Source organism: Rhineura floridana, chromosome 4 (genome assembly GCF_030035675.1).
Source record: "Rhineura floridana isolate rRhiFlo1 chromosome 4, rRhiFlo1.hap2, whole genome shotgun sequence".
NCBI lineage: Eukaryota > Metazoa > Chordata > Lepidosauria > Squamata > Rhineuridae > Rhineura > Rhineura floridana.
In genome coordinates, this window is record NC_084483.1 from 37521396 (window position 1) to 37665574 (window position 144179).

Here is a 144179-nt window from a genome sequence, read left to right on the forward strand (position 1 = left end):
TGGAGCTGATCCAACAAGGTTTTAAGAGTAAAACGGGGCCAAGTTTGACTAGCGTCATGTACCCGTTTTGAGAAACTAAAGGTAGAGATGCTGCTGGAACCAGCATAACAGTAAGTGTGCCTCTAACCCTTAGTTGCAATTGTTCTTTCAGGGGCCACTCTTTAAGTCTTGTGCAGATAAATGAGGTAGGAACAATTAAACTGCGTGGTCAAATTAGAGTCCTAAAGATCAACGGATGGGCTCATTAAGAGGAATAATGATACAAACTTGCCTAGAAACATACTGAAGATAGCCATGAATCCATAATGAAACCTGAGACTTCTAATTTCAAAGCCTTGTTAAGTAAAAAGCAACAGGGAACAATATCTTTTAATAGCACTTTCTAGTTCGTATTTTATTTTCTATCCATACACACACCTGCATGTAATCCCCCCCCAACTGTCTGAAAAAGAACAACACTGGTAACAACAAACAATTTATCCAGTTTTGTTTATAAAAGTATTTCCATACTGCCATCTCATGTACAATATTAAGGTAGTGCACGACCCATACACATACAATACAAAATAATCATTAAAATGACTGGCTAGTCTTAAGAAAATTTAAACCAAATAGGCCTGCCAGCATAAAAAGGTCTTCAAGAGATGAGGATGCCTGCTGGGCCTCTTTAACACTAACAACACACCTCCAGATTATCTCAGTGATTGAGCTGGGATATAAGGGCTATCCTTGTAGAGCGACTGTCTGAGTTTGGTGTTGGGGGCACTGCACTGTAGTGGTTCTGTTCTTACTTGGACGGCCAGCTCCAGAAGGTGGTTCTTGGGGAGCATTGCTCAGCTCTGTGGGTTCACCAGTTTGGGTTCCCCGTCCTGCACGGGGGCAGTTCTGTCTCCCATGTTGTTAATATCTACATGAAACTGCTGAGTGGAGTTATACAGAGTTTTCGAGTGTGTTGTCATTAGTATGCTGATGACACACAACTTTATTTCTCCTTTTCATTTTCTGCAGGTGAGGCAGTGGATGTGCTGAATTGGTGCTTGGTTGCGATAATCTACTGGATGAGGGCCAATAAACTGAAGCTGAATCCAGACAAGACTGAGATCTTTTATCCAAGCCAATGTATACAAAATGTTTTCTTTGCTGCTAGTGCAAACCGTTATTTAAATATACAGTAAATTACAGCTTATTCCCAATTGTAGGAAACCTTACACCTATTTTGCCTGCAACAAGCAACATTCATTAAAATGCTGTACACCCAAATGCAGGAAAAATTCTTTTTTAAAAAAAGTATCGTTTTCTCTGAAAGTGGAATAAACGGATATTGTTCGTGGTTTCAGTGCACGTGCAGTGAATAGAAACGTTTGGTCACCACTGTAGTGCCATATCTGCTTTGCTCCAGACGTATTTTCCTCCTCGCTTGAAAAACATCTTTTCATCGAATCCACTGAATTGTATTGCGTCTTCTACACCCACATCTAGGATAGATCGGGAAGGTTCTTTCCTGCCATTTGCACAGTTTAGAAAGCGCATCTGGAAAAACAGGAGAATGGAATATTAAGAGCATATGCAGCAGATCCCATAAAGTAAATACCCTATAGCCCAATCTCTTGAGGTTTGTGTTGGTAGGACACCCTGGTGCCTAACTCCAAGTGTGCATGTTCACAAGGACTGTTAATGAAGCTAATAGTTCCACACATTATCATTTAAAAGAAATGCAAGATTTTTTTTCACTGTATTTTCACATACAACAGTAAAAGCACCTTTGAGCTACTCTTGTACTAAGGGCTGCAGGTTTCCTAAGCAGGGTAAAAAATAAAGTATACTGGATGCTGGATAAAGTTTTACAGGATGCTGACAGCACACATCTTAACTTCTAGATACATAGGAAATGTTCAGGGACAGGAGTTTCACCCATCCTCTCAGGTGTCAGTGTCATCTTCGCTCAAAACAGAGGGAGACCCAGGCTAATCAACATATATTCCAGAATTGTACAGCCAAGAACTGGTGGCTGCACAGTGAACTGTTCCTCTCTGTTCAAAAGCTACTTCTGGTATCCAGTAGGTGGGAGAAAGCCATATACAAAGGACCTGCAACATCTCAAACTTCTTTTGCTTGATTTTAGTGGGGCACTTCCTATCTTTCATGGACTATGTACTTCCTCAGGTTCCTCTACAGGATGTACCATCCCCTCTTTTTTTCCATTAGTTTGCTCATCTTGAAATATAAACTGGACTAACTGGACTTAAGTCCTTACACTGCCCCAGTGCATACATTACAAGGACAATCTGCAGCAAGCCCATCTCCTCTCTCCCCCTCCAGCATGACCACAATGAGACTGAAAGCTTCCAATTCTGTTCTAAACAGCTTAGTGTGATGTCCAAACCCAAACTGTGGTTAATCTTGACCAGTGGTGGAGAACTTCCAGCCCACAAGCAAATTAGACCTGGCAGGGCTCCTAATTTGGCCCACAAGGTAGTTTTCCCCAAACCATGCTTACCTGCCCCACACCTGACTTTATATGTAACATCAGATGTGGGGAAAGTAAAGCTGTGGCTATAAAGGAACAATTGAGAGCCTTAAAGTGTACTCCCAATTGTTCCTTGACAAACAAGGCTTTCAATCTGGCACCAAATACAAACTGGACTGAGATTGGTTCCACTCAGGAGCTTCCAATCCAAACTCCCGAGCACAGCCAATCCTTGCTGAAAGCAGGAGTTGCAATGAGCGCCAGTGAGCTGACTGGCGCGGACTACAACCCCTGCTGCAATAGGCTGCAGGGATCATTCTTTGCACTCTGACCTTAATTCAAGCTGAAATTTGAATGGGTGTTTTGTTTTGTGATCTGTCCACCTGGACAATGGAAAAATTTTCCTTTGCAGACTGGTGGGGAACATCAGGATCCAGTCTACCAGCTAGATCCAGTTCTCCACCCCAGTCTTGATTATGGTTTGTTGAAACAAGCCAGCTACTTAAACTATGGTTTGAAATTGACTTGTTTCAACAAACCATAGTTCACATTAACCACATTTTTGTCAGGATCAGATGACATGTTGAGTGTAGTTAATATAAAATGGAAGAAAAAGTTTCTGAATTCCTCTTTGCAGCCATACTAGAGAAGGGGGAGCATGCAAGGCCACAGTTCACCTAAATCAGTTCTCATAACATTAAACCAGCCCAGTGTCTTTGTTACCCTGCTCTTGTAGAGACTTGAACCTTATTAAGGTTGCCATCCTATACACACGTCCCTAGGAGCAAGCTCCAGTGAACTCAAGGGGATATACCTCTGAACAGACATGTACAGGACTGCACTGCAAAGGAAGTTTGCTTTGGAGAGGTCTGTATCGGAATCCTAACAAGGTTTAATTACAAATAAGCCCCACTGATTTCAGTGGGACTCAGTTAAAAGAAAATACAGGTAGGGTTATTCTTTCCCCAGGGCAAAGGCTGAGATAAAGTCCCTGCTCTGCAGATGGAAGAAATTTTTCAAGGTGTGGTTGTGGGGTAAATAAAATAACAAAAGACTTACATATTCATCCAAAATTAAGTATGAATCTCTCATCTGTTAATAAAGAAGGGCAGAGAGAAACAGTTAATATTAAAGCACAACATATCTGTATGTTTAGAGTAAACAGTAATAACAGCTCACTTGTTTTGAACATGTAATTTGGTCCCTTGTTTTAAGCAAGTTCCACTGAGTATGGGGGTCTGATTTTAAAAGCAAAAGGAGCACCTCCCTAGCTTATGCCTTATCATGCTACAAGTGCTCTGGCCCAGGCTCCTTTCTCCCGTCTAGGGCTTTGACATCAGAAGTGAGCCTGAGAGAGAGAAAAGCACTTGGGGAAATGTAAACCTTAGAAGAAGAGAGATTTCAGTATCCTTTCCCCCCTCATTGCCCCTTTTGTTTTTAAAAAACAGATCGTTCATCCTTTTGACATGGTTAGAGTAATTCTATGTTTACATACATTAAATTGTTGATACCACACACATTTTGGTCCTTAGTTTGTAGTACAGTAGCAGCCGTGAAGACTCATAGTGCTGCTGCACAATGCATTGGTTTAAGAAACTCAAATGATGCAGTTTCTAGAAATCATGGAGATTTTTGCATATTTGCTTATTTTGCATAATTTATTTTGCTTGTACTATCTTGTGAATGGATGGGCTGATGCTGCCATGATGTCAGACAGTGAGGTGGTATCATAAAATGCAACAATTCCTGCAAGATTTTGATTAAAAGGTATAGGGCTTTGCAAACCTCTGGTCCCTGGGAGAACATTCCAGGAGACATAGGAAGCATTGGATCTTTCTAAAAGGATGGACAAAGAGGTTTAACGTCAAAGAGGGAGATCCTGTTGTGCCACAGCAGAAATTTCCACAGCCCCTTGCCGTGTTAATGTTGGAAGTCCAGCTGCATGAAACAGTGGTGCTGGCGGTAGGCCAGGGGAAGGCATGAATCCAAAGGATCCATAATCTTCCTAGTCCCCTGAAATGCCCCCAAAGCAAAGAGAAAACTATGCCAGACCTGGAGGTGGCAGGTTTTTTTATTATTATTATTTCTCTTCCAGTGTTCTGAGGAAAATTCTGAAATAAAATTTAAAAAACACACAGAAGAGGGCAGAGGAATACAAGAACTCCCTCAGCTCCACCCTACCTGTGACAGCACAGCAGGGCTTTGGACAAAGTAGCTGACCACTTTTGGTTCTCCCCCACCACCCCAGCCTTAGTCTATAATATAAAAAAGATTCTCAGCATCGTGGCACAACTTATTACTCAGTAAATCTTGGCATCTTGGTGGAAGCTCGAATTTCTCTAGGTATTTTTCACACATTTTCAGTAATAGTAAGAACAAATAATTAAATATAGCAAACACATCAAGTGAGCATGACACTTCATCCAGTACAAGAGGAGGGGTCTGTGCCCTGAGGAGCTTACAATCTAAAATCCAACAGAGGAGACAGTTACAGGGGATAGTCCATCTTTAAACCTCAAGTGATAGAAACTAGTTTTTAAAAAAGAAAAACCTGAGATATTCAGAATGTTGAATTCTATGCCCAATCCCAGTCTCTCCTCTTACACAGCACATTTGTAAAATATACACTGCCCTGGTCAAAGCATTCATCAGCAACTATTATATTACTACTGCAATTTTGCATTTCTAACTCTTTTTTACAATTAACTAATGCTGAGGAAGTGAGTAAACCAGCAAAGCTACCCTCTCTGATGAAACAGACTGTTTCAGAAGCTGTTGTAACATTACTGCAGTGTCGGTACTGCAGTGTCCTGGCTTTATATTTTCCACGGATGGACCTATCACTCCAAGCCATACCCATCCAAAGTGCTTATCACCAGGCACTGTAAGCTTACAAGAATTCAAAGAAACAGCTTATGGGCTGAGCTTTCCTACAGCTAAGGAAAGCAAGAAATTTGGTACTTGTACGTTTCTGTTAGCAAGAGCCTTTCAAAATACAAAACCAATGAATCAGCATTTCTAGTTCTCAAGGAAAAAAGTATTGCACACAGAAGTTATGAACAGTCAGCACTACAATGTTACTTTTTGATTAGATTCAGGCACTAAACATGAGACATGTTTATGACGATGCAGGAATCGTTCAAAATCTTCATCGCTGATAACAAATGTTTGTGCTTCTCTCAGAGCATCTTCCCCTGTATTTTCTCCTTCAATGAGCAGGCACTGAAATACCTAGGAGACATAAAACTGGATGATTAAAAGAGGATGTTTGTCGGTCACAACCACCATGAAAAGCTTAAAGGGTCTACAGGCATTTTAGCATGTGTTTTTAAATTGTTTTTAAATTTTTTAAAATTGTGTTTTTAAATTGTTTTTTGTGTTTTAAAATTTGTGTATTTGTTTTTAATGTTTTTAATTGCTGTAAACCGCCCAGAGAGCTTCGGCTATGGGGCGGTATATAAATGTAATAAACAAATAAAATAAATAAATAAAACAAGCATCTGATGGGAGAGAATCTGACAGTCCTTTTCACACAGCAATACAACTGATCATGGGTAACCGTGTTATAGTTAACGGAGGCTCACTAGTCTCCAGCTATCAGCCCTGAGAAAATGCACCCACAGGGTTTTGCCATACTAGTAAATAGGCCCATTATTCTGCTAGTACCCAGCAGAATCACTGGTTTCTCCAGGCTCTGCTCATGTGAAGAGGGCATATGTAGTGAAAGGGGCTGCAGAGTTGCACTTTAGGCCCGCCCCGTGCAGCTCTCCTCCCACCAGCATTGTGTTGGGCTTAGCTTCTGAAGAAGGGAGCCTATTCTATGAATGGAGGCTTTGGCCCATTTAAGAATTCTGGGTGATTAGGGTTCTGAATTGTATGGGGAGCCTCCATGTACAGAACTGTCCCTAGAGCTGAATTATTCCCATCACACATCCCTGCACCTGTTACAGATTTGCATGGCAGTACAGGGTGCAAACACAACACAAGGATGGGAAATTCATACTAATAGACGTAGTAGGAGAAATCATGGAGTATCATCTTCCGGTTGAACCTCAAATTCTGTTATGTGGCAGATTTAGTCAGCAAGATAAAGAACAAGTAACACATTTTAAAATAGCGAGTGATTGATGAACAAAGAGGGTGCAGATTTAGACACCTTTGAAATGAATGGAACACATTATTGATAATAAAATTTGCATATCTATTTTGTGTCCAAGAACAAAAATAGATAAAAACAGTGGGGCTTGCAACAAAATGTTGCAGTGTATTCCCACTGCCCAAGAGGAGTGCTCCTGTTCAAGGCTTCACACTGCCCTGAACAGGAGCCTTGTTGTGTTTGTTCAAGCTTCTCAAGGGATGGGTGAGTGTCAGGAGTGAAGAAGAGATACAGGGCACCAGGGGAGAAAAACAAACCCCAAGGGCTTCTCCTGCTGTGCTGCCAGACCCATCTTTTTTCTCTGCAAGTGGAACTTGCAACAAAATGCTGAAGTGTGGAGCACTCCTGTTTGGGAGTGCCCTTCTCCTGGTGTTGCAGCTCATCCCCTTCTCTCAGGTTTTCTGCCTCCATTCCTACCCACCCACAATGTTCATAGGAACATCAGAAAGTGCCTTACGCTAAGCCAGGCCATTGGTCCATCTAGCTCAGGTTTGTCTACGTTGACTGGCATCAGCTCTCCAGGGCTTCAGGGAGAGGACATTCCCAGGCCTATTTGGAAATGTCAAGGATTGAAGCCGAGACCTCCTTCTGCATGCAATGCAGGTGTTCCACCACTGAGCTATAGTCTTTTCCCATAAAGTAACAGATACCTATCTCAAAGGAAGCACTGTGTGTCAGAGAGAATCTTATGAAATGGCACTTGACACCTACTGTTTTTGTATATGCTAGTATTTAAATTAGTATTTTTAAAACACCTGTCTGATCAATCAAGAGCATCTTTCTAGCTGATTTGAAAATGACTCATCTAACTAATTATTCAGTTAACCAAGAGTTGGGAACCTCCTCTAGATGTTGTTGGACTCCAACTTTCAACAGCTCCAGCCAGAGTGGCCAATGGGCAGGGAAGATGGGAGCTGCAGCCCAATAACATCTGGAGATCCAAAGGTTCCTCAACCCTACATTAAATGCTCAGCCCTAATTATTTTGGAAACTTTTGGAGCCAATTTAGGTGGTCTCATGCTGTTTCTGCAACACCAACTGAAGTGATTGCAGTCAGAGGGTAAAACGAGGAATCAGTGTATCTACATCTGGATATTTGTGAGGAGGACCCTATAGTTTTGACAATAGGGATCAGAAAAGAAATAGAGAACCTTATGTTTAGAGGAAGAATGTTGTTTATTCTTTGTCCCTACCTCAAGATCAAAAAGAATTTTAAAAGTCCCAGTACGGAATGTTCATTGAGTGAACATTAACTGAGTGAATACTTTACTGCGAAATACGGAAGGTGAGTCAGACTTTAAGTGTCTTTCCGCTGCCAATACACCATGAGTTAAGAAGCCAACTACACAAAATGGAGTTGGAGATTTCATACTCTGAGATATGTCAAGGTATCTGAGACACCCTGAAGTATCAATTTATAGTGTATATTATGGATACACAATTCATTTTGTTAGAAGGTTTATCACCTTCTCTTTGATCTCCTCCCACAGCTAACTCATCACAGTAAATTGTAAGCAGGGAGAGTTGCCTTTCAGAATGTATCTGTTAATCTGTGTGTGTGTATTGCCTTCAATTCGATTCCGATTTATGGCGACCCTATGAATAGGGTTTTCATGAGGCTGAGAGGCAATGACTGGCCCAAGGTCACCCAGTGAGCTTCATGGCTATGTGGGGATTCGAACCCTGGTCTCCCAGGTCATAGTCCAACACCTTAACCACCACACCACACTGGCTCTCTGTTAATCTAGGACCCACATTTTCATGAAAGAGGCTCATTTCTGCCACAAATGCTGACATACATTTTACATAAGCCATGTTCATTGATACTCAGAGCACCAACTCTTTACAACTTTTTATGAAATACAGCTTTTTACAGCAGCATGCCTTCATTTAGGACACATTTGTTTTTTCCAGCCTCTGTTCCAGAAGAAAAAAAATCCCCCACCCAACTTCTTGCACTTCATTAACCCAAGATTCACTGCTGACAGTAATCCCACTGCTGTGTCCCCTTGACCCATCACTTGGATTTTTGAAAATGATTCCCAAGTTTCCTGTCTTAGGCTGGGTGTGTACTGGAAGAGCAGGAAGCCCAAATAAAGGAATATGAGGTACTTCAGAAAACGGAAAGTCTCAGGGCAGAACCAGACTTTATAAGAAACACAGAGCTTCCAGCACTCAGAATCTTTTGGCTCTCTCTTTGTTGTCCTCATTAACTGTTACTGTAACATAATGCACAACATCAGCATGTACAGATAAAGTGAGGCGGCTACGGATAGTATGACACAATGGAATGAGGATGCAATGATTTTGTCATGCCACACATGCTGCAAGGGAGAGCAAAACGAGAACAGTAGCAACCCCTCTTATCATATTTAATTCCACAAGAAAAAAAATTCATGGAACAGGGCAACTGAGCACCACTACCACTTTAAACTTTGTGTAGACTATTGCAAAGAGACTTCATTAGTGATGCCCCAGTACATCGCTCTTGATATTCCTTTGTTACTGAAAAAATCTACTTCGTAGAATGAGTCAGATGATCATACACAATTAACCCAGGAATTTGTATCATTGTAGTACACCTATCCCTAAAAGAGTCAAAGGAATCCATATTTTTAGAAGGTACATAGAAAAAAAGCCTACAGAGGGACACCTTGCTAAACATCTCATATAACTTTTCTCTGCCTTTATAACTGTATATTATAAAAATATAAGATGAGCCCCGCTGAATCAGACCAAAGGCCCATCTAGTACCGCACTCTCTTCTCACAGTAGCCAATCAGATGCCCATAGGAAGCCCGCAAACATAATCTGAACGCAGAAGCACTCCCCACACCTACGATTCCCAGCAACTGGTAATGAAAGGCATACTGACTCTGAAAGTGGAGGTAGTACATAGCGATTATATTGTTGTAACCTGCCCTGGGACCTTATGGTGAAGTGCAGGTAAGAAAGCTAAATAAATAAATAAAATACATTTCTCACACAACTTGCAGAGAAGAGCTTCTTACCTTCCAACGGATAGGATTTAGAGCTTTAACCTGCTCATTCATATTCTCTTCCATGTTAAATCTGCTAATCACCGAGTTTATTTTGAAGGCCACACCATACTCTTGGCACCACCTCTTCAGTTTATGGAGATTTTCAACATGGTTTTTTTTCCCTTGCCCACGGCCAATTAAAACATTGACTTCCTCACAGAAGCTATCACAAGACACAGCAAGAATGTCTAGGTATTTCCCTGAAAGAAACAATGTTCTCCCGTGATCAACACTATCAGTCAATGACTCATCTACCCCTGCTCAGTCCCAAGTGTGGGCTTACTTTTATAGGCCATTAATTGTAAGCTTAACCAGAGGATAACAAGCCTAGAAAGAATCAATGTTTTACACCCATATTCTAGTAGTAGTAGTAGTTCTTTCACTTATTTATACATTTATTTTGAAACATCAGAATGAGCTCAACATTATTTTGACAAAACTGAATACATTCATTATACCAGTTTTAAACAAACCTATTACTGTCTCTCTCACTGGCTGTACTGGTACTACCTGTATATGATACTAGCCGAATTATGGGAGTTTTATGAAAATGCTAATAAACCTAGATTTTTTAAAGAAAAAGTAAATAGATAGGTATTCTATCGTCCCACCCCCCAAAAATAAAACCAATAAAAACAAAAGCACTTAAAACTGAGGCCAAAAACATTTAAGCTGAGTGAGCACAGTAGTTGCCTACCCAAAGTTTTTCCATTAGCCACACCTGGAGGGGGAATGGGTTGATCTGCCAATTAGTTACGAAATCTCTTTGAAGATGAATTGAAAAATAACACACTCATGTTGTGAAACCCACCAGGTTTTGCAGTAAAACGGGGCAGGGTTTGACTAGCATCGAGTGTCCCCATTTTCAGAAGACAGGTGGAGACACACTGAAACAGGCAAAATAATGAGTGTGTTTCTACCCTTAGTCACAAGCTAGTTGGAATAAATTAGTCTTAAGAGGTTTATTTAAAGAATGGAAACAATGGAATGAATACTGGGCAGTTAAGAATTTCATGGGAAAGCAATAATAATAATGAAAAAGTGAAAACAGGATGTGTGGTTTTACCAAGAATCAAAAAGCTATAAGAATAGAGACCAATTAAGAGAATATAAAGACATCAGAGATGAAAGATAAGATGAACGAGCTAGAGTTAAAATATACTTGAAAGTAAGAAAATCTTACTTCAGACCCTCCGTGGCACAGAGTAGTAAGCAGCGGTAATGCAGCCGAAGCTCTGCTCACGGCCAGAGTTCGATTCCAACGGAAGGAGGAAGTCGAATCTCCGGTAAAAGGGGTTGAGGTCCACTCAGCCTTCCATCCATCCGTGGTCGGTAAAATGAGCACCCAGGGGTAAAGAAAGGCCAGGGAAGGAACTGGCAATCCCACCCCATATATACGGTCTGCCTAGTAAACGTCGCAAGACGTCACCCTAAGAGTCAAAAACGACTCGCACTACAAGTGCGGGGACACCTTTACCTTTTTAAGAAAATCTTAAATTGATGTCCATGAAATAGTCTTAAACAGAGGTGAGTTTCCATACATTTAAAGCACATTGCGCGTGCGCCCCGAAATCCCACAAGCTGTAGTTTGTTAAAGGTGCTGGGAATTGTAGCTCTGTGAGGGGTAAACTACAATTCCCAGGATTCTTTGTGGGAGGAGGGAAGTGTGCTTTAAGTGTATAGCGTGTATACATATGTGTGTGAGAGAGTGAATGAGTGAGTGAAGCCACTTAAGAGTTATGAAAAAGGGAGGAATGTTATGATAGTTTTGTGCAGAAAAAAATACGGAAGACAAGAGGCAGAATACAAAATACTAAAGTCTCAAGGTGGGAATGGGAAAAACAACTAAGAGGTCATTACAGTAATCCAATTGGGACTGTTTGGGATTATCAAATAAAAAAAGTAAAGCGAATGAAGAAAGTAAGTTAGTGAAGTAAATATTTTAAAGGAATTAACGACAGAACAACAAAGAAGGAAAGTGGGGGTGGGAAAAGATAGGGGAAGACAAAATTCTCTGAGGCTAGTGAAGGTGACCAGTATTTAACATTAACCAGTTCCAAAAATATTCAATAAAGGAGGACCAAATCAGATGATAAATCTCAACTCTTATTTTTTTCTGTAGACCAACATTTTCTTTCACCAACAATTCAGCTCAATAGCCTTATTCTTCACTAATATAAGAATATTCTTGGTTGAGGCATTTGCATTCAAATCTAAATATATCTAAATTATACAGCCACAGAGCGGCTGTGTATTATAGCCAGCATGGATTGTTCACATTCTGCAATGTTAAATTGAAATGCCCCTATGCCATTCTGCAGCTTCCCATAAGCTCATTTCAAAACAAAACCTTACAAGACTTACAGTCCGGAACTCCAACCCCTGTTGGCCTTTTTTTGGTCAGTGGTCTCATAATTTGTTGAAATTAATTAAAAATCAGCCATGTTCCCAGAGTACCTGTAATCCTATTACTGACCTTGCCCTGTACTCTGGACTAGTTGTAAGGCTGTATACACACTATCGCACTCCCACCCTGCTAACACACTTCTCTTAGCAGATGGAGACATGCTGTTCCCTTCACACCAACAATAGCAATGCTGTGCTAAGGAATTTCTCCTGTTTCCCCCAGCCTTTGCTATAAAGGTCCAGGGATCCAGGAAAGTCTCAACCCTCCTGTGCAACATAGGCTATAAACACAGTAGTCTCCTATAGCAAAGAGTTTCCATTAGCCACACCTGGAGGAGGAACAGATTGATCTGCCAATCAACTGTGAAATCTTTTGAAGTTGATTTTTTTTTATTAAAAAAAATGCACTCAAGCTGTTTCCAGCAGGTTTTACAGTAAAAGGGACAGGGTTTGACCAGCATTGTGTCCCCCCCCCGCCCCCGTTTTCAGAAAAGAAAGGTGGAGATGCGCTGGAAAGGCAGAACAGTGAGTGTGTTTCTACCCTTTGCCTCTTTAAAAACCCACAGCCCTGGGTTGATTCCCCTGTAATCTGTTATGGTTTCGCCCTTTCAGGTACTTGCTGCCACCATAAATAAATGTATCTAATTCCCTTCTAGTGTAGCTAATGACCAGGCATGAGTGTGTGAAAACAACATTTATTAAAGTAACAGATGTTAATAAAATAAGCACGTTCTTGCCGTGTTCATGTTACTCTAGATCTTTTTAGCTCTTAATATTCCTTTCTACTCCACCCACCCTAAATATTCCTAATCTATCTCCACCCCTTCTCAAATTAAGCCCAAAATAATAAACATTTGTTGAACCTGCACTGACTAATCCACTTGAAAAACACAACCCTGTTCACTCTTCCCGATCATAACCCCATCCAAATGACAAATTGCCACACATTCAAATACACAACTCCCAGTCACTCAGCTAATCACCAACCAGCATTCTACTCACCCCCCCTCCCAACACTCACCACTTACCTTAAACATCCTAATACATACTCTTACTATAAATATTATAATACATAAGTATGGAACATTATAACACGTAAGTATGGAACAGCACACACACCTTACATTTAAAGCACATCCCGCCAAAGAATCCTGGGAACTGTAGTTTACCCCTCACAGAGCTACAGTTCCCAGCACTGAAGCCCCATCTGCACTATACATTTAAAGCAGTACCATGCCACTTGAGACAGTCATGACTTCCCCCAAAGAATTCTGGGAAATGTAGTCTGGTAAAGATGCTGAGAGATGTTAGGAAACCCTAAACCCAGTGGTTTAACAATCAATCCTGCTTCTCAGGGAATGCTGGGAATTATTGGTTTGTGAGTGGAATAGGGATCTCGTAACAATTTGGAGAGCCCTTAACAAACTGTAGCTCACAGGAGGCTTTGGGGGAAGCCATGACTATTTAAAATGGTATGACGATGCTTTAAATATATAATGCAGATGCGGTCTGAGGTTGGTGGGGCAATGCCCCATTCACCCTTATGAACCAGCCTCCACTGGACGCTTGCAGTCAGTATTCCATGGCTATTAAGTATGCTCAGTCCTTATTAGGCTGTTTAAAGATTTTTTTTTGTCCTTCTGCAAATCGTTCAGTTTAACTAAACCTGCTGATACCTCTCTCTTGTGCCTGGATGGAAGGTGCTGTTTCAGCTACGTTCACACTTAGAGAATGACTTCATAATTAGTACTGGTGGTTAATATTTTGTGATAAATGGGAGATTAAAGATTTGTGGTAAAAGGGAGAAGATTCTTTCCCACCCCCAAAAAAAGGTCAGGCTTCAAATAAACCATCTAGTTGTTCTCTCTCTCTTACCATAGCGTTTGAACCATCTTTCTTTTATCATACTGCCATTGCTCACAACACTAACACTTGGCAGCTTTAGTTCCTCTTTGCAAAACTGGACCAGCTTCCCAACAAATTCTCCTCTCTCATGAAGAAATGGCTCCCCTCCTGAAAAGTTTATCTTCTCCATACCTAGGATGTGACAGAGAAGTAAAATAAGTGAAAAATATTTGCAAACAATTGCACATGAAGCGTATCTGTAACAATCTCTTAACGTGCTCTGTCTCTGCCATGTCTGTCTCAAAGGATCAAAAATCCAAATTAAATAAAAATACAGATTTACAGTGCAATTCTATACATTCCTACCAGGAAGTAAGCTACACTGAACTCAGTGGGACTTACATTTGAGTAGATATGTATGGTATTGTGCTGTTCATTAAACCTATTTAGGTTGTCAGGCATAAGACTATGCAATCATTTGACTTTCAAAAGTGAAGCTGCTTTATTATTTAACCACGGGGGGGGCGGAAAGGAGGGGATTGGAAGGGAATGGGGAGGGGAAGGGAGGGGTGAAGTAAGGGAGAGGAAAGGGGCAAGAGGGAAGGGATAGAAGGGAGGAGGAAGGGAGGGCAGGTTTGATCATTTGCATGCTTTTGGAGTTCAGTGGGATTTACTCCTGTGCAATCATGCTTAGGATAGGTGAAACTGAGCTGGGGGAGGGGCAGGGGGGAGGAGAGCAGGAAGGGGAGGGGAGGAGGACGGGAGGAGGAGGGAGGAGATTGGGTAGGTGGGCACTGGGCAGAGGGGAAGCCCCTTTCTTTCCAAAAGGAAAACTGTGTGAAAGGTATCATTCTTTTTCAATGTTTCCCCCACCTTTTTATTCTACAGCAGCCACATGTAGCCTCCCACCCAAATTTAAACCAAAGCTGTCCCTGGCCACACCCACACCAGGCCTTTATTTCACTTTACACAGTAATGGCTTCTCCCAAAGAATCCTGGTAAGTGTAGTTAGTGAAGGGTGCTGAGAGTTGCTAGGAGATGCCCTGTTCCCCTCACAGAGCTGCAGTCAGAGCAGCTGACTGTTAAACCACTCTGGCCAACGGAGCTCTGTCAGGGGAATAGGAGTCTCCTCTCAGCACCCTTCACAAACTACACTTCCCAGGATTCTCTGGGGGAAAGCCATGACTGTCTCACCTGAAATCAAAGTCTGGTGTGGGTGTGGCCCCGATTAGGCAAGCCCAGCAGCTGCGAGTCTGGCTTTTAGGACACTGACAGTTGATTCTTACTGAGCATGCCCGACATTATCATTGAATTCAATTCAAAATTTCTGAAATTAATTAAAAATCAGCTACGCATTTTTTAAACTTTTAAACTGCGTAAGATGAAGGTCAAAAGTATGGGGCAAGGTCTGTAATAGGATTACAGGTACTCTGTGAACATGGCTGATTTTAATTAATTTCAACAGATTATGAGAACTCTCACAGAAAAAAGTCCACAAGAAGTCTGGTATTTTCCCTCTCAATTCTCTCTGTTTTGTGTATCACCATGAAAATTTGGAGGGTTCTTAAGTAAGTGTTTCTGAGTTCAGGACTATATGTTTTGTAAAGTTTTATTTTGAAATGAGCTTATGGGAAAGATCAGAATGGCATGGAGGTATTTTCCATTTAACATTGCGGAATGCAAAAAATCCATGCTGACTATAGTATACAGTCACTCTCGTGGCTGTATAATATTGTATACATACTGCATTGATCTTAGTTTTTCAAATTACAAACTGTTTCAAATTAAAATATAAATAAATTAATACATGCTTGACATGTTAACTGTGGCCATAAACTGTAAACTGTCCTGGGGTGAATTGACAAAGGGCAGTATAAGAAAGCTTTTAGACTGCAGTCCTACACATATTTGCACAGGAGTGAGTTCATTTGAACTCACTGGGACTTACTTCTGAGTAGACATGCATAGCATTGCCCTACTCAACAGATAGGGCAAGTGCCTAGAAAGAGTTGCCCTTCTCTCTGACTGCACCCACATACTCCCCACAATCGTAGGCACTGTAATTTACTCGTCATAGAACTACAATTCCCAGCACCCTTAATGGCAAGTTCCCAGGATTCTTGGGGTGGGGAGATGCGATTTAAATATTTAATCTCTGGGCTCTGGTAGTTGTGTGACAGGCAAACATAAGCAGGTCGCCCCATCACTGCCCCTCCCTGCTGAGGATTGCTTCCCCAGTTGAATCACTGCCAGACCAAACAAAAAAGCTGCGACTCCCTCCAGGGACAGCGCTGGCTACCTAATCCCAGGTCACTGGCTGACTGACTCACCCGCCTCCTTGAGCAAGCTGAGCCCCCTCTTGGCTTCCTGAAGAGGCAGCACGAAGGAGGTCTTGGCGGTGTGGAAGCAGAAGCCACACTTGTAGTTGCACTGGCGGGTGAAGTGGTAGTTGACGCTAAGCGGCACCGGCGCCGCAGCGTTCCCTTCTACGGAGGCTTCCCGCGGGGCGACAGGGCGGCAGCGGGACGCCCGCCAGAACCAAAGGCAAGAGGGTGCCAGGCTCCTCCAGAGAGCAGTTAAAGCTCGGAGCAAGGCTCGGAGCAGCTGGCTGTGAGACGAGAGCATGGCTGGTTCTTTCTCGGGGTCTCCGTGATGCTTGGCAGCCCCCGGCTTTTTATTAAGCCTACCACGGGACGCATGTGACCACCGCCAGAAAGAGAAGAGTTTCGGTTTCCATTTCTGTGAACCAAAACTGTCGGGGTGCCTGAAATCCTCTCACCTACCTATCGACGGAGAGAGCCAATGTGGTGTAGTGGTTAAGGTGTTGGTCTGTGTTCGAATCCCCACACAGCCATGAGGCTCACTGGGTGACCTCAGAGGGATGCAATGGTAAACCACCTCTAACTGCTGCTTACCATGAAAACCCTATTCATAGAATTGCCATAAGTGGGAATCGACTTGAAGGCAGTCCATTTCATTTTTCACCTACCGGCGGAGTCACCGTCACCACCACCACCCCAATCAGTCAGTGGTGGTTTCATTTATAGAAGTATTTCTATGCCTCCATATCATAAAATATCAGGGTGTTGTACAATAGTAAAACATAGAACACAATTAAAAATATTCGGATAATCACTAACGTAATTGGCTAATCACACAAACGCACACAAAGTAAACAGCTACAAAGCCCTGTCAGCACAAAGACATGCCCAAAAGTCCAGAGCAAGGGTGCCTTCCGAATCTGTGCAGGAAGAGTGTTCCACGGCGTGGGAGCCCCCTTGATCCAACATCATTGTTGGTTTCCCAAACTGGTCTATGCTCCGCGGCAAGCTTTATTCAGGTGGTCTTGGCATTTCTGTGGATTTGAAGGTGGGAGGCGGCACGTCCGTTGTATTAAATGTTCACACTGATTTTTAATTGCATTTTGTTGCTTCTTTTAATTCATAGGTTCCATTATGTGAAATTTATTTATTTAATTTATTTATTTATTGCACTTGTATACCGCTCCATAGTCGAAGCTCTCTGGGCGGTCTGCAGCAATCAAAAACATTAAAACAAATATACAATTTAAAAACGCATATTTTAAAAAACAATTTAAAACACAATTTTAAAATTTTAAACAATATAAAAACAATTTAAAACGCTAAAATGCCTGAGAAAAGAGGAAAGTCTTGACCTGGCGCCGAAAAGATAACAGTGCTGTAATCAGGGCTGAGGAGAGAGGGGCAGGGGGGCAAAATCCCTAGGGCCCAGACTTCTGGAGGATCTGGGCTTTTGGGGGCTTGGACCATGAAAAAACAAACAACACATTACAAAATAATTTTTGCTATCTCAACAGACCAGAGAGCTGCTATAACGTTTGTTGCTAAATATCAGCACTCTCAGTCTCCTTGGATAACTTTTACCAAGAGTGGGAAAGGGGGAGTGTGACCTTGCTCCTGCTTCTCGATCTCTCAGCAGCTTTTGATAAAATTGACCACAGTATCATCCTGAACCGGATCCATGGAATGGGAACTGGGGGCACCATGTTACAGTGGCACCAGTACTACCTACAGAACCAAATCCAGAGAGAAGCATGGGGTGATTGTCTTTTGGCCCTCTGGCAGTTGTGCTATGGGGTGCCATGGTACCATCCTGTCCCCAATGCTATTTAATATCTATATGAAGTCATTGGGAGCGGTCATTAGGAGTTTGGGGGCAAGGTGTCATCAGTATGCTGACGATACCCAGCTCTATTTCTTTCCAACATCTAAATTGGGAGAGGCCATGCAAGCCCTGGACCGCTGCCTGGACTCGGTGGTGGGCTGGATGAGGGCCAATAAATTGACTCTGAATCCAAGCAAGATGGAGGCGCTGTGGGTGAGTGGTTCCCAAGTCCAAGAAATTGGTCGATTACCTGCCCTGGGTGGGGTTGCATTCCCCCTGAAAGAGGAAGTATGGAGTCTGGGGGTGCTTTTGGATCCAGCTCTGTCACTGGAGACTGTTACGACACGTGTTCTTGGGAACCTGAGTGTGTGAACTTACCACCCACATGTCCCATGAAACACACCTCTTTGAGAGGAGGGGGATCTTTTGCTAGGGATAAAATAAGCAAGTTCCCCTGAACTGAGCCTAAATGGGGTGTGTGTATAACCCAGAAATGCAGGTCCAAACCAGACTAAAGCAAAGCTTTTATTGAGAGAAAAGAGCAGACTAGTATTACAAAATTACTGGGTGTGTGGCAGCATTAATCATTAATATCCTAACCCATTCATAACTTTAAACTAAAGAGATCAAAAAACCCTATTACTATAAGGAGTGACAGGTGGGAGAGATTACCTATCCTAGGCCCAGGAGTGGGCAACTGAATACAGCTGAAGCAATGTGGAAGAGCTCTGGCCCCCAAACAGGAATTATTCTGTTTGTCTCAAGGCACGTGCCGAGACACAAAATCCCTTCCTGGTTCTTCTCCCTGCATTCCTGCATGCAGAGCGTTACACGTGTTGGAGCTCAGATCACCACTAGCCTCTTTTTAAAAGACACTATTTCTCTCTCACCCCCCTGCAAAGGAGGGGTCTGGGTATGAGGTGATTTCATGTGTCTGTGTGCGCACGCACCTGTTTCTTGCTCACCCTGAGAAACTCAGGCTACTTTCTTTGAACAATGGGATTGTTCTGCTAGACGTGAGGGAAGTCTATCAAGGAAGAAGATAACAATTATTTAAGTTCCTCTTAGTTAGAACGCATAACCAGCAAAACAAGGGGTGTTTGGGGTGGGAGTTATAGTTCAGCAAGTGCCAGGGCCTTGCACCTAACAAGGCCCAGGTAGTCTCACTACTTGGAAGTGCCTTTTATCAGCTGTGCCTGGTAAGACAACTACAACCATTCCTGGACTGGGAGAGCCTCACTGCAGTAGTTCAGGTGCTGGTGACTTCAGATTGGATTACTTCAATATACTCTATGTGGGGCTTCCCTTGCACTTGACCCAGAAATTGCAGTTAGTACAGAATGCTGCAGCCAGATTGCTGACAGGAGTGAGACCCTGTCAGCATATAAACACCTCTGCTCAGGTTGCTGATTTTTTTCCTGGGCCAAGTTCAAGGTGTTATTAGTATATAAATCACTTAACAGCTTGGGACCAATTTACCTGCGGGACCTCTTTATCCCATGTGTGCCCATTTGAGCACTTCGATCTGTAGAACTGGCACTGTTACAGCTGCTGCACAATACTCATTCCATGCTTGTTAGAAATCTCTTTTAGCGTGGCAGCACCTACTCTTTGGAACCCCCTGCTTAATGACACCAGGCAAATGCCTTCAGTGTATTATTTTTGGTCCCTGCTTAATTTTTGTTTAAGGCAAACCTATCCAGACACATAGATGCTGATGTGTTTTAATATGTTTAGTCTGTTGCTATCTTAATTGCTTTTAAAATGTTAATTACTTGTTCTTAACGGTTTTACTGGTAATTTTAAATATTTTTATGTAAACTGCTTGGAACTTTTTTACAATCAAGCAGTATATAAATTTTGTTAAATAAATAAAATAATAAAAGCTCCAACATTTATTAATATCATTCAGACATGGCAAAGTGCAACACATACCTTGAGACCAGAACTATTAGTAGTAGGCGCCGGTTCCCAGAACTATATTAAAACTACTAATTAAATAGTTTAGTAATGCAGTAGTACTAAAAGTGTTAAGTTAATTTATTTTTGCTTGGGTTTGTGAACAGTGTTATTTCTAATAAACATATTAACTATTGTGTTCTGATCAATTTCTTTCATTTATTTTCAATCTTGCTCGCCCTAAGTTAAACCTAAATCATTTAAAAACATGTTTAAAGAAAGCGGTAAGGTTTGGTTTCTAGGAAGATTGCCCCCCCCGATGCATCTTGCCGTGAGCCCACTGCCAGGTCTCAGCAGCCCTGACTGTAGTACAACAAAATACAATATATTAAGAAATAAAAGAAGCACTAAAATACAAATAAAATCATATAGCACCTAGCACATCACGTTGCAATTTCTACAATAGGCAGAAAAACCATTAAATGGTCTGCTAAGACCATCAGCCATTTTCAAGCGGTCCGTAGGGAAAAAAGTTTGGGAACCACTGGGCTAGAGCTACACCTACACACTCCCCCCAAAAGCAGAACTCCTTAGCTTTTAACAGCTGCTAGAAAGGCCAAAATCCAACAGGTGCAAGTCCTTCCCAGGAATACAGTAATGGGAAGGCTCCATCTGTTGAATGTTTGCCTGGTGTGCATTTTTAAAGACAAACCTTAATGAGAGAGGGAAGAAGGTGGTGAGGAAGATGCCATGGTAAAGAAATCGCTGAGCCTAATAAGATGCCACATGAACAGCAACAGGTATCACAGCAGATGCCATAATCAAAACATGCTTAGTTAATTTGAAGAGAAAATGTGTCAAAGTGATCTGTATAAGTATGAGAACTAACAACAGGGGAACCAGAAAGATTAAGGGTAAGAAGAGCCTGTTGAATCAGGTGAAAGACCCACCTAGTCCAGCATTCTGTTCTCACAGTGGCCAACCAGATGCCTCTTGAGAAGCCCACATGCAGAACCTGTGTGCAACCGTATTCTTCCCATTTATGATTCCCAGTAACTGGCATTCAGAGGCATACTGCCTCTTATAGTGGAGATAGAACATAGCCGTTATAGCCGGTAGCCAATTTTGATAATTTTATCCTCCATGAATTTGTCTAATCCTCTTTTAAAGCCATCCGAGTTGGTGACTATTACTACTAGGGTTGCCACGTGTCTGGTTTTTGCCTGGAGACTCCGGATTTTTGGGCTGCACCCTGGGTGAGTCAACTTAATCTCCAGACTCTGAGCTTTCATTCTTTTAAAAATTAAGTTTCTAGGTGGTCTGGTTCATGAGGTATACACCAAAATGTCAGCTGCCCCCCCTGCAACTTCAGTTAAATGAGCTCGTAGCTGGCAGCTCTAATCCCGCCTTTTCAGGTTTGTAGTCAATAAGTGAAGTCAGAGTTGTGATTGACAAGGCAGAAGCTAGACCCCTTTGTAAGTCAGAAAACTTGTTTTTTTCCTGCTTCTGTGAAAATCTCATAAATTGCTTTCAGTCTTTTTCTCTCTTGTGTACAGGAGTCAAATACGTTTAAATTTTCCTGGGTTGTTGAAGAGGGCAGGGCTTTGAAAACCTTCCCAATATGAAGCTTTAATCCAATATTTGTTTTTATGGGAGTAAAGCTGCAATGCTAATCCCACATACCCAGACTAAACCCCATTGAATAGGACTTACTTTTGAGTAGATATGGTTAGGATTGTGCTGTAAATTGATGGGACTTTTGAGTGAACATAGCAAAGAATTGTGTTTGTGTTGTAAATTTTTCTTTTCCCTCCAACTCTATTTTTAAAGCAATTAGGCAGGGCTACTTAGGTGTCACAAAATGTTCTGCAATAACCAACTGGTTTTGACAATAAACTATTACATGGGGTGTATGTATTTTTACATCTCCAGTGTGTATGTGTGTATGGAGTCTTTCCAACAACCCTGTGAGGTACAGTTGCAGACTGGAAACCAAGGCAGCTCACAACAAGAAATAAATCCCTTTAAAATCCAATAACCGTAAAAACTAGTATAAACAGTTGCAAAACAGCTTCAAATGGGATGATTCTGAATTTTGGGTTGGGTGAATGAAGTTTCCTATCACTTGAGGTTGTAGTTCTGTGCACGCTTCTCTGTTTGAGTAAATTACAATTACAATTAGCCCCATTGAATACATTGGGACTTGCTTCTGAGTAAAAAAATGGAGGATTGCACTATAAATATCTTTACAGGTTGTGTAAATAATACACATATCTGATAGTCATGCTTATATAGATATTTCTTCATACTATGTCCTGATAAGTATCTGATTTCACACTATGGTTGTAGATTATTATTTCTTCTACATTTTAAGTGTGCCCTTCTTCCTTACGGTGGTCATGGTTCTCCTCTGTTTTCATCCTGAGGGGCAGATTAGGCTGAGAGATGGTGAGTAGCCCATGGTCACCCAGTAAACTTTATAGCTCATATCCATTTTGAAAACTTAATGATTTACATGCAAGCAAAGTTTATTAAGCAGATCCACACAATACATTTAAAGCATATCCAACTTGCATTTAAAGCACATGCCTTAGGAATCCTGGGAAGTGTAGTTTTCCCCTCAGTTATAGTTCCCTCCATCCTTAACAAATGACAGTTCCTCTGATTCATGTGCTTCAAATATATGTGTTGAATGTGTTTTAAATGAATAGTGTGGATCAGGGCCAGCCCCAGGCATGCCAGGGCCCTTGGGTACCAGCCTGCCCTCGGCCCCTCCGCTCCCCTTCTGCGATCTGCGGAAGTATCCATAGACCTCAAGACAGGAGCTTCCGCACCACTCGCCATCCCCCCCCATTTCACCTACCTTTCCATTGTTTTTTGCAGTGCGTGCAAGTTTGCCATCAATCAAGATGGCAGCCAAGGTTTCCCTAAGGGGCTGAAGCCTCTGCCGCCATCTTGGTTGATGGCAGCAATGCACGCATGTAGTTTTAATGTTATGAGAGTGTTCCCTGCCCACTTTCCTCATAGCATGTATAATTTTATACACCTGTTATGAACCTTTTTACTTGCCAATAAACTTTTTAATTCCAGTTACAATCTGGAGTCTCTGGTTCTAGTCACTGGTTGTGCTTTACCCACTGGAGTGCAAACCTTAACCCAGATTAGCTTGAGTGTGCAAGAAACAGCCATGAAGGCAAGTTTAGCTCCAAAACTATAGTGTTACTGTATACACCTATTTCTTTATCTATTATAAATGAAAAATAATGTGTTGACACTTCAGGGTATATTTTTGAAACATGATCAAAATGTGCCCTCTTTAGCATTTTAGGGGGAATGGTCAAGGCAGCCTGTACTGGTGAGGACCCTAGACAATCCTTGCAGTATACAGACCCTCCCTCATAACATTTTGGCTGTCATAATGTTAGGTATTTCTCTAGTTATATATAGGAGCACTTTTCAGTATAGAGAGTAGTTTGCCATTTTTTTTCCAATTAATTTTTATTCAAATTTTCAAAACCAAAACAATACAAAAAGAAAAAACACAAATCCATAACTAATACAATAAAAAGAAAAAAATATAAAAAAATTGACTTCCGATTTGTCGTAGTTCAGCTATAAGTCTATAATATATAACAAGCCTGTATCTTATAGATTATAAAATCACCTTCCTCCAGCGGTTATCTTAATTGGGTACAAATCTCATTAACATCATATCATTTTATTCTTCCACAAAAAGTCAAAGAGAAGTTTCCAATCCTTGAGATATATGTCCATCAATTTTTTTTCTAGATAAACATATCAATTAATCCAACTCATCAAGTCTACTAAGTCCAGTAATTTCAAATCGCTCTTCTTCCATTATCCGTATTGGTTCCATCTTCCATCTTCCATCTTTACGCACCCAATAATCTTGCTGTCATAGTCATATAATAAGAGTCTGATAGGAATTTCCTTTTTCACAGATATTTTCTTGCCATCAGTTCCGAACATATCACTGAAGTATTGTTGCAAAGCCGCATCTCTGTTCCTCTTTTTTATATGATACACTAGCACATCTCTTGAAGATTTTTCCATTGACACAAAACAGGGATTAATTCTGTTAGCTTTCTCCATTTCAAGTTCCATCAAATCTTTCCAGTCCAGGAATTTTTTTGAACCGATAATATATTTATCTCCAATCTCTTCAATTCCTTCAGTGACAGCGCTGAGTTCCAAACCGTAATATTTGTCTCCAGAATCCATCACAGCCAGGAAATCCAAATCTTTTTCCATATCCATATTTAATCCAATCTCCATAGTTTGAACCTTGCCTTTAATTTCTCTTTCATCCTTTTTTGGTTTTCCAGATCCCTCTTTATTCTCCTTTCTCATAGAATCCTGAATTTCTTTCAGCTCCTGTCTCATTTCATCAAATTCAATTCTCCACGCTTGACTATTATTTCTCAGTTCTTGTTTTATTGAGTTAATCCCATTCATTATTTTCTGAAACATGTCTAAAGATAAAGTCCCTTCTTGTACATCCATGATCTTCTTGTCATTCTTAAAGCCAAAGGAACAAAACTCCTTCAATTTTCAATGTCCCAAGCAAAGAGCAGTTTATTTCTTTATCCAGTTACAAAGGATTTAATCTTTCAAACCAACTGGCATCACACTCTAGACATCCCTTATCTCTTATATGCCCAGAAGTGCAAAAACAGCTTTAGTTCACAGCGTCCAAAAAACTAGTAGCAGAAAAGATGAGCAGATTCGTCAAAAAAAAAAAAAGTAGCTCAGAAAAAATAGTCCCAGACATATATTACACGAAAGTCTTATAAGTCAAAAAGAAAACCCTCATCCGTTGTAATCTTTATAATGCTATTTTCCATGTCAGCTTTTTGCAATAAAAAAGATAGGCTATTTTTATTTTCTTCCCCCTTAGTTCCGTGAGTAAAAAAGAAGGAAAGTTTTGGCTCACCCAGGTTTTCTTAATTGCTGATTCTTTGACAAATCTCTTTAGCTGTGTAGATAAGAAAGTGATAAGCGTAGACAGGAGAATGCTTGCCTGTTAAACTGTTTTTCTAAAAAAAACCAAAACGGGTCACTTTTTCAGCTGAGCTAGCTAGAAATCCTCGCTCCGTCCGAGCTGCTGGAAGACCTTCTTTCACAGACAATTCTGACGAATTCCAGTCTCCAACAATCACAACAAAGCTGTGTGGGAAATCACACGTTTCTTCCTTATCCAGAAGAAATTATCCCCAGTCAAAAAAGACCCTTCTGACTGGATTTAAAACTGAAAAAGTTTCATCCAAGACGGGAGCCGTCTCAGAGGCTGCACAGGGATCCTCCTGGGAAGTTCCGCCATTTTTTAATCTTTACCCCATCCCCCGCCCTTTATTTATACATATTTAATACTGTTAATACTGGCACTGAGCTTTATTAGATGTGTTTCTAGGGTTCAGTTTTGGATGTGACAACTAATTACTGATGAAAATTGCAATGACGAAGAAGAGGGCCTCTGAGCATGTACAAAAGGCTTCATTAACTCCCAACCACCTTGTCGTTGTCATGACCCGAGTCCAGCAGCAATGAACTCTCAGAGACTGCTAAGTCTTCAGCTAAGGAACCAGACCAGGTGCCTGCTGCTGGAGATCAGGTGGCCACTGAGCCTGAGGGATATGAGCCCCCAGAAGTGTTGGAATATATGGGGTTCAACTCTAACTTGTGGGTTGAGGCTGCATGGGGCTAAAGGCGTAGCTAGAGAGGAGACCTCTTGGTTGCTAGGCTATATATATCAATCAAGAACTGAAGGAAGAGGTGGAGGAGTGGCGCTCATCTTCCGAGGGTCTCTTTGCCTGACCAGACACCCTCTACAAAAGACTGAGATTATTGACTGCTTGTTTTGTAAAAGTAGCCTGGACAATAAACTGAGTTTTCTTCTGGTCTATCGTCCACCCCGCTGTGCCTTGGATTCCTTAACAGAGGTATTGGATGTAGTCTTGGAAGCCCGCTCTCACTCCCCGAATTTATTAGTCCTAGGGGATTTTAACGTGCATGCTGAAGCCCCCTCCTCTGGAGTGGAAAGAGATTTTTTGACCACGATGGTGGACTGGGAGTTCACCTCCATACAGATGGGGGCCACACATGTGGCGGGTCATGTTTTGGATCTGATCTTTGTGTCTGCAGCAGAGGGCTCCAATATTTCTGTGGAAAATGTACAGCTGACACGGGTCTCTTGGACGGACCATCATCTTATAAAAGTGGATATTGGGGTTCTTCTGCCTCCTTCTGAAACGAAAGGCTCGCTACGGCTCTCCCGCCCCAGACGATTGATGACTTCGGAGGGGCTTGTTCGTGAACTAGAGGATTCATTGACTGGCAGGGTTGAATCCTCCGTGGTCTCATTAGTGGATGGATGGAACACTGCGATTGAGAATGCTTTGGATCGTTTAGCTCCAAGACGTCCACTTCCTTTAATTCGAACTAGATCTTCTCCCTGGTTTAATGCATATCTACGGGGTCTTCGTAAATCGGTAAGACAATTGGAACGTTCTTGGCAGAAATTCCATGATCCCCCACTGCACTTAAAATTGAAGGCGGCTTTGAAGTCTTATTGCAAGGAGCTGAATGAAGCTAAAAGAACTTTCTTTACGGCATCAATTATGGCGGCCAGAGACTGTTCTCGCAGATTATTTCAAGTAGTTCGTAGTCTAGCAGGACCAGTGGTCACTGGCCCAGTGTCATCAATTAAGGCCAAAACACGGGGTTGAATCTGCTTTAACTGCATTGGTTGATGACTTAAGAAGAGCCTTAGATAGAGAATACACCTTCCTCACTCTTCTCGATCTGTCGGCAGCCTTTGATACGGTTTATCATACCATCCTTTTAGATTGATTAATGACCATGGGTGTTCAAGGAAGTGTCTTGTGTTGGTTTCGCTCCTACCTTAGCGGGAGAACTCAAAGAGTAGCATTGGGGGAAGAGGTTTCTGAGCCTTGGCCGTTGGAGTGTGGAGTGCCACAGGGCTCGATTCTTGCCCCAGTGCTCTTTAATGTTTACATAAGACCACTGGGTGATCTTATTCGGAGTGTGGGCCTACAATTCCATCAATATGCAGATGACACTCAGATTTACCTGTCCTTTAAATCTTCCCCTCAGGTAGCTGTAACACAACTAACCAATGGGCTAGAACTAATAGGGGAATGGATGTCCAGGAATAAATTGCGGCTAAATCCTGAGAAAACTGAAATCCTCCTGGTAGGCGATCAAATTAAATTAGGGATAACTCAAGTGACCTTTAATCAAATCTCCATTCCCTTGAGTGATCAAGTTCGTAGTCTAGGCATCATCTTGGACTCTCAATTGACAATGGAGGCCCAGGCTGCGGCTGTAAGCCGAACCGCACTTTATCACCTGTCCCTTATCCGTAAAATCTGTACATTTCTCCCTAAGCATCTTCTACCGACTGTAGTAAGTGCCCTGGTTCTTTCCCGTCTGGACTTCTGTAATGCCTTGTATATAGGTTTACCTATGAGAACCATGCGTAAACTTCAACTTGTTCAGAACGCAGCGGCACGACTTATTAAGGGTTGTAACCGGAGAGAACACGTCACTCCAATCCTACGGGAACTTCATTGGCTCCCGATAGTGTCAAGGGTGAAGTTCAAAATACTGGTTATAACCTATAAGTCTTTTTCTGATGCTGGCCCAATTTATTTGAAGAACAGACTTTCTCTTCTTGGAGAAGGTGGTCGTACTAGATCCTCAGCCATTAGATCTCTTGTGGTTCCTTCAATTAGAGTGGCTAAATTAGCTGGCACTAGGTCCAAAGCCTTCTCTATTGCGGCTCCATTGTTATGGAACTCCCTGCCAGTAGCCATCCGCCTAGCACCTTCACTCTTGTGCTTTCGGAAGCAGCTGAAGACCTGGCTTTTCGAGTAGGCAGGAGGAGAAATTTGTTTAGCTGTGTAGTTAATGCTGTGAATTCGGTTTATGGTTTATTTTGATCCTCTATTTAATTTATTTGACTGTTCTGTATTTGTTTTTGGTTATGTATTATTCTTTTATTGTACGTCGCCTACAGTGACAGGATTTTACCTGCCAGATAGGCGTCTAATAAATTGTGGATAATAATAATAATAATACCTGTCCTATAAGAACCTCCTGTACATATAGGGCCGGGCCCAGAGCCCCATGAGCACCTCTCCGAGCCTGAGGAGTGAAATGCCTCCCACAAGACCTCACCAGTCCAGCCGTACAGGGAGCCTATGGAATGAAAGAGTACCCATGTTCAAGCCAGAGAGCTAGTCCTTTAAGAATCTAGAGCCAGTAGGGGTTAGAGCCTAGGAGAAGTAGTCTAGAGGCAGAGGCTTGAAAGGCCTCAGTCTGCTCTCAGCCTCTTTTGGAGCAAGTTGCTCATTTGGAGTTATCTGTGCTCCTGTAACTTTGACTTGCCTTGGCCTGTAGGTCCTAGCATCAGACCTGAACATGATATTCTTGAACAAGGTAACAGGCCTTTTTATGGAGTATGCTAGATCAAGACTCTATCCTAAGCGCTGGTGAAGCAGTGCCCTCCCCCCATGGGATTGCCCACCTATTGATCACCTGATGTCATGGTAATGTCAGATGACTGACAGGTAGGTGGCCCCACCTACCTGTTAAATTAGTTGGCCCTTGGAGTGGGATGAGATAAAGATCTGGGCTGCTGGGCCAAAAAAGTCCCCACCCGTGGCCTATGAAGGCTATGAGGTATGCATTGGCCTTGCCCACCACCAGTACATAGCCTCCAACCATTTCTGCCTAAGGAAATTTAGACATGGTAGGGAGGTTTGTAGAGTTAGCCTAGGGCTGTAATTCTCTGCAGACTCGTGCCCCATCAGCACTGTGCATTTAAAGCAGTATTATACCACTGCAGTCATGGCTTCCCCTTAAGTGCCCTGTGAACTATAGTTTGCTGAGGGTGTTGTACCGCTATTCCCCCACAGAGCTACAATTCCCAGAGTTCCCGGGGAAGAGTGATTGATTGTTAAACCACTATGGGAATTGTAGCTCTTTGAGGGGAATTGGGGTCTCCTAACCACTCAGAGCACCCTTAACAACCTACAGCTCCAAGGAGTCTTTGGAGGAAGCCCATGACTGTTTAAAGCGGTATGATACACTTTTAAATGTATAGTGCAGATGGGGCATTACTTGGGAGTAAGTCCCATTGAACTCACTGGGAATTACCTCTGAGCAAATGAGGATTGTGCTGTAAGGCTTCCATTATCTTCATTCAACATCTGCAGAGAAAGTTGCAGTAAGTACACAGAGTGTTATGTTCTAATGTAATGGATGAAGATGAGATAACCTTTATGGATAATCTTGTTGAATAAAAAAGAGAACTGTGTATCTGGAAACCTTTAATACCCCTATTTACAATAACTGGCCATAAAGAAGGTTTCATTTTCCACGGACACCATAGTTTTCTCTCCCACTGTAGGTGTTAAATTAGGGAGTTTGTATAAACACCAATTACTGCTGCTGGTTAGGGTCACTCTGTTTAACATGTATATATTTGAGGTTTGCGTCCAAATGTCCCAGACAGCACTCCTTCCATTTTGTGGTATTGGGGCTCCATTGCTTACATTATCTCTAGACCGTGTAAGTCGAGGAACGCTTATGCCACAATGAATCTGTTAAGGTACCACAAGGCTCGTGTGTTCATTTTTACTGTAACAGAGGGACGCGACAATCCCTCTGGAATCCGGAATTTCCATTAGTAAAAGTTTCATTTCCCCGTCAGGTGAACGCCCGCTCCCATTTTCCGGATTTGGTTTTCGTTTAGCTTTTGGTTTTGGCGAAGTCGCTGACACACCCACCCCCTTCCCAAGCTCTTTCTTTCCTAATCACTCCCTGCCGTGGACAGTTTCATTACGTCGCAAGAGTGAGTGGGAATGGCATATACTATTCAGAAGCGAATCAGTTTCCAAAAGAAAACAAACGTGGTTAGACGTCCCAGGAGAAGATAACGGTAGCAGCCGCCGCCCTGCTTAAGCAACACGCGGCAGCCACGATCCCTTTCGTTTCTTCACCGGCCTCGCTGGACTTCGCTCAGCGCTTTAAGTTTCGATTCTCCCCGGTGAAGTAATGCTACCACGCCGCCCTCTTATCCCCTCGTTGCTGCTCCTCCGACCCTGGTCTACCATGGCGGTGCCTCCTGAACACGCTTCTCCAGTCCAGACTGGCTGGCCAGAGCGCTACTTCGTCGCGGAATCCTCGGGCTCGGATCTAGTCCACTTCACCTTGACCAGCGACAGGGAGCGCCCCGCCAACCGTGCGCGGCCCCGATGCTTTTTGCCGCTTCCGGGAAGATGCTATTCCTTCTGCGTACCGGCCGCGCAAAGCCCCCGGCAGCGGGTCTGGGCTGCCAGGCTGCACAGAAAATTGCAGCAAAGGCTGAGCCAGGAGCCTGTCGCGGCTGGGAGGAAAATCCTAGCGCTCCTCTCTTACGGCCCCCAAGACGCTGCGCTGGAAAGAGGCTTCCTAGTGCAGGACGAGCAGCCGCTGCCGAATACCGAGCGCTCCTTGGAGGAGCTGCTGCGTCTCGTGCTGCCGGCTCCGGCTCACCTTTCTGTATACGAGGAGGCAAAAGACGGAGAGTTGTGGCATGCGCTCTGGCGCCTGCAGGGGGCAGCAGAGGGTAAAGAGCTGGTTTGCAGAACGCGCGTGGTTGCCACGGAGGAACCGACGCTCCATCCTGCCTGCCGTCATCTTCTTGACACCGCTGTGTTCAGCTCTCTGGAAACTGCGCGCAGGGTCCTAGAGGAGGTAAGTGTTTCCCCCAAATGGAAAACCTAACATCACCCTCTTGTTTGTTTATTTATTTAATTTGTATCCTGCCCTTCCTCCCAGCAGGAGCCCAGGGTGGCAAACAAGGCACTAAAACACTTTAAAACATCATAAAGACAAATCTTAAAATACATTAAGACAAAACAGCGTTAAAAACATTTTAAAAACTTTTTGAAAAAAGGGTTAAAAACATTATTAAAAAACATATGTGATGAACAAAACTACTCCTGGAATTGAAATAATGGGCAGCATGAGTGGAGACTGAGAAACACTGTGCTTTTTCTCCTCTAATTCTTTTAATGTCTGGACGGATCTCTCCATGCTCCACGGTGCCCCTGAGCAGTAGTGTGGTAGCAAATTCAGAAGTGCCGGGTCCCTACATAATAGTAACAGCCACACCCCCTTCTAAAATTATAGAATAATCTGGCCAGGTTTGAATACTGCTTTCTGCGTCTCTATCACTGTCACCATTTGACTGCCCTTTCTCACTGCCCGAGATATTGCTTGGATTACTGGATTCAGTGTGTACAGATTTGTCACCAGCTGCTACGGAATTGCTTGATGATATAGATGGGATGATAGCATCAGGATTCACTGTCTCTTCTTCTGCAGTTAATTCTTACTCTCCACAACTTGGCTTTTTGAGGTAAGGACTACTAGGAACTTTTTTCATTCTGATTAGCTCCAGTCAGCAGGAAACAACAAGAATGCAAATTGGAAGACTTTTCTCAGTGACTAACACACTCCCCTTTCATGCTGATTGGCTCATAGGATGCTGGAGACATAGGGACCCTGCTGGGACCTGGCTCCCAAAAATGTAAGGGGCTGAGACCCCCTGAGACCCTGGATGACTACACCCCTGCCTCTAAGGCAGGGACTATATACATATCCTGACTGCCCAACAAAGGGCTGCATGGGGGTAGGCAAGCTCTGGCTTGGACATTGCAAAGAATCCCAGGAAACAAGTACTGTTTGCTCACCCCATCATTATTTCACAAAGCTCCGTTGGGCCAACCAGACTTTTGTGATGGTGCTCTCCTATGCCTTTAAATGTCCATCACAGATATTGCTGAGGCTAAGGTATAGATAACTGGGTACTCAATGCTTCGTAAGTAATAAATGCTTTTCTTACAGTGTACTTCTCTAATTCCTGAAGCTAAAGCTGTCCTTGATCTGGTGGATAAGTGCCCTCAGCATCCAAAGAAAGGGGATTTTCCTGTGATGGTTATTGAGGGACTGGATGCAACAGGTAAGAGTTTAAGGTAAAACTCGAAAGTCATAAATAAACAAGGGCGGTCTGCAACAAAAAGTTGCAGTGTGGAGTGGAGTGCTTCTATTCAGGATTTTAGCAACTCTGTTCTATTCCTCCTCTCACCCAAGTTTCCTGCCCCATCAAGTCTATCAGCATTCTGTGGCCTCTATGCACCTTCAGTCTTCATTATAATCCAGTCCTCATAATGAACTCCCTTAACAATTTCTATTCTGCCTAGTCAAACCAACAAAACCACCTAGTATATGTATAAGAGAACCAGAAGAACTTGGGTAGGCATCACCATAGTCTGGAACAGATTTTCTAGACACCATCTTTCAAAATGACTGCAGTCAAATTTTAACTGCACCTATTTTGGCTACTACAGTACTTGTAGATGCCATTCTGACATCTAAATATGTGTTTTGGGGTCAAGGAATTCAATTATAAGGTTCTTAAATTCGTATGGATGTTAGATTTTATGGTAAACAGGTTTCATGTTATTTATTAAATTAAAATTGTCACAAATATTGAACATAATTTTTCAAAAGATATATTATTAAAGTACAAAAGATACATTATTAATTTACATGAAGGATTTTGTCGGTGTTATTCAAAGAAAGGCATACATTTAGTACATGTAAACACTTAACTTTTTTACACACAAATTATTATGTGACAATAGTTCCTGCTGTTTATCTGTTCAACTACAATCTTTTACAGTGTTCTTCACATTTACAATACTCTGTACAACCCACGTACTTTAAATGACATTTGCATCTACTGGTAACGCAAGTCGTGCATGTGGACTGTATGAGTAGTTTGGAAGGCATCGTGTTAAGACATAGTTCATTGAGGTTTTGTACCATCCAAAGTCTGTTGGTTGTAAAGCTTCATCAGTAAAGCGTCCATTGGAAAGAGTTAAGCATGCTCGAAGAATAAAAAAGCATCTTCTCAAATGTCCATTTCTAATCGAGAAAGATGAAGGCATAAGTTCTATGTGTTCTGAAGGGGCTGAATGTAAAAAGACTAGGGTTTTTTTCAGTTAGAGGGAGGAGTCGAGATGAGAGAGGAATGAGATCAGATTGAGCTGGAGTCTGGTGTGTTCAGTGAGAGTTCAGTGTTGAGTCAAGATGAGAGGGAGAAGAAGATAAGAGGGTTAGAGGAAGAATGAGAATAGGCTGGAATGGGAGATGTTATGAGGTACTAGGAAAGAAAAGGTTAAGGAAGACACATTGAGAGACCGAGTTCAGGAAAAAGCTACATCTGTAACAGTGTTAACATTTATGCTTAGCTATTCATCCTGGTATTGAAGAAGTTCTTGGTTTAAAAATTAGTTATCTTTTTGCTTTGTCCTACAGTTTGGATCTGGTTAATGTTGGTGTGTAACAAGGTTTTGGGATAACCATGGAACCCAAAAGAACTGGTCATGTACCTAGAGTTACATTGGGACACACAGCCATTTACATTACTGCTCCTATTTTGGGCTGTCACCTCGTGGGCTGTCAGTGACCTTGGGTTGTTTGCAAAAGGCAAGTGAGATGGGACAGCTGGTTCCAGTGAGGGGAAAGAATTGAAATAGGAGAGGGAACCTGGTTCCCCTGATAATGTAGTTTTAAATGGACTGTCACACCTGGTACCCTCCAGAGGTGGTTGGACTGCAACTATCTTCCTACCTGTTCGCTAGCCATGCTGGCTGGGGCTGATGGGAGTTTTAGTCCAACAACCTCTGGAGAGCCACAGGTTTCCCATTCCTGGTGTACAGGAAGAGCTAAATGTCTTTCTTGTGTAGCATGTGCTGGGTGTGAGATTCAGGAAAAGAATGGAATGGCCGTAGGGAGAGTCTGTGTTGCACTGGTCCTGATCCTTCAGCTGTGGGAGATGAACAGCAAGAGCACAGGCAAGAAAACATGTCTTGAGGATAACTGGAGGAATCAAAGCAGAATGGAAAATAATCTGCGTGTCCCTTCTCTCCCAAAAGAGCCACCAGTATTGGGAGGTAAAAACAAGCCATTAAATTCACTTGGGAACACTTACATTAAGCCCCCAATTTTTGGCTGAATAAATAGTGTGCCTTTTTAAAAGTACATATGCAGAATGCTACCAAAGGCGAGAGACTTTCAGAGGATGCATTTGTCTCTATTGAATTGGCTCCATTCAACCTATCAACTCTTGTGCCGTGCCACGAATCAATAACATTCTCTTTTGTGCATGAAATGTAGGAAAAACGACATTGACTCAGGCTTTGAAGGACTCACTGAATGCCATTCTCTTGAGGTCTCCTCCACCTTGTGTCAGTCAGTGGAGAAAGATTTTTGATGATGAACCAACACTCATTCGGAGAGCATTTTATGCTCTGACCAACTACATACTTGCTTCTGAAATAGCCAGAGAATCTGCTAAGTCACCAGTGATTGTAGACAGGTTTGTATCTTTTCCATTGCATGTTATTGAAAAGAACCTGAGAGCACTTGTCCCATCCATTGATAACTACATTGCCCGTTTCCTGTGTGAGGTTGCCATTGATACTACTTTTGCCCTACTTACCATTGTTCTGATTTAGAGCCTTTTAGAAAGGAGAAGCAAATATAGCTAGTCTGCTGCCACTGGTTTCAATAGCTGTATATCATAGTAATAATAATAATAATAAAATTTAATTTTTGTGTCACCTATCTGGCCGAAGCAACTCTAGGCGACGTACAAACTAAAATTCAGTAAAATACAATACAATGCAGATAAAATACAATGAAGTCATTAATCATAGCAGCATGAGATCAGTTAGGGCAATCAATAGATAATAAGTATCCCAAAAAAGTTAGCCCTCCCCGGAAATCCTAAAGGCCTGTCCAAAGAGCCAAGTTTTTAAGGCCCGGCGGAATGTATCCAGGGAAGGGGCATGGCGAAGATCGAATGGGAGGGAGTTCCAGAGAGTGGGGGCCACCACTGAAAATGCCCTCTCTCTAGTCCCTACCAACCTAGCTGTTTTCGTTGGTGGGACTGAGAGAAGGCCCTGTGTGGCTGATCTAGTTGCGCGGCTTAATTTGTGGTACTGGAGGCGCTCCTTCAGGTAAACTGGGCCGAGACCGTATAGGGATTTAAAGGTTAATACCAACACCTTGAATTGGGCCTGGAAAACAACTGGAAGCCAATGTAGGTGAAATAATACTGGCGTGATGTGATCACGGCGGCGGCTGTTTGTAAGCAACCGAGCCGCCGCATTCTGCACCAGTTGTAGTTTCCGGACCGTTTTCAAGGGTAACCCCACGTAGAGCGCATTGCAGTAGTCTAATCGAGAGGTGACCAGGGCGTGTACCACCAGTGTTTGCTGATGAATAGGGAGGTAGGGTTGCAGCCTCCGTATGAGATGTAATTGGTACCAAGCTGCCCGGCACACTGCCGAAATCTGAGCCTCCATGGACAGCCTGGAATCAAGAACCACCCCGAGGCTGCGGACCTGATCTTTCAGGGGTAACTTACCCCATTAAACTGTAGGTCAACAGCACCCAACCACCCCCTGTCACCCACAAGTAGCACCTCGGTCTTATCAGGATTAAGCTTCAGTCTGTTCCTTCCCATCCACCCACTCACAGATTCCAGGCACTTGGACAAGGTCTCCACAGCCATCTCTGGTGAAGATTTAAAGGAGAGATAGAGCTATTACTCTAAATTAATTGGCTTGAATCCAAAGAACTGTGTGACTTGTTCCTTGCACACAAGGAAGACCAAAACCTTTCCTGAAAAGTTCAGCCTCCCTCTTTTAGGCAAAATTTGCTGAACCAGAAACTTTAAGGATAGGAGGCTTTTTTAAAACTATATTTTCCCTCCGCACTCACTCATGCCTTTTTAAAAAATGCCTATTTTCTTGTTCCCCTTCTTCTTTCACAGTTAATTTTTTACATTTGTCTCACAGTTTGAGAAACAATGGCTTAGGGGTCATATTCCTGTGGCACTTCAATTTAAGTCATATGCTGGTACCAGTCCTTGCTTACCATCACCAGCTCTTTCCATGGCTTCATGCCCTGACAAAACTTAGAAAGTGGAGCTGGTGTGGTACACTGGATAGACTTTTTAGATTTGGGCTGGGGATACTTGGGGTCCAACCCCCTGTTGAGCCATAGATCTTACTGAGAAAGTCACCATCCCTCAAACTAGCTGACACATGGTTCTCGTGAGGATAATTTCACATTTACTGCCTTAAACATCTCTGAGAAGGAATACAGTTCACATTGGGCACAAAGAACGTGTCCTAATTGTAATAGATACAAAGTTGCCTATCTGCAGTTTATTCCATTAATCTGGTTTTGGATTTTCTTGAAGCACTGAATCATAAATGCTTTGGGTATGTCTCTCATGCCTGTAACCTGATAGGTACTGGCACAGCACTGCTGCATATGCAATTGCCACCGAAATAAGCGGGAAAGTGCAGAATCTCCCTCCACTTCATCACCAAGTATACCACTGGCCTGAAGACCTTCTAAAACCAGATATTGTCATACTGCTAACTGTTAGTCCCAAGGAAAGAATCCGGAGACTGCTGGGACGAGGGATGAAGAAAACAAGGGAGGAGACTGAGCTGGAAGCTAATCGTTTTTTCCGTCAAAAGTATGTATTACAACTATAATGTTGTTGTAAGCTTGAGGTGGTGGTGGTTTGGAATGGATGAACTCCAGGGTCCCTCTCAACTCTGGGTTGTAGTCAACGTACTGCTAAAGAGATCACTCTGGCAGTGCACACATTTCTGTTTGCCCTACAGAATGAATCTCCCCACTCCTTCTCTGTGATCTGTTCTGGGCATTATCTCAACCCTCTAGAACAGAATTGCGGAGGGCACATGGGAAGGAGCTAGTTGAATATGGCCCTGTGATTGTAGCCTGGCATACTGCTTTGTTAGGTAAATAGCCTGATGATATGTTACCATGGGAAGCAAGATGGCAGGGGTGTTGGTTGGAGAAGACTCATCCTTATCTCCCCCTCCTTATGAGGGGGGCAGGTATAGACTGCAAGTACAGAAAAAGCATTTTCAGAGGGAGCCATGTAATGCACAGCAGAGGTAAAATGCACAAGAATGAGACTGTACGTAGTCCTTTTAAATTTAGTAGAGCTTACTTGGAAATGGACAATCCATGGTGATCCATACGGACTCCAACTCCCACCAGTCCCAGCCAGTATAGCATATATTCAGGGATGATGGGAGTTGGAGTCCAGCAACATCTGGATGACCACATGTTCCTTTTTCCTGGCTTTCATCCTGTGGCATTCTTAGGCTTGTGGTAAGACCATCTGTCCCACGTGAGACAGCCTGGAGAAGGAGGCAAGCAGGTGCTACCCACGTGCTTCTGAATTGGATCGCTTGATCCCTCCACCATCACAGCAACTATGCCTCCCATTTTTGAGTGCAGTATTTTAAAGTTGTTTTTCATCCTGCTCCCCTCTTCTATCTCTCCCCCCCCAATCCCAGTTCTCCTTATGAATCCATTTCTTGTAAGTTTTTAATTATAAGGTGTTGGATTGGAACAGTTCTAGTGTAGTGAGGTTCTTTGAGGATTCCGGTCAAAAAGGTAGAAACCTAAAACTGCTAAATTAAGGTTACAGTCCTAAACATACTTCCTAGTGTGTAGGCCCCATTGAATCTAGTGTGATTTACTTTGGTTAAACATGGAAGTGGTTGCCATGGTGGAGCAGTGCCAAGGAGCTGACCACCCGATACCAACATCTCTGCCGCTTTGTGGGATGGTGCGGTCAGAGTTGCACAGGCTCATGGCAGAGTCAATTTGGTGCACTTGCACAGTCCTGACCTCGCCCCAACTTCCCTGGTGAGCAGCAGCATTACTGTTGTCAGGAGGGTGGTTCCATGGCACTGCCTACAAAACAGGCTGCTCATGGATAAATATGTATCGGATTGTGCTATAACTATATTAGAAGGTAACTAATGACCTGTTCCAGTCCCACGAAAATCAATCATAGGGTGCAGTCCTAAGCACATTGCCTAGGGAGTATGTTTCTAAGTTTAACTTACTTCTGAGTAGCATTGGACTGATTTTTTGCAACTGACCTATACTGTGTATGGATTGAATTTGTAACGTTTCTTACTCTTTTTTGATAGAGTTGAAGAGTCTTACAGAAGGATGGAGAATCCTGCATGTCAACCAGTAGACGCCAGGCCCTCCAGAGAAGAGGTGCTCAAAGCTGTTCTACATCTGATTAAAAATCAGTGTCATTTACTATAGTTGATTGTAGTAATGCCAATACTCTTCAGCATAAAAATGTCACTCCAAAATTCCCGGCAAATAAATGTTAGGTGGGAGCTTTAATATCTTAGTTTTCTCAAAGAATGAGAAGCATATTGCTTTATGTGGGAATGATGCCACTTTGTTGTGGATTTGCAAAAAAGTCCTGTGAATTAAAGTTTACTGAAGAGTGTGACACCCCTTCCCTGGCTCTCCCTGTCAGGTTCCTACCTGCGCGTGGCTACTGCCTGTCACTAGGCACCACCAGGGACTCCACCAGTCCGGACTGTCCTTTTTTATTTTTTCTCTCCCCGCTCTAGCACAGATCTCAACAGATCCCCCTGCTAGGCAACCACCAGTCACGTCCTAATACTAGTATTCCCAGAGACTCTGAATACTGGTATTGTTATTCTCTTCACCGCTGCCACCATTTGTTACAGTTTCCCTTCAGCCTTGGTCATTACCTTACCCTCCCTTCTGGTCTGTGAAACCCCAGCCAAGGATCAGGCCTTTGGTAAACCAAATTAAGTATTTATTAAAGATAACAAAGCTAACAAGATTAACAAGATTTCTTCTTAAGGCACATAAGCATATGGTTTTACTCAATACTAATCCGAACTCCACCCCCCTCCTTCTCCACTCTCTCCTGGCAAACAACTCTCTAAACCCCACCAAACAACCCACTCAGTTTCACCTCATCCACCCAGATTCCACTCTCACTCTTCCTTTTATACGTTCAGCCATTTTAAACACTCAGCCAATCATCTAGCATTCTACTGCCCATTCACTCCCCCTCCTCTTTCACTCCACTTACCATGTATCTTCTAAACAACCAACACTTACCATATATACATTAATATAGGAACATCACAAAGATCACCAAGCATTTGTAACAGAAATCTCAGTGGGAAAGAGGTAAGCAGGAGCCTGTGTTTTGGGAAAAGACTTTGTCTCCCTCCCCCTCAGTTTCCACAGTTTTTCAGGGGACTGCTGGGTACAATGAAAATATCCACTCATTCACTTGGGAGGGCACTGCCTCCTGCCTCACATTGATTTGGCTTTGTGACAATGTCACATAGCCAAACCATATTGGATGCTTAATTGCATGAATTCATCACGCTGCCTACAACGTGATTCCTCAATGGCTAGCCCTTTTAATAAATATGTGGAGCTGAAACTGGTTTAGGGAAAGCAGCAGCTGTGAAAAGAAGCAAACAGTACACAAAAAAGGTAAAATGGGTGGTGATCATGAAGTCCTCCCCTCCCTAATCCACTCCTTTCACCTTGGAAATGTCCACAGGCAGCAGTTTGGCACAGTCCTAATTCTCATAATTCTCATGAAACTTCAGGTACAATTCTTTGCTGGTAAGCTATGACCATTAAACCACTATAAGGCTAATATGCATTTTTTTAGGGTCAATATGCCCAGTGAGTCATAGTCTGTAAAAATGTGAAATGATCTGTGCACTGATTATGGATAGAATTCTGCACATTGGGCAGAACAGAACAGGCTGTGTGAGTCCTCCTATGCCACACAGTTACTTTTCTAAGGCTTATGAAGTAACATGGCTCCACTACGTTTTTGGCACATTTAAGTGGCAGCAGGAAGAGGTGTAGCTCAGCTTTAAAAAAGAAGCATCAGCAAACACCAATGTTTATGGGTAGCCTGCTGGGTTGGGATTCGTTGTCAGCACTAGATTACCATGAAGTAGATTTTAATTTTGACCTATTGCCAATTATTTTGAGTTGCTGATTATAAAGAGTTTTGCCTCTAAGTAAACTGTAGGATGGAAAGAAATCCAGTGGGTTTGACCTGGGATCTCTAAATACTATTCACTGAAGAAGGCCAACTGGTTTAATATTTTCTTTTCCTTTCTTGCTGCTTCTTTTTTGACCTGCTGAATATGTAGCTATCTTGCATTGCAACAGGAGTAAAATATCTTACATGAATTAAATTTTTTATTTCTCTTTCAAAATATTCACTTCCCTTCTGAGTCATCTGTTGTCGGTGTAGTCATTTGTATACATGTAAAATAAACCAGGCTGATGCTTGGCCACTCACTTATGGCAAGCAAGCTAAGTACCTAAGAAGAACTCTGCTGCATCTGACCCAAGCATCAATGTTTCCCAGAGTGGCCAGCCAGATGATTCTATGTCCTGCAGAGCTGATAAGACTTGAAGGTAGCAGTCCTCTCCTCCTGTAATTCTCCAATAGCTGGTCTTCTGGGGCATATTGACTTTGAAACTGGAGGTTCTATATCAGCACTGGGGAACCTTTGATCCACCAGGCCTCCCCATTTTGCCTATGAGGTCATTTTGGCCAAGCCATGCCCCTGTGTCCTAGACCTGGCTTCATATATTACTTCAGGTGAGGCAGAAAAATTGAGGCTGACCAAAAGGGGGTTTGCAGGCACTGCCGGTCAACTGATGATGGCCCCTGCAAAGAACTATGCACAGTTCTTTGGAAGCCCTGATGATCAGCTGATCGGTAGGGATGGCAAAGCATTGTGTCTTTGCCCACTTGGTTTGATTTTTTAATTTTCTAATAAAAATCTTTATCTCTTTATTAAAACTATATATTAAATATATATATATATTATATTATATTATTAAACAAATATAACTTTTATTAAGCATTTTAAATATATGAAAATAAATTAGTACAAAGAACAAAATACAGAAAATGCAGAGAAAAAACAAAATACTAGTATATTTTTGCAGAGTTTTATTTCATATTGCACAAGCAAAAATGGGTCAGCCAATGTCATCAGATGCTTGAGAGGTGGGAGGCCCCACCCACCTATCAAACTTGGCCCATGGGGGACAAAAAGTTCTGGCCAGTGAGCCAGTTCTCCACCCCTGCTCTTTTTGTAGCCATCATAACTAGTAGCCATTAACAGATGTGTGAACCATGAATCTTTTTAATCCTCTTAAAGGCATTTAGGCTGGTGACTCTTGCCACATCTTATGGTAGTGAATTCCATAAATTAATTATGCATTTTGTGAATAAATACATTTGCCACTAGAAGCTGTTCCCAGTATGTTTTGTTGGATGATTCTGAGTTCTAGTATTATATTTTTGGGGGGCGGGGGAAGGATTTGGTTGCCTCTTACACCAGAATATGAAAAAGTAAATTGGCATCCATTTTTCCATATACCACAGGATTCCTTTTATGTTGACATTTGATCTGGCCACATTTAAATTATCACTAAAAATCCACTGTGTCAAGATTACAAAAAAAAAAAAAATTATATCAGGAAAGTTAATTAGGTTTGTATATTTTATGACGATCTTCAACAATCTGTAGGTTCTGGTGATTAATCACTCTGTAGAATCCACCATTATGACACAATTTGATAGACCTTGTGTTAGGGATGGTGAACCTTTTGGTGTTGCTGGACTCCAACTCCCATCAGCCCCAGCCAGCATGACCAATGATGAGGAATGAAGAGACTTGTAGTCAGCAACATCTGGAGAGCCTCAGGTTTCCCGCCCTTTATTAAAGGGATTTTTCCTAGATGTGCAGATTGTCTGACTTTAAGATTCTTGGATTGAAGATGCATTTCCACAAAGAGGAATGCTCTTATTTCAAATTGCTTAGTGCTGTATATTTCCTCAGACATGAAACCCCTGAAAAGTTTACCCAGAAAAAATTGCAAGCATAATCATACCTGTTTTCAATTTAAAAAACAAATTTCAATTCACCAAGATTTAAGACCAAAAATGAGATCAATATTTTTTAAAGAAGGCTAAGAGAAAATACAGAAAAAAGGAAGAAAGATAACCTAGCAGAAATATAATATCCCACTTGAAGATTGCTTATATTAACTTATTTGCATTTGTGCAATTTGAACATGACCACTTTTGGCAAATGTAATGAAAGGTAAACAATTGGCTAGAAAGCCATTTGAACGCATCTGATCACATAAGGCTTTTATTCTGTCTGGGATAAACAAGACCCAGATTTTGTCAAACCAAATTATAATAGCTAGTATCCTAATGCTTTCTCAGCTGCCGCCTAAAAGTTTGGCTGTGTAAGGAAGACTTATTATTTGATACCTCGTATTTCTGAGAAGCGTGTCTTTTCTCTAAAGGTATTTGATACCATCTGGTCACAAAGTTGGCTGGTAACATTCTTTGCCTGCACTGCAGTACATAAACTTCTAAACGACAGGTGTCAATTGTATGCTGTACCAGAGCCTACCAGTTGCATAGGTGCCCCTCCCAAATAGTTCAGATAATGGGATGGATTCAGACAGACATACTTCAGTCTCCTTGGGACTTAGTCATTACTAACTTGCCCCACTAATCTAAAGGGTACCACAGCATCACTAATTTGTGCATCCTGATCTAACCCCATGATATCTGACTGGAGCAAAAAGCCAATCAACGTAGTTATATGTCACTTAGCCTTCCCAAGTTATATTATTTACAATGTTGCTTTGAATATGATCGAGTTGGTTGTTGTCTATGGAAGGGGCCACCACAACAAGCATATTAGTTCCTCAAGTTGTATACCACTCTTTGCCTTTTTAATTAGGTTTGTTGGGGGACTTTTTTTTGTTTTTAGAGAGATGAGCAGGTAATGCCATTAGAGGGCAGAAGAGAGCTAGGCACGACATGATCTCAAAGCCAGAAATGCCTTCTGTCAAGGCAATCATTTCCAGCTTTGCAGGGATAGTAAACAGAGATAAAGAGTGCTGAGACAGCAGAAAGCCTTACACTCAGACTAGAGTTTCAGGCCATGTTGCGGCTCTGTGGTGAAGCTGGTGATAGGTCAGGCAGGATTTTTTGAACAAGGTGGAGGGGGAACTTCCCTTGACAACCTGGGCAGCCTTCCCCAACCTGGTGTCCTCCAGATGTTGGTAGATTACAGCTCCCATCCTCTCTGAGCATTGGGCATGATGGCCATGGCTGATGGGAGTTTGAGTCTAACCTCATCTAGAGGGCACCAGGATATGAGAAGCTGTTTTAAGATGAACATGTGTTTGCTCAGCTACAATTGTTTGGTATTCCCAGTGCTTAATTCCTAAGTGTGCCTGCTACAAGTGATTACCCCTGACGTGAAAACCTTTCTAATCTAAGCTTTCCTGTGGTTTCCTCATTCTGAAATAAAAATGTTTTGCATATGTTCAAAGGTAAGGTTTTCTCTCTTTCTCATTTTTACAATCTTAAATTCATTTTGCCCTATTTCCATATCAGTTTCTGAAACTTCTTAAAGAAAAGGTTCACCTGAAATATACACTTTTTTGTGCATTTCTCCTAATATATGCAGGTTTGCATGCAGGTTTGCCTGATCTACACAGTTTTAAAACCATGTTCCACAATATAATGCAGTTGTTTGTTATTTTCATCAATATACCTGTGTGCATCGCATTTCCCCCAGTACGTGCTTTTGGGGAGGTACTCATTTGGAGAACTGCAACATAAAATTCAGAGCAGCCTGAATTTTGAAGGATAGCTGTGTTTCAGTTCATAGATTGGTTTAGGAAGCGCACATTAGGAAGGTTTGCATGAAAATGTGAACCAAATAAATTTCTCCCCCATCCCCACTCAAAGGACATCTATTCTTTAGGAAGTCCTATATTCCAGTACTGAATGCTGGCACTGAAAAACAGTTACAGCCTGATCTAGATGAGTCCTTGATATATCCATGACTGTTGAAGTAAACCTTCCACTGGTGAAGTCCAAAGGCAGGTGTAGCCATGAAAAGTTGGAATGAGCTTCAATCAGCCATTCACATTTAGCTCTGGAAGGAATGCTTGGGAAATTTCTCTGGTCCAACATCCAGTCCAAACAGAGTGTTTGCATTTATGATGGTTCAGTCCCTTTGATGCTAGTGGAAGAAGCCTGCAAAGAAGGCTGAATGCAGAAAGGGCTAATGAGGATTGGGTCAATGAGCTATTTATAAGAGAACTGTAGTAACTGGACCATAAGCTCCATCTACCTTTTTTCTGTGTAGGTATATGATAAAGCCTGTTTGGAGGCTTTGGCACGAATACCTGAAGGTGTTGTGAGTTTGGGGGTTGGAATGGATAATTCCTATGAGTCCCCTTCCAGCCTCTGATTTGGAATCCTGTGCCCTGGGGTAGAGAAACTCACTCTGCTAGTCGGATGAGTTTCTTTGTTAAGCTAATAAAGTGGCCAGGTTTGTTAATGGGTCTATCAGGTGTCCAGCAACTGGTGAATGAGCCAGGAAGATCCTTTTGTCATTGAAACTCTTCAGGAGAGTCCCCCCCCCTTCCTGGCAGCCAGGAGAGGTTTGTGTTTGAGTGTGTGTTGGGTTGTGTCTGAGAAAGGCTGGGAACTGGAGGCAGTTAGAGAGACTGGCTCTCTGCACCATGGCTTTAGGATGCCTCCTGTAACCCTGATGGAAAAGCTGCATATTGGACTGCTGAAGCCTTGAACCCCTCCATCCTAAGCTCAAGTTGGAATGAGTGTAAATAAACAAACCATATTTCACAAAGACACCGCAGTCTCCGCTGACCTTCCCAAGGAAACCAAACCCAGGGTGAGTGCAGGGACCCCAGGAAATCTCACCGCTCAGAGATTGGGGAGGCGCACAACAGTATTCTCCCAGGTTTCTTCACTCCTGGGCTTTGAGATCTTTGAGTGAGGTTCTGCTCTGGTATCACTGCTGGCCCCCTCTTTTGGGAACTTTCTTCCTAGGGAGGTCTGAATGGCCAGCTCACTGAGTGAGTTTAGGAAGTTGTGAAAACTGGAAAGTTTCTTGACCCAGCTCCCCTCAATCGTCACTTTCGCTCTTGTTCAAGGGCAGTTTGCTTACTAGTTGGGATCTCCTGAAATAGATAGTGCATCCTGAAAATGTAAAACACGGGCAACAGAGAAAGTAAGCAGGATATTTATCTAATGACACTGATGATATGGAAGAATAGCTCCACTGACTTTGATAGGACCTAATTCCGTGAAGGCAATGGGACTTCCCCTCCTCGCGCCCTGCACCATCCTTAAATACTCTCTGGAGGGCTGGCAAAAACCCCAGAACAGATTTTGGGGAGAATATTTCATTGTGCAAAGAGAAATCCTTGCAGTGAAGGAATGTTCACTTTAGCGCTACATTGACTACAACCCTCAGAGGCACTCACTTCTTGTACTTTCTTCCACAATGTAGATAAACAAGCACTCTTCCCACTTCACCAGACTTGCATGTATGTATTTTTCTGTACTTTTTTGTGCCAATGTAGTTCTATATTTCTATCTATATATTATCTCTATGTTTCTCTATGCCCATGGGCTTTGCAAGAAGTGAGGCTGTTGATAGTGCAGAACACTGAAGTGCACTGGATTGATTTTTGTTAAAGAACAGGAAGGTTTTTTCCCCTAAGGTTAAAAGCTTCATTTAAGTTTTTTTTAAAAAGAAATTATATGTAGCTTTATTTTAACAAATACACATACCATACAAACCACAAAGCTCTTCAGAACTCTGCAGGCAGTGTTCTAATCTAGACAGACTCACTTTATAAGGCCTATTAGATACCTGTAAAGTCCTATCAGGAGGCCTGTAAGGTCTAGCAGTTGACACCCTAACCCCAAGAGAAAGAGCTTGGTATGAAACTGCAACATTTTTAAAAAATGTACAAGCAAGAATATACACCGCTCATCCATCTCTTAACTTTTTTAAGTTAAGAAAGAGACAGACACACCCACCCCGATTTTTCCTCACTTGGGCAAAAAGTGAAAACATGGCCATTTTTAGATTCCCCATTATAGTGAATAGGGAAACAGAGGTTTGTTTTTATAGAGAGCAGCTCAAGAGCTGAATTACAAATCAAAACAGAGAGTGCACAGAGAGACTCAGAAACATCAGAATGTTTAAAAATGCACAAATACAAGGCGAATCTTGCAGCATGTGCACACTGTTAATATGTATGTGCAATATGCATCCCTAGTATGTGCCCCCCTGGTATGTAAGTGCAATATGAATTTAAATTGTCTATGGAACACGATGGTGTATTAATAATTAAATAATAGCCCATCTTGTCAGTTGATTCGAGCAAAACCTCCACCTTCAGCTGCAATACTCTTTAATTTTTGTTTTGTTCTTGTTATGTGCCTTCAAGTCGATTACGACTTATGGCAACCCTATGAATTAGCGACCTCTGATAGCATCTGTCATGAACCATCCTATTCAGATCTTGTAAGTTCCGGTCTGTGGCTTCCTTGATGGAATCAATCCATCTCTTGTTTGGTCTTCCTCTTTTTCTATTCCCTTCTGTTTTCACCAGCATTTTTGTCTTTTCTAGTGAATCATGTCTTCTCATTATGTGTCCAAAGTACGATGACCTCAGTTTCATCTTTTTAGCTTCTAGTGATAGTTCTGGTTTAATTTGTTCTAACACCCAGTTATTTGTCCTTTTCACAGTCCATGGTATGTGCAAAGCTCTCCTCCAACACCACATTTCAAATGATTTGATTTTTCTTTTATCCACTTTTTTCACTGTCCAACTTTCACATCCATACATAGAGATCAGGAATACCATAGTCTGAATGATCTGGACTTCAGTGCATTCTTTGCATTGGAGGACCTTACCTAGTTTTCTCATAGCTGCCCTCCCCAGTCCTAGCCTTCTTCTGATTTCTTGACTATTGTCTCCATTTTGGTTAATGACTGTGCCAAGGTATTGATAATCATTGACAAGTTCAATGTCCTCGTTGTCAACTTGAAAGTTGCATAAATCTTCTGTTGTCATTACTTTAGTCATTACTGTAGTCCTGCTTTTGTGCTTTCCTCTTTAACTTTCATCACCATTTGTTTCATAGAATCATAGAATAGTAGAGTTGGAAGGGGCCTATAAGGCCATCAAGTCCAACCCGTTGTGCAGAACGAACCTCCTGATAAGATGGTATCTTTATAATCTGCTCCAGAGTTTTTCAAGGGATTGATGTTAGGCTGACTGGCCTATAGTTCCCCGGTTCCTCCTTCTTGCCTTTTTTGAAGATAGGGACAACATTAGCTCTTCTCCAGTCATCCAGCACTTCACTAGTCCTCCATGATTTTGCAAAGACAATAGACAGCGGTTCTGAGAGTTCTTCAGCCAGTTCCTTCAAGACTCTAGGAGGCAGTTTATCGGGCCCTGGAGATTTGAACTCATTCAAAGTGATTTAGGTATTCCTTGACCATTTGTCTATCAATCTCAAGTTCCTATCCTGCCCCTTCTACTTCATGTTTCCCGGGAGGGTCATAGACCCTTTTTTGGGAAAAGACTGAGCCAAAGTAGGAATTGAGCACTTCTGCCTTTTCTTTGTCATCTGTTATCATTTTGCCATCCTCATTGAGTAGCTGTGCCACCATTTCTTTTCTCTGTCTTTTACTATGGACATACCTGAAGAAAGCTTTTTTGTTGCTTTTAGCATCCCTCGCTAACCTCAGCTCATGCTCAGCTTTAGCCTTCCTGACCCCATCCCTGCAATTCCGTGATACCTGCCTGTACTCTTCCTTTGTGGCCTGGCCTTCTTTCCACTTCCTGTATGTGTCCTTTTTTGTTTTTAGGTCATCTCTAAGCTTTTTGTGAAGCCACATTGGCTTCTTCTGCTGTCTCCCCCCTTTTTTCCTTGTTGGAATTGCTTGCCACTGCGCTTTTAGAATTTCCTTTTTTAGAAACTCCCACCCATCTTGGACTCCTTTTCTCATTAAGGTGACTTGCCATGGAACAGTACTTACAATTGTTCTGAGTTTATTAAAATCAGCTTTCCTGAAGTCCAGGGTGCGCATATGGCTACTCTCAGCTTTTGCTCCTGTTAAAATCAAGAATATAAGTGGTCACTTTCCCTCAGAGTCCCGTCTTAGGACAATATTACAAGACCTCTTGGTTTATCAGATTGCCAAGTAGCACTCCTCTCTCTCACTCTCTCTGTTTCTCTCTCTCTCTCTCTCTCTCTCTGTGTGTGTGTGTAAAAATGCTGTGCCTGCCACATGGCCGAAGGCTGCAAATAACCTCCTCCTGTCTGCAGTTACAACTGACCCATGGGAAACTTTTAAGTGTCTATCCCATCTGGTTCCCCAGTCATCTGATTTCACCCAGAGAAGCAGCAAATTCTTTTAAAGAAGAGAGTAGAGGAAAGCAGCGAACCACGTTCCTTCTCCCAAAGAGGACACTACCCGTGGTTTAAATTAAGAGTTGCATTAATGAGATGACAAATTAAATCTGAGTTTTAAACTTACTTTAAATAAGAGTACAAATCAGTCCCAGTATTATTCAAACAGGAAACACATAATTTACAGCACATTTAATTTCAATCAGTGCTTTTAAATGGTTCACAGAGAGTTCAGTCGCTCTATACTGTAAGAGCGTAAGACTGACTGTAGAAGAGAGTGTGAAAATGGAGCCCGTTACACACTCACAGCGGTTTGGGTGGTGTGTTATTCTTCAGCTGTCTCGCTTTTGGCAGACACAGTATTTTTATTCTGTACAGGAAATTTGCTCTAAAAGAGCATCTTTCATTCAAGGCAAATCTGACAAAAGTCCTATTGGGGGAATATATCTTATATTTGGCTTGCTGACCATTAGCCAGAGCTTACATGGGGGCATTATCTAAAGAGCAATCAAATACCATACTATGAAGGGAAGCGTTAAAACCTTTTTAATTGAAAATGTCATAATAATTTCCCAGCTCACGCAACAACGCTCACACATCAACAAATAAAGGCTTCAATGAAATAATATCTCCCAGTTGCACTCATTGCTTAAAAGCTGTGTGCATGAGCACACGTGTGTATGCATGTGTGTTTGTAGCAGGAACAAGAACACATTCACCCAATAGTGGGGTAGATTTCTTGCCAGTAGGCTAACATAAAAAGGTAATTTACTGTCCTAATAACTCATCAGGGTCACTTTCCAGGAAGATTTTGATCTCTTAAGCACAAATACTTGGGAAAGGAAATGCAGAGCCTAAGCACTCACATCTTGCTAAAATGTATTTGCCGTCAGAATGATGGTCAGAAGTGGTAGACCAGGATCAATGGGTAGATTGCGGCAGATAGCAAAGGTTCTTACTCCCAATTTTTTAGCAATAGTAATGACAAGGTTTGTTCATGTATATGCAAATTGTCCCAATTTATATCTTCTGGGATGCTGTAGATTAGGAGAGTTCCATTGGAAATGGAAGTGGAAATGTCCAGAATGGAAATCAATCCAGCGATTAAGATGGTGTAACTGATGACACACACACACCCCGCAATGCATTGTATTTCCTCTGCATTGAAATGAATGGTGTGGAATAACATAATGACAACATAATCAATTTTGTAACATTCCACCACAGGAGACAGTTAAACGAATAACAGTTTTTGTCAGAAACTGGACTGCAACAGAATGAAAACAGTGCTGCAGCAATGAATACAGGTTGGAATGGAAATCAAGGCCTTCTTACATCCCTGTAGATAATTGGCCCCATTCCCGAGCCACCATTTTGTGTCTGGTTACACCACACCTCATCACTGTTACACCTGGCTCATGTTGGCGGCCTTTGGGGGTTCTAGTAAAGAACACAGCCCACACCCGCTTGGTCACAGTAGCTTTCCAACTATGGTCTGAATAATTCTGGGGTTGTATATTGGAAACTCATCAGAGGTTTCACAGTGAACAGATTAGTATTTGTGAACATTCCCTGAGGGACTTCCCTCAAGAACAACTGTTTGACAGTTACAAGTCTCCCCCTATACAGGCATATCCTGCTTAACGTTGCTTCACTTTACGTAACCTCGCTATAACGTACATGCTCCATACGTCCCCATACCCTGCTTAGCGCTTTGCAATAACATACACTTTATCGGCATGACGCCGCTGCCATCTAGTGGTGATTGCGTGCAGTACAAGTGAAGACAATTGCTTCACTTAACGTTTATTTTCGTTTACAGTATACTCTCTGGTCCCATTGCAAACATTAAAGTGGGGTATGCCTGTATTGGATAGCCAGGGAGAGCATTGAGAATTCTGTTTCACAGGGATGGGGAACCTGTGGCCTTCCAGATGTTGCTGGATTCCCGTTCTCGTCAGCCTCAGCCAGCATGGCCAACAGTCAGGGATGACGGGAGTTGGTAGTCTAGGAACATCGGGGGGAGGGGCACATACTGCTATAGAGTATGCTATCAAATCACATGAGGTAATATGAGGTCTAACAGGCCTATCCGGGTGAATTGAAAGTATATCTTACAACAGTGGTGGCGAACAGGGGCAATACCAGGTATGACTGGGCCCTTGGGCACCAGCCTGCCCCGGACCCTCAGCACCACACTCCTCAACACCCTGTCCCGATGCAGGCAGTGTGGGGCTTAAAAAGGCCCGCCCACCCCACCTACCTCCTGTGTCGCTGCATCATAACACTTCCCTCTAATTAATATATGCATTTTGGTAAACATTGGTTAGAGACCTGCACTGCAAAATGCAGATAAGTGCCAATTTGGAAGGATGGCAATGGTTTGGTTCTCACATTGTTTTGGAAAGCATGAATTTGATAAGTTTGGCTTTAAATGCAAACTGAATCAAATTTCTCTTCCCTCTCTAAGAGCTTGTCAGGAACCTGAATTCTGCATCCAATATAACATCCTGTGCTTTTTTCCTGCACACTTGCAGAATTACAGCATACACGCAGGCCTGATTATACTGCCCTATGGATAATCAGCTTTGAAAGGAGCTCTCAGTATCATGTGTGCAACTGTGTGCCCACACACGTGCATGCATGCATCATCATAATTAACATATTTTAAGCATCCAGGCTGGCACTCTCTGCATGCGAGGAGAAGTAACTCATGTATTAACATCTCTGGGGGAGTCACTACACCAGCTGTTTCTTCAGCAGGCCTGGGGCAGAAGGGAAGAGCACACCTGTTATAGATTAGATATGGCTTCAAAATCTGAGCCGCTTCCAAAGCCTTGCCTTGGAATTTTGCATAACGCAACATATCCCAGTCACTCTGCTCTGCAGTGGCTAATGAGTTATGCATTTTAAGTTATCTCTTGGTGCTCAGGCTTTATATGTATTTCAACTTCTATGCAGCCAAAGTCAGCTCCAGGATTGGCAGGCCAGGGTGGGGGCTTTGGCAAGGTACTGACAACAGGCCCCATTCACCTGAAAGAGCTTGGACATAAAGACTGAAAATCCTCCTCATAGTGTCTTTGACCTTCTTGGTTGCTCCCTGCAAAGTGGGAATGGAAGGGCAGCACTTATGATGGGTTGTAGGCCCAGATTTGGGGCCTTGGCAAATGGCCAGCTGTGCCATTCTCTGAAGCCATCCATGTGTTCAGCTGTTTCAGCATAACCAAAGAAAGACCATTCTGTTTTGCCACTGCAGTTGATAACTGCGACACGCAGATGTGAGAGAGGAGATGTTTCATGGATGAGGACAGGTTGGTGCATAACAGTGATCCATTATCTCTCTGCTACAGCTTAGGAGTGTGGCGATAGAAGAGCTGAGCAGATGGTGCATTGGCAAACCAATGCTGCCTGCATTTGGCAGAGCTTCTCGTTGCAGAATTTCAGCAGCTATTTCGAACGTGTGTGACAATATTGGTTTCTGTATGCCACAGGAGGAGAAGGTATATCAGCTCATTTTCCTTATGAATCTATCAATCACTTTATGCCCCACTCTTCCTCCAAAGATCTGAGTAACTTAACTCTCTCTCTCTCACTCTCTCTCTCTCTCCCTCCCTCCCTCCCTCTCCCTCTCTCTCTCTCTCGCCCGCCCTTCCTGTATTTGTGTGCTTTCCATCCAGGAAGCTTAAACAGCGTGCCCTGCTTAGGACTCCTCCAAATGACCTATTTATTGAGCATTCATCCTGATATGCTTGTACAATACTTCACTGAGCCTTCATTCTGATTTGCTTGCAGGTGGTTATATGACAGTGAGCATTTGTCCCGATTTGCTTGTGGGTTAATCGTTTGTTCATTCCACACTTTTCAGTGCATTTCCCCATGACTTTCCAAATTGCAAAAACATTTTTTTTTAGTGGATTTCTTATGTTGGGATGACAGAGTCCTTTAACTTACTTTAATTGTGGAAACCTAAATTTACGGTATGTGCTTGAATCCCACAAAATAGTGGGAGGAGAGGCACCCTTCGTCTCAGCAATACAACTGCATCATGTGCATTCACAACTTTTTTGGCCTCTGAATGGTTACATACATTAGAAGTAGCTGCTGAAGAACATAAATGACTAAGAGCAGAAATCAGGTTACTCTCCCACACACATAACATGTATCCTGCTTGAGATGAGCTGCATTGTAGCCTGCGGTGGAATCAGGAAGGGTGAGCAACCTGAGAAATGACACGTACCCTGTGGCTGCGTTGTTTATAAGGCAACTGGAAGCAACATTATTTGGAATGCATTTCTCTCCAATCTTGAAAATGGACAGGATAGAGAGTGGCCTTCAGGAGACAGCTACACATGGTTGATTTTCAAATCGCCAGTTGTAGACTCTTTCTCACTAGCAGCTGTACACAGGTACAGGCAACTTGTACCTGGGTACTGTGTAACGTGAGAATACCCCCCTTTTGAGGGCATGTTTATGGGTTCAAAATCCAGCAGTTATTATTTCAGGCTTATTAGCCTGTCTGCATGAACTTAAGACAGGAGTTGCCAACCTGTTTGGACCAGAAGGCACATTTCCAATTTTGAGAGAGTGTTGAGGGTACCAGTCACAAAATGGCTGCCAAGAGGGCATGACATAACACAAAATAGCTGCCATGGGGGCACGGTATAACAGAGAGTAGTCATTGTGAAGCTTTCCCTATAATTGTATTTCCATACCTTAATGCTTGTGCATGTTACTCTTTAAAGTTGTGAATTCCATTCACTTGGGATAACATAATCCGGCTTTCTTTTTTGGGGGGGGGACATAGTATGGCATCCCAGAACTTTTTTTTGGTTCTCTTATAGCTCGCACAGCATCTAATCCAGGTGGTGATCTCCACCCATGGGAAGAAAGATCTGTCCACCGCACCTCCACCCTCCACCCTCATGTTGATAGTATGCCAAAATGAATGAAAGGTATTGACAGTCTCTGGGAAACGTAGTTGGATGATTAAGATGGTGATTATTCTCTGGCTTAGATTTTAATGCAAGCCAGAGTAATATGAGCTCCTGAACCACATATATGGGCCCAAACCCAAAAAGCTTTGCCAGCATCTTTGCGTGACATTCCACTGAAATCAGAGTAAGTTAAACACACTCAATGAAGCACAACTCCAGCATGAATTAATAGATTTGCACTCTGGACACAGGGATTCGTCTAGTCACACTGCACCCTTCCCAAAATTGGATAATCGGTAACTTGATAAGATGCAGCTAAGACCGTGAACTATGAAGAAGTTCCAAGTTCAAATCTTAGATCGGTGATGAACTCAGGGGATGGACTTAGTCAAGCCACTGTCTCACAGCCTCAGCCTTTTCCATCTGGAAAATTGTGACAACAATTTTACCTGCCTTGCAGAGTTGTTGTGTATGAGTAGTGCTTTAGGCATTCAAGGAAATATGTGGTGGTGGTGTTACTATTATCCAAACCTTTCCCAATGCAGAACAATTCTCAGCAATACCCAGACTTTACAGATAATTTAAACCACCCCTTGCTGATTCAGCACTCCATGATTTATGTATTTAGCAGAACCTTTCATTTGCTTAACTAAGCCAGCAATCAGACCCAGCTTTGGAGAAAGAGAAGAAAACATGCATTCTCATTTGAAAGAACACTGTCACTCAACCATTGGAACCACAAAACTTCTGAAAAATGCTCATTTTCAACTTTATCCTGTGTTTGTTAATTTTAATGTTTCATGCTGCTTTATTCAGTGCTTTGACTGCAGGAATGGGGGAACTCAGGTCCCGGGGCCAAATGCAATCCTTCAGCTCTGTCTGTCTGATTCCTGGGACTCTCGCCAGGGCACATCCCTCACTGGCTGTCCTTTGCACCCTCCTTGAGTCCTTGATAATGTGTCTGGCTTGCTTGGATGGAGGATAGCAAGGGGTATGCATGTCCACTTTGCCTCTGGCCCCACACATCACTGTCATGTGGCCTCTGGAAGGTTACCCAGAAGGGGATGTGGCCCTCAGACTGAAAACTGTTCCCACCCCTTGTTTCCTGGGCATAGGATTGCTGCTACAGTTTCTCTTCAGCACATGGATAGTGTGGCAAATGTGTTACCATGCTTGTTCAGGACATGTCTCTTTGAGCATGTCTGAAATTCACTTTACAATGTCCAGGGAATAAGTTCTTCCAGGACATAAATAGCAGAGATGATTTATCTAAAATGCTTGGGGGATTTCTCCTCTCTGAGGCCCAGGCTGCCATCAGCCGAGTAGAGCTGCCCCAGAAAATAGCACATTTACCAAAATGCACAAGAGCACAGGGTGCATAACTTTTAGGGTTGCTAGGTCAGAAGCATCCTAAACCCTGAGATTTCAGGGGTTGGTTCTAGTGATGTCACGGGGTGGGCCTAAGTGATGCCATTAAGCATGATACATTAAGCATCAACAATAGTTGCTTGGAGCAAACCATTCAAACAAAAAAAATCTCTGATTGGAAATTAAGATAGAAATCATAGCTAAAAGAGGGTGTTCCCTAGTCCAGCTGAAGTGATGGGATCATTCTTTCTCTGGCAAGGATTTAAGTGCCCTCAGGCCAGGCCAGTCACCAGAAGGCCATTGTAGGAAGAAAGGAGCCTATTTTGTAGATGTTAGGTGGGAGCACTCAGGAGTGAAGATGGATGCCCCTGAACACTGTAGTTCTAAACACACTTACTAAGCCCCATAGAATTCAATAGGACTTACTTCTGAGTAGATATGGTTAGGATTGTGCTGCTTGACTAGGGAACCTCTGCAAAGACATCCATATCCAAGCAGGGTTGGCAACACCCTGCCTGGAATGCCCTGCCCTCCTTTTAACATGCCTGCTCCAAACTTCTTTATAGAGTTTACCCTTCATTGCGGAGAGAGGTTTGAGAAATGAGTAAAAAGATTCTCTACCCTTTCCTGCCTACTCTGTGGGCTGCTATAAACTCACTTTGACAGCCAACACAATTTCAGTGAGTAATAACTGACAGAGAGAAAACAAACATGGTTTGGCCTACCTTCAAAGGCAGTAGCTTGGGAACAGCAACTGAAGCCACACATCCCAGTATGTGAATTCCCTTTTACCACTAGGAGGCAAGAAACAAACTGCCATGTAACCAACAAGGTGCATCTTCAGTGGGTTTAAGGGAGTTGAGCTGTGCACATGGAACCACTGTTGTTGCCTCTATGGATGTAAGGGAATAACATCAGAGGTAAATGAAATGAAGAAAAAAAAAGACTGATTATTTCCTAAATGCAATACCATACGAACCACAACAAGATTCCTTCGAGGAAGGCGGAAAACTCAGCATCCTGCAACCAGTCAGGATTCCTAACCAAAAAATCAAAACTAAAAAAATCCTAACAGCCACTCAGCCAAAGTCACAGAAATCCCCATGCAGCACAATCTGACCTGGGGGCTGCAGTTAGTGCAGAGTGCTACAGCACGATTGCTGACATGAGTGAGACCCTGTCAGTACATAATATCTCCACTCTGAAGTCTGCACTGTTGCTGATTTGCTACCAGGCCAAGTTGAAGGTGCACTTTCCATGTTACGAGTGCCACATAGTACTTGTTCTGCTCTTGTAAGAAATCAATCCTTTAGTATGGTAGTACCTATGCTTTGGAACTCCCTGCCTATTGACATTAGGCAGGCACCTTCATTATATTCTTTTTGGCACCTGCTAAAATATTTTTGTTTAGGGCAAGCCTACCCAGGCATGTAGACACTTTTTAAATCCGTTTCTAACTCATTGTTGGTTTTATTATTTTGAATGTTTTTAAATACCTGTCTTTAACTGTTTTTGCCATAATTTTATTGTTTTAATTCCTTCTGTAAACTGTTTTGAGGTTTTTTACAATGAAGTGTAGAAGTATTGTAAGTAAAATACATAAATAAATTTCAGAGTCACTGTGGCCCTTGGGTCTCTTTCTTGTTTTGGGAACAAAGTAATCTGCCTTATACTGACTCAGGCCATTTGGTACTATCTAGCTCAGTACTGATGACATGGACTAGGATTGGCTCTCCAAGATTCCAAGCAACAGTCTTTTCCAGAGATTGGATTTTGGACCTTTGCATGGAAAGCATATGCCTTATCATTGAGCTACAGCCCCTGCCCTGTCTAAAAAAGTATCTTTTAAAATTGTTCTTTGCAACACACTATTGAATGCATAACATACCTAGGGCAGAGCCACACCATTTGCTTAAAGCACATGCAACACACATTTGAAGCACATGAATCCCACCACAGAATTATGGGAACTGTAGTTTGTTAAGGATGGTGGGATAGTGAGGGGAAAACTACACTTCCTAGGATGCTTTGGGGGCTGTCATGTGTTTTAAATGCTAGTTGGAGATGCTTTTTATGTATTGTGTGGATCTGCATGACTTCACAAGCATTGCCTGCATATAAATTGTTTTAATTAATTTTTAAATTGGAAATCAGCTACAAGGTTACTGGGTGACCATGGACTACTCAGCATCTCTCAGGCTAATGTTCCCCTCAAAGTGAAAATAACAGAGGGGGACTATGACCACCCCAAGGAAGAAGGGCACACTTAAAATGTAGAAGAAATAATAATGTACAATCAGTGTGAAATCAGATACATGTCAAGACATAGTATGAAAAACTATATAAGCAGGGCTGTCAAAAATGTTTATTTACACAAGTTGTAAAGATATTTATAGTGCAATCGTATGCATGTTTACTCAGAAGCAAGTCCCAATGTATTCAGTGGGGCTTACTCAAACAGGAAAGCGTACACAGGACTGCAACTTCGAGTGATAAGGAACTTTACTCGCCCAACACAAAATTAATAATAATGCTACTTTAAGCTGTTTTGCAACTGTTTATACTTGCAACCCTACCTCACAGGATTGTTGGAAAAACTCCATATGTACATACACCGAAGACAAAAAATTCATACACCCCATTTTGTTGTCAAAACCAGTCGGTCATTGCAGAAGATTTTAAAAATAAAATAAAATAATATCAGTATTAGTTTCCTACCAAATAAAAGCAGTAACACTTAAGTAAGCCCTCCTTAATTGCTTTTTTAAAAAAGGATTGGAGGGGGAGAGAAAAATTTAGAACACAATCCTTTGCTATGATCACTCAAAAGTCCCACTAATTTACAGCACACTCCTAATCATGTCTACTTGAAAGTAAGTCCTACTGAATTCAATTCGGTTTACTCCCAGGTATGTGGGATTAGCATTGCAGCTTTACTCCCAGAAAAATTAGTACACGATTAAAGTTTCATATTGGGAAGGTTTTCAAAACAGGCTATGAATGAGACAAATAAACTGCCCTCTTCCACCATGCAAGGAAGCCTCCTCTTCCTCGTTTGCTCCTTCATGATCCAGCCTTGCTTGGAGCTGCTGCCACTGCTCTTATTTATTTATTTATTTATTTATTTATTTGTTTGTTTGTTTGTTTGTTTGTTATATTTTTATACCGCCCGACTAGCATAGCTCTCTGGGCAGTGTACAGCAAAAATACAAAATACATACGATAAGAATCCATAATAATACAACAAAAACACATATAGAATAATGAAAATCTAAAATCAATTACAGGAAATTTAAACTAGATAAGATTAAAATTAGATTAAAATGCCTTGGAAAAGAGGAAAGTTTTGACTTGGCGCCGAAAAGCTAGCAGCGTCGTCACCAAGCACACCTCATCGGGAAGACTGTTCCACAATTCGGGGGCCACCACTGAGAAGGCCCTAGTTCTTGTTACCACCCTCCGAGCTTCTCTCTGAGTCGGAACTCGGAGGAGGGCCTTCGATGTAGAATGTAGTGTACGGACAGGTTCATATCTTCCTTCTGCCCTTCAGCTGGAGGGCATTTAAGGGGTTAATAGTACAGAAATTAGGAGGCAACTTGTTGTTATGTGCCTTCAAGTCGATTTTGACTTATGGTGACCCTATGAATCAGCAATCTCCAACAGCATCTGTCGTGAACCACCCTGTTCAGATCTTGTAAGTTCAGGTCTGTGGATTCCTTTATGGAATCAATCCATCTCTTGTTTGGCCTTCCTCTTTTTCTACTCCCTTCTGTTATTCCCAGCATTATTGCCTTTTCTAGTGAATCATGTCTTCTCATTATGTGAGGAGGCAACTAGCCTAGACCATCCCAACATCAGCACTGAGACAGTTGCCAAGTTGAGGAGACCCTCTGGGCTCAGCTCTTCAACTCTATGGTATTAACCTGTCAATTTCCCCTCTACTCTCATGAATCAGATAAAAAGAGAAGCTGGTAGGGGGGACACTAACAAGCAGCAGATCCCATTCCGCTGGGGCCAATGAGGGGTCCCTCTGCATTCCTGGGCCCTCGGCCAGTGCCCCACCTGGCTAGGTCACTGCTGGAGCTGGCCCTGCATGTCAGCATTACATGCAGTTGTGAGGACAGAACAGAAGCGCTGTTCAGTGGTGGCCTCCACAAAGGGTGATAACTACTACTGAATTGGTCCTGAATGTCCTCATATTACAGAGATGAAGGGCTCAACACTTAAACCGTGGAGTTCCCAGTTCAGAAACCCGTTCTCCTCCTAGCCATTACTACACAAACTCTTGCATTCTTCCAAAGGGTGAGATTGCAAAGCAAACAACAAACATTGGGGCCCACTAATGCCAAGGCAGTAAATCTTCCTATGAGTTTTAAAGAGCCTCGGAGGGGTCGTTCTTTTGACACTTCTGTGCTGTGCATTCGAGACGAGCAAGCTACAAAATGAAAAGCATGGTGGTTTGGCTCTGTCGCCTAGGCCTGTTAAATCCCTAGAGCCATTATTTTCCAAAAGCTTATGGGTTGACAGAGGATTATGTCATTCTACTCATTTAACCTGCTCCAGCATTTTAGCATAAAAGGAGGAAGAGGAGATCCATTCCTACAGTTATGTTTTCACAGGAATGAACAGATATTTCAGCTGCATACAAGCCATATATTTAGAGCACAGTTAAAACTCACAGCCTCCCAAATAATCATGGAAACTGTAGTTTGTTAAGGGTGCTGGGAAATGTTGCTATGTGGGGTAAACAACAGTTCCCATGATTTTTTGGGGGTGTGTGTGCTCTAAATGTATGTTGTGTAAGCAGCTCATAGAAGAGCATGGAGGCTGTAATTCAGTTGTGGGCTCCTAGTAATATTAGCCAATCCTCTCAAATATCTGTCTTGGTAAATTCGCAGTTCTGATATCTCCAGCTGGATCTGAATAAGCAGTGAAACGACATTTCTTTCGATTTGTAGCTTTTAAAGAAAAAAAGTATGTAGCAATTTCTTAATTTGGAATCCAAAGGAAACAACAAGAGGGGAGGAGTTTAGAAAGTAACAATTTTCAGACAGGAATAAAGAAAGAGAATGTGGTTGGCTAGTTTTAATATGTAGGTAATAATCCTAAAAACAGAACACAGAAGGGAAGTTGCATTGGAACAAGTTAGGTTTACAGCACAGCCACCCTCCCCCTGCTATCCCCTAATCTGCTCCGGATGGTTGGGAAAAGTCCCAGAACAGATTTAGGTGGTCTGCAGGCGGGGGGGGGGGGGGGAGACCCTTCCATTGTGCAAGGAGAATTCCTTCCACTAACAGAACATTCGACTTACTGATGGGTTGAATACAACCCAGAGTCGTTAGGACTGGAATACCAGAAACAAATTTATGCACCTTAAATTAGGGTTTAATTTTCCTGTTTAAGATCTGGAAGCTGTGTCCTTTACCCTAATCCCAGAAACGGGGCATTATAATCCCCTATTTAGAGATTTTATTTACAATTAAGCAGTATGCAAATTTTGCTGAATAAAAGAATAAATAAAAATTGTCTTGCTGAATCAGAACAAATATCCATCTAGTCCAACATTCTGTTTTCAAACAAAGCCACCCAGATGCTTTGAGAACAGGCCTGGCGCCAGCGGGTGGCCAGGTTGGGCACTGGCCACGGGCCCCTGCAGCTGGGGCTGGGCGGGTGTAGTTCCCAGTCTGTGATGCATCCTAGCATTGGGTCGCAGAGCATGCACCACGTGCCCCAATGGTGGTGCAGACTGCAGAGCAGGAGCCACCCTCCCAGGCAACATACCCCGGCCACGGCTAGTATGGGCTGGCCGTGCCACTTTCTGTGTTGCTGCATCACCATGCTGCACATGCATGCTTGTCATCACCCTCGATGGCAGCAGGGACATCAACACACACACACATATGGGCTGATGGCAAGCATGCGTGCACAGCATTCTAACGCAGGCAGGCCTATTTAAGCCCTCTGAGCTGGTGCATTGCCACTGCTGCCGCTGCTACCACCACCTTCAAGGGCCCACTGCCATCTGGTGTCAACCCTGTTTGGGAAACATGAGCAGGGCAGGAAGACAATGACAGGTACAATGTGTCTGAATGAGGAGGTTCTATTTTAGCTAACATTCCTAAAAAGCTATTGATAGTCTTATCTTCTATGCATTTGCCTGCATCAGAAAGGGGAGAACTCATAGAGCTCACTTAAGAGTGAAAGATACTCTGCATGTGCTCAGTGCACTTGCTTATTATTCATACATGTATTCCAGAGCTGAGGCTGGGCACTGAAAATTGGTTTGGAGACTTCCTGGAGGAGTTCTGCATCAAAAAGGCCTGACTGAATGTTTGAGGTCCCAAACTGGGGCTCTCAGTTCTAAGTTTTACACAGTCGTAAACAGAAATCAAGAGCTGTGCCTGTATGAACCTAGCTTCATTATTAAGTTCAAATATAGCACAATTAATTCTGGGAAAACCACTGACTCATAATTAAACCCAGTTTTCAATTAGGAGTAGCTTTGGGCAAGAGGTGGGGTTTTATGGCATCTGGGAACATTATAATTGGACACTCTTTAATGCCTCTGCAGCCCACAGAACCTTGCAACAACTTGTCCCTGCATTTTGTCAGTCTAAGCAGCCTAAGAAGATGCTGACAATAAAAGCTTATTTTTTGACAGTTTTGTGGCAGCCTCCTGAGGGGAGATAAATGGATGGAAGGGGTTCTCCCTATTTATGCGCACGCATGCACGCATGCACACAGAGTGTGTGTAATAGTACTTGGCCCAATGAACCGGAGCCAAAAGTATGTTCAGCTGCAGTATCTTCCTTTCTGTTCTGTGTTTCGTTTTCTTTTTTTTTAACTCCCCACCACCACAGCCTTTTTGTTAAGATAATGTCCTCCAGAACTGATTACCACCAGCTAATCCTTTTAACCAGAGGCACATATACTCAAAATGCAAATTGCATTTGGAATTCTCTGCTTGGCCCTTGCATCTGATTGCTGACAGGGAAGCCTATCTAGCAGAATCCAGAGGGTGGGGGGAATAGGAGAGCTCCTGCCTTCTCATGGGCACTTCCAGTGAGACTCATCCCTTTTTCTTTCCCAACCAGTGAGCATGAAGTGGAGCATGAAAAGGATGTTTCCCTTCTCCCATTTACTGGTGCACACTTTGTCCCTTAGATCCATGACACAGTTATGTTCATCTCTTTTAAAGGGACGTTTGACCTGCTTTTGTATTCCAAATGTCACACACTCTGCACTGGATGCCTCTGAACAAGGGGAGAGGCCCTGTCCCTTCCCATGGGATCCATTGTCTGGCTTAAGAGATGTACCTAGAAGCACTGCTTACTTCAACCTGTTCAGAAGGATTCCCATTTTTGAAAGGGGTGCAGCTGGTCGAAAGAAATGAGGAAGAGTGCTGCTGAGCACGTGCAAAGGGTCACCTGAAGTGTACTGCTTTTTGTGTTAAAATAAATTGCGCCTTATTATAAAAAAGAAGGAAATATTCATTTAAAAAATACCTAAAACACAAGTGCACTTTCCCTAGCTCTACACACTCCTGTTTTGGCCACTGGCAACCTTATTCACAGGGATCTTGCACTGTATTACTGTGGCAGTCCACATTATCATAGGAAGGCCTTATCATTCTCTCTTTGTTTGTATGCTTTCATTGGTTTTACAGCAACAGCCATTTGTTTCCTGGTTTATTACCTTACAACCCACCACAGGGGTCTTTACTTCACCATTTATATAGAGTGTTCTGTCTTACAGCAGAAACCTGCTACACACCACCCGTTAAATGCCAAATTCCCTTTTTGTTGTGCAGCTTTTCTCTTCTTTTTAACTGCAATGTAACTGCAATATTTGCTTGCACCTTAAACAGCGCTTTATTTAGTCATGGCTGTAAAGCATTTGTTGTCAGAGAGCATTTGGAGTCCCCAAAATATCAACTTTGCTCAAAACTCTCCCGGCTTTAGATGTTAATCCATAACCTACCCTTTGTTTTACTTCATTGTAAAAAAGCCTTTTCTGGAAAAGCTCTGCTCTTGTGCTGTTGTGTCCGTGGTTCCTACTCAAGTAACTTATGAAGACCTCCATTGCCTAGTCTAGAGTCCCTAGGGTTGCCAGGTCTCCGGTTTTCACCTGGAGGTTCTGGTTTTTGAGTGTTCTCTCTGGGTGAGTCACCCCAATCTCTGGGCTCTTTTTCAAAAAAAAAATTAAGTTCATAGGTGGTCTGGTTCCAGAGATATACACCAAAATGTCAGCTCCCCACCAATTTCTGTTAAATGAGCTAGAAGCTGGCTCCTCTAATCCCCACCCTTTAAGTGAATTCAAGGTTGTGATTGATGAGGGATTGTTGACCTCCACGCAATAGCTAGAACCCATTGCAAGTCCTGAAAATAGCTTTCTTTTCCTGCTTATCTGCCCATCACAAGTTGAATAAATTTGTAGCTTTCAGCAGAAGCAAGAGTGCCTTTTTCTGTGTGAATAGAAGATCACAGGAGGATCTTGGTAGGCATACACAGTAAACAATTTCAGTTATGATTATGATAAAGTGTACATGCAGGATTTTTTTATTACTTGCAAAAATAGCATATTATACATTTTATCTTTCAAATAATGAACTTACAGACAGAGGTTTGGCATTCCTTCGCTCTCTTTTTCCTGTATAATTCCTCTGTCACCCCGGTCTTTATGTTTGGGTTTTGTTTTACTTTACCTGCTGACGTGGTACGTTTGCCGTGGACTAGGAATGAGGGCTTCGTAGACATAGCTTAGGTTCAAAAGGTTCACAACTTTATTCAAATACTGATCTGAAACAACTGCTAGACAACCCCATACCTAGTGTGGATGCCTAGTGTCCTTGTGAGTCAATGGAGGCCTGTCTACCACTGATTAACTTGCTTCAGTGAACCTACCAGAGACAGGTGAACAGCTTGCTTCTCACCCCAAAAATTAATCAGGCTCTTCAGATGCATGAAAACCCATATGGGGAGGGCCTTTCAGCATTCAAAGTGGCCTGCTTGAATGGCCTGCTTGATTCCAGTGGCGTCACTAGGGTTGGTGTCACGCAGTGCGGCCCACAGTGCCTTCTTTCTGAGACTGTGAGTGACTGCGCACGTGCAGTGTGTACACAGCCGAGCAACAGGGCCCGGGAGCGCGCCATCGCCTCGCTGCCGCCGCTTCCACCTTCTAGCAGCTGAGGAAGGCAGCCGGCGTGGCACGCAAAGGCTCTCATTGGTGCCTAGGTGGTGCCTGGGGGGGCAGCTCTGGGTGTCACCCCCGTCTGGTGGTGTCACCCGGTGCGGCCCGCACCTGCCGCACCGCCCTAGTGACGCCCCTGCTTGTTTCCACCATTTGCTACACAGTCCCCTCACCTCCTCAAAGGGAAATAAACATCACCTCAGTGTAGAGATAGTCAATGTAGCGAGCGGAGGACGTCTCCACTGAAAATGGGAAAGACTGACTGGACCTCTCCTCCTCTCCAGGGGCTGGAGATAAACCACACTGTCAGCACAGTGGTGCTAGCAGTGTCTCTCTTTTTTTTTGCCAGATATCATTGGGTGGGGGGGAGTTGAACTAAACCCTATGATCTCTGGTGGAAAAAGGCACTGCCAATGCAAGGAGAAGACAACTGCAACCTGCTATGCTATGCGATCCATCTGCCTCAATGGGAGAATTTCCATTAGGGAATGGGGCAGAAATTTGATTCAGTTTGTATTTAAAGCTGAGAGTCTTGGAGACCACAAAAAAACTCTTGGGGGACCCATCAACTGAGCCATTTATTTCCTATGAATTAAGCCCCCCATTCTTTTGTTCCTGCTGCCCTTGAGCAGCAGAAGTTCACGTACCAAACCCAGAAGGGAACTTCCATTTCTGCTTCTTGCTGCACCTATATTACTAGTGCCCCTTTGAAAGTGTGACTCTCTAGACAGCTGCCTAGAAGTGCCTAGGAATAATGTTCGTCCTTGCTCTTTCTGCCTTCTACATTGAAACAAAATCTCTCTCTCCCCACCCCACACCCCCTTTCTTGGTCTGTCCCTTCTTTATTTTCTAGAGCCTCTGAAGGGAGTTGCTAGACTTGCACTTCAGAAGCGCTCAAATAAACAGGCATATGGGCAACACCTGGACAATGTCTGCCATACCCTTGGAGTCCTCCTGCATGCTCTTGCTGGTGCACGCAGAATCCGGGGAACCCAAGCTTGCTTTACATATTCCTGAAGATTGTATAAACACAGAGCCCTCCTCCTTTCCTGCAGTTAGAGACTGAATATACACACTGAGATATGTTGACTAGGCTTTTCCTGCTCATATTGGAGGAGCATTATGGTGCCACTACCACCTCCTTCAACATCTTTCAGGCCTCACAAGCAAGTTCCAGTCCAACTGGCAAGAGATTATCTCACTGTGCTTCCTGCTGTTGTCCTGTAATTTGCAGAAATTAGCCTTCAAGCTGAGCTATGCCTCAAATCTCCTTAAATAAAACCAGTGTGAGCCAGTGTGGTACAGTGCTTAGTGTCAGACTAGGACCAGGGAGACTATGGTTCAAATCCCCATGTAGGCATTAAGTCCACTGAGTGATTTTAGCCACGTCTACACCTTACATTTAAAGCAGTATCATACCATTTATCAACAGTCATGGTTTCCTCCAAAGGATCATGGGAACTGTAGTTTTTTAAGCGTGCTAAGGGGTGTTAAGAGGCCCCTATTCACTTCACAGCACTACAATTCCTAGAGTTCCCTGGAAATAGGGATTGATTGTTAAACCACTCTAGGAATTGCAGCTCTGTAAGAGGAAAATAGTCTCCTAACAACTCTCAGCACCCTTAGCAGTTGTCAAGGTGCTTTGGGGGAAGCCACAACACAAGATGGAATTTAAATGTAAGGTGCAGCTGTGGCCCTTGGACCAGTCACCAACTCTCAGCATAACCTGCTGCACAGGGTTGTTGTGAGGATAATATGGAGAAACCATCTGCAGTACACTACCATGAGCTCTTTGGAGGAAAGGTGTGCTATAAATACAACAATGAGTAAATTATGATAGGTTTTCAGCACAAATCATAATTCTGATGATAACAGTGATGAACAGATGGCTTTATCCTGCATCATGTTTGTGTTTAGGCAAGTTCAAGTTGAAAATCCTTCATAATGATCCCACCATTTTTTATGAAACTGCTGAATAGGATGGTTTTGCAACCTTTGTTGGCTATACTGTCCTTTCTCCAACAAAGGGTTTACAGCAGCTACCATTTTGCTCCATTTGTCTTGACATTTTTGGGCACTTGTAATATGAGCTCTTAAGAAAAATAATAATTAGGTCTTTGTGTCTTCTTTACTTGTGACTAGTCTTGCAAATAAAAAAAGCTGCAATGTATATACTCTCTTATGCTTTTATAAAACAAAACACATCCTTTTTTTGTAAAAAAAGAAATCTTAATTTACAGCATAATTGACACAAGACTTTGCACAGTTCCACTGATGAAGCAGATACATTTCTAGGGTTGACTTTTTTTCAGACGTATGCAAAAATCCTGTTGCTTTCTGTTCCAGTAAGAAGTGTGCAGCTGAAGTCCTTTGGTATTGTCGAGAAATCTCCCCCTCTTTTTCCTTTTGCTAGGTAGAACAAAAATGGGCACAGGTGGCTTCTGAGGTTTTTTTTTAAAGTCTGACTGTTTTGTTCAGTGTGTACCAATAGGTGGCAGTGTTTCCCATCCTGTTTAGAAGCTTCCTTTTATGAGAGATTTCCAGGGTATGCCGGTGGTGCTAATGTGTGGCAATTGGAAGCACTGCTTGACACGATGACATTTTTGGTTGTGACTCAGGTAAAGCTGTGTCTAGCCCTCTCCTTCAGATATTAGGCTCCATCTGCACTACGGGGCCTAACATCTGCAGCAGAGGGCTGGACACAGTCATGGTTCTCCAAAAGCATCTTTGGAACTGTAGTGTGTTAAGGAAGGTGCTCTCACGTGTACTGTTGAGATCCCCCAGACTGTTGGTTCTGGGGGATGTCAACATCCATGCCAAGGCCACCTTATCTGGGGCAGCTCAGGATTTCATGGTCTCCATGACAACCATGGGACTGTCCCAGTGTGCCATTGGCCCAACACATGTAGCAGGGCATACTCTAGATTTAGTTTTTCAACTGGACATGGAGTGGGCGATCTGAATGTGGGGGGCCTTACATCAGTCCCTCTGTCATGGACAGATCACTGCTTGCTGAAGTTTAGACTTACAGCGGCTTTTCCCCTCTGCAAGGGTGGGGGGCCTATTAAGTTGGTCCACCCCCAGAGACTAACGGATCCGGATGGTTTCCAAAGGGCTCTGGGGAGTTTTCTGGCTGATAGGGCTGGCACTCCTGTCGAAACCCTGGTTGAACTGTGGAATACAGAAATGACCCGGGAGGTTGACATGATTGCTCCTGAGTGCCCTCTCCTGTGTAGAGCTCGTACGGCTCCATGGTATACCCCAGAGCTGAGAGCGATGAAACAATATAGGAGACGGCTTGAGTGAAGTTGGAGATGAACTCCTAGTGGATGCAATTATATACTGGTAAGTGCCTATGGTAAGCTGTATTTAGGGGCAGTGAGGACAGCAAAAAAACAATATTTTGCTGCCACTATCAAATCATCATTCTGCCACCCAGCGGAGCTCTTCAGAATTGTCCGGGGGCTATTACACTCTGGCCCCAGGGACATGGTAGAACCATCTGAGGCCCGCTGTAATGAATTTGCTAGGCACTTCCAGGATAGAATCTTTAGCATCCGCCAGGACTTAGACTCCAGTGTTATAGCAGGTGAATCAAGTGAGGTGTCCAGAGCACAGCCTTGTCCCAATTTCTTGGCTGAGTTTCAGTTGGTACAGCTTGAGGACGTTGACAAGGTGCTTGGACAGGTTCGTGCAACTACTTCTGTGCTGGATCCTTGCCCTTCTTGGCTAATAAAAGCTAGCAGGGATGGAACAGCCGGCTGGGCCAGGGAGGTGATTAATGCCTCTCTGTGAGAGGGAGTGGTCCCTGGCTGCCTGAAAGAGGCAGTAGTGAGACCACTCCTGAAGAAACCCTCCTTGGACCCAGGAAATCTTAACTATAGGCCTGTAACAAATGTTCCATCCCTGGGCAAGGTCCTTGAATGAGTGGTTGCGGGCCAGCTCCAGACACTCTTGGATGAGACCGATTATCTGGATCCATTTCAGTCGGGTTTCAGGCCTGGGTTTGGCACATAAACAGCCTTGGTTGCCCTGTATGATGACCTTTGTCGGGAGAGAGACAGGGGGAGTGTGACTCTGTTGATGCTCCTTGATCTCTCAGCGGCTTTTGATACCATCGACCATGGTATCCTTCTGGGAAGACTGGCTGAGTTGGGAGTGGGACGGACTGCATGGCGGTGGTTCCGCTCCTACTTGGCAGGTCGGCTCCAGAAGGTGGTGCTTGGGGAACATTGCTCGGCACCCTGGATTCTCCAGTATGGGGTTCCACAGGGGTCAGTTCTGTCCCCCATGCTGTTCAACATCTACATGAAACCATTGGGTACAGTCATCCAGAGCTTTGGAGTGCGTTGCCATCAGTATGCTGATGACACGCAGCTCTATTTCTCCTTTTCGTCTTCTTCAGGTGAGGCTGTCGATGTGCTGAACTGGTGCCTCGCTGCGACAATGGACTGGATGAGGGCTAATAAACTGAGGCTCAATCCAGACAAGACTGAGATGCTGCTAGTGGGTGGTTCTTCTGACTAGATGGTGGATGTCCAACCTGTCCTGGATGGGGTTGCACTCCCCTGAAGGAGCAGGTAGCTTGGGGGTTCTCCTAGAACTATCTCTGTCACTTGAGGCTCAGGTAGCCTCGGTGGCATGGAGTGCCTTCTACCAACTTCAGTTGGTTGCCCAACTACGCCCCTATCTGGACAGGGATAACCTGGCTTCAGTTGTCCATGCTCTGGTAACCTCCAAGTTAGATTACTGCAATGCACTCTTTGTGGGCCTGCCTTTGAAGACGGTTCAGAAACTGCAGCTTGTGCAAAATGCAGCAGCCAGATTGGTAACAGGGACCAGACGGTCCGAACATATAAAACCGATTCTGGCCCGCTTGCATTGGCTGCCTGTATGTTTCCGAACTCGATACAAGGTGCTGGTTTTAACCTATAAAGCCTTACACGGCTTGGGACCACAATACCTGATGGAATGCCTCTTCCGATATGAACCCACCCATACAGTACACTCAACATCTAAGACCCTCCTCCGGGTGCCTACTCTGAGGGAAGCTCGGAAGGTGGCCACAAGGGAGAGGGCCTTCTCAGTGGTGGCCCCCAGATTATGGAATGATCTACTTGATGAGGTGCACCTGGCGCCATCACTGTTATCTTTTCGGCGCCAGGTCAAGACTTTCCTCTTCCCCCAGGCATTTTAGCATGTGTTTTTTAAATTGTTTTAAAAATTTTAAATTGTGTTTTAAATTGTTTTTAAAAGTTGTGTTTAAATTTGTATATTTGTTTTTAATGTTTTTAGTTACTGTAAATTGCCCAGAGAGCTTCGGCTATGGGGCGGTATACAAATACAATTAAATAAATAAATAAAGGGTGCTGAGAGTTGTTAGGAGACCCTTATTCCTTGTGCAGAGCTACCATTCTCAGAGTGGCTTAACAATTGACCACGCTTCCCAGGCACCTCTAACCACGTATCTCTGGGAGTAAATTGATGATGATGATGATGATGATACATGATGCAACCATTTCCTGCTCTTTCATGACACCCAACATTTGCCTTGCTTTGTCTAATGGTTGGGCCGGCCCAGACAGTGTTTCCAGCGGATTGCAGAGCACTCCTGTGTGCATTTGTCTGACTACCCTTCAGTTTTTGAGCCATTGTTGCAACGTTGCTATGTGATTTGATGCCATGAAATGATGAAAAGAGAGGCCAGTGCTGAGCTGAGATTTACAAGGGAAAATGCTACATTTGCTTCCTTCAGGAATATAGACTAGATGTAAAACCAAACCATTCTTGATCAGCAGAAATATTTCAGACAAGCGGAAGCCTATAATAACATTGAATGTAGGTGACGTAAAAGGCACTGTTTCAGCCACTGTTCCAAATGACACATTATAGAATAGTGCAAGATGTAATGTGAAGTTTTATGTGTCTCCTCTGGAGCTTCTTTCATTCAACAGTCCTTTGGATCACGTTCCTACATTTTTGAACACTTTCAATACAGTCACTTCATTGAAGTTGCTTCATTAAATCAGAAATGGAGTAGTCTCCTTCTTTAGGAGTATGGAGTAGTCTCCTTCTTTAGAGTCAGATCCAGCAAGATGTTCCGGTAGGATAATAGAATCACAGAGTTGGCAGGAATGTCAAAGGTTATCTAGTCCAGACACTTGCTAATGCTGGAAATCTGCTGCTGCACCACCATCCCTGATAGGTGGTCATCCAGCTTCTGCTTCGAAACCTCTCATGAAGAAGACTGCCCCTCCTTCTCAGGCAGTAGGCCTACTTTTGAAGAAGCTTGTGCTGTCAGGAAGTTCTTCCTAATCTTTCGTCAAAATCCCCAATGCTAATCCGCTATATACATTAGAACATAGAGACGTGCATTATATTGAGCCAGCCCATCTATCTCAGTATTGTGTAGAGAGACTGTCCGTGGCACTGTGGGGTTTCAGGCAAAGGACATTCCCAGCCCAACTTGGAGGTTGCCACAGATTCAACCTTGGACCTTCTGTAAGCAAAGCAGATGCTCTGCCACTAAGCTGCGGAACAATGTGACAAAGCACACACATGCACCCCTTGATGGAGCAAATAGCCATGTGTGTATTGTGTCCTTGGGTTTATATGCTAAAACTAAAGTGAGAAGAAGCCCTCTGAGACAAATCCTCACACTTGGAACCAAGGATCAATAAGCATTTGCTAAGTAGCTTCCTGTTTTCCCTCTCTGATTTCCACAGTGAATAAAACATTACTTCATTTTGCCATTCCTGCAAGTGAATTATTGTTGCAGGAAGTTCACACTGGCTAATTTTCAAGCTGTCATTCCTCAAGAACCACAGCCACAGAGGAGGCCTATTTTTTGACATCTCCATAGGGTTTTTGAAGTATGTGGCTATTTGGATCACCACTGGATGACACTGTTACTCTGTGGAGCAGAGCTAAGCATCTTGCTCCGCTAATGAAACTTGGAAAAATAACAACAAAAAGGGGGAAGGTATGAGTTGTTTTATATATATATATAAGCTTAGTGGATAAATTGTATGTGTTGTGCTCTCAAGTTGTTCTTTCCAGTTGCATTCAAAGTCACATTTGCAAGTTAAAAGCCGTTTTCCTTTGCATGGCACTCCAGCATGCTTTCAGACAGGGCTGAGATCCTAGTGACTGGGTTTCCCAGATCAAGAGCATAAATAACCAAAAGACGAAGAAGAAAGAAAAAAAACCCAAACGTATATAGTAACTTCATATGCCGCATAGGGCGGCTTTCCTTACAACATCACTTAGAAGATTAAAAATAAATTGAAGCATATGTCACTTCAAAGAGGGCAAAAAAAGGACATCTGCATGATTTGGGTGCATTAATAAGAAAGATCTGCTGTGCCTTGATTCGAACTGTATGGGCGAAGATGAGATTGGTAAGCTTGTGAACCAAATGCATTTTAAACAATTTCTTTAAAAAAAATAAAAAAAAGCCTGAGCAGGGTTGGGTGAAGCGGGAGGGGGAGGTGGCTTGGACTTCTGACATATTGTTGGTAAATTGAGCTTTCACCCTTTTAACTTGAAGAGTTTACAATGGAAAAAAAATCAAAGCAATTTAGCTCCAAATATCTAAGGCTGCATTTCACTGGAGTAAGCAAGAACAGCTCCTCAGCCTCAGGCAAGCCTTATCAGCCATGACCATCTGTGCTGCTACAAACTAACTACCTCTGGCTCTGTATGATTATGGAGGTAGTGGCCTCTAGACTCCAAAACGAACAACCATCTATTTGTCTGTCTGTCTGTCTGTCTTTTTCTCCTAGGGCTCTTCCTAAAAAACACTCCTCTTCTTTTCATCTCACATCAAACACAATGATATCTCCATCCTATCATGCACCCTTAAGTCAAAAAATTAAAAGGTGCAGGATTTTGAAAGAAGATTGACAACATTTCAAATGCTCCACTAGCACTTATACAACTTACGTCTCGTTCAGCTCTACTTGCTATCTCTGGCAGAGATCCAAAGAAGTACTTTAGATGCACCAAAGGCTTGGACATTCCAAGTGGTCCCCCCCGCCCCCACACTTTAAATAGTGGGACTTTATGCTGTTCCTAGGGCGGTGCAGTGACCCCCCAATCTGTGTGGCTCTGATTTGTAAATGCAGATTGGTAAATACCAATCTGGTTTAGACAGATTCTGACCCAATCTGATCCGGTTCTGAATCCAGATCACAGTCCAGTTATCCCATTGACTTACATTGCAAAACCAAAATGGCCATAGTGCTCTTGTTTTTTGACCTAGGAACATGGCAGCTACTATATAGGGGATTAATCTTGACAATTTGCAAGCGGATAGTCCTAGGGGGTTTTATGCTATACGCCAGCCTTTCCCAGCCAGTGTGCCTCCAGATGTTGTTGGACCACAATTTCCATCTTTCTTGACAATTGGCAAAGCTGGCTGAGGCTGATGGGAGTTGTGGTCCAACAACCTCTGAAGGCACACTGGTTGGGAAAGGCTGCTATACACCTTAAAAAGTTTAATTTCAAAAAATTAAAACAGACATAATGATTTTGTTTTTTCACACAGGGACATAAAACATGGGGACATGGTAGCCCATATAGAGGGGATTAACCCTGCCAAATTTCAGGAGGGTTGCTCCAGGAGTTTTCATGCTAGCCACCTTTAAAAGTTGCTTTTTCCAAGAAAAGACCCTGTCACATAGCGGGCAGATTGCCAACAGCAGTAGTGAGTGAGGGAAAAATGAAGATACTATTTAATATTAATACTATTCACTGTAGTTAACAATTGGAAATAATAATAATAATTTTTAACTCAGAATGCTGGTGAATATGTCCACAAGGTTTGGTTGGCTTGCTAACAACAACAAATGTAACCACACAAGCTGGCTACTTCTTATTGTTTGTGGGTGATGATGATTATGATAATGATGATAATACAAATTAAAGTTCAGAAAGCTATGGCTCAATATGCCCACAAGATTTAATAATAATTCTTAGCAGTGAGAATAGAGCAGAATAAAATAAAATAACACAAACTTTTAAAAAAATGTAAATAAGGATGGGATTAGGATTATTTGGGAAAGAATAGAAAACATACACAAGCTGAGGAAATGCTACCCAACCCCCACCCCAAACATTTCTAACAGACAGAACTTACAAAAGATTTCTGCATTGTAAGACTTTACACCTTCCAAGCCCTGTGATTGGAGAGTGTTGAGTGGGGTGATAGCATTCTAGCCTTCCTCTCTCTCTCTCCCCACTCCGGCGTTCTCCTGATATGGTGTTGTGATTGCTCTGTTTCAGAGAAACCCTGTCTGTGTTCATTAGGGGCTGTTTGGAGCTATAGTTCTGTACAAATCGATTCAGGACTGGGTGATCCACTCTGCAGAGATTTGTAACTGCTTCAGTCTGATTTGGACAAGATACAAATAGACCCAAATCAGCCTGATTTGGTTTGTTATTTGTGATTTGTTAGGGTTGCCATATTCCAGTTCCACAAATCTGGGCAGTCTAATTTGCATATTATGTGCTGGCATGTTATGCAAATTAAGCATATTAATAGTTGTATTGTCCATTTGCTTTGTTGTACCTAGTAATTACCATCAAAAATTGGGGGAGGATGTGAGAAATCTTTTTTTTAAAACAACCCTTATGTTTTCAGCCTTTTCAGCCATTTTAAGGATGAAAATGTAAGGGTTTTTTTTAAATAAAAGACTCTAATTTCCAACATTATGGAATATTTGTTTGTTAAGAGGATTTATATTGTGCCCCTTCACATTAAAAACAGAGCTCAAGGCAGCTTACAAACATAATAAAACCAATAAAAAAACACAATCAAGGTAAAAACATAATAAAACACAAAATAGAAACAAATATAAAACAAGTCAATGCGGCAGTATAAAAATCCAGCATAAAACAAACAGCAAGTAAAGCATCAATTAAAAGCTATATTGTGACCAAGAGGTTGTTTGTACCAACAGTTAGGAAATGTGAAATGAACACACCATTACAACTTGCAATGCAGATAATATTGAAATCTTGATTTCTATCAATTCAGTCAGTCATCTTATCCAGTGAGTGTAGTGTCTGAGCATGTAAAAAGTGTCTTTAGTACACTGATTCTAACATACCAGATCAGGGAGAGGGGAAACACAGCCTTCCATGATAAAGGCTGGAACCTGATGGAGACTTGAGTAGTGGCAAAAATAAAATAAAAAATGCAGTGAATTCTAGAGACCTGGCAAGCTGTGCTAGCATTAGACTGGCAGCTGGGTGTCTATCTATCTATCTATCTATCTATCTATCTATCTATCTATCTATCTATCTATCTATCTATCTACACACATGAATACACCCACACATTTATCCATCCCTGGAGAGGAAATAAAGTAGAGTGATCTTTGGTGGGGAGATGCCTGCCAGTCATTTTGAAGAAGAATATGTATCAAAAACACTTTTTAGCCTTTTCTGAATTGCTAAACAGAGGCTGTGCTGGGCAACAGGATGAATGAGGCTGCATCTCAATGCAACTTTACTTGGGAGTAAGCACCATTTAACAGGGTGGGAGCAGAGTCGAAAAATGCAGATGCTAATACTGTAGCCTTTTCTAGAGAGAGGTTTGCTTTTATATCTTGTATTTGTTCAGGGGAGGGAGTGTTTGGTGGGTTCATACTCCTTTATTCCATCCTCCATGATGGCAAGCAGACCTTCCCATTGCATTCACCACTTAAGACACATACCCTCAGTAGTGTAGTCGCAAATTCAGAAGTTCAGGGTCCCTTCATGATAGTTACAGCCACGCCATGCCCCCCATTTTTCCTGCTGAGTTGTGGATGAGATCCTTGTTAATGCCTTATTCCACAACAACAGACGTCCCTAGGAGCCAATCACCAAGAAAGCGAAAAGTGTTAGCTATTGAAAAGAGTCTCCTCATTGGCTGACTGACCTCCTTTCACTCTGATTGGCTCCAATCACCAGGAAAGGACAAGGAAGTATGTTAGAAGAAACTTTTCAGTGGCTAACACATTCCCCTTTCATGTTGATTGGCTCTTAAGATGCTGGAGATGCAGGGACGCTGCTGGGACCCTGCTCCCCAAAAAATAATACCCCCCCGAGACCCTGGACAACTACACCCCTGCGTACCCTGAGACACAGAGGCAATTGAGATGAAAGCTGCTTCTCCTTCCTGATTCAACCAGAAAGTCTATGGATAAGGGCCGGAGCTGCACATGTTGATCAAGTGAGCATGTGCAGTTTTTTAAACTGCCTAGATTCTGCATATGCAGCAGGCAGGCAGGCAGACTAAAATTCTTGATTTTCCCAGGACAACTGTGGTGTCCCTGATTGGCTAAGAACAATGGAAGACGGGAATAGGCTGATTTCTCACAATATGGGCAGAAAACTGCTTCCACATTTTGCCTTGCGTCTCTGGATCCTCAAGGGCTAGAGACTTGCTTTTTTAAAAAGATGAAAGCTGGGAATCTGGGCCACCTAACAGGCTAAGTGAGCACCAGGTAACATGGTTAGAATCTGGCTAAAACCTGGGTAACCAGGCAATATGGCAACTCTGTGATTTGGACAAATACAGTGCCCATCCCTAATTGTTAGATAAGATTGAAAGGCTTCATTCAAAAGTCCCTTTAGTTTCAAAAGTAATTTATGTGGATAAGGGGGTTGTTGCTTTTTAGAACATTAGGCTCAAAGTTCCTTCTTTCATGTGATTAGTTAGATCTTGACCTATATTCTACACACACCAAAGCTACAAAGTAAAATGGCTGTTGTTATTGTTGTTTAATGCCAGAACAGGCCTGTACGAGATTTACAAGTATACAAAAGAACAGCACAGACATTCAAATGGAGGTTCCCAGATGGTGGTCTACAGACTACCCATGGTCTGTAAGCTTCATTCAGGTGGTCCTTGATGTGCCTGTGGATTACAATTAAGATTCATATGGCATCTAGCACAGCACATTACAATTGCTATAACAGGCAGAAAAATTGTTAAGTGGTTCCCCAAGACCCTCAGCAAATTTCAAGTGGTCCATGGGAAATATTAAAATATAAACATCCATAATGAAAATACACAATAAAACAATCCCATTAAAACAACACAGCAATTAAAACAGGAGACAGACTGAGAAATCAGAGAAGTCTTGGAAAGCAAATATGTCCATGACTAGCTTTGTCCATAAGTACATGGAATAAGAGGAGAGCTCCTTGTGATGTTCCTGTATTAGTGTAAATAGGGTAAGTGCTGTTTGTATAGGAGATACATGGTAAGTAGAATGAAAGAGGAAGGGGGAGTGAATGGGCAGTAGAATGCTGGATGATTGGCTGAATGTTTTAAAATGGCTGAGGGTATAAATGGAAGGATGTCAGGTAAATCTGGATAGGTGGTGAACGTTGGAGTGGATGTTGATAGGTTGTTTTGGTGGGTTTGAGAGAGTTGTTTGTCAGGAGAGCGTGGAGAAGGAGGGGGTAGAGTTCGGATTAGTATTAGATAAAACCATATGCTTATGTGCCTTATGAAGTAATCTTGTTATCTTTGTTATCTGTGTTATTTAATAAATACTTAATTTGGTTTACCAAAGGCCTGATCCTTGGCTGGGGTTTCACAGACCAGAAGGGAGGGTGAGGTAAATAACCAAGGCTGAAGGGAAACTATAACAAATGGTGGCAGCGGGGAAGGGAAGAATAACACCACAAGTATTCAGAGCAAACCAGAATTATAAGCAGTCTGAGTAAATCAAAGGGATTGGGACAGCTTAAGCACGCAGTCACAGAGGTAACCTAATTGAGGGAGACTCAGGCAGAGTCTCTGGGACTACTGGTTATAGGACGTGACTGGTGGTGCTGCCTAGCAGGGGGATCTGTTGAGATCTGTGCTAGAGCGGGGAGAGAAACCATAAGAGAGGACAGTCCAGACTGGTGGAGTCCCTGGTGGTGCCTAGTGACAGGCAGTAACCACGAGCAGGTAGGAACCTGACAGGGAGAGCCAGGGAAGGACGCCTCACAGTTCCCCAAGACCCTCAGCAAATTTCAAGTGGTCCATGGGAAATATTAAAATATAAACATCCATAATGAAAATACACAATAAAACAATCCCATTAAAACAGCACAGCAATTAAAACAGGAGACAGACTGAGAAATCAGAGAAGTCTTGGAAAGCAAATATGTCCATGACTAGCTTTGTCCATAAGTACAAAAGGGTTTCCTTGCTCAATGGATAGGATGGACAGAAGTGGGAGCATATCTCAGAACTACCATAGATTCTTTTGTTATTTTAATTATGAACAGAACCTGCACTAGGGATGAGGGAGAATATCCCCTAAATCAAACTTAGTACCGGATTCTGACTGAATTCAACAGTCCACTATCTTTTCAGACTGGCACTGATGTCTTGCCGTGGGCTGCAGCTGTAATAGGCCTGGATTTTTTGTGGTGTGCCATAGTTGCAATCACCATGGATTTTTTTCTGATCCCACCCCCCAATTTTATGTAATTATCTTTGTAATTTCCTCTAAGTTGATGCATCCGTAACAGTGTATAGGTATGACAAATAGGAAAAAATAAACCACATAGAACGCCGTGATCATTTACATAGGTAAAAATTATGCAATTTTTTCGCAACCAAAAACACACATAGTGGATCGAATCAGCAAGTGCCAAAGCAAGTGGGAACAAAAAAAAGGGTGGATCGGGATCGAACAATGGACTATCAGAATACAAGTGGATCAGAACTAGGCAGTGAATTTCATGCCTAGCCTCCACAGATAAGGCCAATGTCCTTTTCCCCACAGTGGCCAGTCAGATGCCTACAGGAACCCCACAAGTAGGAAATGAGCAAAACAGTGCTCTCTCAACTTGTGATTCCTAGCAACTGGCATTCAGAGACATATTGCCCCCAACAGTGAAGACAGAACATAGCCATAATAACTAGTAGCTATTGATAACCTTATCTCCCATGAATTGGTATAATCCTCTTTTAAAGCCATCCAAGTTGGTGGCATCATTACCTCTTGTGGGGATGAATTCCGTAGCTTAACTATGACCTGCATGTAGAAGTTATTTCTTTTGTCTATCCTGGATCTTCCAATTTTCAGCTTCATTGGATGTTCTTGAGGTTCTCTTCTTCTGCTGTTGCCTCTCTTCCTCTTCCTCCTCCTCTCCCATAATATTAGAAGAAACATCTTTTTAACTACATTCTCCACACCATGCATAATTTTGTACAAGGATATAATTATGGGAGGAGTGTTAGTGGGAGAACAAAGAGCATCTCTCAGTGAACAAGATCATCAGGCCAATTTAAAAGGCATTCCTTGCCTTATGTTGTTGATGCCACTAAGTTCTTCCCTGCAGACCGGTATGGAGAGAAGAGGGATGAATGAGGAATGATGGAGAATGCAATGCTGCCATTAGAGTGATACCATGTAGTCCTTTCTTGGCTCTGCAAGTAGCAGTGTGTGTGTGTGCATTCATGCACGCATGCACGCACTTGAGAGTGGTCCAGTGAAGAGGTCCTCTTCAGGTTAAACATATGAAGAGGCAGTGGGGACAAGCACACTACCTCCATTGCTCCTGTCACCATTTCCTGTTGCCCTCCAACTTGAGGAAGATAAACCTCTGCAGCAGGGACCCTTTTGTGTCCACACAGACTCCTCATACATCTTAGAACCCTGATTTTCCATTCTGTGTAAATGCTGCATGCTATTTTTTTAGATAAATGAGAAGGTACAGAGGCTTTACATTAAGAAGATGTCTTTATAAAGCTGCTTTCACTAGGAATGCCAGGAAAGTCCATTAGCTCACTTTTTAAAGTGAATATAACCAAACGTTCACTTCCTGGACCAATATATGGATAATGAATTACATCCAACTAAGTTCTACTCAGAATATATCCGCTGAAATTAATGGCTCTGAGTTAGTCATGACCTATTCTGAGTAGGACTAATATTAGATACAACCCTGTATGTGTACAGTAGAACCTTGCTATAAGGCACCTCAATGTACCGTGGGATATACCGTGGGTGAACCATGTCCCCCAAGTAAAATACTACATATCTTTTTTGTCCTCTGTGTTACTTGTCTTTGGTGAGCCTTCTGTTGGTTTATGAGTCTTTTATCCTCTCAGCATTCTTTTTAAAAATCTATTTCCTGATGGCTCTCTCCCTCCTGCCCTTTTCCTTCCTGATGGTTTGTTCTTAAGAGATGCTTATCTCTTGAGCATTTTCCAAGTTTTATTTTTGTTAGCTTGTTTTCCCCTCTCTGCTTCTTCCTTCTCACTCAGTTCATCAGCTGCAGTGGGTTTTGCCTCTCTAGGAACCAGTACTCCAGTACTTGCCAGCTTTAACCCTTGCAATGCACTTTTCATTATAACATGGAAGCCCTATACTACAGGTGCATCCTTTGTCCCCTGCTCCCTGCATTATAGCAAGGTTCTCCTGTACATAATAAACAGTTATACTTTGGACTGCACACTTCTCTGGATTTTGCAGTGTTGTTCTTGTCTCAAAAATGCTTACAGAATATGCGGAGATTGCCTCTTCCCACATGAACTGACCGGGATCCTGCAATCATAACCTGAGGCCCTTCTTTGTGTAGTCCCTCCATGTGAGGTTTGGAGGATGGCCTCCTGCTTATGGAATGTTTTCCCCAGAGAGGCATACCTAGCACCATCTTTATCTATTTTTAGGCACCAGGAAAAGACTTTCCTCTTCACCAAGGATTTTGACCCTTAACGTGAAGGTTTTCAGGTATTTGTGGCCTCTACTAGTGGGGTGGGATCTGAAAGAAAATTTGTATAGATGATTTTATGCTTTTATGGGTTGTGTTTGTTTTAACTGGTTTTAATGTAAGTCACTTTGGTTCACTTTTGTGAGGAAAGCAACTAACAAATTAACAACAACAACAACGGCAACAATAGTTATTTAGGGGAAATGCATACAATTTAAATGGAAATTTTCTCTGTTAATAATTGAACACATGAGAAACTGACATGGACTTATGACTGAACACATGAGAAACTGATGTAAACCAGAAATAGACTGATCTGTCCACCATGGCTGAAAAGGGCTTTATGTGTCACTATTCAGTTGGTAGTTCCAGAATGCATTTTCAGTTTTTGGTCTTTCAAGATGGTGATTTACCTTGTGAGATTGCTAGATGGTGCTAAAGACTGCTGTATATTTTATTTTATTTTATTTAGAAAGCATACTGTACTTGCTAGTGATGAGAGTGACCTGCCATTATCTATACTTTTAGCTACACAGTGCTTTTCAAACCTCCTGACATTACAAAATTTAAAAGGTTGCATCTGGAGCATGTAACTGCATTGTTCAATGACCTTAGCAATGCAATGTCATGGAAATCTTTCAGCTGGCATCTTCCTTGGGTAAGAGGTAAGCTGTACCTGATTTCAACAACATATTCATCTGAAACCACTGATAATAGGAACACCTCTGCTAGTATTAGCAGATGGATTGATGGATAGGTGGATATGTGAAACTGCATTTTAAAAATGTCTAAATTATTCTCTTCCCAACCAGTTACTGGGTTGGTTCCAGAATATATTAGTTGGGCTTTGCTCTGATTGAAATGAATGAGCGTTAAGTCATGACTATTTTGTCCCAATGCTTTCAGTGGGGCCTAAGTGCAACTGACTTACTCTGGATCCAACCCAATGATGGGCTCTTTCTTGCCTGCTTGACTAGTACAACAGTCAGTTCTAAGTGGCAAATAGAAAAGCCTTGAACACTTTTGATATGACCCAATCATTCAGAGTCACTTATACTGTAAGCCAGTATTAAGTTTCCCATGATGCACAGAGGCGCCACTCCAAATGTATGTACAGGAATTAGATAGTTCAATAAACAGAAAGGCAAGGCTTGTATCATATAGGATATTACCAAATGTTTCTCAATGGAGACCTGCAACTAGTCAGTTGTTAGCTGCTTTCACCTGCTATCCCTGCATCTCTCTTTGGCATTCCACTGGCATACACAATTGCCAGCTTAGAGCCTTGTTACAGTACACAAGCTTCTTGATTTTTACTTGTGATGGTTGGTTTTCAGTGGTGAAGCTAATTGTTTAGAAAGTGGCAGCACTGATCCCGCTTGCCTTCTGCTGGACAGTTCTTTGCTAACAGGAGCTTACTCTGACGTGCTGTCATCTGAATTATGATAGTCCTGTCATGTTAACTGCTAGTCACCTTTGTGAAATTAAACCTTTAGTGAAGAAAACAAAAGGGAAAGGATATACTCCTTTGAGTGTCCATTGACAGAATTGCAAATTCATGCATAGTAAATGGGGAGTTGTGTGCAAGAATTGATTCTACACCATAGAGTATGATTATGGGCAATTCAAAAATATCACATGTCCTACTATGTAAACAAAGATTTTGCTTGGTGTTACAAACGCTTTTTACTTGGATCAGGTGTAGAGACACATTGTACTCTCTTTGCTGATGTCTGGGTCCTGGTTCATATATTACAGAGCCAGGTAATATCCTGGTTCAGTAATAGACAGTGGTGGTCCCTGCATGGTAACAGAACAGGAGGTGCCTCAGTCATGCTCCTTGAACTAGGGGTCCCAAGCCAACACTCAGTTACAAGGAAGCTCTGGCTGTTCATATGCTTTCTCCTCCACTTCTTGAGGGAAAGAAACCATGGGAATAAGGCCTCCATGTGAGTGGGGATTTGGGAAGGGGGAGCAATTTGATTTGGTTCACAAATGTATAAAATGTGCACTTTTTGGAACAACCGAAACACTACCATCCTTCAGAATTTGCACTTAACTGAACATTGGGATGCAATTCTTCAACGGAACAGTGTTTACAAACATGCATACATTTGGGGAAAGTGTGTGTAAAAACGAATATATTTGTGAAAAAGCTGACAAAAATGCATTATGAGGAAAATTTGCTTGCAGAAGTGTACATTAGTCAAAAATGCATACAAAAATGTGTTTATTAGGAGAAAGTCATAGAGTGCTGCAGAAATGTGGAGAACTGAATTTAAGACTGGAAAAATGAGAAACAGTGAGAAATGAAACTGACAGATTCATCCATTCTTAGTGAGCATGGTACTAGAATGAAGCTTACCTCTTCATTGAGGTTCATGGACAGGGAGAGTGGCAGCTGTCTGCTCTCCACCACCACACAATGGCCACTGATGGGGCTTATACCATGTAAATGCCCTGCCCGAAGTTGAAGAACTCAGACTCAGACATGGCTGTGGTTTTTTCTTTTATTGTAGTAAGAGACAATTTCAATTCAGGGCACTTCATGAATCCATCTACGCTTACTCAGAACTCAGCGTACCTCTAGAACTAGCTAAACATGACTTTGTGACTCTAAGATACTGACTCAGCAACTGCTCCCCCCCCCCCCGGAATCAGCTGATGTAGGACATGCACACATACACAAACATTGCTTGAATAATAGTCCCAGGCCATTTGGTCCCAGGCCATTGGTCCCAGGCTATGGTCTGAAGGCACACGAGGCCAGCACCCTGCTGAAGCTAAGCAGGGTCAGGTCTCGTCAGTGCCTGGATGGGAGACTGCCTGGGAACCATATGTAAGCCGCCTTGGGTTTCAATCATGAAAAGAAAGGCGGGGTATAAATGTAATAAGTGAATAATAACAAGGGGAAAATGTAGCCTGCATTAGCTGGAAAGAAATGCATTGTCACTAATGTACACCACTCCTTTTCTCACTGCTATGTTCTAGTAACTGGCATGCAACTGATTCTTTTCATGAAATTATGATGTAGCCAGGAAAGCAGGTCAGTTTCAACAGCGCCAAGAATTAATATCCAGCTGGAATGATTATCACATTGAGAGAGGGAGGCTCCTTATTTTTAATATTTTACAGCAGTGGTTCTCAACCATTCTGAGTGCTGGAATTGGGAATACAAAAACAGGGCCACACAACAGCTCCGTCGCCTTCATGGCAAAAGGTCTTCATAGCTCCTAGCAAGGCTTCTGCCTGGAAGCTTAAACCAAAAGGTGTTGTTTGGTTTTCAGATCTAAAATGGTGATTTCTGCATGGCAGAAAGATTCATTCTTGTAAAGTTAACATTTCATGACATCAAGACACAGGAGTCTCCTGAAAGATGCTTGCTCTCTGCACTTCACACAAAGCCAGGCTTGCTCCCTCTTAGCATAACATCTGTTACATGTTTGGGAGAGGGGGACAGCAGGAAGCCTGCAAAGTGAAATAGCAAACATTTGCTGATTCTCTAGCAAAGGGATGTTTACTTCACTACTTGCCTAAGTGGAAGGTGCAGGGGAGGCTCATTCATTCAATTTCCTCATGTAGGGAGCATTAATGCTATGAATTTGCATTATGGTGGGTCATGCAAGTGGATAGAAAGCAGAAAGAGGAATGAGACCCCAGGGTTTAATTACAAATGGCTACAGTTTGGTTTTTTATTCAGGAAGCTTCAGAGGAGCAACGACGATGATAACAATGTTGATGACTTAAATTTTTTGAAAATGAATGAATGACTTAGAAAGCCCTAAAACAATAGTTTCTATTCATTTTAGCAGGGGTTGCTTTCACTTAGATATTTCCATATGGATCCTGGCCTTAGTGTACAGCAGCATTTCCCAACCATTGGGTCCCCAGATGTTGCTGGACTATAACTACCATCAGCGCCAGCCAGCACAACCAATAGTCAGGAATTTGGGGAGCAGAGCCTGGCTGGGAGCAGAGCTTGGAAAAGTTACTTTTTTGAACTACAGCTCCCATTAGCCCAATCCAGTGGCCATGCTGGCTGGGACTGATGGGAGTTGTAGTTCAAAAAAGTAACTTTTCCAAGCTCTGGCTGGGAGTCCAGAGTCTGTGAGTTCAAATCCCCGCTTGTGTCTCCTGGATGTCAAGGGCCAGCTAAAGATCACCCCCACAGTGAGTGGCTCAGGGGTTACGTGCCCTGCCACCTGTGCAGCCGTGGGGAAGTTGCATAGGCCCAAGGAGCCCAGTTGCCCCCCAGCTGGCAGTTGCGGAGAAGGAAGGGGCTGGCTTGTGCAGCTATGGCAAGCTGAGCAGGCCCTAGCCAGCTGGGGAGGACTAGCCTCAGAGGGAGGCAACGGTAAACCCCCTCTGAATACCGCTTACCATGAAAACCCTATTCATAGGGTAGCCATAATTCGGGATCAACTTGAAGGCAGTCCATTTCCATTTTTCCATGGGAACTGTAGTCCAGCAACATCTGGGGACCCCACAGTTAGGAAAGGCTGGTATACAGAACCCTACAGGTCCATTCAAATTTATTTGATAGCAAAGGCTATCAGGCTATTGCTGAAGCACGCTTGCTGACTGCATGATGATGTAGGTTAGAAAGACAGCAACTGGCCCAAGGTCACCTAGCAAGCTCCATGGCTGAGTGAGGTTTTGAGTAAGCTGTGGGCCAAAACCTTTCCTCTAGTTTCTCAAAACATTTGTTCCTCTCTGAAAGAAAATCCTTCCACTGAAATGTCTTGAAACCTTTCTTCCCCTTCTATTTTTTCTGCTTCTTTCTCAGGGCACTTCAGGATTTCTTTAGGATTTCGGTGGGTGTGGGGTTGCACTCCCCTTATCGTGGGTTGTGCTTGTGTGTTTTTCTTTCTGTTAAACCTTTCTCCAGTGATCTGCAGCCTCGCTGGCTGCCCACACTTACTGATACGAAAAAGCCCACAGGAGAAGTTATCGCACGAAGTCTTCCCTTGAACTTTAGTTGAAGCATAGGAAACTGGGGAGGCTAGCTACTGAGCAGCTGAGGTTGTGTACTCAGTCATTGTGTGTGTGTGTTGTAAAATTGACACAGATTTCTTTAAAAGTAAAAAAAAGTTTCACTTGGCCCACATCCACACCGTAACAGTCATAGCTTCCCCTAAAGAATCCTGGGAACAGTTCTGGAAACTGCAGCTCTGTGAAGGGTCTCCAACAACTCTCAGCTCCCGTAATGAGCTATAGCGCCCTGGAATTTTTTATTTATTTTAATTTTCAAACATTTCTTAAATAAACAAAATAAAAACAGGGATGGATGGTGACATAAAGTGACATGACAAACAGTCCAGCAAATTATGAGTCCCAGATTTCTTGAAAGGCCAGTGACAGGTGCTGCTGCATTTGATGTTCAAAGGTATACAAAATAAAGTTCCACATACCACATGAAATGCGTCCATTTTAGCTCTGCCTTGAATTGTCCATAAGAAAAGTATATTTTCCCCCAAAATGACAATGTTCCAGGCACATTGAGGATTCTTGACTGCTGAAGTGGTATAGGAGTGCTTCAAATGTACTGGAAGCTGTATTCAACTAAATCCTACTGGGACGAAGGGTGGGATAGAAATCTAATAAATTAATAAACAAATGCACTCCCCCCTCTTCCTCTCCTGCATGTGCCCCATGCTGTCCATAAATCTGCTCCCAAAGGTTGGGGAAACTCCCAGAACAAATTTAGGGGGTGCATGCGCAGGGGGAGGAAGGGGGGGAGTCGTGTTAACCAACCAGAAGCCATTTTGCTCATGCAAGGATTTACTTAGCACTATGTTGAATACAACCTATGGTGTGGATGAGACCTTAAACAAGTTGGAGTCCACAGATCCAGAAGGCAACAGATATGTGTGTGGGGGAAGGCTGCCTAAACCGGCTTGCTTGCCTGAGTCAGGAAAAAGCTAAAAGAGAGGAGAGGCAACATAAGAAAGTGACAATTCAAAGTGGAGTGGTAGCCTCACAGCCTGTCCAAGACTTATCAACAGAATATATCAACAGGAGAGCAAGATAGTTTATGATTAAACTGGCTTCAGGCCTGGTGCTAGTGGGGGGCCAGGTTGGGCATGGGCCAAGGACCCCTGAGGGACCCCTCCTTAGGCTGGGAGGGTGGCCACGATCTGTGCCAGTGTCCGGTTGTGGGCCCCAGCAATCTGACACTGCTGCGGATTGTGGAGCAGCAGATCTACCCTCCCAGGAAACACCCCCCATGCAGGCAGTCCATGCTTAAATAAGCCCACTCACCACACCTACCTTTCATGTCATCACGTCAGCATGCTAGCGTGCTGCGTGCACATACCTCCCATCACCCAAGATGGTGGCGGGGGTGTCCCTAAGGGGTTGACCATTTCTTCTTATTGTTAATAATAATTTATTTCATTTCCAAGTGGCTTCCTGTGAAGCATGTATCTGTGTTCTTGGTCCCTTCTGGGTATTTGATTCTATGATTTTTATCCAGGCCTAGGAATCCTGCCATTTCAAAGTCTCCATCTGTAAAGCAGACGGACATCAGGATGCCAGAATTCTCCATGTGCTCCTCACTTCAGGCTCCCTTGCCTGAAAGGCCCCTTTGGATTAATGCTAATAATCACAGTTCCATTCAGTATTGAAAGCATAAATCAGAACACCCAACTGCAGATGTGTTGTACACACATTGCCCTTGTCATTTTTATCATTTACAATCTGACAAAAAGAGATCAATTTTTGGAGGCATACATTTCTTTCCTCGAAGATATAAATTCCAATTCTGGACAAGCATACACTCCAGAAGAAATTAATTTACTCCTGCCATAGACCTCACAGTACGTCATCCTAGTCAGCAACCCTGAAGAATTATAATGCTGCCACTTTCTCACTCAAATGGCAGGCTCCTCCTACCATATCTCATTTTCTTATATATCACCTTCTCTCTCCTCTCCCCCTCCCGCAAACAAGCCAGTGGGAAATTCCTGAGACACCACTGCAGCATTCTTGTCCAGTGAAGGCAGATGGATCCAGGTTTTCCTTGACATTCCTCTTTAAAAAATATTCCATGTCGAGAAAAGCAGCTTTGAATGTGTGTGTGGCGGTGGGGTAAGAGTTGCAGTGGGAAAATGGAGGCAGGGAAAGAGTTAAGCACCTCCCTCTAGTGTTCCTCTGCTAAAAATCACTCCCCCCCCCCAAAGCTACTTTTCCCTAAAGCTAATAACTGAGGTTTGTTAAATGCTTCTGCATATAATGCCACTCCTGCAGCTTTGAACGGGGGAACATTTGCCCTCCCTGGAATGGGCCCATGAGGGCAGAGTTTACTGTGTGCATAGGATGTTACATCTGACGGGTAGAATCTTATCTCTCAGTTGGGCCCATCTGGAACTGCCCCTCTTTTCTTTGGCTCAGCTGACAGTACCCTCTGACAGTGACAATGAGGTCTATGGCCGGCCACTCTTCAATGGCGGCTAAGTACATTTTTTTGGGTAGGTCCTACATTGGCTGCTGGGCCTACTTTTCCTTTCCCCTTTTTAATATACCCCTGTTTTACCTTTGGTTTGTTGTTTTGTCTAATTGCGTTTCTGGTCACTATTGGACAGGTACAGCGTAGACTATTTGGTCAGTTCCTTGAGACACTTGGAGGGTGAAGGGATGCAAACCCAACCTACCTCATTTTGCCGACCAACTTAAAAGGACATGGGAAGGGGGTAGACCAGGGATAAGAACCGCTTTCAGACCAAGCACACACTCCCATCTGGACAACCTTCTAGGGGCCTCATGCGAGTGGTGGGAAGAGCCAGATACAACAGTGGGTGAAGTAACAAAGGTTATTGTTACTTTTGTGCGGTTGGCTTGTTTCTACACACACTCACGCAGCCCTGTCTCTATTCCATCCGGGCAAACAAGAATTGTGGTCACAGTTCAAGTACACATTTCAACCAGGCAAACGTACTCAAGGGGTGTGCAAAGGAGGGTGAGGGGTGCAGCCAGGGAGGGGAAGAGGTGGTGTAGGTAGAAAGTAGATGTGGCTGAGGAGAGTCCAAAGGGCTGGATAGAGAGACCTGGAGGGTTGCATTTAGCCCCTAGGCCTGAGGTTTACCCTGAAGTAGACGTTGGCCTGGACAGTCTTCTTGTCGAATGCTGATCAGCTGGAACAGAGGAGGCAAGCATGTCACCCTTGGGCTGCCTTTATGGCTGACTAAAATAGGTGCTGATTCACTCTGCTGGGTCTGCCTTGACCCACCTTGCCTTGACCCACAAAGGTGCTGCTCTGGCAGAGGCAAAGGGGGGGTGCTGTTTCCTAAGCCTCCTTTCCTTTCCAGTGCCTGCACTCATCTATGGTTTGTTGTGCCTCACTGCAGATTCTTGTTTGCAATTAATAGAGTGATCCTTCATTCATTCCATTTACTGTGCCTATCATTCCAGTGGTAATGCGGGCAATGTTCAGCTGGACCCAGATGGGAGGGAAGAAAATGGGATAGATTTATACCATGCACGCACATCTGAATGCATGCATGTTAGGGTTCCCGGGTCTCCAGTTTTCGCCAGTAGACTCCAGATTTTTGGAGTCCTCTTCGGGTCTCTGGGTGAGTCACTTTAATCTCTGGACCCTCAGCTTTCATTTTAAAAATTAATTTCTAGGTGGTCTGGTTCACAAGATATACACCAAAATGTCAGCCCCCCCACCTTCTGTTAAATGAGCTCATAGCTGGCTGCTCTGACCCCACCCTTTCAGGTTTGTAGCCAATAAGTGAAGTCATGGTTGTGACTGACAATGGATTTGCTGGCCTCCAGGCAGCAGCTATACCCCATTGCAAGGCCAGAAAATGTTATTTTTTCCTTCTTGTCTGAAAATCTCATAAATTGAGTAAATATATAGCTTCCAGCAGTACCAAAAATCTTTTTCTCTCTTGTGTGCAGGAGTCAAGTTTACATTGTCCTGGGTTGTTGAAGAGGGCAGTGTTCTGAAAACCTTCCCAATATGAAGCTTTAATCCAATACTCACTTTTCTGGGAGTAAAGCTGCAATGCCAATCCCACATACCTGGGAGTAAACCCCATTGAATTCAATAGGACTTATATTTCAGTAGACATGGTTAGGATTATGCTGTAAATTAATGGGACTTTTGAGTGAACATAGCAAAGGATTGTGTTTGTGTTGTAAATCTTTCTCTCCCCCTCCAATCCTATTATTAAAGTAATTAGGCAGGGCTTACATAGGTACTGCTTTTATTATGTAGGAAATTAATACTGATTTTATTTTTTAAGAAAATGTTCTGCAATGACCAACTGGTTTTGACAATAAACTATTACATAGTGCTTATGTATTTTCACATCTCCAGTGTATGTGTTGATATGGAGTCTTTCCAACAACCCTGTGAGGTAGGGTTGGTGAGTAGAAACCAAGGCAGCTCACAACAAGAAATAAATCCCTTTAAAATCCAATAACCATAAAAACAAGTATAAATAGTTGCAAAACAGCTTAAAGTGGCATGATTCTGAATTTTGGGTTGGGTGAATGAAATTCCTTATCACTTGAGGTTGTAATTCTGTGCACGCTTCCCTGTTTGAGTAAATTACAATTACAATTAGCCCCATTGAATACATTGGGACGTGTTTCTGAGTAAACAAACATAGGATTGCACTATAAATATCTAAATAATAAACATCTTTGACTGTCATGCTTATATAAATATTTCTTCATACTATATCCCAATAAGTATCTGATTTCACACTGTGGTTGTACAGTATTACTGTGATGCTCCCTTCCCTGGCTCTCCCTGTCAGGTTCCTACCTGCTCGTGGTTACTGCCTATCTCTAGGCACCACCAGAGACTCCAAGGTTCCTACCTGCTCGTGGTTACTGCCTATCTCTAGGCACCACCAGAGACTCCACCAGTCCGGACCGCACTCTCTTATGGTTTACCTATCCGCTCTAGCACAGATCTTATTAGATCCGCTCCTGTCACTGGAGGCTCAAGTAGCCTCGGTGGCACGGAATGCGTTCTACCAGCTTCGGCTGGTAGCCCAACTACGACCCTATCTGGATAGGGAGAACCTTGCCACAGTTATCCATGCTCTGGTAACCTCTAGATTGGACTACTGTAATGCACTCTACGTAGGGTTACCTCTGAAGACGGTTCGGAAACTTTAGCTGGTGCAGAATGCTGCGGCCAGAGTTCTTACTGGGACAAAAAAAATTGATCATATAACACCTGTCCTGGCCCAGCTGCACTGGCTACCAATATGCTTCCGGGCCAGATTCAAAGTGTTGGTTCTTACCTATAAAGCCCTTAACGGCATCGGACCGCAATACCTGGCGGAACGCCTCTCCCGCTATGTACCTACCAGGTCGCTGCGCTCGACGTCGAAGGCCCTTCTCCGTGTCCCAACACATAGGGAGGCACGGAGAACGATAACTAGAGCTAGGGCCTTCTCAGTGGTGGCCCCCGAACTATGGAACGCCCTCCCTGATGAGATACGCCTGGCGCCTTCTTTGTTATCTTTTCGGCGCCAGGTAAAGACCTACCTCTTCGCCCAGGCATTTTAAAAATTTTAAAAATTTAAAAATTTGAATTTAAAATTGAAAATTTTTAATTATGTTTTATTGTGTATTGTATTTACATCCACTTGTATTTTAACCTGTTTTATTATGCTGTACACCGCCCTGGGAGCTTATTGCTATAGGGCGGTCTAAAAATGTAATAAAATAAATAAATAAATAAATAATCCCCCTGCTAGGCAACCACCAGTAACGTCCCAATACTAGTATTCCCAGAGACTCTGAATACTGGTATTGTTATTCTCTTCACCGCTGCCACCATTTGTTACAGTTCCCCTTCAGCCTTGGTCATTACCTTACCCTCCCTTCTGGTCTGTGAAACCCCAGCCAAGGATCAGGCCTTTGGTAAACCAAATTAAGTATTTATTACAGATAATAAAGCTAACAAGATTAACAAGATTTCTTCTTAAGGCACATAAGCATATGGTTTTACTCAATACTAATCCGAACTCCACCTCCCTCCTTCTCCACGCTCTCCTGGCAAACAACTCTCTCAAACCCCACCAAGCAATCCACTCTTTCTCTTCTTCGCCCCCCGATTCCACTCTCACTCTTCCTTTTATACATTCAGCCATTTTAAACACTCAGCCAATCATCTCGCATTCTACTGCCCCTTCACTCCCCCTCTTTCACTCCACTTACCATGTATCTTCTAAAACAACAACACTTACCATATATACATTAATATAGGAACATCACATTTCCCCCCCCTTAAACAACAGCAGAGTATTATTCCTGTTCCAGGATTTATACGTCCCGTTAACAAATAAAAGTCTCTATGGGGAAAATGTCTTCCTTTGTTCCTCTGACTGGTCACGTCACTGCAGTCCCAGCCACTTGCCTGGAAAGTCCATCGGCCAGTACATTGTCCTTGCCTTTTATGAACTGGAAGTCCACTTGATAGTCCTGTAGGGCCCAGGACCACCTCTGTAGCATAGTGTTATGGTTTTTCATAGTCTGCAACCATAACAAGGCCCGATGATCCGTAGTCACTGTGAATCTTCGTCCCCACACGTATGGGCGCAACTTGTTCAGTCCCCACACGACCGCTAGGCACTCCTTCTGGACCGACGAATAGTTTTTCTCCCTCGGCGTCAGCTTGCGACTCAGGTACGCCACTGGATGTCTGGTGCCTTCTCTCTCCTGCAGCAAGACAACTCCCAGCGCCAGGTCCGACGCATCTGTAGCCACGATGAATGGTTTCTCATAGTCTGGTGCTATTAATATGGGTCCTTGGCACAAGGCTTGCTTCAGTAGATCAAAAGCCTTCTGACATTCATCCGTCCATACCACACGCTCAGAACACTTCTTCTTTGTTAATTCATGCAAGGGGGTTGCTATTTCCCCAACATTTCTCACAAACTTCCTATAAAATCCAGCCACACCCAGAAATGCCCTCACTTGCTTTTTGGTTAAGGGGATCGGCCACGCTTGTATTGCCTCCAGCTTGCTCCATAAGGGGGTGATTTTCCCACTCCCCACCTTATGTCCTAAATAGATTACTTCCTTTAGTCCAAACTGGCATTTCTTAGCTTTTATTGTGAGGCCTGCTTTTCTTAAGGCCTCCAATACTGTTGTCAGGTGTTGGACATGCTCAGGCACCGACTTGCTAAAAATGGCCACGTCATCGATATAGGCCACTGCAAAATCTGACATGCCTCGCAACACAGTATTGATTAGCCTCTGAAATGAACTTGGTGAGTTCCTTAGTCCCATGGGTAAGGTCACAAACTCATATAACCCATCTGGTGTACCGAAGGCAGTTTTGGCTCTGGATTGCTCGTCTAGTTCCATTTGCCAAAATCCTTTACAGAGATCTAGTGTAGGGATAATGGTTGCTGCCCCCAATAACTCTAACACTGCATCTACCCTAGGCATAGGATACGCATCTGGGACCGTAATTTTATTGATTAGCCGATAATCAATGCAAAACCTTGTCGTTCCATCTTTTTTCGGAACCAGGACAATACTTGAGGCCCAGGGACTGATGGATTCCCTGATCACTCCTAATTCCAGCATCTCTTCCACCTCCTTTTTGATCTCATTCAAAACTTTCCCATTCACACGGTACGGAACAGATCTGATTGGGGCATGATCTCCAGTATCAATGGAATGTATAACTATACTGGTTCGGCTAGGTTTATTGCTAAAGAGATTCCTATAGGTTTTCAAAACTCTCAGAATCTCCTCTTTTACTTCCTCCTTCACCTCCTCTGACCATTCCACTTGATCTACCCCTCCTTTGTCTTTGCTTTCCTGTACCAAATCTGGAAGTTCAGGCCCACTTCCCTCAGGGAATAAGGTAACTTGCAACACCTTTGCATCCCTGGTATGGTAAGGCTTTAACATATTTACATGAACCACTTTGCTTTTGTTTAATTGGTCTGTGGTGATTACATATGTCACTGTGTCAAGCCTTTCTCTGATGGTATATGGTCCTTCCCAGTTAGCCTGTAATTTGTCATGTTTCCTGGGTATGAATGCCATAACCATATCTCCCACATCATACACACATTCTCTAGCTGTTCTGTCATACCAGTAACTTTGCTTCTCCTGTGCATGACTCAAATTCTCTTTCACTACTTCCATCATTGATGTTAATTTATTGCGGAATTCCAATACAAAATCTACTACAGAAGTTTTGTACTCTCCCAGAGTTCCTTCCCATGAATTTTTTAGCAGTTCCAAAGGTCCCCTCATTTTTCTAGTAAACATTAGTTCAAAGGGTGAGAAGCCTGTTGACTCCTGAGGGACTTCTCTGTATGCAAATAAGAAGCATCCCAAACGTTCATCCCAGTCTTGTGGGTGATCTTGAACATAGCTTCTTATCATGCCCTTCAAAACTCCATTGAATCTCTCAGTCAGCCCATTAGTGGCGGGATGGTAAGTAGTGGTCTTTAGATGTTTTAGACCACAACATTTCCACATACATTGCATCACTTCTCCCATGAATACACTGCCTTGATCTGTCAGCACTTCATGAGGGAAACCCAGCCTCATAAAGATTTTTAATAAAGCCTCTGCCACTACAGGGGCTTCTACAGATCTCAGTGCTTCTGTGTCTGGGTACCTGGTGGCAAAATCCACCACCACCACTAGATATTTCTTGCCATGCCTTGTGGGTTTGGAAAAAGGGCCCACCAAATCTATTCCCACTCTATAAAAGGGTTGTCCAATTATAGGAAGGGGCTTTAAGGGTGCCTTGGTCTTTACTCCACTCTTTCCCACCTTTTGGCATATTCCACAAGATAGACAATGTTGTTTTACATCCTTGGAGATATTTGGCCAATAATAATGTGCAGCCAATCTCCTCTTGGTCTTTTTTATTCCCAGATGTCCTGCACATGGGACATCGTGGGCTACCTCTAGCAATCTGGTTCTGTATTTGCTAGGTACTATCAATTGCTTCACTGGTTCACATTCATCCTTTCTCTCAGCAGGCATCCACAGTCTATATAAAATCCCATTCTCCCACACAACTTGATTCCTCAGTTTGTCAGTGAAAGGAATCTGTTGGGTCAGGGCTTGCTCTTTCATTTGATCCAAACTGGTATCCTTATTCGGTTCTTCTCTGAAGGGCTCTGTCTCTTCTCCAGAGACCAGGTGATACAATTTGTCTCCTTCAGCAGGCCTGCTAGTGGTTGCTATGGTGACCTGAGGCTGGTTAACAGATTCCACCCTGTTTGTTTCAGCCCCCCTTAATATGGCTTCCTTTTCTCTGCCAATTTGCTGTCTGGTCACTACATAGATCTTTCCTTGGGCACCCATTACATCTCTTCCCAGTATTACTGGTTCTTGTTGCTGGGCATTAATGCCTACTTTATATCGGCCCTCTCGGCCTCTCCAAGTCATATCCACCAGGGCCACAGGCAAACTTTCTGGTTGACCCCTCACTCCTTGGATAGTCACTGTTTCCTGAGGTAATATTTCTTCAGATTTTATTAAATCTGGCCTCAGTAACGTCTGAGCGGCACCAGTGTCAAGCAATGCCCAATAATTTGCCCCTTGTACACTCACTTCCTCTCTCAGACTTGAATCAAGGTCTGTTACTTCTGTCCAGTTTATCTGGCAAAACTGAACCTTTTTCGCTGTTTCTAAAGCCTTGGGCTCTGTTTTCACTGCCCTTGTCTGAGCAGGATTACTAATGGGGTTGGCAACCTCACATTGAAAACGTAGGTGCCCCGGTCTACCACATTTGTAGCATAATTTCTCCTCCCTTTTAGGGTACACAGATCCACTCTGGGGTGTCCTGTGCCCTTCAGATTTTACTGGAGGACTCACTCTCTGTGGTACCACATCCCTTCTGCCAGCACTATATGGTCTGGGTTTAAACTCTCTTGATGTTTTCCCCACCCAGCCAGTTCTATTGGAGGCGAAGTGATCCGCCATCTCTGCGGCCTCCTGCACAGATGTAGGGGAACGGTCTTTGACCAGGAGCCTTATTTCTGGTGGTAACTGATGGTATAATTGATCCAGTATCATGAGGCTTTTCACCTCCTCCACAGACTGAGCTTTTGCACTACTCATCCACTTTCCAAATATATCCATCAACTTTGCTCCCAGTTCCACAAAAGACCTCCCTGTCTGTATCTGGCAATTTCTGAAAAGCTTTCTAAAATAATCAGGCCCCAGTCTGAATCTTTTAAACACTGCTTCTTTGAATTCAGCATAGGTGACGGGCCTGTCTGAGGGGAAATATTGGTATACCTCAGCCAATTCCCCTTTAATCAGATTTGATAAATACTGCATGTATTTATCTTCAGGTAGCCCCCACAACTGAGCTGCTTTTTCAAAGGTGCTGAGGTAAATTTGAGGATCTTGACCAGGCTCATAGACAGCAAAGTCCTTTGGAGTAATTTTTATTTTTGCTCCATCTCTGTCCTTTCTTGTTTCATCAGAATGAAACTTCTCTCTTTCAAATTTTAACTTTTCTGCCTGTAATTCCGCATCCACTCTCATTCTCTCAAATTCCAACTCCCTCTGCTTGTCTTTCCCATCAGCTTCCATCCTCAACTTCTCAGCTTCCATCCTCAATCTCTCAGCGTCCAACTCCCTCTGCTTGTCTTTTTCCTCAGCCTCCCATCTTAACTTCTCTCTCAAGTACTCTATATAAGCGGGATTGCTTAAATATCCTTCTGGGGTCTCTTCTCTGACAGGTTGTTTTTGCTGGGCAGTTGCAAATCCTATAAGTGCTACCCTCAATTCATCTACCCCTTTACCCTCGTGAGGTAAATTGAATGTTATGCACTTCTCCACCAGCTCCTCTCTTTTCATTTTTATGTATTCAGCCATGGTATTTGAGTTCACTCACTCTTTGCCACACACTCTTTGCCAGTCACTCTCACAAGAAATCTTGTTTTGTTATTTCTGTTTCCCACACCACTGTATCTGGATTCTCTGTTGTTCGTATCCCACCTCTGCCACCACGTGTGATGCTCCCTTCCCTGGCTCTCCCTGTCAGGTTCCTACCTGCTCGTGGTTACTGCCTGTCTCTAGGCACCACCAGGGACTCCACCAGTCCGGACCGCACTCTCTTATGGTTTACCTATCCGCTCTACCACAGATCTCAACAGATCCCCCTGCTAGGCAACCACCAGTAACGTCCCAATACTAGTATTCCCAGAGACTCTGAATACTGGTATTGTTATTCTCTTCACCGCTGCCACCATTTGTTACAGTTCATCTTCACCCTTGGTCATTACCTTACCCTCCCTTCTGGTCTGTGAAACCCCAGCCAAGGATCAGGCCTTTGGTAAACCAAATTAAGTATTTATTACAGATAATAAAGCTAACAAGATTAACAAGATTTCTTCTTAAGGCACATAAGCATATGGTTTTACTCAATACTAATCCGAACTCCACCTCCCTCCTTCTCCACGCTCTCCTGGCAAACAACTCTCTCAAACCCCACCAAGCAATCCACTCTTTCTCTTCCCCCCCCCGATTCCACTCTCACTCTTCCTTTTATACATTCAGCCATTTTAAGCATTCTACTGCCCCTTCACTCCCCCTCTTTCACTCCACTTACCATGTATCTTCTAAAACAACAACACTTACCATATATACATTAATATAGGAACATCACAATTACTTCCTCTACATTTTAAGTGTGTCCTTCCTCCTTGGAGTAGTCATGGTTCTCCTCTGTTGTTTTCACCCTGAGGGGCAGATTGGGCTGAGAGATGGTGAGTAGCCCATGGTCACCAGGAAACTTTATAGCTAATTTCCATTTTAAAAAATTAATTAAAACAATTTACATGCAGGCAACGTTTATTAAGTAGATCCACACAATACATTTAAAGCACATCCAACTTGCATTTACAGCACATTACTTCCCCTAAAGAATCCTAGGAAGTGTAGTTTCCCCCTCACAGTTACAGTTCCCACCACCCTCAACAAAGACAGTTCCTCTGATGCTGTGGTGTGATTCACGTGCTGCAAATATGTGTTGAATGTGCTTTAAATGAATGGTGTGGATCTGCCCTAGGTATGCTCTGCATTCATTTGTGAATTGAAAAGAACCACTTAAAAAGTTTTTTAAAACAGGGGAAGGGCTGTAGCTCAGTGATGGGACATAATGCTTAGCATGCAAAGGTCCAAAATTCAATTTCTGGAAAAGACTTATTTGCCTGGAATCCTGGAAAGCCAATGCTAGTACTCAATAACTGTACTCAGTTAGATAGCACCAAATGGCCTGAGTCAATATAAGGTAGATTCCTTTTTTCCTAAAAGTGAAAAGAGACCCAAGGACCACAGTGACTCCAAAATTTATTTATGTATTTTATTTACAACATTTATATACTGCTTTATTTTTAAAATTCTCAAAGCAGTTTACAGAAGAAATTAAAAGAATAAAATGATTGGCAAAAACAGTTAAAGACAGGTATTTAAAAATATTCAAAATAATAAAACCAACAATGAGTTAAAAACAGGTAAAAAAACAACAGTTTCTACATGCCTGGGTAGGCTTGCCTAAACAAACATGTTTTTAGCAGGTGCTGAAAGGGTACAATGAAGGCTTATGCCTAATGTCAATAGGCAGGGAGTTCCAAAGTGTAGGAGCTGCCACACTAAAGGGCTGATTTCTTACAAGAGCAGAACAAGTACTATGTGGAACCTGTAACATGGAAAACACACCATGAACTTGGCCTGGTAGCAAATCAATAACCAGTGCAATTTCAGAGTAGAGGTATTATGTGCTGACAGGGTCTCACTCGTGTCAGCAATCATGCCACAGCATTCTGCACTAACTGCAGCCCCTGGTGCAGGTTGTGCTGCATGGGGATTTCTGTGACCTTCGCTGATTGGCTCCCAGGATTTTTTTGTAGTTTTGGTTTTTTGTTAGGAATCCTGACTGGTTGTGGGATGCTGAATTTTCTGCCTTAGTCATAGGAATTTTGTTGTGGTTGGTATGGTATTGCATTTAGGAAATCATCACTGTGTTTTCTTTTTCTTTTTCTATTTGTATTGAATTTACCTTTAACCTCACTCCCTTACATCCATAGAAGCAACAAGAGTGGTTCCATGTGCTCAGCTCAACCCTTTTAAACCCACTGATGATGCACCTTGGTGGTTGCATGACAGTTTGTTTCTTGCCCAATAGTGGTAAAAGAGAATTCACGTATTTGGAAGTGTGGGTGCAATTGTTGTTCCCAAGCCGCTGCCTGTGAAAGTAGACCAAACTATGCGTTTTTTCTCTTTGTCAATTATTACTCACTGGAATTGGGTTGGCTGTCAAAGTGAGTTTGTAGCAGTCCACAGGGTAGACAGAAAAGGGTAGAGAATCTTTTTACTCTTACTCATTTCTCAAACCTCTTTCTGAAGTGAAGGGTGAAATCTGTAAAGATGTTTGGAGCAGCCATGTTAAAAGGCAGGGGCAGGGCATTCCAGGCAGGGGGTTGCCAACCCAACTCGGATATGGATATCTTTGCAGAGGATCCCTAGTCAAGCTTTACCAACAGCACAACCCAAACCATATCTACTCAGAGGTAAGTCCTATTGAGTTCTGTGGGGCTTAGTCCCTTAGTAAGTGTATTTAGAATTGCAGCCTTCAGGGGCATGCATCTTTATTCCTGAGTGGTCCCATCTAACATCTCCACAATACTAGGCTCATTTCTTCCTACCATAGCTTTCTGGCGACTGGCCTGGCCTGAGGGCACTTAAACCCTTCTTGCCAGAAGCCAATATGCTAGATTAAATGTTCCCTACCCAGGCTCCATCTTTTAGCTAAGATTTCTATCTTAATTTCCCATCAGAGAAATGTTTTTATTTGAATTGTATGTGCCAAGCAACTGCAGTTGATGCTTAATGTATCATGCTTAATGACATCACTAGGGTTTGCCCCTGTGACATCACTAGGGCCCGCCCCCAAAATCTCAGGGTTTGGGATGCTTCTGACCTGGCAACCCTAATGCATGTATGTGTCAGCATGCACACCCAGATACAGTTTGCCGAAACCGAAACCAAGTAAGGAATGTAAAGTGTCTTTGTTCTGCCTTATACCCTTTTCTTGGTGTGCATGCCATTTGCTGTACAGGCCAACAAGACAGTCATTCAAAACTGATAACAAGTACACAATCTGTGCACACACAACATCTTGTTTCAATAGAACATTCCAAGAATCTAAGTTCATTATTTCTAATCTGATCAATTCCTCCCCTTCTCCTCTTTGGGTTATTTATAAGATCACAAATTACATGGATGTGGCAGTGAATTGCAAAGAAACTAATGTAAAAAGTGGCTGATATTGCCTAAGAGACATGGGAGAAGATTCTGTGTTTTTGATAGCCACACAAACTATTGGGGCTGCATATGACATCCACTTCCTCTTTTAAAAGCAGTCCATTCAAGTATTTCAGTGAAGAAGCAGGAGATAGATCAGGATGAAAAGGCTGCCGGATAAAGGCACCCTGCTGTTTTGATTGCAATCCTTTTCTCTCTGTACAATTTTTCTGTCACAGGCTGCAATGTGAATGTATTTACAGTTTGGTTGCATTTAGCTCCCTTCATTTGCACCTATCGGTGACAGATTTATATAGTCCTGATTTCTTCTTGTTTACTTTATCATTTATACTTTTGTACATTGATGCCACCATCAGAGAATTGCTTCTGACAATTGGCTACGCTATGCCATTCTGTGATTGCATTTTATTTATTTATTTAATTAGAGGTCTTTTGTAGCCTTCAATGCAGACTTCTGGGGTACATATGGAGGTGCACTTTTCATTGTGTAATTTACACATAAGTAGACCTAAAGGGATGTTCTCCTAGGACATTATCACAAATTTTAATCTGTACAGCGCCCCCAAATTTCAGCCAGTTTCAACTTACCGTTTTCCTTCTGGGCCATAAAAAATATATGGGGTCCAAATATACTCCAGCAAAAAGTCCTAGGGGCAAATTTCTGCCTCAGGCACACTTTTATTGTGTACTTTATACATGAGTACTACAGGGCTGTCCTTCTAAGACATTGCCACACACTGTCACACATACAACGTCCCCAGATTTCAGTCAGTTTCCACTTACAGTTTTCCTGAAAACAAATAAAAACTACTGGGGTCTGAATGTACTCCAGCATAAAGCCCTGGGGGCAAATTGTGTTGTTTTTTCAATATGAATGGGGAAGGAGCCAACTCAGAAAAACTCTGTCTCCTCTGAATAAGTGGTTTTTGGTATTGTCAAGCACACTTGTGCTGACGACACAGACAGAAATGGTCTCTGGGGAACCAAATCACCCCATCCTTCCATTGGAATATACCCCAAAGATGGTCAGTGTATTTTTGGGGGGGGGTCTGGTTGAGGCGTTCTTTGTTGGTAAAAAGAGCTTTGTTGCCCTAAACTAAAACAATTATTAAAAACCCTGTCCTGCAGAATGTGAAATTGTTACTGGAAGATCATTTAGACCAATCAATGCCATAGCATCAGTGGAACACACAGTTGCTGTTGGTAAATCATTTGTCATCCCCACTACAGGCAATTAGATTCTGAAGCAACCACATTATAAGGTATTTAAAAGCAAGCAAACAAACTCTGATTTACTCTAAAAATGGAATACTGTTTTTAATAAGGAATTTTAAGCAAGTGCTTCATATCAGGTGCTAAGTTAGTATTATATCTTCTGCATCCATAAAGCAGTATATAAGTGAATTAACCCCTTCAATGTGAAGAAACTTAATCCTGCCCCCCCTTCTGACTACCATCTCATCAGAAATATGTCTGTGTGTGCTGAGAGAGGATGTTCTCAGCATTATGTTAAGCATGGCTTTTTAAAAAATTGTTCTACAAATTGCTGTGGGGTGCAGAGCACATATTTTGCCTTTCCTACTATGACAAAAGCGAACAGGAACATAGGAAGATGTTTCCAGCAAATGAGACCATTGGTCCATCTAGCTTTCCGTGGAAAATCAGACTATCAGTGGCTACTAGCCATGATGGCTAAGCTGTGCCTCTACGGTCAGACACACTATGCTTCTGAATACCAATGGCTGAAAACTGCAGGAGGGGAGAGTGTTCTTGCACTCACGTCCTGCTTGCAGGCTTCCCACTGGCATCTGGTTGGCTACTATGAGAACAGGATGCTGGACTAGATGGGCCACTGGCCTGCTCCAGCAGGGCTACTCTTATGTCCTTTGCTCAGTATTGTCTACATCAGCCATCCTCAACCTGGCACCCTCCAGATGTTTTGGACTACAACTCACCATCCTGCACCATTAGCCGTGCTGGCTAGGACAGATGTGAGTTGTAGTCCAAAACATCCAAAAGGCGCCAGGTTGGGAGAGGCTGGTTTATACCTACTGGCTGCAGCTCTCTGGGGTTTCAGATAGAAGATGCAAGGGACGTACTGAATCTGGGATGTATTGTGTGCAGTTCATGTGCCCTGCCACTGAACTATGGAATTACCCACCCCATTTGTTGTTAATCATATTTTGTCATTTACTTTGCCAAAAGGAGAACTGAAGTTTGGAAAGTGCTCTCTTCACTTGAGGATTGCTTTTATATATTGCCCAGCGGTAAACTCAGGTATGCCAGTCCTGATTTCTTGGCAAGTGGGGAGGACCATAGCTCAGTGGAAGCGCATCTGGTTTGCATGCAGAAGGTCCCAGGTTCAATCCTGGCATCTCCAGGATTGGGAGAGACCCCTGTCTAAAACCCTGGGGAAAGAGCTGCTGCCATTCAGAGTAGACAATAATGAGATAGATGCACCATAGGTCTGACTCAGGGGTGAAGCAGCTTCCAATGTTCCTAAGTGTACCTGTAAGATACACATTTCAAAACATTTTTCCTGCATTCACATGTAACATTTTTAGGTGTACATATTAAATACTTTACACATATGTTTATGGATATAGTTGGATTGTATTCAGTTAAGTCCTACTCAGAGTAGAAGCACTGAAATGAATGAACCTAAGTTAATTATTGCTTGTTGTTGTTATGTGCCTTCAAGTCGATTACGACTTATGGCAACCCTATGAATCAGTGACCTCCAATAGCATCTCTTGTTTGGCCTTCCTCTTTTTCTACTCCCTTCTGCTTTCCCCAGCATTATTGTCTTTTCTAGAGAATCATGTGTTCTCATTGTGTCCAAAGTATGATAACCTCAGTTTCATCATTTTAGTTTCTAGTGATAGTTTTGGTTTAATTTGATCTAACACCCAATTATTGGTCTTTTTTGCAGTCCACGGTATGCACAAAGCTCTCCTCCAACACATTTCAAATGAGTTGATTTTTCTCTTATTTGCTTTTTTCACTGTCAACTTTCAGATCCATACACAGAGATTGGGAATACCATGGTCTGAATGAGCCTGACTTTAGTATTCAGGGATACACCTTTGCATTTGAGGACCTTTTCTTGTTCTCTCATAGCTGCCCTCCCCAGTCCTAACCTTCTAGTTTCTTGACTATTGTCTCCATTTTGGTTAATGACTGTTCCAAGGTATTGATAATCCTTGACAAGTTTAAAATTACATAAATCTTCTGATGTCATTACTTTAGTCTTTTTGACTTTCACCTGAAGTCCTGCTTTTGTGCTTTCCTCTTTAACTTTCAACAGCATTCATTTCAAATCATTACTGGTTTCTGCTAGATGTATGATATTGTCTGCATATCTTAAATTATTGATATTTCTCTCACCAATTTTCACACCTCTTTCATCTTGGTCCATTCCCTCTTTCCATATGATATGTTCTGCGTATAGATTAAATAAATAGGGTGATAAAATACACCCCTATCTCACACCCTTTCCGATGGGGAACCAATCGGTTTTTCCATATTCTGTCCTTACAGTAGCCTCTTGTCCAGAGTATAGGTTGCACATCAGGACAATCAGATTCTGTGGCACCCCTATTTCTTTTAAAGCATTCCATAGTTTTTCATGATCTACACAGTCAAAGACTTTGCTGTAATCTATAAAGCACAGGGTGATTTTCTTCTGAAATTCATCAGTCCGTTCCATTCCTTGGTCTGTTCCATATTCCTTGGTTATTGCTAGTAACATCAATAAGTCGTGTCTATTTACTTCAGTGTGTCTACTCTGAGTAGGACTAGCATTGAATACCACTCATCATATATAATATAGCGACAATCATGCACCTCAGCCTCACATACGTTTAAGAATTTTGTTAGTTGGGCCAATACAGCCTTGACTTGCTTGTTCCTAACCAATTCCTTGGCTTCTGACATCTCAACCCCAGCAAGAGCCTCTCCCTTGCACATCCATGCCACACACACTTCCATGTTTTAGGATTGTACTTGCTGGTCTGATGGGAGTTGTAGTCCTAAACAGGTGGAGGGCAGTAGGTTGGCAAAGGCTGTTTTAGAGAGCAAGTGGTAGAGCAGTATCTTGCTGGAGAATATCATCACAATCAGGGCCAGCGCCAGGCATGACTGGGCCCTTGGGTACCAGCCTGCCCCAGACCCCCTGCTCCGAGCCCCCCCTACAGACTGTGCTGGACTGTTCTACCTACTTCTTCTCTCTTTCTGTGAATGCTGGGCACGCAGGTCGCTGCCATCAACCAAGAAAGCAGCAGAGGCTTCTCTAAGGGGCTGATACCCCCGCTGCCATCTTTGTTGATGGCACGCATGCATGCTACGCTGTGTGTGCTCACATGGCTGCCATCAACCAAGATGGTGGTAGGGGCATCAGCCCCTTATAGAAGTCTCTGCTGCCATCTTGGTTGATGGCACAAGAAAGGGAGGAGAGGTGGACTTCCGGGAAGGGTGACTTAGCCTGTGCCTGCTTTTGAGACGGGCTCCTGCCTCAAAAGAAGCTTATTCAGATATATCAGTCAGATTTTTTTTTTTTTTGACTGATTAAACTTCTCCCGGGTAGGGAGAAACGAAGAGATTAACCTCAAAGCCTATTTTTGTTGGGACGACCAGATCTCATTAATTTATGGGACGAGGTCCAGCCGACGAAGGTGGGACGGATTTTCAACAACAAGCTCTATCTGATAAAGCGAACGTTCATCTTATCTTCTAAGAGAGAACGCACTAACAGGCAAGCACCCTTCTTTCTATATTTTTCTTTTACTTGACTTAAATTGTTGCTGTTTAAAAGAGATTTGCCAGATTGATCGGTTTTTGACATCTCACTGGGGAGCCATAACTTCTCTCTGCTACTCACTAATTAATAGCTTATCTCTGTTTTTGTTGCAAAAAGCTGTCCTGGATTTGCATTCTAAAGATATACACAGAAGAGGGATTTCTATTCCAGATTTTTATTTTGAAGAATATTATATTGTCTGAGACTACTCTCTTTTTGGTCTATTTTATTTTGACGAATCTGTTTCCTGACGACCGCCATTAATTGTTTCGATCCTGGGAACTGCATTTTGTTTACTTAAGCATGGAGAGATAAGGCTGTCTGCTCTGTTTATACTGTGATGTCACCAAGTTTGGAGTATTAACCCAATTGTTGCTGAAATAAGAAGTGGTTTTCCTATATTTTTCTTTTAAAATGGCAATTAAGAAAGTGGCTGAGAAGCTGGAAATAACCATGTTTCAGAAAATAATGGATGAGATTGAGATAACGAAACAAAACCTGCGACAGGGTTGTAAGGAGCTGAAAATTGAATTGAGTAAAATGAAGCAGGAGATTAAAGATATAGGGGTCCCTGTGAGAGAGGTGACCCTGGAAGGGGTCCCTGTGAGAGAGGAGACCCCGGAGATTGGAACAAACGTGGAACAGGAAAAAGATTTGGAGTCTATGGACTTTAGAAACAAAATCTATTGTTTGGAGACACAGGAGATTAAAGACATAGGGGTCCTTGTGAGAGAGGAGACCCTGGAGACTGGAACAGGGGTCCCTGTGAGAGAGGAGACCCTGGAGACTGGAACAGGGGTCCCTGTGAGAGAGGAGATCCCGGAGATTGGAACAAACGTGGAACAGGAACAAGATTTGGAGTCTATGGACTTTAGAAATAAAATCTATTGTTTGGAACTCAATGTTATCTCTGAAGAAATTAATGAAGATTCTAGAGATAAAGTTATCAATGGCATGGATAATCTTCTGGACTGGATTGATGTGATGGAGCCCAATATAGAGAAAATCTATGGAATTAACTGCAGCCATGTGACAATGGAAAAACTTTCAAGAGATGACCCAGTGTATTTTGAAAAAAAGAACAGAGATATGATTTTACAGCAGTATTTCAGCAACCTATTCAGAATGGATGGCAAGAAAATATTTGGGATAGAGGTAATTCCCATCAGACTCTTACTATATGACTATGGCTTTGACAGCAAGATTATTATGGAATACTGATAATGGAAGATTGGATACTGAAATTACTGGACTTAACAAGACTACTGAAGATGGAAGATGGAAAATGGAACTAATAGGGATAATAGAACAATGGCTACTGAAATTACTGAACTTAACAGATTCTGATGTGATGGATTAATTGAAATGTTTATTTTGACTATGGTTATGACAATAAGATTATCATAATTAGTAATGAGATGGATTAATCGATATGCTTATCTGGAAAAAAAAATTGATAGATATATTTCTTAAAGAATTGAAACCTCTCTTTGACTTTTTGTGGAAAGAATAAAGTAATGTTTATGAGATTTGATGATTAAGTAAGATAACTACTGGAGGAAAGTGATTTTATAATATGACTTAAGAGACAGGATTGTTATATATTATAGACTTATAACTGATTTGATCTTTGACAAATGGGAAGTCAATATTTTACTCTTTATTTTTTACTTTTGTTTTTTTTTTTTCTTTTTTTTTTTTTTGTTTAACTATTTTTGATTTTGTTTTTTGTCTTTGAATGTTTTATGATTTCGTCTTGTATGTTTTATGAAAATCTGAATAAAAATTATTGAAAAAAAAAAAAAGAAAGGGAGGAGAGGTAGGTGGAGTGGGCGGGTGCCGCAGGCTAATATAGTCTGTAGGGGGGACTAGGAGGTCTGTCTCTGCGATCTGCAGCAGGGTCGGGAGTCGACCCTGCTGAGGATCACAGATGGGGAGAGCTACCCCCGCACCCTAAGGAGGGGCCTTCAGGGACCTCTCTGGGCCTCAGGGGCCCTCAGCCAGGGCCTGACCTGGCCACCCTTTGGCACTGGCTCTGATCACAATATGTTGATAAAATTTGATGGCCAAACTACATTGGCTGACCAGCCATTAGTAAACCTTTACTAATACTGGCCATGGGTCATGGAGGATGATCTGGACTGGGACTATGGCATGTGTGTGTATGTGTGTGTAAGTGGGGCTAACTCTTTCCTCCTGTGTTGTTTTCCTAATGAAGATTGCACTCCCTGTAAAGCTGGTCTTTGCCACACATTTATATTTTCCCTATAAAGGCTTGTATTTATTTATATTTCATTTTATATACAGAATTTTTAAATGGTCCTTCATTAAAATAGATTCCAGGGCGGTTTGCAAACAGTACAACACAACTAAAATTATAAAATGTACAACAAAACAGCCAACATTTTAAAAAACTCTCACTTGTAGCAGCTTGAATGGGGGTGGAGGTGAGTTCATTGGGAAAACAGCATGGCTGGGGAGGAGTGTTAATACCTCCTTTGATCAGGATCCCCCAGTGGCTGCTATCTGTTGAAGTTTGAAGCAAACATCTTTATTGTCACTTACAGTTTGTCCCGGATGCCTTAACCTTTCTGACCTTAAGAAGAACTGATGCAAGGCAAGAGCCAGCTAAGCAACAGCATGTGTGATATTGCAAGCTTTATAAGCAGATTAAGAGCATTCCTTCACATTTATGGAGTTCTTTACATCAGCTGTATTTAATTTAATTGTAAAAGACTATGGATGGTATTTTAGCAAAAAACCAAGAATCATTCCAATTCTTTACTTTTCTTAAAACCTCATGGACTTGCTCACAGTGGAGGGGGGGCAGAGGAGGGGGAGGTGCCACTGCTGCAACTATAAAGCTATAATTCCCCAAAGCATGTAAAAGTTTGTTTTCATGGATTCTCAGGAGACTGAATGGGCAAGTGGGAGTGGGCAAGTTACAAAACCCAGAATGGTCCATTGGATCTACAGGGTTTGTGACCTCTGTGGTCAAGAGACAGCTTTCTTGCAGAAGGGTTACCTGTAAGTTGTGCAGGTCAGCATAGTATTTATTTAGTTAGTCCACAATCAACTTAGTCTACATCTCTGCCTTGATCCTCTTCCTGAGTCCTTCTTCAAGCAGGCAATCTTCTTTGTGACTGCCTTACGAGAATTGGAGAATCATAGAAAAATAGAGTTGGAAGGGACCTATAAGGCCATTTAGTCCAATCCCCTGCTCAACACAGGAATCCAAATTAAAGCATACCCTACAGATGGCTGTCCAGCTGCCTCTTGAATGTCCCCAGTGTTGGAGAGCCCACCACCTCCCTAGGTCATTGGTTCCATTGTCGTACTCTAACAGTTAGGAAGTTTTTCCTGATGTTCAATCGAAATCTGGCTTTCTATAACTTGAGCCCATTTTTTCCGTGTCCTGCACCCTGGGATGACAGGGAAGAGATCCCGGCCCTTCTCTTTGTGAAGATTGCTATTATAACTCCCCTCAGTCTTCTATTCTCAAGGCTAAAAATGCCAAATCCTGTCAATCTCTCCTCATAGGGCTTTGTTTCCAGTCCCCTCATCATCCTTGTTGCCCTCCTCTGAAACTGTTCCACTTTATCTGCATCCTTGTCTACATTCTTCTTCAAGTATGGTGTTCAGAACTGAATGCAGTATGAGGCCTAGCCATTGCCAAATACAGGGGAAATAGTATTTAATGCAATTTGGAAATTATACTTCCATTAGTGCAGCCTAAAATAGCATTTGCCTTTTTTGCAGCCACATTGCACTGTTGGCTTATGTTCAGCTTGTGATCATCAACAACTCTAAGATCCTTCTCTCATGTAGTATTGCTGAGCCAAGGATCCCCTATCTTAGAATTGTGCATTTGGTTTCTTTTTCTTAGGTGTAGAACTTTGCACTTATCCCTGTTAAATTTCCTTTTGTTGTTTTCAGCCCAGTGCTCCAGCCTATCAAGATCCCTTTGGATTTTGTTTCCATCTACCAGGGTTTTAGCCATCCTTACCAATTTTGTATCATCTGCAAGTTTGATAAGCATTCCCTGCACCTCCTCATCCAAGTCATAAATAATAATGTTGAAGAACACTGGGCCCAGGAAGAACAACTCAGCTGAAGGCTCTCAAGCCAAATATTCCTTTCACAGAGAATCATCCCCCCATCTTTAAGGAGGCCAGTTATATAAGTCTCTAATGTCTAGACCTCCTCCATCCTGTCAATCCTTTCCTTGAGTTCTCCGTGCCCCTCCTATTGCTCTCTGTTATGTCATACTTTCCCCCTGGGAGAACCAGTCCTTGGATGAGGAGGAAGACTCTATTACCAGCCCTTGTGCTTATGTGGTTCAACTAGAGTGAGTGGACAATAACAACCCATTGAGATCACCACTCAGGAAAACAGAAGAGGCCCAACTCAAGGAGACCACAGGTTTGGGGAACCAATGCTCCCTGACTGGTTCTATCCACAACTCTTAACTAGCTAGGATCTCCTCTAGGAGCAGAAGCACTGGTGTGTCCAATCAGAAGCCCAGGTTTAAAAACACAATGTCAATCTGACAGCACAAGGGCCCCCACCCCTGAGCCCTATCCATGAGCCAGCCTTCTCAGAGGCTCCAGATTATAGCTCTGAAAACATGCTAGGCAAGAGCCAGTGTGGTGTAGTGGTTGAGGTGTTGGACTACGACCTGGGAGACCAGGGTTCGAATCCCCACACAGCCATGAAGCCCACTGGGTGACCTTGGGCCAGTCACTGCCTCTCAGCCTCAGAGGAAGGCAATGGTAAACCCCCTCTGAATACCACTCACCATGAACACCCTATTCATAGGGTCGCCATAAGTCGGGGTTGACTTGAAGGCCATCCATTTCCATTTTCCAAACATGCTAGGAAGACAGAGAAAGCTATAAAGCGGCTCAGCTGGTGTCTAGCCAGTGTTGCAATAGTACTTTAACCTGCTGGGCTCCCTGCTGGACAGCTCTCCTTCTATTAAGAATATCTTGAGGCCTATCCCGGCCCAGCTTCTTGGCCTGTCTGGCGAGGTTGAATGTTGAGGCACGTGGCAGGAAAGGTAGGTATGAGGCACCCTCCCAGCCACTTGTACCCACATGCCTTGATTCCCACTTCCAGGTTTAGTTCATCCCACAGTCGTCTGGTACACTCCAGTGATGTAATGTCCAGGTGCCGGCAGCTGTGACCAAGCCATCTAGCATAATATTCAGCATGGGAGCAAATGCACAGAGACAGAGGGGTATAGCTTCTACCAAGGTTACAAAGTCTTAGCATTTCAAAAGCTACCCCATCCATACACGCCACCCTAAATTCCTTGGAGAAAAAAAAAGGGGTAAAATGTGATAATTAAAATAAATATAAAAACAATGCTGTGACTTGCTATAAAGGGGCTGACATACCTGAAGGTTAAAGAGCCATTCTGGTTCAGGCAGTAAACTATGACAGGGACCAGCCCACTTGGGGCACAGGTGGCACTGGTTCCAAGAGAGTGAAATACCAATGAAGTCTATATCCAGGGTCCATAGTGAACAGAGTCAGGTGAGGCCACCAATTTCAGGAAAGACAGGTTGGTGAACAGGAATTGGGTTCTGATATACATGCTCAGGTGCAGAAAAGGGTCAGGTCCACGATGGCTGTCAAGAGGGAGGTTCCAGAAATGTGGTTAGAAAAAGCAGAGGCCAAGTCTCAGATCAGCAGAAGCTGATTAGCACCGTGGAGCACTCCAGGTGGAGCTGGTCTCTAAGCAAGCTTAACTTGAACATTACTCCAACAACTAGCAATCTCTGATTGAGCCTTAAGCAGGATTTTGACGTCATTTTGGCTGTTAGCTACAGGGGGACCTTGCTTGCTTTGGAAGCTTTTGATTAGCGCAAGCTGAAGCATCGTAGTGGCTTCAGAGCCATGGAGTCTCAAGAGTCCAAGGGTGGTAATGCTACCTCTTCAGGCCAAAGGGCAGCATGGCCTCACAGTCTTTTCCGATGATGGAGATAGGGACATTGAGAAGCATTTCCAAAGCCAAATCCTCTTCCTGGTCTGAGAGACTGTGTGTGCCTGGGGTTTCTTCGCCTGAGGGGAGTGGATTGGAGCCCTAGGTCATGACACTAGCTCTCCCTTTAGATCTCCCTTTGATCATGTATTTAATTGACATATTTATTGATTTGGCTTTGTGATCAGCACCACTGCTGCAATTGTATATTTTCTTGCCATAGTTAATCAGCAACAGAACAACTTGATATGTTAAAATATTACTGCTACTACTACTGATGATGATGATGGTGATGGTGATAATAATATAGAGGGAGACAACAGAAAAGTAGAAAGCAAAGCAAAAGAAAATATTCTCAGATATATAAAAGATACTTCACAAATAGAATAGATCCCATTTCCCTGCTGGAAGATGTTCTAACAGTTCAAACTTTCTTGTCAATTTGAAACAAAAATGTATAGCATTAAAAACTCAAATGTGAAGTGCCAAAAATATTTGACTTGTCAATGCAGAAAAATGAATATTTGAACATTTTTAATGAAAACCCAGATGTTTTGACATATGGAAATGAAATGTTCACTTTGGGACTGCTGATGAAATGAAACATTTCATTTCAGCATGTTGATTCAAATGTCAAATCAACATTCAACGTCTGAATTAACATACAAATGGCGATTGTTGAGTCATATGCCACTTGAATGTTATTTTGTTTTGTGACTCAACATTTGAACCAACATTTGGAAATGGATGCACTCCTTGCAAATAAACACATCTTGTGTGATATTTAAATTGAACAGACTAGCTGTCTGGCAGTTCCTCCTCCTCACCCAAAGTGTGGAGAGATAGTCTCTTTAAAATAACAGTATCCCCTCCCTGATGGTACTCATAAAGATCCATGGAGGCAGAAATGTTATTCACCATGTGACCTTGTCTACATATGCATGCTGTTATACATGTACGCCCAAATTACACACAACTGAGACTATGAGCCAAGACTCTAAATCACAGTTCACCAAGGCAAAAACTGGGTTTTCGGAGGGAGGTTATTAGCAACAAGACAAGAAGTGAAAATCAGAGTAATCAAATATGTGGTTCGTAATAAAACTAGACAGATTAATTCATTAAGCACCACTTAGACTGGTCTAGCAATTATTTAATCAAGTCTCGAGTCTAGAGGGAGTAGCAGGGCGGGGAGGGCTGAAGGAGATGCAACAGCCTATGAGTGATCAAGGAGGGCTGGATCAAGTAAGGAAAGGGGAGGATGGTAGACGAATATGTGGAGATGCAAATCAGATTAGAGAGTAGAGCTGAGTGTAAATCATAGTTTGCTTGTTGAGGTTTGTACAGTTAGGCAGAACTTCTTGGACAATTAGAGAGGTAAGAAAGGAAACAGAATTAGAGAGGGAAAGGAAGTCAGGATGTAAATATGCCCTTTTCCAAGGTGAAGGAAGTGGGAGAGGACTCTTTCTCAGGGGCCTTCAGTAAACCTGTCTTGGGCACCAGGATACTGGAGTTGCTTGGGTCCTTCCTTACAAATTCTCAAAGAGCATGGCACCCTGGCTCTTAGACAACAGTGTCCTTCATTGCTGAGGACAAGCTAGCCACATGGCAACACATTGCCACCCTGGGCTCCTACTGGGAAGAAGGGCAGGATATAAATCTAATAAATAAACACACAGTTCTGTCCACTTCCTTCCCCATACAGCATCTGCCACCTGAGGCAGCCAGCACACTCTGTCTAACAGCAGTGCTGGCCCTGAGAAAAAAACTGATTCTGCTTTATAACAATGAATGGGAATGGGGCTGGAGCTTTTAGGCTCCTCCCCAGGATTCTTTTAACCTTTGTAAAAAAAAGTATGAACAGTAACCCAAGAAAGTCATGGGATAATAAAATGACGCTTCTTCAATAAACGCAACACATCTCTCTGTGCAAATGTTCTAGTTTTCTTTAATGCTGTGCTATGGAAAAGTGCTGACCTTCACTACATTTCTGCCATGCCACTAAGAAATTATTAGGCAATAAAAAAAGTTTCATTGGACTATTTCTACAAATCGCCTTGAGATCCTGAAATAGTCAGACCAGAACTGAGTTTAACTCTCTCTAAGCCCCAGTGATCACATTTATACAAACGAGGAAAGAGCAGAGTTTTGCCTGCATTTTGTTCCTTTATGACAGATGTATGGTCAGATGTATCCTCTGAGCAAACCTCAGAACGGACTTCTAAACATTCGAGGTAGATCTTCTCTGAACATTTTCTAGAGATCCCGGAGTAAAAATCTAATTGAACAGTACCTATTCCATTTTAATCTCCATTTGGATTTTAGCCAGGACTAAACAAAGAATGCTAATATATCATCACAAGTACTGCTGGTGTTATGTTATGTCACTGGTCTTGAAACTCATGAAATGCAATCTGTTCAATCCCTGATTTATAGGTAGACCCCCAAAGTTATGCCACTGATTGGAATTTTTCATTTGCAAAAGTCCCATTGAGCTTCAACTTAGCTTTTACATAAGACTGATTCTTCATAACACTGGCAGTGGATTGCATCTTTTTTGCCTTGTTTCCAGCTTTCATTCAAACTGACCGAATATGCTGGAGCCTGAATAGACTTCTTTTGGTGTTGATTGTTGTTCTCTGTGTTCCTAAAAAAATTAGCTGATGATCTGGTAACAACTTCTGTTTGTCTTTAATTATGTTAAGTGTACAAGCATTAATTCAGATTATGATATTTTGAGCAAATGTTGATCTTATTTAAATACACAAACACACAAGTTGTTTTTGGAATTATTATAGCAGGATTTTACAGAGTTGTAAATGCTCTTAAAATAATTGCACTAGGATGAATGCTGGTAAAAAAATTCAGCCTGACTAGAATTTATTTGTGTGTGCATGTGTTTATGTGCAATCAGAACAGTTCAGGATGTTATCAATACAGTGCTTACTGGCACTGCCATTTGCCTATTAAAACAACACAAAAAAACTCTAGCCTCATGCTTAAGGTGTCATGCAAAGGGTATTTGATTTATTTAAATGAAACAAACTGACCAGGATCCAAAAATCCTCATTTGTGTCCACAAGCCTTTTCAGAAGCTTGACCAGTTTCCTGTTCTGACTGCAGCTCATTAGGATTGCATCCTTGTGGATGCTCTGAAGGGCTGCCCATCATATGGGAGTGATTTTTTGAGGAGCATGGGAGGTGCTGTATGAATGAGGTTTCTCTGCATTTGCTGCAAGATGATGCAGCACAACGGATGGGAACACAATCTTGCACAGAGTTCTTCATACATAGCGTTACATTATAATCTTCCCCCAGCAACATCAATTTTTAGGACCTAGTCTCTCTCCCCTCTGTTTTTCCTACACAATAATTATCTGAAGTTTTATTTTATTGTATTCATACCCTGCACTCTTCCTAAGGAGTTCAGAGCAGTTTTCTTGTGGTTCTGAGGTGGTCTCCCACTAGGGTTGCCAGGTTCATGGCCTGAGATTGATCCTGTATCTTTAGGAGAAGAGAAAGTCAGCCAAGTGCAGGTGGTCTTGCAACACTGCAATGAGAAAAAACACAAGGTGGAATTCTCCCTTTTGCCTGCTCAAGGTTTAAAGATACAGAAGACCTCTTGGAGGCCAGGCCTGGCAACCAAGAGGTCTTCTGTATCTTTAAAAGTTGTGCATGGGGAAGGGAGAATTCCACCTTGTGGTTTTTCCCATTACAGAGTTGCAAGAACACCTGCACTTGGCACTTGGCTGACTTTCTCTTCTCCTGAAGATACAGGATCAGTCTCAGGCCATGAACCTGGCAACCCTATCTCCCACCTATTGCCTGCTCTGGCTGGACTCCCTTGCTGAGCTGTCTAACCTTATTATCTGCCTTTGGACCATTCATTGACAGTGCAGTCTATGTATGTCTACTCAGAAGTAAGTCCCATTGAGTTCAGTGGGGCTTATTCCGAGGCAACTGTGTACAGGATTGCAGCCTGCACCCTATATATCTCCCATTTGCAAAGAAAGATGATGTTCTGTACATTTGGACAATTGCACACTGAAGTCTTGTCAAAACCAACGATGGCAGCATTTACTGGCAGGTTATTTGCTGAATTGTTAAGTCTCTGTGTTTGTGTGTGCATGTGTGTGTGTGTGAATGAACTTGTATATGCTTGTGTTTGTGAATGGTGTGTGTCTGTGTGCATGCTTTGGCCCTGCTCACTTTGGGCTTTGACCTCACCCGCTGCAGTGATGTTGACCCCGACCACTTTCCCCTGAAGGATTGTGGGTGTCTGGGGGAAAAGACATTGCCTTAAGTAAGGTGAACTGCCACACATCAGCAGCATAAATTGGACCGATTCATTTACAGAGGGGCTGTGCACAGCTTCCTTGGCAGTGCTGCCCCTTCCCTGAGTGAAGCGGTGGACCAGTGGCTTTGTGGGAGGTGGGGGGGGGACGATAGCTAGCTGGTGGACGAAGCTGGGAATTCTTCTTCTTGGATTTTGATCCAAACAGTAGAAGAAGTTCAGGGCCTGGAAAGCTGATCTCCTCTTGAGGTGGGGTTTCGGAGCCCCCAGAGCCCTTCCCTGGGGGAGTCCCCCAGCATTCCTAGTACAAACCTACTATGCTGCTAGAACTCTTATGTTCCATCAACACAAGGAGGATTTAGTAACGATTCTATCCTCATCCAGCCAGTGTATAACCCAAGGATAGCTTCATGCTATCAACAATTTCCAGTCATTTTGTTTCTTCCCTCGTTGGGTCTTCATTATATCCCTAAACAGGTGTTCTATTCAGGTACATATTGCTTCCAACATACAATCCACCACTTGATCTCATTACTTTATAAACAGGACCAGAGGCTGCTGATGCTGGCTGCCAGCTATCTGAATAACTAGATAAAATGGATGGTTTCCTTACGCTTTGATTAGATTGTGTGTCAGTCCTTACAGTGACAGATTTAGGAAAAAAAGTAATAAAAAGACAATGTAATTTAAAAATCAATAATGTGGACTGGGGGTGGGGAGGCAGCAGCACAGACTGCAGTTGTGCACAGCTTGGTGACATTGCATTGTGACTGTTCTTGGGCCACTGGCAGACCTCCCGTCAATTTATGAACGTTTGAACAGATTTCTTTGGGATTTCAAAAAACCTTGTATAATGACGGCAACATTTCTGTTGAGCTCATTTCTGTTACACAATGTTCTTCAGGCTCTTAAGGGATCATATAAAATGCCCCTTCATTAAGTATAACGGGGGACAGGAAATCTGTTAGAGAAAAGCTCCCACCCCTTGAAACAAGCAGTTCTTCTTTTGTAGCTTTGTGGATTCCCCTCCCCCCGCAATCCATTTATTACTTCAGCTCTCTTTCAGAAAAGAGGTTGGGCAGGCCTTGATCAAAACAGCCAATTAAGTCTATTCCGAACCAAGTAATTTACATCACGGTTTAACCCAGAGAAGATATCATATATACTAATAGCAGTCTCAATTCTCCGAGTCCTGGTCTTTTTTGGAGCCCAAACAACAGCACCCACGCACAAGAAGGAGGCATTATCAGACCTGAGATCCAGTGCCTGCAAGGGAAGAGGACCATCACCACCCAGGGAGGGAGAGCCATCTGCCTGCTTTGCTGCTTGGTCAACATCTCTGCTCTCTCCTTCTTGGGCTCCTGCTCTGCACGTGGGCACCTTGCAGGACCAGGCCTCAGGTACTCAGCCAGCTGTGCCTGATACTGTTCCATCTGTCCCTTCTTTGGAGGGGATATATAAGCCGGCTGGCTGAGGGGGCTTGGGAGACCCATTGCCTGCTGTCCATCGCTTTTGGGCCCCTATTACATCAGCTACTACGGACTGCCGGTTGCTGAAGCCCCTCGGATGCTGCTGTGCTGTCTGAATGTATGAGTGGGTTGTATGAGTGAGTGTGTGATTGTGTGTATATGCCATGAGTTTTATTATTTATTTTATTTTTATTATGTGCCTGGGCGAGGGGACAGTGTTGTGGGAGGGTGGACCAAAGGGGGCCCCTATTAGTGTAGTGACGGGTAATGGGAGGTATGGTGCTGTGAGTAGGACATGCCAGTTAAGGGGAACTCGCCCCAGACAACTGGTGGCTGTGACGTGTTCCGGTCCTCCCCACACCCACAGGATTGCTGGTAGTTCTATCAGCCAACCCTCGGATCTCCAGTTGCTGCTTTTCAATGCCAGATCAGTAAATAATAAAACCTCCCTCATCCATGACCTAATTGTGGATGAGGCGGCCGATCTGGCATGTATTACCGAGACCTGGGTGAGCGATCTGGGAGGTATTAATCTCTCCCAGTTGTGCCCACCTGGGTATTCGGTTCAGCATCTGGGTAGATCCGAGGGTCGGGGAGGGGGAATCGCTGTGGTCTATAGAAGTTCCATCCCTCTTGTTAGGCACCCTATCCAGGTGGCTAATGGTCTAGAGTGTCTACACATAACGTTGGGTCAGCGAGACAGACTGGGAATACTGTTGGTGTACCGTCCACCCTGCTGCCCAACAGCCTCCCTAACTGAGCTGACAGAGGTGGTCTCGGATCTATTGTTGCGTTCCCCCAAACTTTTGGTATTGGGGGATCTCAACATTCATGCTGAGGCCGCTTTATCTGGAGCAGCTCAGGACTTCATGACCTCCATGACAGCCATGGGGCTGTCTCAATTTGCTACTGGCCCTACGCATGTGTCGGGGCACACTCTGGACTTGATTTTTGCCTCTGGATTAGGGGATGGTGATCTGAGAGTGAGGAATTTTACATCTATTCCTTTGTCATGGTCAGATCACCGCCTATTAAGGTTTAGACTAACATTGTCTTCTCCCCTCTGCAAGGGTGGAGGACCAATTAAGATGGTCCGTCCCCGGAGACTAATGAATCCTGAGGGTTTTCTGATGGCTCTAGGGAATTTTCCGGCTGATAGAATTGACGGTCCTGTCGAAACCCTGGCCACGCTGTGGAATACAGAAATGGCCCGGGCAGTTGACACGATCGCCCCGGTGCGCCCTCTCCGTTGCAGAGCTCAATTGGCTCCCTGGTTTACCCCGGAGCTAAGAGTGATGAAGCAAGAAAGGAGACGGCTTGAGTGCAAATGGAGGCGAACTCCCGACGGCTGTAATCATGCACTTGTGAGGGTCTCTACCAAACTCTATGTGAAGGCAGTGAGAGCAGCAAAGAAGCAATACTTTGCTGTCTCTATTCAGTCATCTCTTAACCGCCCAGCGGAACTTTATAAAGTTGTCCGGGGACTTTTACACTCTGGTCCCCAGGACGCAATAACACCATCAATTGCCCGCTGTAATGAGTTTGCGCGACACTTTTGTGATAAGATCATGAACATCCGCCGGGACCTTGACTCCATTATTGTAGCAGTTGATCCTAATGAGGTGTCCAGAGCACAGTCTTGTCCTGTTTTACTGGATGAGTTTCAGTTGGTACAGCTCGAGGATGTGGACAAGGTGCTTGGACAGGTGCGGGCGACCACTTCTGCTCTGGATCCTTGCCCCTCATGGCTAATAAAAGCTAGCAGGAATGGAACAGCCGGCTGGGCCAAGGAGGTGATTAATGCCTCTTTACGAGAGGGAGTGGTCCCATCCTGCCTGAAACAGGCGGTGGTGAGACCGCTCCTAAAAAAACCCTCCTTGGACCCTGATAATTTGGACAACTATAGGCCGGTAGCAAATGTTCCATTCCTGGGCAAGGTCCTAGAGCGTGTGGTCGCTCGCCAACTCCAGGCTCTCTTGGATGAAACTGATTATCTGGACCCATTTCAATCGGGCTTTCGGCTGGGGTTTGGTACAGAAACGGCCTTGGTCGCCCTGTATGATGACCTCTGTCGGGAGAAAGACAGAGGGAGTGTAACTCTGTTGGTTCTCCTTGATCTCTCAGCGGCGTTTGATACCATCGACCATGGTATCCTTCTGGAGCGACTTACGGATTTAGGAGTGGGAGGCACTGCTTGGCGGTGGCTCTGCTCCTATCTCGGGAATCGTCTCCAGAAGGTGATGCTGGGGGAACATTACTCGAGTCCCTGGGTACTCCAATATGGAGTCCCGCAGGGTTCAGTTCTGTCCCCCATGCTTTTCAATATCTATATGAAGCCGCTGGGTGAGGTCATCAGGAGTTTTGGAGTGCGTTTCCAGCAATATGCTGATGATACGCAGCTCTACTACTCCTTTTCATCTTCGTCAGGTGAGGCTGTTGATGTACTAGACCGCTGCCTGGCTGCGATAATGGGCTGGATGAGAGCTAATAAACTGAAACTCAATCCTAACAAGACTGAGATGCTGTTGGTGGGAGGGCCCTCTGCCCAGATGGTTGACGTTCGACCTGCCCTAGATGGGGTTACACTCCCCCTAAAGGAGCAGGTACGTAGTTTGGGGGTCTTATTAGATCCGCTCCTGTCACTTGAGGCTCAGGTAGCCTCGGTGGCACGGAATGCATTCTACCAGCTTCAGCTGGTAGCCCAACTACGACCCTATCTGGACAGGGAGAATCTCGCCTCAGTTATCCATGCTATGGTAACCTCTAGATTGGACTACTGTAATGCACTCTACGTGGGGCTACCTGTGAAGACGGTTCGGAAACTTCAGCTAGTGCAAAATGCTGCGGCCAGAGTTCTCACTGGGACAAAGAAATTTGACCATATAACACCTGTCCTGGCGCAGCTGCACTGGCTACCGATATGTTTCCGGGCCAGATTCAAAGTGTTGGTTCTTACCTATAAAGCCCTAAACGGCATCGGACCGCAATATCTGGTGGAACGCCTCTCTCGCTATGTACCTACCCGTTCACTACGCTCGACGTCGAAGGCCCTTCTCCGGGTCCCAACTCATAAAGAGGCCCGGAGATCAACAACTAGATCTAGGGCCTTCTCGGTGGTGGCCCCCGAACTATGGAATGCCCTCCCAGACGAGATACGCCTGGCGCCTTCTTTGTTATCTTTTCGGCACCAGGTAAAAACCTACCTTTTCGCCCAGGCTTTTTAAACATTTTAAATTTAATTTTAAACCTAATATGGATTTTAATTTATAAACTCATGGTAATTCTATTTTGGATTTTTATCATGTTATATTTTCCACACTTGCTCATATTTTAATTGTGATTTTATTTGTTGTACACCGCCCTGAGAGCTTTCTGCTATAGGGCGGTCTAGAAATGTAATTAAATAAATAATAAATAAATAAATAATGCCAAGGCTTGCAGAAGTGCAAAAAAAATGTTTAGGAAGAAAAACCTTCAGAAGGGAGACTTTCCCAAACAGCCCAGTGATAATTGATTGTGCCCTTCAATGGAATGTTGACTGACTGTTGACGGGGGGGAGGGGAGCAATGGAATGGAATCATCCTGAAAGAGAGTGCCAGCCAGGCAGTCATAAAAAGGAACACTCCATACTGCAACATTTTCTTGCAGCTCGTGTGCGTATGTGTATGTATAGCCTGCCTTCCTCGCCCTGATCAAACCTCTGCATGTCCTACATGCAACTGAAGCTGTCACGAAACCAGCAGTATTTTGGGAGGAGAGGATGGGGGAAGGTGCCATTGAGGCAGCATGAGGAGCACCATGGAATTCTATGTGCAATGTGCATGTACAGAGAATGCTGAGGCACAACTCTCAGGCTGTGTAGTTGCATACAGTCTGAAGGCTACACTCCCTCCCCTGCATCTTCTGTAATACTGGAGAGGATCCTGCAGCCCTTCTCTTGTACTGTGTGATGCACCCAGTGTAGACAACAAAATAAATGTATTGAGCTGAAACATAGGTTTGTACCCCAATACCCCTTCCTGCTTTGGCCTTCTTCCATGGAGTCAGGCCCAACATGAGGAAGTCACACCTAATCTCACATGCTGTTGACATTAAAACAAACTACCCAGGGCATTTCTAGACTACAAGACGTGTTGCTTGGTGTTACACTAGTTTAGCTGTCATGGTTTCCCCCTCAACGAATCCTAAAAACAACAGAGTCTTACAGCATCTTAAAGACTAATATATTTATTATGGCATAGGCCAGAGGTAATCAACATGATGCCCTTCAAATGTTGTGGATGATGACTCCCATGAGCCACAGCCAGCATGGCCAATGATAAGGGATGATGATGGGAGCTGTAGTCTACAACACCCGGAGGGCACCATGTTGGCTACCTCTGGCATAAGGTTTCATTGTCTAAACATGCTTCATCGGATGCATGCAGTAGCAGCTGATGGGACAGTGAGGGTGGAGCTCTGTTGCTCTCACAGCTTCCCAACACTGTGGGTTGCTGATGCAGACCAAGAGGGAGGGGGGAGGTGTGGGGAGCTGGCAAAATGTGGCAGAGCCAATCTGACATTCCTGCCACCATGCCACACCTTATCGAGTTCCCCTTGCCTCACCTCTCTATCTCAGTCAGGGGCAGCGACCCTGGTGTTGGGAAGCCGGGAGAGCAACGGAACACCCCTCTCCCGGCACTGTCCCACCAGCCACTACCGGATGCACGAAGCATTATCATTAGTTAGCAGATATTTATACATAAGGGTATAGAGAAAAGGAAATGTTTGCTGAAAGTCTGAGAATTCCAGATTCAGCTAGCCCCCCCCCCCCAGCATCCAGAGTTTTTGAAAGAAAAGAAATTACTCTTAAACCATTTTGTCAGTTTACATTTCAAGGACACCCGCACGATTCTTTTTGTCAGGAGGGAGACAAAATAAATACTTCAAATAAATAAATGAGTAAGCGTACATAACTAGGATCAGATAACAGGTCTACCATTTTTGGTGACTTTGCAGTGGTGAGACTGGGTAGGCCTTGGCACCTGAGAAACTTGTATTCCTTCTCTTGTTTCTCAAAGGGTAGACCTGCTGTCCATCTAGATCACTGTTCTTCAACCTTGGGTCCCCAGATGTTGGTGGACTACAGGTCCCATCATCCTTGACCATTGCCCATTCTATCTGGGGAGGATGGGAGCTGTAGGTCAGCAACATCTGGGGCCCAAGGTTGAAGAACAGTGATCTAGACAACATCTTTCCACTCACCACTGAAACATTCAGTTCTTTCCCTGTCTCTCTTCACCCCCCTCCAGGCCTGAATTAATTGCACTGCTACTACAGCTAGCTTCATAGCCCCACCCCAAAACAGCATTCCCCTAAACAAACAAACAAACAAACCACCAGAATAACAACACTAGATTACAGGATTGTAATTAGGGATGGGAGAATCTGTCAATTTCAGTTTCTCTCTGTTTTTCATTTTTCTAGTCTTAGGTTCAGTTCTCCCCATTTCCACATCAGTTTTTTTTTTTAAAAAGCCTTCATGAAAATTTGTTAGCATTTTGGTGTGCATTTCTGCTAATATACACATTTCTGTATGCAATTTTGACTAATATAATGCATTTTGTATGTTATTGTCACTAATATATGCATTTAATTTATTTATTATTTATAAAAATATTTGTATACTTCTATTTTGTTAAAAACATCAAAGTGGTTTACAACATGTTTAAAACAACCATAAAAAATAAAAAAATAAAAATACAATAAAAACAAATGTCTTGTTGCAAAAAAAAAAAAAAAGCATGTTCTGCATAAGCCTGGCAAAACAGAAAGATTTTCAGCAGGCACTTAAAAGTTAAACAGATGGTACCTGCTGAATCTGTTGGCAGAGCATTCCATAGAACCAGACCGATGACACTGAAGGCTCGATTTTATGTCAATGTTAAATGAGCCCGTCAATTTGGGTGATTTTAATACATACTTTACCCTAGTATATTCATTTTGTGCCCATTATTTTACTAGATTGAACAAGATGCTTGCGACAATGCGGCCAGCAACATGTCCTCTCGACCCTTGCCCTTCTTGGCTTATTAAAGCTTGCTGAGGTGTGTGACTGAGTGGATCCAGAGTGTGGTCAATGCACCATTGCAGAAGGGAGTGGTTCCAGCCACCCTGGAAGAGGCAGTCATCTGACCGCTTCTGAAAAAACCCACCCTTGACCCATTTGTTTGGGACAACTACTGCCCGATTGCAAGTACCCCCTTCTTAGGGAAGGTGATTTAGAGGGTTGTGGCCCAGCAATTGCAAATACTCTTGGAAGAAGCAGATTATCTTGACCCATTCCAATCTGGGTTCAGGCCTGGTTATGGGACTGAATCTGCCTTGATCACCCTGATGGATGACCTTTATCGAGAGAAGGACAGGGGAAGTGTGACCCTGTTATTCTTTCTTGATCTCTCAGTGGCTTTTGATATGATTGACCAGAGATGGGTACCAGAGGCACTTTTTAACAATGATTCCATTCGGGGCTGGCCCCAGATATGCCGGGGCCCTTGGACACAAGCCTTCCCCAGGCCCCGGCACTCCCCTTCTGTGATTCGTGGTAGGATTGCTGCTGTGGATCGTATGGTGAGAGCCTCTGCCATTCCCTTGCTCAACCTACCTTTCTTGTCTGTGTTGTGCAGTTGCGCATGCAGTGCTGCCCTTAACCAAGATGGCAACTGAGATTTCCCTAAGGGGCTGAAGCCTCTGCTGCCATCTTGGGTCATGGCAGGGATGCTTCTGCTCTTTCCCTCTTCTTTCTTCCTCCTCCCCTGCCCATTCCAGCCTTCCCTCCCCATGGTCAGTTTTACCTATCCCAAGCATGATTGCATGGGAATAAATCCCACTGAACTCAGCAAACATGCAAATGATCAAACCTGCCCTCCTCCTGGCCCCCATGCCTACTCCCATCCTCCTCCTCCTCCTCCCCTCCCCATCCCCTGTGCTCAGTTTCACCTATCCTAAGCATGATTGCAGGGGGTAAATCCCACTGAACTCAATAAGCATGCAAATGATCCATCCATTCTCAGCACACTTGCACAGGATCCCATTTCTTACCTCCCGGATTAAAAAGCAGAGAAATTCACTAACAGGCAAGAAACCTTGCGGTTTAAGAATGTACCTATAGCCAATAGATTTTTCTATCAAACTTTAAAAAGCAAGGAAATTGGGCAGCTATAGTGAATGCACCAGGGGAGCAGGAGACCTGACCTCCTCTCTATTGGACTGCCCTACAAATTTGTGACAATGCAAACACAATTTGGGTTGGTCTTTCACAGTCCAATCCACTTGCTGTGTAGCTTGGAAGAATTTGGTAACATGTGCCTCTGAGCATATGGTGGGTGGTGGCAACACCTGCCATCTCCAAAGATGGAGAATTACATTTTTGTATTTGTTGGTGTTTGCTGGTGCATTCACTATAGCTGCCTAATTTCCCTGTTTTTAAAAATTTGATAGAAATATCTGTTGGCTATAGCTACCTTCTTAAACTGCAAGGTTTCTCGCCTATTAGTAAATACTCATTCCTGTTCAGAGGAAGCCAGTGTCCAGCCTTAATGGAATTTCTTCTGGAAGTTTCCTCCCTGAGAAGCTACAGTCACATGTCTCACCACATGGGGCAGCAATCAGCAGCTCCTTACAGCTCCAGAGCCTGTAGGGATATGTGAAGGAGGATCCAACTCTGCATTGAAATGTCTCGTTTCAAAGAAAAAGTTTATAGACACTTCCATCTATAAAAGCCCCTCCTTTTCTGCTTCATTACAGCCCATAATGAGAATGCTTCTTCGGAGCAGTGTCCTTTGCTTTGGGCTGAGTAAAGTTTGCTTTCACACATACATGGTTGCCCTTCACACTCCTTCTGTGTGATGTACTGACGATTATGTTTGATTAAGCAGGGACAATCCTGTGGGTGCTTTGGATCTCATGCTTAATGTACATGTGTGGAGGCTAAGTGAAATACACCTAGAGACACCCACCCACCTTTTAGAGCAGCCTTCTCCAACCTTTGGTCTCCAGATGTTGTTGGACTAGAATTCCCATCATTCCTGACCATTGGCCATGCTAGCTGTGGATGATAGGGGTTGGAGGCCAACAACATTTTGAGAGATGTTAGAAAGGCACCTAAATATATATATTGTCCTCAGGATAATGTGAGTTTTCAAAGTTCAAGAAGACGCATATATGGCATCATTTATGTATCCATGTTTTCCATTGCTATAGATTAATTTGGAATCTAATCAGGAAAGGCCTAGAGAGTCCTTCTTTGAAAAAAGCCTTCGATGAAGTGCTAACGTATCACAAGCCAAACAACTGGTACATTTCACAATGTGGGTTTATAGTGTCTGTTCTGTTTCCTGAAACTCACACATAAGAAGCAGTATGTGGCCATTATATTATTTCTCTGTGTTGGCATCTGAGAACAATTACAGCGTGGCTTTGCTAGCAGTAAGCTTTTAAGTATGCATTTTGTCATTCTTTTGCTTCCCTTCGTACAAGAATGCAATGTTTTGGATATAAATTATACATGCTCCAAAGTAAATAACTGCAGCAAAGAAGAAATGAAGTACTGTAAATAAGCATACAAAAGCCATCCCTGAGGGCTTCAGTGTACAGTACTTTTTTTTTTTTAGTTTTTATGTGGCCATAATAGTCGAAATGGGAGAGAGACAACAAGTTACTGGAGGCACCACATATGAAACAGTAGTTTTTGAATGGCTTGCTTACTTCAGAGGAGCCAGTAACTAATTCCATAAATATCAAGGCCACATTCACACCATACGTTTATTATTCCACTTTAAACATGGCCTGGGAAGTGTTGTTTGTGAAGGGTGCTGAGAGTTGTGAGGAGACCTCAGTTCTCCTCACAGAGCAACAGTTCCCCAAGTGGTTTAACAATTGATCCCTCTTCCCAGAGAACTCTGAGAATTGTAGTCCCGTGAGGAGAATAGGAGAATTAGGAATGCTCTGTATATTATTTTGATGGGGCAGGGACGTTGGGAGTTTCCTTCTACTGCCCACCAGCACCAGAGTCTCCCAGAAACCACTGTCTGGGGAAGAGGACTCACCATCACTGCCCTCCCCAGCATTTCCCTTTTGCTTCTGTTATTCGTCTCTGGAGGAGAGATAAGGGAGCCATCTGTAAATCATCTACCCATCTTCTCTGAACTATGTTTAAGCCAGGCTACTGAGGCTCCTTGGAATGCAGTAAGGCCAGCACCAGCAATTTTATTATGTTAGCTTTCTTTTGAGATTATTAAGCTTATTTCTTTTGTAATATGGAATTCTATGTTTGCGAAATGGTTTAGATTTGTCTTATTTGAATTTATTGGTATGTTTTGTTAACTGCTTTCTCCCTCACCTTCCTCACCCTCCCCATGCTTTGCGTTTTGATAGTAAGTGGACGTCAAAAAGAACAGACAGAATAGAAAGGGAGGCGGAGTCACACTGTAAGTTAAAAATATATATCCCTGCACAGAAATACAGGAGGATAAGCTTGGTAGCTCCACCAAGAGCATCTGGATTAAAATAAATGGGGCAAGGAATAAAAGGAACATGGTGGTTGGAGTCTACTACCGACCACCCAATCAAGGAGAAGATAAGGATGAAACTTCTGAAAAGCAAACTGCCAATTTTCAAGGAGGCATTATGTAGTAGTAATGGGGAACTTCGATTACCCTGATATCTGTTGGGAGTCAAATTCTGCCAAACACAGCCCCTCCAAGAAATTCCTGTCTTGTGTTGGAGATAACTTTCTCCTACAGAAAGTGGAGGAAGTAACTAGTAACTTCAGGAAAGCCAATTTTAATAAACTCAGAACAATAAGTAAAGTACCATGGCAAGCGACTCTAATGAGAAAAGGAGTCCAAGATGGATGGGAGTTTCTAAAAAAGGAAATTCTAAAGGCACAATGGCAAACAATTCCAACAAGGAAAAAAGGGGGGTGAAAGCAGAAGAAGCCAATGTGGCTTCACAAAAAGCTTAGAGATAACCTGAAAACAAAAAAGCATACATAAAGGAAGTAGAAGGAAGGCCAGGCCACAAATGAAGAACACAGACAAGTAATACAGAATTGCAGGGATGGCTTCAGAAAGGCTAAGCTGAAGTTAGCGACAGATGGTAAAAGCAACAAAAAAGTTATCTTCTCTGTAAAAGTCAGAAAAGAATCGTGGTGCAGCTACTCATTGAGGATGGCAAAATGATAACAGATGACAAAGAAAAGGCAAAAGTGCTCAGTTCCTACTTTGGCTGAGTCTTCTCCCAAAAGAGGGTCTATGATCCTCCTGGGAAATGTGAAGTTGAAGGGACAGGATTGCAGCTTGAGAATGATAGACAAATGGTCAAGGAATACCTAATCACTTTGAACGAGTTCAAATCTGCAGGACCCAATGTACTGCATCGTAGAGTAATGAAGGAACTAGTGAAGAACACTTGGAACCACTTTCTATTATCTTTGCAAAATTGTGGAGGATGGGTGAAGTGTCAGATGACTGGAGGAGGGCTAATGTGACCCTACCTCCTAAAAGGTCAAAACGGAGAAGTCTGAGAACTACAGACCAGTCACCCTGACATCAATCCCTGGGAAAATTCTGGAGCAAATTATAAAGCGGTCAGTCTGTAAGCACCTTGAAAACAATGCAGTGATTACTAGACGCCAACATGGATTTATCAAGAGCAAATCCTGCCAGACTAATTTTATCTCATTTCTTGATCAGGTAACCTCCCTGGTAGACTGTGGGAATACTGTGGACATAATTTCAGCAAAACATTTGACAAAGTACCGCATGACGTTCTGCTTAGCAAGATAGCTAAATGTGGGCTGGATGGAACAACTCTCAGGTGAATCCACAGCTTGCTACAGAATCGTATTCAACGAGTGCTTATCAATGGTTCTTTCTCAAACTGGGGGGAGGTAATGAGCAGGGTACTGCAGGGGTCGGACCTGGGCCCAGTGCTCTTCAACATATTTATTAATGGAGGAGGAGGTGAAGGGAATGCTTATCATATTTGCAGATGATACAATAGTGAATACCCTGGAAGGCAGAGACAAAATTCCAAGGGAATTGACGGGCTGGAGCATTGGGCTGAAAACAACAGAATGAAATGTATTATTTATTTATTTATTTATATCCTGCCCTTCCTCCCAGCAGGAGCCCAGGAATTTAACAGGAATAAGTGCAAAGTTCTGCACCTAGGAAAAAGAAACCAAAGGCACAGTTATAAGATGGAGGATACTTGGCTCAGCAATACTACATGTGAGAACGAACTTGGGATTGTTGATCACAAACTGAATATGAGCCAACAGTGTGATGTGGCTGTAAAAAAGGCAAATGCTATTTTTGGCTACATTAAGAGATGGATAGTTTCCAAATTGCATTAAGTACTTGTTCCTCTCTATTCCGCATTGGTTATGCCTCATCTTGAGTACCAAGTCCACTTCTGGATACTGTACTTTCAGAAGGATGCAGATAAAGTGGAACAGGTTCCGAGGAAGGCAACAAGCATGATCAGGAGACTATGAGGAAAGACTGAAAGAGCTTGGCATGTTTAGCCAAGAAGAGAGGACTTGAGAAGAGAAGACTGAGGGGAGACATGACAGCACTCTTCAAGTACTTGAAAGGTTGCCACACAGAGAAGGGCCAGGATCTCTTCTCAATCACCCCAGAGTGAAGGATATGGAATAAAGGGCTCAAGTGACAGGAAGCCAGATTTCAACTGAACATCAGGTAAAACTTCCTAACTGTGAGAGCGGTATGACAATGGAACCAATTACATAGGGAGGTGATGGGCCCTCCAACACTACAGGCCTTCAAGAGGCAGCTGGACAGCAACCTGCCTGGTATGCTTTAATTTGGATTCCTGCACTGAGCAGGGGGTTAGACTGATGGCCTTATAGGCCCCTTCCAACTCTAGTATTGTATGATTCTATGTCTGCTGTAAGCCACTTTAGGCATAGTCCACTGTGGAAAGATGGCATATAAATAAACATAATGAATCAATCAGTTAAATCAATCCATCACTGGAAGGCCCAGTGTCAGTTTATTGTCCAAGCCTGTCAAATCACTCTTTGGCATGATCAGAAATATGCTTCCTTGAACTATAAAACAGATTTTATTTAGTTATTTAGTATTCATTTTTTGTATCCCATCCTTCCTCTCAAAGGAGCTCAGAGTGGCTAGCAACAACCATAACACAGTACAAACATATTAAAACAATAGTTAAAATATTGGCAAACCCATATGCGAAAAATGTATACTTTGATATTCAGTCAGGAAATCATAGTACCTTTAAAGGAAATGGAAGGTCTAAAGTAGCACATTTCTGAAGAAGTTTTCACCTGCCTGTTTAAGAATGTATCTAAGAGATCAATCTGTGCTAAACCAGAAGAAAATAATGTTAAGACAATTTTTCAGTGGCATCCCATTTTACATCTTATAGACTGTATATAACTTATCAGTATTACGATCTGTTGGAGATTTCACTCTACGCAGACAGACTTCACCCACATATTCTGGTCTTGTCCAAAGTTACATGATTTCTGGTTGTTATCACTGGACAAAATCCAAGAGATGGTAGGATACATTATCCCGTTCGATTCAAAGAGGATTCTTATGGGGTGCTTGAAGGAAACAGGAGTTGATGAGGAATTATTATTAAATTTGTTTGCTGCTGTGAGAAATTGCAGAGCAGAAAAATGGAAATCGACACAATCCCCCACAATCACAAATTGGTTATGAAACATATGGGACAATGTGTCGTTAATTAAATTGACTCAAAGTGCAATCCACATTGCCACCCCCTGCCAGAGAGCTTTGCGAAGTGGCAGAACAATTGGGCTGGCACAGCCATCAGGCTCATGTAGGTCCCTGATGCCATCCAGTGATGGCAGAGATACCAGTTTGGGATCCAGTATATCTCAAGCCGACTCAGCCCTTCCCTTTCCCTGCCCTTGGAGCACCTCATTTCGAGCTTTCCACTGGCCTCCATCTGTAGGGATACCACCAGCAGGCCTCCCACTTACCCCCACTTTCAGTGTCCGGAGGTGCGACAGCTCAGCCAGCAGAGCTGAGTGGAGGGTTGCCCCAGCTCAGTTCCAAATCCCTCACAGCCTCAGTGTAATTGCTATCCCTTCTCCAGAAACTATTCATGACAAGAAAAAGATGTACCGAAATATGGCGTTCGTTTATTAACGTCTGAAACAACTATCCAAATTAAGCCTTGTGAGCTTTTCTCTCTATTGTAATATGAATCGAATTTTATCTTATGGTTACTTTACTAAAGAAGTTGCATTTGATTTTTTAAATGAAATTGTTTCCCATTTAGCTATTCTTTTCCTTTTTTCCTTTGACATAAGAATACTTTTAAAATATCAGCAAAATCTATACCATCAATGAAAGCATAACACAATGGACAATTAAATCTTACCTGTTAGACTGCAAGCTGCCTGTGTTCCAAATGCCTAGCCAAATAAATATGGTTTTAGTTTGTGCCTAAACATTGTCGATACGGGGGACAACCAAATTTCATCCAGGAGAGGGTTGCAGAGTAGGGGCTGCCACTGAGAAAGCCCTATCCTGTGTCACTACCCCATGGGCCATGCCCATCAATGGGACTATGAGTGGGGTCTCCCACATCAGTCCTAAAGCATGAGTTAGCAGGTATTGGGAAAAGCACTTGTTTAAGTACTTGGGGCCCAAATTGTGTAGGGCTTTATATACCAACACCACCATCTTGAATTGGGCCTGATGGTTGATAGCAAGCCAATGCTGTAGTGTAATGTGATCCCATTTTGTTGCCCCACACAACAGCCAGACAGTGGCATTCTGCACCAGCTACAGTCTGTGGACCATTTTCAAGGGTAGTGCCATGTAGAGCAAATTGCAGTAGTCCAACATACTTTGAATGAGGACATGGGTACACTGTTGTGAGCTACAACTGCACTTAAAGGTGGGTAGATTTGTTATACAAGAACAAGGTCTTGGATGTCTTTTCTCTGAGAGAATTTCTGGGTTAGACATTATTTCTGATAAATATAATGGAGTTCACTGGTTATGTCTCCATGCCAGACTCTTGCTCTTGATTCTCAAATTTCATTTTCGTGTTTCTTCTGACATGGAGAGCTTACCTATGTTTTTAGTGTGTTATGAGAGAAGCAGTTTTCAGTGATATGTGCATAGAATTTTGGAGATCAGCCTCAACATATTTGCAGGAAGGGAGTTGCAATCCAAGCATGTAATGTGACATTTATAAACCTGTTTTATAGGTTCCTAGCGCACCTCAGTTTTCTATATACTGTCACTACAGTGCTCTTTTGCAGCATTCTAAACAAGCTATTTTCAAGAAGAATGCACAAGGACAGAGTAATGGAGGTGAGCTGGAGCCATGAATTTTATGAAAACGTTGATGGAATCCACATTAAAGGGCAACATCAGCTCACAAATCAGCTCTGTAATGTTCTTTGCTCCAGCATGGTGTGGAACATGATTCATTGTGAATTTACTTCTTCACGGCCACCATTTCATGCAGCCCCATTCATCAGTTTACGAGGTGCTTGAGCCAGAAAACAAAAGGTGTCATTATTTTTAATGGTATTAAGTAACACTTTCCACAACTGTCTGTGCACACCTTGTAGGCAATCCGCTCAACTCGTGATGAGAGGATTTACTCGAGGCATGCTATTTGTAATATCTATGTTCATTGTGTCTTTGTTTCCATTAGAGTTTTGAAAGCACACCAATACAGTGAAAATTAACATCCATCTGGAACTCTAATGTAACAGACTAAAAATAAATAAGTAAATAGTGAAGTGATGCATATATGGTGTATCAGGACTTTCTACAAGGCATAAACTGGGTTAATTAGATTAAGATGGTCTGGATAAGGCCATATTAGCTCTGCTGGTGCACCTTCACTGTCCCAACCTCACTGCTGCCATGGCCCCACACTATCCCTGTACACAGCAGTTGCTGGGCAGCCAAGTCTGTGGTACCAACCCTGCATGCCAGATGCTTCTGATGTTAAACCTTTAGAGTAGCCTTTCTCAACCAAGTGGCCTCCAGATGTTTTGGACTACAACTCCCATCAGCCCTAGCCTACGCAGCCAACCGTACTGGAGCTAATGGGAGTTGTGGTCCAAAACATCTGGAGGAAGAGCACCAGGAGGGCAGAGACTGCTTTAGAGGAACAACAACACAAGTCATGTTATGATGAATAGACATCATGTATGTTCCTACTTCTGCTCATTCTGCCATACTATGCATGCTGCATTCACAAGATGCACTTTTGGTGTGTGTGTGCCCCCAAATTAGTGCAAAAATGTTTTTCTCAGTATGGAATCATTTGTGCTTGACCTCAACATGCTGCTTTCAATCCAGATGCCAGCCTAGGCTCCTCTGGGAGGAAGGATGGGATATAAATCTAATAATAAATAAAATTGTAGATCCTGTTGTCCACACAAGAGGGTGTGCTTACTTGATATGTGTTTGATTAGATTACACATTAAATTACACATTTTAAAACCCTTCCCTTGATTACACTCACCCACAACATTAGGGAGGTGTGGATACACTGTCTATTGCTGGGACCACCTCCATCAGTTTTCAAATGGACACTATGAGGTAATGCAAAATCAATCTGCTGTGAGCTTTTATTTTCAGAATGAAGCCAGTTTGTCAAGATTGTGTGAGGACTAGGTAGAAAAGACACACAAATTCAGTCTCCATTTGTTCTTGAATAAAATGTGTGTGCACACAGCCCCTGTCTTCTTCATCAGTGCATCTGCATGACACAGGTTTGAAAGCCTGTGTTTGTCACGTTGACGCTTTACATTTTTCAGTATGCCCTTATAATATAGATAAGCACAGGGGGGAAAAACGTAACCTGTGAAGAGGTCCAATGAAAAAGCACAGTGTGTGGATTGAAGGAACTGATTCTCTTGTGGCTGGGAGTATAGCATTTAGATCAGGCTAGTGTAACATATTACCAGAGGAAAATCATAGATGAGTTAGAACAAATCACAGAAGAGGGCACTATAGGCTAGGCTGAGCATATACACTTCACTCTCAGTGGTCCCTGGCAGTACTAAGCCACAGACAGATCCTTTACTTCCTCATATCTGAAGAAAAGCTTCCAGCTATATCCTGGGACTAGCCTTGCTCTCTGCACTTGATCTATTGGGTGCTTGGTTGGCTGTGTCAGCAACACTGAAATATTATTTACTAATAGGAAAAAAACCTTGTGGTTTAAGAACGTACTTATAGCCAACAGATTTTTCTATCAAACTTTAAAAAGCAGAGAAATTGGGCAGCTATGCTGAATGCACCAGAGGAGCAGGAGGCACGCTACCAAATTCTTCCAAGCTACACAGGAAGTGGATTGCACTGTGAAAGACCAACCCAAATTGTGTTTGCATTTTGAAAAATTTGTAGGGCAGTACAATATCTCAGAGAGGAGGTCAGGTGTCTTGGTCCCCTGGTGCATTCACTATAGCTGCCCAATTTCTCTGCTTTTTACAGTTTGATAGAAATATTTCTTGGCTATAGGTATGTTCTTAAAATGCAAGGGTTTTTTTTGCCTATTATTGAATTTCTCTGCTTTTTAATCCGGGAGGTAAGAAATGGGATCCTGTGCAAGTGTGCTGAGAATGGATGGATCATTTGCATGCTTATTGAGTTCAATGGAATTTACTCCCCTGCAAACATGCTTAGGATAGGTGAAACTGACCATGGGGGAAGAGGAGAAGAAGGAGGGAAGGCTAAAGTCGGCAGGGGAGGAGGACAAGAAGAGGGAAGGGGAGGAGAGGACAAGAAGTGAGCAGGAAGGGAGAGGAAAGAGGAAGGGGAGAGGGGGAAGGAGAGAGGGAGAAGGAGAAGAGGGAGGAGGAGGAAAAAGAAATTTATCAGAACAGCTTTAAACTGAATCCTAAGGGGAAGGGAGATGTAAACTTGGCAGTAACGACTAACAAAGGCTTATGCACAGTAAGAGGAACTGAGGGAACGGCTTTAACGGGCCCTAGTAATACTCTTCATAAAAATGTAAGAAAGAAGCCAGGTCATAAATCATATGGTTTTCAATGTCTGTATACTAATGCCCAGAGTATAGGAAACAAACAGGACAAACTTGGAACTCTTTAAGACAGGAGAGAAAATATGACTTGTTAGGTATAACTGAAACTTGGTGGGATGACTCCCACAACTGAAATACAGTGATTGAAGGAAATAACTTGTTCAAAAAGAACAGAAGGAATAGAAAGGGAGGTGGAGTCACACTATATGTTAAAAATACATAGCCCTGCACAGAAATACAGGAGGATGAGCTTGGCAGCTCCACCGAGAGTATCTGGATTAAAATAAATGGGACAAGGAATAAAAAGAACATGGTGGTTGGAGTCTACTACCAACCACCCAATCAAGGAGAAGACAACGATGAAACATTTGCAGGGCAAATTGCCAATGTTTTGAGGAAGCATGATGTAGTAGTAATGGGGGACTTCAAGTACCCCAATATCTGTTGGGAGACAAATTCTGCCAAATACGGCCCCTCCAAGAAATTCTTGATGTGTTGGAGAAACCTTTCTCCTACAGAAAGTGGAGAAAATAACTAGAGGATCAGCTAGCCACTTGATTCTAACCAACAGCGATGACTTGGTAGATGAAGTGGCAGTTACAGGAACTCTGGGGGAAAGTGACCACACTATACTAGAGTTCTTGATTTTAAAGAAAGCAGAAGCTGAGAGTAGCCATATGAATACCCTGGACTTCAGGAAAGCCGATTTTCATAAATTCAGAATAATGTTAAGTAAGGTTCTGTGGTAAGCAATGCTAATGAGAAAAGGAGTCCAAGATGGGTGGAGGTTTCTAAAAGAGGAAATTCTAAAGGCACAATTGCAAAAAAGGGAAAGACATCAGAAGATGCCAGTGTGGCTTCACAGAAAGCTTAGAGATGACCTGAAAACAAAAAAAGACACCTACAGGAAGTGGAAGGAAGGCCAGGCCACAAAGGAAGTGTACAGACAGGTAGCATGGAATTCCAGGGGTGGCATCAGGAAAGCTAAAGCTGAGAATGAGCTGATGTTAGTGAGAGATGCCAAAAGCAACAAAAAAGCTTTCTTCAGGTACATCCATCGTAAATGACAGAGAAAAGAAATGGTGTCACAGTTACTCAACGAGGAAGGCAAAATAATAACAGATAACAAAGAAAAGGCAGAAGTGCTCAATTCCTACTTTGGCCCAGTCTTCTCCCAAATGAGAGTCTAAGACCCTCCTGAGAAACGTGAATGGGCAGGATTGCAGCTTGAGATTGATAGACAAATGGTCAAGGGATACCTAATCACTTTGAGAGAGTTCAAATCTCCAGGGCCCAATGAACTGTATGCAAAGGTACTGAAGGAACTGGCTAAAGAACTCTCGGAACCAAAATCATGGAGGATGGGTAAAGTGCCGGATGACTGGAGGAGGGCTAATGTTGTCCTCATCTTTAGAATGGGCAAAAATGAGGAACCTGGGAACCAGTCAGCCTGACATCGTTCGCTAGGAAAATTCTGGAGCAAATTGTAAAGCAGTCGATTTGTAAGCACCTTTAAAACAATGTAGTGATTACTAGAAGCCAACATGGATTTATCAAGAACAAATCCTGCCAGACTAATTTTATCTCATTTCTTGATCAGGTAACCTCCCTGGTAGACTGTAGGAATGTTGTCGATGTAACATATCTTGACTTCTGCAAAGCTTTTGACAAAGTGCCCCATGATATTCTGATTAGCAAGCTAGGTAAATGTGAGCTGGATGGAACAACTATCAGGTGTATCCATAGTTGGCTACACAATCATATTCAAAGAATGTTTATCAATGGTTCCCTCTCAAAATGGGGGGAGGTAAGGAGAGGGGTACCACAGGGCTCAGTCCTGGGCCCAGTGCTCTTCAACATTTTTATTATTGACTTGGATGAGAAGGTGCAGGGAATGCTTATTACATTTGCAGATGATACAAAATTGGGAGGGATAGCTAATGCCCTGGAAGACAGAAACAAAATTCAAAGAGCTCTTGATAGGCTGGAGCATTGGGCTGAAAAGAACAGAATGGAACTGAATAGCAATAATTGCAAAGTTCTACACCTAGGAAAAAGAAACCAAATGCACAGTTATAAGATGAGGGATACTTGGCTCAGCAATACTACATGAGAGAACGAACTTGGGATTGTTGTTGATCATGCGCTGAATATGAGCCAACAGTGTGATGTGGCTCTAAAACAAGGCAAATGCTATTTTAGGCTGCATTAACAGAAGTATAGTTTCCAAATCGCATGACGTATTGGTTCCCCTCTATTTGGTACTGGTTAGGCCTCATCTTGAGTACTAAGTCAAGTTCTGGACACCACACTTTAAGAAGGATGCAGACAAACTGGAATGAGTTCAGAGGAGGGCAACAAGGATGATCAGGGGACTGGAAACAAAGCCCTATGATAAGAGACTGAAAAAACTGGGCATGTTTACCCTTGAGAAGAGAAGACTGAGGGGAGATATGACAGCACTCTTCAAGTACTTGAAAGGTTGCCACACAGGGAAGGGCCAGGATCTCTTCTCAATCACCCCAGAGTACAGGACACGGAATAATGAGCTCAAGTTACAGAAAGCCAGATTTCAACTGAACATCAGGAAAAACTTCCTAACTGTGAGAGTGGTACAACAATTGAACCAATTACTTAGGGAAATGATGGGCTCTCCAACAATAAAGGCCTTCAAGAGGCAGCTGAACAGCCACCTGCCAGGTATGCTTTAATTTGGATTCCTGCATTGAGCAGGGGGTTGGACACAATGGCCTTATAGGCCCTTTCCAACTCTATGATTCTTTGATTCTAAAGGCAGGTCTGATCATTTGCATGCTTATTGAGTTCTATGGGATTTACTCCTGCACAATCATGCTTAGTTTAGGTAAAACTGACCATGGAGGACGAAGAAGAGGAGGGGACAGGAGAGGGAAGGAGGGAGAGGATGGGGAGAGGGAGGGAGGGGTGAAGGAAGGGGGACAGGCAGAGATTGCCTGGGGAGGAAACTGGGCAGAGTGAAAGCCCCTTCCCTTTTCAAAAGGAAAACACTGTGAATAATAACATTGTTCTTCAGGGTTTCCACCACCTTTTTATTCTACAGCAGGCATATGTAGTCTCCCACCCAAATTTAAACCAAAGCTGTCCCTGGCCATATCCATACCAGACCTTTATTTCACTTTAGACAGTCGTGGCTTCCCCCAAAGAGACCTGGGAAGTGTAGCTTGTGATGGGTGCTGAGAGTTGCTAGGAGAGGCTCTATTTCCCTCACAGAGCTACAATCCCCAGAAGAGGGGCTGACTGTTAAAGCACTCTGGACACGGGACACCCTTCACAAACTACATTTCCCAGGATTCTCTGGGGGAAGCCATGACTGTTTAAAGTGGAATCAATGTCTGGCATGGGTGTGGCCTGCTGATTAGCCAAGCCAAGCAGCTGTGAGTCTGGCTTTTAGAATACTATCAGTTTTTACTTTGCATGCCTGATGCTAGAATAGACTTCAATGTTAAATTTCTTAAATTAATTCAAAATCAGCCAGGCATTTTTAAAAAAGTTTAAACTGCAGAAGATGAATATCAGAGTATGGGGCAAGGTTAGTGATAGGATTACAGGTACTCTGTAAACATGGCTGATCTTGAATTAATTTCAACAAATTATGAGACCACTGACAGGACAAAGTCCAATAGGGATCTGGATTTTCCCCCTCTTGTTTTATACTTTGAACTCTGTTCTCTCTGACTGTTTTGTGTATCACCATGAAAATCTAGAGGGTTGTCAAGCAAGCATTTCTGAGTTCAGGACTATAAGTTTTGTAAAGTTTTGTTTTGAATGAGCTTATGAGAAGCAGCAGGATGGCATGGGGAGTATTTTCAATTTAACATTGCGGAATGCAAAAAATCCATGCTGGCTATAATATACAGCCACTCTCATGGCTGTGTAATAAGCACATAGCAGAACAGTTGCTATTGCTAAGACCAGCCTTTCCCAACTAGTGGGCCACCAGATGTTGTTGGACCACAACTCCCATTAGCCTCAGCCAGCATTGCCAATGGTCAGGAAAGATGGGAATTGTGTTCCAACAACATCTGGTGGCCCACTAGTTGGGAAAGGCTGGCTTATACTAACCAGAATGCTTAATACCAGGAAGGAGTTAGCTGTGCACTTCTTTAGATTAATTCCATGTGATCCTATATATGGAATGAATGAATTCTGTTCTGAAAGCATTGCCCTTCATGACCTGGAAACTACAAAAATTAATTTTAGTTAGAGGAGCACCACTATAAAAAAGTGAAAGGCCCATATATTTATTTCCCCAATGTCTTTCGACACCATGCATCAAACAATCCCATCAAAATACAAAATGCTGCTGATTGACCAAAAATGGAACCAGTGTTCAAAAGATGTAGATTTTTTTGCAGCAAAAACATGATTTTGTGGGGGGGAAAGGGAAATTGATTATCGCTGGCTCAGATCATATGGTGACAGCCCCTGCCATTCCCTTGCTCAACCTACTTTTCTTGGCTGTGTTGTGTGGTTGTGCACGCAGTGCTGCCCTTAACAAGATGGCAGCCGAGGTTTCCCTAAGGGGCTGAAGCCTCTGCCGCCATCTTGGCTCATGGCAGGGATGCTTCCTCTCTTTCTCTCTTGCGGTTTAAGAATATACCTATAGCCCACAGATCTTTCTATCAAACTTTAAAAAGCAAGAAAATTGGGCAGCTATAGTGAATGCACCAGGGGAGCAGGATACCTGACCTCCTCTCTGAGATATTGGACTGCCTTACAAATTTGTAAAAATGCAAACACAATTTGGATTGGTCTTTCACAGTCCAATTCACTTCCTGTGTAGCTTGGAAGAATTTGGGAACGTGCCTCTGAGAATATGGTGAGTGTTGGCAACACCTGCAATCAGCCCAAATAATAGAAAGAAGATATGTGCTGTGCTGATCTTGCTTCAGCAGGGAGGAAGCAACATTATTAAGACCGTTGATATAGTGCAGATGGTCACTTTAAATATGTCTGATTTACTTTGCAATTTTAGTGAAGTTTCCTATAGGAAATCATTTTCTTTTGTTTCTGTTTCTGTGAATATGTGAAGTACAGCAACATTTGGCAAAAGTAAAAAGAAAAGCAACACTTGCAAAATTTACACTAAAAAAGTCAAAAAAATAATTGTGGAATAATGGTACTGACTATTCTGCAGAATAGTCTCCAGTGGACATCAGGAGTGTCTCAGTTTGCACAAGATAAAACAGTGGGAGGTGAAATATATTCTAGAAAAATTCTAGGTGTGCTCTATGTTTTTAATTGACTGTGCCCACCTTGCCTTAAATGAAGTGGTTTAAACATAGCAGGCTGAAAACATGCACCCTCTTTTTTTCCAACAGCTAGAGTCATTGCTGAAGTAGCAACATATTGTAATCCGTCTGATTTTCTATCAAACTGCAGTTTCAAATTCAACTGTTAATGCACCCAAAATAGAAATAGAACATAGCCTCCAGTTTGAAACACAAAAGGCTTTCTTCACCATCATATGACATTGACCAATAAAAAGGCTTTGAAATTAATAAAAATAAATTTGACACAGATTTCTAGGATGAGTGATGAGGGAAATCGAATTTTCTAGATTAGATTCTCTGTAGAAACATTAGTAACACAGGAAAGAAGCAAAGTAAGAACACCAACAAACATACAACAATATAATTCTCCATCTTTGCAGATGACAGGTCTTGCCACCATCCACCATATGCTCAGAGGCACATGTTACCAAATTCTTCCAAGCTACACAGGAAGTGGATTGGACTGTGAAAAACCAACCCAAATTGCAATTTTATAAATGTGTAGGACAGCACAATATCTCAGAGAGGAAGTCAGGTCTCCTGCTCCCCTGATGCATTCACTATAGCTGCCCAATTTCCCTGTTTTTTAAAGTTTGATAGAAAGATCTGTACAAAAATATAATTCTCCATGTTTGGAGATGGCAGGTGTTGCCACCACTCACCATATGCTCAGAGGGATTGTTTTGTTGACTTTTGCAGTGGACTGACCCAAGCCAACATTCCCTAATTTGCTCCCAATCAGATTGCATGCTTCTCTGCATTTTGCCATGCAGTTTGGGGGTACAAAAAGTGTGCACAAAAATGCATGCTTCACATTAAAGAGTGCACAACATGTGCATTTCATTGGGAAATGCACTGAAAAGCATTGAAAATGTGTATTTTGCATAAAACATGAATACAAAAATGTGTAGTGTACACAAAAAGTATGTTCAAAATGCACGCAATTTAAATGCAGACTTTTCATCCCTTCTGCGTGAAAATCCACACAAAACAAAAAGACCTCTCCAAACTGAGTGAATGGGTGGAAAAATGGCAAATGCAATTCAATATAAACAAGTGTAAAATTATGCATATTGGAGCAAAAAATCTTAATTTCACATATACGCTTATGGGGTCTGAACTGGCGGTGACCGACCAGGAGAGAGACCTCGGGGTTGTAGTGGGCAGCACGATGAAAATGTCGACCCACTGTGCGGCAGCTGTGAAAAAGGCAAATTCCATGCTAGGGATAATTAGGAAAGGTATTGAAAATAAAACAGCCAATATCATAATGCTGTTGTATAAATCTATGGTGCGGCCGCATTTGGAATACCGTGTACAGTTCTGGTCGCCTCATCTCAAAAAGGATATTATAGAGTTGGAAAAGGTTCAGAAGAGGGCAACCAGAATGATCAAGGGGATGGAGCGACTCCCTTACGAGGAAAGGTTGCAGCATTTGGGGCTTTTTAGTTTAGAGAAAAGGCGGGTCAGAGGAGACATGATAGAAGTATATAAAATTATGCATGGCATTGAGAAAGTGGATAGAGAAAAGTTCTTCTCCCTCTCTCATAATACTAGAACTCGTGGACATTCAAAGAAGCTGAATGTTGGAAGTTTCAGGACAGACAAAAGGAAGTACTTCTTTACTCAGTGCATAGTTAAACTATGGAATTTGCTCCCACAAGATGCAGTAATGGCCACCAGCTTGGATGGCTTTAAAAGAAGATTAGACAAATTCATGGAGGACAGGGCTATCAATGGCTACTAGCCATGATGGCTGTGCTCTGCCACCCTAGTCAGAGGCAGCATGCTTCTGAAAACCAGTTGCCGGAAGCCTCAGGAGGGGAGAGTGTTCTTGCACTCGGGTCCTGCTTGCGGGCTTCCCCCAGGCACGTGGTTGGCCACTGTGAGAACAGGATGCTGGACTAGATGGGCCACTGGCCTGATCCAGCAGGCTCTTCTTATGTTCTTATGTTTAACAGGATGGAATGGACATAGGATTGAGAGCATGAACAAATTGAAACGGGGCAGAATTAGGTGACTTAGTCCAGCTCTATTCAGAATGAACCGACAGGGATTCCTTTTTTCAAAGCAACCGAGTTACTCCAGAGCTTCAAGCTAGCAAGTGACAACAACCCTCTTCCTTTATTGAAAGTCAGTCCGCTCTAGCATGCCCCAATGTATTCACTGCTGTGTTTCAGCTGCAGCATAAAAGTGTCAGTCTTAATTATATTCATGGCACCTTCTTTGATATTAAAGTTAATATGCAAAAGCACTCATTTTCCTATACTAGTATGTTACATAACCAGCACTTAGGTGCTAAAGTGGTTCTCCATCAGGTTTTGCTGCACTGTGTTTCAGCGAAGAGTGTTTCTTGACAAGTATGAAAATGTTGGCTTGCCCTGTGACTTACAAGGGGAAGCATTTAGAAAAGTTTGACATTTGTCAAGTGAAACTGTTGTTATCAGAGGCAGGCTATTTTTAGGACCTTCTTGACACGACAGGAGAAGCACCTGAAAATTAATTATCTTCCATTTCAGCAGAGAAGGTTGAGGGAGTGATTTCTTTGGAGAGGCAGATACTAGGACACTGACAGTATTTTCAGGTAAAGAAAAAGTTATAATACTTCACAAAGAGCCATTGTAAGGCTGCATTCAGACATGGGGTTTATTGTGTTCATTCTGCTAAATATAATAGTAGTGCTTCTGTCCCAATTTCTAACATTCCTTACACACTATACCTGTTGTATTATCGAACTGTGGCTTTTTGACCAATATACTGCCATGTCATACTAAATTTTATCCACACCAGCAGGCGTGATGCAACACAATAATGACCGTCATTAGACATGTAGCTACTCCCCCACATGTGCACTTCTGTTCCCCCATGAAAATGGTAGGAAAACACTGTAGGCCGATATACAACCCAAAATGTAATCATTTTATTCCTGCGGTTTTCTGGGTTGATTGGGTTCCAATGGATTTTTTTCTGGAAGCAAGTAACATGGAAATGAGTGCTAAACTTCCACTAGATTCTGCTAGATTTCCAGAAGTGGCCTTTCCATTGTGTGAAAGATCAAATAAAATGTGGAAATTATCAGGTAAGGAAACATGAGGAAAAAGGAATAATCTGCTGTCTGAATGCAGCCCAGTACTAATAACAACATATAGTATTTCCTATTTGCTAAGAGCTCATCTGAATCATAGTTTATATTTCCAGTCTCCCTTAAAACCTCACCTCTTGCAATCTCCTACACATTGCCACCCTTTCCTCCTCTTCTTCTCTTGTTGCCATTGGCTTAGATCAGGGGTGGGGAATGTGGTACCCTGCAGAAATTGTTGGACTCCAGCTCCCATCAGCCCCAGTCAGCGTGGCCAATGGTCAGTGATGATGCTAGTTGTAGTTGAACAACATGGGCCTTTAAAACTTCTAAAACGAGGCAACTAGCTGCCCACAGCCTGAGTAGCTAAGGCTCCTTGCTGCCACACACTTTGAATGTATAACAGCAAGTTCCCATTGGAATTGTGTGTTATACTCCAACATGGAGGAACATAAGGAGATTTGAATTGCTGCATGTAGGGGTGCCTGGGAACAGGCAGCAGTGCAGTCATTGCTGACCGAACTGCTGTGGCTGAAGGAATGCGGATGTTGAGGCATCACCTTGAATAATTGTATGTGTGGTGAATGATGCAGGATTGTGTACAGGATGTGTATCTCCCTCACTGTAAGTTCATGTGTGGGTGAGACAGTACCCCTGATTGGTGGTCACTGGTGGTATTTCTAGGGACGTGGTGGCCATGACTGTCATTTTTCTGTCATGTTTGTATTTTCTCCTTGGGTTTTCCCCTTCCCCTCCTCAGACTGAGCATGCAGTGGATCCAGTGGGTGTTCCACCAGTGTAGTGGTGTTGCATCTCCAGCCCTGGCGTAATGTTACTATCAGGTTGCTCTACTAGAGTTTTCAAAGTGTTTTGCATGCATTGTCTTGTGATCCTTACTATGCATTTGCTCTGATTTCTGGCGAAGTATGCTATTTACTTATGAGTAAGGTCACAGCCACACCATACATTTAAAGCACTCTTATACCACTTTAGCAGCCAGGGAATTGCAGTTTGTTAAGGGTGCTGAGAGTTGTTAGGAGACCCCTCACAGAGCTACAATTCTGGGGGAAATGGGGACATTTGGCAACACAATTGCAGTGGGAACAGACCTGTACCCCCACCCCTCATGCTGGAATTACATGCCCACCAGTGAGAAGGCAGCCCTCTCAGTACACAGGACCTAATCCCTCTACCACCGCTACCCATTTCATAATTGGAACACACAAAGTTATTTTATAACAAGCAAGACCATTGGGTGGTATAGCTTCTTCTTGTCCACGCTGATTGGCAGTGGCTCTCCAGGATTTCAAACAGGAGTCTTTCCAACAGTACCAGGAGATGCCAGGGACTGAACCTTCTGCATGTAACACGTATGCTCTATGACTAAGCTTTGGTTGTTCCCAATAACAATGGGTATGCCGCTAATAACTGAAGCCAAGATCCATGAGTTGTTTATTGTTCTATAAGATAGGAAACTTTTTCCGTTATGTCCCCTGGGATATAACTATGGATCAAAGCTTCTTCTTTTTTTATCTGCAAGAAACCCTTTTTTATATACAAGAAGATCTTATGCTTTAAAAAAATTCTGGCAATTGCTTCAGCATCCCCTTGCCTTCCTTTCCTCTTTCAAAACATAGGAGGACGAGTAATTTGCCTTCTACAGAGTCATACCAAGTTCCTCAAGGGAGGCCTGCATTGTGAATCAAAAGGGTTATATTCTTCTCAATTCTGAGATGGAGGATATCTGTAATGTAACTTTGTGTCCTCTCAAGAAAAAGTTTTCGACTCATAGTGGATTGTGACCCATGGTGGTTTATGAAGCTTCTAAGGAAGAAAGATGCAACATTTGCAGCACAATCCTGTGCCTGTCTAGTCAGAAGTAAGCCCCACTGAGCTAAATCAGGCTTATTCCCAATAGGATTATTCTAGTAACATATACAGGACCTAGGGGTGAAAAGATCTGTCCGTTTCGGTTCTCTTAGCTTCTCATTTTTACAAACTTAAATTCATTTCTCCACATTTCTGCAGCAATGTGTGATTTTTTTTAAATTTATTTTTAAAAAATCCTCATGAAAATTCTCCAGCATTTTAGTACAAATTTCTCCTAATACATTTTGGTAGGCAGTTTTGACTGATGTACACATTTTTGCAAGCCATCGCTCATCATATAATTCATTCTTGTATGTTATTTTCACTCATATTTCCATTTTTATGCACATTTCCCCCTTAAATTATGCATTTTTTAAAACATTGGTTAGTGAACTATATTGCAAAATTCAAATAAGTGAATTTTGAACGATGGCTATGTTTCAGTAAGTGCAAATTTGATAGATTTGGCTTGAAATTCCAACTGAATCAAAATACTTACCCATCCCTAATAGGACTGCAGCCCTAAACTACATTTACAGCAGATTCTTTGCCCGTGACGTTATTGAAGGGCCAAAGTAGACAATATGAGAAATGCATGATTGCATTCCACATCTTTTTTTTAAAAGCAGATATGGGAGGGGGCTGATCGGGAATGAAAGGCTACCCCTTTCTCACATGTGCTTGCTATTTCTTGTTTTAAAAAGTATAAGAAGGTTATCATTGTCACAACTCACATTTCAGTCATATATACCAGCAAACTGAGTGATGGGTGAGCCATCAGTCCTGCCCCATTTCCCATGCATCAGATGGCCTATCTGCCTTTTTAAAAAAGTGGATATATACCTTTATTTATTTACATATTTACCTTAGTAACCTTATTTTCCAAATTAACATTTAAAAATTACTGCAAGAATCACAGGGGAGGAGGTGTATTGTTATTTTAATTATTAATTTGCTAATTAATCTACCACTTCACTGCAAAACAGGCTTCTAAGCAGTTCACAAAAAATAAAAGCTAGTTACACAAGCATAATCATCCATAATTAAAATACACAATAAAACAATCCCATTAAAACAACCCAGCAATTAAAACAGTGGGCTGGTGACATCACATGTGCTAAGGTCCCTCCACAGCTGATTTTCCCTGCAACTGTGCAAAGTGGTGGTTTTTTACAGAGTTTGTAAAAAATGATGTTTGCATTATATGGAGAGGGTCTTCCAAGCTGCCCCCACTGTCTGACTCATAAAGCAATCTTTACCAGGCACAAGGTATACTGTAAACGTTTCCTTTCACGCTCTTCACTGCAGTCCACAAACTGGCCTGCTGCTCTCCCTCCCTCTCCTTCTGCATTATGTCCAAAACCCTAACATTACCAAAAAGATTGACAAAAGCTATTTATTAAACAGACATGGACGAAGGATGAATAAAGCCAGAAGACTGATGGAAGCCAAATTCTCAGCTTGGGTATATCAACATAGATCAGTGGAAGTTGGAAGGATAG

General features: G+C 42.8%; 2 protein-coding genes across 2 annotated transcripts; one reads left to right on the forward strand and one right to left on the reverse strand.

Annotated features, from left to right (window-relative positions):
- Positions 1–473: 473 nt before the first annotated feature.
- On the reverse strand, positions 474–16611 carry RSAD2 (radical S-adenosyl methionine domain containing 2). The gene is made up of 6 exons (XM_061622835.1): positions 16246–16611; positions 13946–14107; positions 9635–9864; positions 5549–5698; positions 3527–3559; positions 474–1530 (listed from the first exon to the last, which is right to left on the reverse strand). The coding sequence occupies exons 1-6, from the start codon at positions 16538–16540 to the stop codon at positions 1366–1368; spliced, it is 1035 nt and encodes a 344-aa protein (XP_061478819.1). The 5' UTR covers positions 16541–16611; the 3' UTR covers positions 474–1365.
- Positions 16612–29624: 13013 nt separating this feature from the next.
- Positions 29625–40217, forward strand: CMPK2 (cytidine/uridine monophosphate kinase 2). Its single transcript, XM_061622837.1, has 5 exons — positions 29625–30742; positions 31898–32012; positions 34235–34436; positions 36381–36614; positions 38116–40217. The coding sequence occupies exons 1-5, from the start codon at positions 30062–30064 to the stop codon at positions 38237–38239; spliced, it is 1356 nt and encodes a 451-aa protein (XP_061478821.1). The 5' UTR covers positions 29625–30061; the 3' UTR covers positions 38240–40217.
- Positions 40218–144179: the final 103962 nt, after the last annotated feature.

Excerpts from the sequence above, each read along its gene's own strand:
- RSAD2 (XM_061622835.1), bottom strand. The coding sequence starts at position 16,540 with ATGCTCTCGTCTCACAGCCAGCTGCTCCGAGCCTTGCTCCGAGCTTTA. Across the intron at positions 9,865-13,945 it reads AAGATGGTTCAAACGCTATG|GGAAATACCTAGACATTCTT; the intron begins GTAAGAGAGAGA and ends TGTTTCTTTCAG. Across the intron at positions 3,560-5,548 it reads TGCCTGAATCTAATCAAAAA|ATGAGAGATTCATACTTAAT; the intron begins GTAACATTGTAG and ends CTTTATTAACAG.
- CMPK2 (XM_061622837.1), top strand. The coding sequence starts at position 30,062 with ATGCTACCACGCCGCCCTCTTATCCCCTCGTTGCTGCTCCTCCGACCC. Across the intron at positions 30,743-31,897 it reads CGCGCAGGGTCCTAGAGGAG|TGTACTTCTCTAATTCCTGA; the intron begins GTAAGTGTTTCC and ends CTTTTCTTACAG. Across the intron at positions 34,437-36,380 it reads TCACCAGTGATTGTAGACAG|GTACTGGCACAGCACTGCTG; the intron begins GTTTGTATCTTT and ends GTAACCTGATAG.